At 55.0% G+C, this 121,303-nt stretch overlaps 6 protein-coding genes across 11 annotated transcripts in view; 2 read left to right on the plus strand and 4 right to left on the minus strand.

Moving 5' to 3' along the window:
- Positions 1-8,651: 8,651 nt before the first annotated feature.
- On the plus strand, positions 8,652-10,803 carry GDF15 (growth differentiation factor 15). The gene is made up of 2 exons (XM_054578730.1): positions 8,652-8,907; positions 10,166-10,803. The coding sequence occupies exons 1-2, from the start codon at positions 8,664-8,666 to the stop codon at positions 10,801-10,803; spliced, it is 882 nt and encodes a 293-aa protein (XP_054434705.1). The 5' UTR covers positions 8,652-8,663.
- A 3,514-nt stretch (positions 10,804-14,317) lies between these two features.
- On the minus strand, positions 14,318-17,640 carry LRRC25 (leucine rich repeat containing 25). 2 transcript variants are annotated; one of them, XM_054578733.1, is made up of 3 exons: positions 17,561-17,640; positions 16,197-16,989; positions 14,318-14,465 (listed from the first exon to the last, which is right to left on the minus strand). In XM_054578733.1, exons 2-3 carry the CDS (start codon positions 16,979-16,981, stop codon positions 14,318-14,320), a joined length of 933 nt encoding a protein of 310 aa, XP_054434708.1. In that variant the 5' UTR covers positions 16,982-16,989; positions 17,561-17,640. The 2 variants fall into 2 exon arrangements, with proteins under 2 accessions (XP_054434708.1, XP_054434706.1); XM_054578731.1 differs by having other exon boundaries at positions 17,486-17,640.
- Positions 17,641-30,258: 12,618 nt separating this feature from the next.
- On the plus strand, positions 30,259-45,580 carry SSBP4 (single stranded DNA binding protein 4). 4 transcript variants are annotated; one of them, XM_054578735.1, is made up of 18 exons: positions 30,259-30,384; positions 38,157-38,229; positions 38,547-38,608; positions 38,696-38,780; positions 41,941-42,030; positions 42,508-42,573; positions 42,782-42,841; positions 42,925-42,994; positions 43,161-43,228; positions 43,302-43,369; positions 43,634-43,679; positions 43,773-43,808; positions 43,902-43,956; positions 44,041-44,111; positions 44,203-44,281; positions 44,632-44,660; positions 44,743-44,850; positions 45,219-45,580. In XM_054578735.1, the coding sequence occupies exons 1-18, from the start codon at positions 30,326-30,328 to the stop codon at positions 45,246-45,248; spliced, it is 1,155 nt and encodes a 384-aa protein (XP_054434710.1). In that variant the 5' UTR covers positions 30,259-30,325; the 3' UTR covers positions 45,249-45,580. The 4 variants fall into 4 exon arrangements, with proteins under 4 accessions (XP_054434710.1, XP_054434709.1, XP_054434712.1 ...); XM_054578734.1 differs by lacking the exon at positions 45,219-45,580 and having other exon boundaries at positions 44,743-44,952; XM_054578737.1 differs by lacking the exons at positions 41,941-42,030; positions 42,508-42,573.
- Positions 45,581-45,853: 273 nt separating this feature from the next.
- Positions 45,854-48,877, minus strand: ISYNA1 (inositol-3-phosphate synthase 1). The gene is made up of 11 exons (XM_054578738.1): positions 48,859-48,877; positions 48,622-48,750; positions 48,360-48,521; positions 47,929-48,061; positions 47,643-47,836; positions 47,301-47,450; positions 47,008-47,223; positions 46,737-46,901; positions 46,526-46,639; positions 46,231-46,448; positions 45,854-46,128 (listed from the first exon to the last, which is right to left on the minus strand). The coding sequence occupies exons 2-11, from the start codon at positions 48,739-48,741 to the stop codon at positions 45,930-45,932; spliced, it is 1,671 nt and encodes a 556-aa protein (XP_054434713.1). The 5' UTR covers positions 48,742-48,750; positions 48,859-48,877; the 3' UTR covers positions 45,854-45,929.
- A 4,782-nt stretch (positions 48,878-53,659) lies between these two features.
- On the minus strand, positions 53,660-111,533 carry ELL (elongation factor for RNA polymerase II). Its single transcript, XM_054578889.1, has 12 exons — positions 111,390-111,533; positions 77,397-77,444; positions 71,962-72,083; positions 71,436-71,599; positions 69,133-69,398; positions 65,597-65,721; positions 60,958-61,054; positions 59,193-59,667; positions 56,114-56,180; positions 55,709-55,880; positions 54,481-54,525; positions 53,660-53,865 (listed from the first exon to the last, which is right to left on the minus strand). The coding sequence occupies exons 1-12, from the start codon at positions 111,522-111,524 to the stop codon at positions 53,749-53,751; spliced, it is 1,833 nt and encodes a 610-aa protein (XP_054434864.1). The 5' UTR covers positions 111,525-111,533; the 3' UTR covers positions 53,660-53,748.
- Positions 111,534-114,037: 2,504 nt separating this feature from the next.
- Positions 114,038-121,303, minus strand: part of FKBP8 (FKBP prolyl isomerase 8) — an 8,952-nt gene continuing 1,686 nt past the window's right edge. The window contains exons 2-9 of one of the 2 annotated variants that reach the window (XM_054578891.1): positions 121,145-121,303; positions 118,980-119,149; positions 118,721-118,809; positions 118,264-118,481; positions 117,572-117,744; positions 115,559-115,636; positions 114,971-115,102; positions 114,038-114,556 (exon numbers count right to left, since the gene is read on the minus strand). The exon at positions 121,145-121,303 is cut by the window's right edge and continues 155 nt beyond it. In XM_054578891.1, the coding sequence (XP_054434866.1) occupies positions 114,470-114,556; positions 114,971-115,102; positions 115,559-115,636; positions 117,572-117,744; positions 118,264-118,481; positions 118,721-118,809; positions 118,980-119,149; positions 121,145-121,303 (1,106 nt within the window). In that variant the 3' untranslated portion in view covers positions 114,038-114,469. Of the gene's footprint in view, positions 114,557-114,970; positions 115,103-115,558; positions 115,637-117,571; positions 117,745-118,263; positions 118,485-118,720; positions 118,810-118,979; positions 119,150-121,144 lie in introns of both variants that reach the window. The other variant, XM_054578890.1, reaches the window with a different exon arrangement.

Here is a 121,303-nt window from a genome sequence, read left to right on the forward strand (position 1 = left end):
TTCTCCACGCTCTGCTGCGGGAGCAGGTGCGCCCCATCACGGTCACCACCGCCGTATATTGCTAATGATGTCCCCCTGGGAGTTTCACGGCCCTGGACCACACCTTCCTGGGACTATCTAATGTCCTAACCCTCAGTCCATGTGAATGTGACATTACTTTGTTTTTTTTTTTAAATTTAATCTTTATTGTAATTTTTTTCCATTACCATTTAGTCTCCTTCTATCCCCCTCCCTCCACAGTCACCATGCTGTTGTCCATGCCCATGAGAGTCCTTGCTCCTTTTTGCTCAATCCTTCCACCCTCGACCTCCTCCACCACTACCGGTCGTCTGCTCTCCGTCTATGAGTCTGTCTCTGTTTTGCTTGTTAGCTCCGTTTGTTCATTAGATTCTACATATGAGTGAATTGACATTATTTTGGAAAAGAGTCCTTGCAGATAGAATTAAGTTAAGGATCTTGAATGAGATCATTCTGGATTTACAGAGGACCCTAAATCTAATGACAGGTGTCCTTCAAGAGAGGAGAGGAGAGAGAGAGACAAAGAAGAGGAGAAGCCATGTGAAGACAAAGGTAGAGAATGGCGTGACTCAGCCACAGTCCAAGGACACCTGGAGCCACCGGAGCCGGCAGGGGCAGGATGTGCTCCCCTAGGGCTTCCGCGGGAGCAGGGCCCTGCGGACCCCTGATCACAAACTCCTGGCCCTCAGAACTGGGAGATAATACATTTCTGCTATTTTTAAGCCATCCAGTTTTTAGGAATTTGTTATAGCAGCCAAAGGAAACATACAAGCATACCTCATTTTATTGCATTTCACAGATACTCCTTTTTTTTTTTTTTTACAGAAAAAAGGCAAAACCCTCCTCCAACAAAAACATTTACAACTTGCTTAAGACTCAGATGGTAGGTAGCCTTTTTTAGCAATCAAGTATGTACATTTTTTAGACAGAACGCTGTTACAGTCTTAATAGACTACAGTATAATGTAACCATTAATTTTACTTGCGCTGGGAAATGAAAAGACTTATATGACTTGCTTTGTTGAGATATTTGCTCTATTGCCGTGGTCTGGAACTGAACCTGCACGATCTTGGTTCTTTGTCCATAGTGACACTGGGCTTGGTCCTTGAGAAGGCGCTTGTCTGAAAGACCACAGAGCTGGACACAGACACTCCAGCCCTGTGTGGTGAGGATGGGGCCGCGGGGAGGCCCCTCAGCCTCGGGAACCTGGGGAGAGAGCAGGGAAGGTTTGTTGGAACGTGGGACATAAAGCTGGAACGGGAGAGACAGGCAGAAGTTTGCCAGCAGCGGCTGTTCTTTCCAGACCTGCCCAGGCACATCGAGCCTGGCTCTGGCTGCAGCTAAGACATCACCGCCCGACCACCTAGATAATAATGGTTATTCTAAAATACTGAGATTGTAGTTCTAATCAAGCCTCATCTATTCAGTGTTGCTCTGTAAGGGGTAATACTGAGAAACTGAGGTTTGGAAATGTTAAAAAGAAACAATAATCTCAAAATGGAGTCATTCTGCTGTAAGCCCCACCAAAATTTAATGCCGAACCCGCTTGTACTTTGAGCCTCTCCCAGGAGTGGAATTTCAAACCAGTCGCTCTGGAATTTCCTGGTCAGCACTAGGGAGGTGGTCTGTGTGACAAGACCCCCTGCCTTCCCCCCCACCCCCAAAGGCGACCTTGCCTGAAGCCATTCACTCTTTTAACTTCCTTGCCCCTCCCCCTTTCCGCCCGTGAAAGCTGTCCATTTTGTGCAGCTCCTCAGGCTTTTTTATTTACTAGATGGGATGCTACGGACTCAATACCCGAATTGTTCAATAAAGCCAGTTAGATCTTTCAATGTGCTTGGTTAAGTGTTTGCTTTTTAACGGCAATAGGACAGCAGCTCTACTTGCCCTTCGAATTTGTAGAGTTTAAAATAATTCGTATTTTGGCCATCTCCTGCCATGCGTGTGTTTGTCTCAAGTCACGAGAAACAAGCATTAAAAGTAAGTTTGTGTGTTTTCTTGTGTGTTGGTCGCGTTTGATGAGGGCGACCGTGGCCAAGTGGTGAGGGAAAATTCCGGGAGGCTGGGGGCAAGCCAGGCGGAGGGAATGGCCTGACCCCCGCCTCCGCGCTCTGTTTACCTCCGCCCTGCCTTGGCCTCCGGTAAGATTGCAGGGTCCTGGCCTGCTGAGCTCACTGCTGGCTGGCTGCCGCAGCCTGCCCCGCGCTCCTCCCGGCTTGGCCGCAGGACTGGCTGTGAAGTCATCAGCGAGAGATGCTTCCAAGGGGAGCCAGATGGGCCTGGCTGCCAGCGCGGCTGAAGCTGGTGAAGCAGAGCTAACGTCCCCCTTTCCTCTCCCCTGGGGATCTCCCAGGCCCTCCCTGGCGCTGTGTCCCCTTGAGAATTTCCAGGAATAAAATCAACTAATGTGGACGAAAGAGGGGCCACATCCTAAACCTGACAAGCTCATGGGAGGCCCTGCAAACTCAGAGACCAAAAATAACCACATAGGATGGTCTGAAATTAAAACTTCTTAACTAAAAGTGAGTCATGGCAGGTAGTCATGTCCTAAGCCAGAATCTTCTTTAGCAAAGGCCAATCTTTCCCTTAAGCGAGCCTGTCTGTTGTCTTTTTGCATCTATGATAACACAGCTTTGGACGGTCAGAGTAATCTCCTTTTTCTAGACCCTGCAGGGCACAACCTCCCCCCAGAGTAGGACACCTCGCAGCCTCTCATTGTTACCTTTGTTTAAAAATCCTCACCCAAAGACCTTTTTTCATTGTCTTTAGAGAGAGAAAAACATCAATGTGAAAGAGCAGCATCGCCTGCACTGGGGATGGAACCCACATCTTAGGTCTGTGCCCTGACCAGGAATCGAACCCACCACCTTTTGGTTATGGGAGACACTCCAACCAACTGAGCCCCACTGCTCAGGGCCCTCGTTATCTTGCTACCACGTAACATCTCTATGTGTATAAATGTTAATTATTAACTATCTTGTACCCTCCAATGTAAAAGAATTATTTGTTTCTCCATTTTATGCTTTATCCAACCCCAGAGATTTCCCTGATTTGTTTTCTCCCAGCTCCCTCATCTACCACCAGTGGATTTCATGTGACCCGCCCCTGACCCCTCCTCTGATTCTAATGTACGAGGGGGGACCCTAAAAAAAATGGAATTATTTTCTGGAGGGCAGGCCTCTTGTGGTACAGGCTTCCCCCACGAGGGAGTGTTCTAAAAACCCATCTGTATCAGTGTACCTGCTGGCATTGTTGTGAGAGGCTGCATTTGGCTTCAGTGAATTTTTTTTTAAGATTCTTTCAAGGGGTTTGTCCATTTCATGATGGGTGATTTATGAGCGCACCTGGCCACACTGTGCTTGCTGAGTGTTCGGCAGTTTTTGGCCAAAAATGGCGTGACCCCCATACCCCAGCCCCCGCTTTCACCCAATTTCCCCCGAGTGACTTTTCTTTTGTTTCCCTGGATGAAAAAAAGTCCTCAAAGGGAAACATTTGGCCAATGTGGAAGAGGTGAAACAAAAATGGCAGAAGCACTAAAAAGCATCAACATCAATGAATCAAAAACTGTTTTGAACAGTGGAAAATATGTCTCAATAGATGTGTCGCATCAAATGGAGAGTACTTTGAAGGTGACTGAAATTTAAACATGTAAGAATAAATACACAATTTTTTAAGTAAATTCCAGGTTTTTGGTTTTTGGGGTTTTTTTTTAGTCCCCCCTCATACAAAATAAACTGCAAAAGTGCCATTCTCCAGAGCATTTTTTCCATTATTTGAGATTTTGCTTCCCAGCAATTGTCATCACTTTAGCCCAGATAAACTCATAAAATTCTCTACAGGTTTAGACGTTTCTTACGTTGACACTGATTACTGGTCCTGCTCATAAAGGAACAGGTACTCGCTCACGGGTCAGCAGCGTCACTCCTGATTATGCACAGTGGGCTACTACACAGCCAGGGGAAGGGCGGCCCTCCCAGCAGATAACAAGGAACACTGCTGGGCGTGGAGCTGAGTGCAAGATGCCAGACAGGAAAGAGTGCATTGCTGCTTTTGTTATATCACTATATATGCCGGATGCTGGGAAACTCATCCGTGGTAACAGGTGGGCATGGCGGATATCCAGCATCAGGGAAAGTGATGGGAGAGAGCCCAGGGTGCTCCTGGACTGGGAATATTCTAGAACCTCATCCAGGAAGCAGTCCCATAGGACATACCATTGTAAAATGTCATCGAGCTGAACAATATTAGTCCTTTTTCTTATGAAATTTGTACCTCAGTCAAAGCTTAAAAATGAAAAAGCAGAGGCTGTGGGATACATTCTGGAGACTCCTCAGAAAGTTAAACATAGAATGATGGTATGACCCAGCAATCCCACTTCTGGGTGTATCCCCACAAAAATTGAAAACAGGTCTGTGAATCTTGTATATGAATGTTCATAGCAGCTCTATCCACAAATGCCAAAACATGGAAACAACCCAAAAGACCACCGATGGATGAATGGATAGACAACATGAGGTGTATTCATAGAGTGGAATATTACTCAACCATGAAAAAGAATGAAGCACTGACATAGGCTGCAACGTGGATGAACTTGCAAACAGTCTGAGAGAAGCCAGACACAAACAGCCACACAGTACGTGATTCTATTTATGCGTGTGATGTTGTGACTTATAATATGAAACACATATTTGGTCTTCTGCCCCCATTGCTGACACTGAGCTCCTAAAATCCTTGGAATTTCCTGTGAAGAGGCTGAGAAAGGTGTGTTGTCTTATGTTAGGGAGGTGATTTTGTAAAACGAAGGATGCGGCCTGGTGGCCAGTGGAGCCACCCATGTGAACAGAAGGGTAGAAGTTTCAGTCCCACCCCTGGGGAGGGGAGAGGAGAGGCACTGGAAACTGAATCAGCCACCGGCAGCCAACGATTTAATTAATCACGCCTATGTCATGAAGGCTCCGTAAAACCCCGAAGGATGGGGTTCCCAGGGCTCCCAGGTGGGTGGGTACGCGCAGGCACCGCGAAGGCGGCGCATGTGCAGAGGCCAAGAAAGCCCCGTGGCCCTTCCCCACACCTTTCCCTGCGCATTTTTTCCATCTGGCTGTCGATGCTTATCTTGTAATATTCTTTGTGACAAGTCAGTAATCTAGTGAGTAAATGAAGTCAGAAGTTCTCTGACCTGATCTCGCAAATTAATCTAACCCAAGGTAAGGGCGTCGGAACCTCCAATTTATAGCCAGTAGGTCAGAAGCACAGGTGGCAACCTGGACTTGTAATTGGCATCTGAAGAGGGCTATGGGGCGGGGACAGTCTTGTGGGACTGAGAGCCCTGAACCTGTGGGATCTGACATGTTCTCCAGGTAGATGGTGTCAGAACTGGGTTGAATTATAGGGCACCCCGCCGGTACGGGAGAATTCTTGGTGTGGGGAACCGCGCTCCCGACATTGGAAATTGGGTGCAGAATGTTTTAATATAAAATGTCCACAACAGGCAAATCTATAGGCAGAAAGCAGATTAGTGATTGCCAGGGGGTGGGGGAGGGGAATGGGAAGTGACCGCTAATGGGGACGGGTCTCCTTTCGCATGATGGAAATGTTCTGGAAAAGATGGTTGTATAGTATTATGGATGTGCTAAATGCCCCAGATTTGTTCACTTTTCAAATGTTGACTTCCCTGTTAGTTTCCTGGGGAGACTCCTACCTGGACCATCCCAGGAGAGCCGGGGAGGTGAGGGGAGGCGGCTTCCGAGAGCGCCCAGCTGTGTGTTCAGGACTCAGGCGTCCTGACAGAACACAGCCTTGACCTGCGCAGCCTGCATGAACATGCACAGGGTCTCATGGGCGGATCATCCCTACAGCCCTTCCTGCCTGTCCTGCCCCTCCATTTTCTCATCACTAGAGAAGCAACAGGTCTAAGTGGAAGGAAGAGGCTGGGTTAAACCTCCCAACCAGCCGCAGTCAGGATGGCGGGTGAGCATCTGCTGCGAACCCAGGGCTTCATGGGGGGGGTGGGGTTAGGGTTGCCTCAGGCCGCCCCCCCAACCTTATCTGGCGATAATCCCACTGCACAGAGCTGAGGCTGAGACCCAGGGGCCCTCGGCTTGGCTGGCCGAGCACAGCCAGTGGGTTTGCGCTCGGGGAGGGGACTGGACCCCGTTCTCCCAGTGGGAACCTTGCTGTGAGGCCCCCATTGGTCCTTGCACCTCTTGCCTGCAACCTCCTGTCACACTTCACGCCCTCCCACCATCTGCTCATCTTCTCCGCGGCACAGGGACCGGTGACCGAGGCCAGGAGCCCCGAGCAGTGGAAGAAGGTCTGGGTGTCCTGGGGGGAATGTGTATGGAGCACCCCACGCCCCTTCACCGTCGGGTGGCTGGATTGGGCACCAGCCCTCCCTCCCCTAAACCACAGCGCTCCAGTTCCTTGCCCCTCCTCTCTGGGCCCAGTCAAGGGACGGGGGCCCACAGTGGCTTCATCCTTGCCCCAGCCTTCCCGGAACCCCCAGTCTGAGGCACAGAACCAACACAGACCCTCCCAGTCCCTTAGCAAGGAAGTAACACTGGAATTTGATTCATGTGTCAACCCTCCGCATGTGCAAAGTCCCCACTCCCTGTGTGTCCTCCCCACGGCCCTGACCCAAGTTCCATCACCACCTTTTCCAGATGGGGAAACCGAGGCTCTGCCCATAGAAGCCCTGTCTCCTACATGTGAGAGCCAGGGAGAACAAGGGCAGGAGCGCCGTCCCAGGCTGGCTGCTCTGGAGCTGACAGCTCTCCAGGCTGTGGGACTCGGATCGGGATGAGCTCCTGGAGGCTTTCACATTTGGGAAAAACTACAGACAGGGAACTTCAGGGTCCCGTCCCAGGCCTAGAGATGCCAAGGAAGCAGATGGCCAAGTGGAAGACCACACACGCACGAGGTCCCCTTTGCAGTCACCCCTACAGCCTATGCACCTACTTGTGCCTCTGGGGTTTGGCTCCTTATCCGTTTATGGAAATGCGTGTGGACAATGCCTGCAGCCCGGAGTCCCGTGAATGTTGCTGTCTCAGTATTATTGATCTGCAGGCCGCCACCGCGTTGCCCTGCTCACGCACGGGTCGGCATGGCCTCCATGGCCCTTGCTGACCTTGCCCTGCCATGTGAGGATTACTCAGCACGCTGGCCTAGCTCTGGCGCCCGGCCTCTGCTAGTGCGTGTGGAGGTGGCTGCGGAGGGAGCCCCAGCTCCTTGCTTAGTCATCCTGGCGCCCTTTATTGAGCATTCGCTTTGTGCCAAGCTGGTAGGGCAAGAGGCCCAGCCTCCTGACCAGCTGCAATCAGGACGGTAGGATGAGCAGATGTGTTTCCTGAGCACCTCCTGATTACCCAGGGCATTATGGGGCCTCAGGATCTTCCCATCGCATGGCACAACCCCACTGCACAGAGCTGAGGCTGAGACCCAGGGGCCCTCGGCTTGGCTGGCCGAGCACAGCCAGTGGGTTTGCGCTCGGGGAAGGGGTTGGCCCCTGTTCGCCCTGTGGGAGCCTTGCTGTGAGGCCCCCATTGGTCCTTGTACCTCTTGCTTGCATGCTCCTGTCACACTTCACACCCCCCCACCACCTGCGTCACACAGCCGGCCCACCCTCCCCATGGCACAGGGACCCGTGCGCGGGGCCAGGAGTCCTGAGCGGTGGAAGAAGGTCTATTGGACCCAGGGGAGGGCATTCCTGGGGCACCTTCTGCCCCTTCACCACCTGGTGGCTGGATCGGACACCAGCTCTCCCTCCCCTAAACCACAGCGCTCCAGGTCCTTGCCCCCTCCTCTCGGAGTGCCCAGAGTAGAGTTACCCTGTCCCAGCCTTCTGGGAACCCCCAGTCAGGGGCAGAAGGGCTGACACAGACCCCGCCGGTGCTGAGGGCCAGGCCTGGGCCTGAGGAAGGAACGGGGGATGGGAGCACCAGCTGAAGAATGAACAGGAGTTTCTCAGATAAGGATGAGTAACTGCTAAAAACACCCAATACACGAAGCACCTACTACATGCCTTGTTTTGTCCCTTACACAGCATGTAACTTTCTCTCCAGTGAAAGTCTCAGACCTTATTTTCTAGATGAAGAAACAGAGGTGTGATGGAGTGGAAAGTGCCCCAGGCAACACTTTTTGGCTCTTTCTGGCCTTTTCTCCTTTGCTTGTTTTTCAACATCTTCAGCCTTTGGCCCTATGGGGAGAGGGTGGGGGGGTGGGGTGGACGGAAGGGAACACCACGGGGGAAGAAGGCCACATCTTAAGCTCTTGCTATGGAGTTTGGCACATAATAATAAGTCCTTTTTGAGAAAATCATTCTTCCCATCAGCCCACCAAGCGGGGATGATGTCCCCATTTCACAGAAGAAACTACTGAGGCTCAGAAGTACTCCTGGGAGGGGCTTCCCCAGCCTCTCCAGGGGCATCACCCTCCAAGCATCTCCCCCTGGAAAGCACCCTAGACCCTGCCCAGCTGTGATCCCTGGAGTGTTTACTGTGCACCCCGGGAGGGCTGGGCCGGGCGGGCGGGGGCGGACAAAGTCCGAGGAATACAAAGGCCTGGCCAGCAGCAGCCGGTCAGTCGCAGCTCAGAGCATTGAGAGCAGAGCCACGCAAGGGCGGGGACGCCCGACACCGTGCTGTCCGGCGATGCTGCTGCTGCTGCTGATGCTCTCGTGGCTGCCGACTGGAGGGGCCCTATCTCTAGCCCAGGAGCACCTTCCAGCCTTCCCAGGACCCTCAGACATGCACTCCAGCCCGGATGTCTCCAGATTCCAGGAGATGCGGAAACGTTACGAAGATTTGTTGGCCAGGCTTCGGGCTAACCAGACCTGGGAAGACTCGAACCCCGATCTCATCCCTGCCACTCAAGTCCAGATACTCACCCCAAAGCGTGAGTGAAATCTCAAATACACACCCCTAACCCTAACCCACCCAAGCAGCTTCTATCATCTAACCAGGGGTTCTGAGTCCCAGAGCACAAAGTCGAGTCTCAGTTTCCCCATCTGTGAGCCAGACAAGAGCGTTCCCTATCAGGGCTGATGGGGGAGCTAGCGACCCTGTTGCGTCTTAGCCAATGTTAAAGAGGAGAGTTACATTTCCTCGGATAGCAGATGGGGAAACTGAGGCCGAGAGAAGCCAGCGATTCTCCTGAAGGCTCCCAGAGCCTGGAGAGCTCTGATATGAGGTCGGGCCTGGGCAAATGGTCCCTGTCTAAGATGTAACGGATTTGAGGGTGGGTGGGATCCAGAAGGAAGGATGCAGGGGCGGGGGCGGGGCGGGGGATGGAAGGGAGAGTAGGCAGGACTTAGTGCACAGCGACCGGCAGAGCCGACCCAGGCTAGTTGGGAATCTGATGCAATCGCGCTACAAGGCACGGCTCAAGTTGCACGTGATAGGTGCCTTGAAACAAGGAGGGAGTATTTTCGCGGCCTCCACGGAGGCTCCTGGAGGCAGAGGGAGAAAGATCCGGGCCGCGCTAGGACCTGGGAGGGGTGGCGGAGAGGGTGTCAGACCCGAGGAAGTGCTCTTATCCGGCCCTAATTCCATAGGTGCGGTAAGACTCCAGGTAAACCTCTCACCCTCTCCGAGCCTAGCGAGCCGGTGGTGCTCACGCAGCAACTCAGACCTCAGTCCCCATAGTATCCCAAACACCTGTACCAGACTGGAGGTCTGCGACCGGGGAATCTGGGGCCGTTCATTTCTCAGCTAGGAAACAGAGACTCAAGGAATTGAAAACACAGCGGCTGGTTGCTGAATCCCCAGTCCTAGGCACTTAGTAGGCCTTCAATGAAAATGTTTTTGACTGCCAGAAGGCAGAATCAGCATTTGAATCTCAGGTATTTATTCATTCTGCCAAATATTTACTAAGTACCTACTTCGTGCTAGGCACGGTGGTGACCAGGCAGACAGAAACCCTTACTGAGATTCAAATAGGGGCAACGAAATGATATAGTACAATAAAATAAAATACAGTGGTGCCTATTTTAGGCAGGCTGGAAGAATTCAGGGAAAGAGTGTGGCTGGTGAAGAAGCAGTTTATGCAATGGCCACGAGGTGGCATCCAATCTGGCTCGTGGGAGGAAGTGGGCACCCTCATGCCCGGCACAGAGTAGGCCCGTGGGTGACTGGCCTTCCTCTCTCTCCCACAGTAAGACTTGGACCAGGCGGCCACCTGCACCTGGGCATCCCTAGGGCCAACCTGACAAAAGGGTTTCCCGCAGCCTCCCGCCTGCATCGGGCCCTGCTCAGACTGTCCCAGACGGAATCGAGCTCGTGGGATGTGACACGGATGCTGCAGCGTCAGATTGGCCTCGGAGTCTCCCGGGCGCCCTCACTGGGCCTGCACCTGCTGCCGCCTTCCCATCGGTTGCTGGCTGCATCACCTTCCTCCCGGCTCCGGCTGGAGCTGCACTGGCGGCCAAGCGCCCGCAGGGGACGCCGCAGCGCGCGCGCCCGGGACGGCTGCCCGCTCGGGGAGGGGCGCTGCTGCCGCCTACAGAGCCTGCGCGCGTCGCTCGAAGACTTAGGCTGGGCCGACTGGGTGCTGGCGCCGCGCGAGCTGGACGTGCGCGTGTGCAGTGGCGCGTGCCCGAGCCAGTTCCGGGCTGCTAACCGGCATGCCCAAATGCTGGCGCGTCTGCACCGCCTGAAGCCCGAGCTCGCTCCTGCGCCGTGCTGCGTGCCCTCCAGCTACGAGCCGGTGGTACTCTTGCACCGGGATAGCGAGGGCCGCGTGACCCTCACGCCCTTCGACGACCTCGTGGCCAGTGACTGCCACTGCTTATAAACTGACCTAGGCCTTCGCTGACGGCACATGCGCAATGGAGGTGACCTGGCCAGTGGAACGGGCCAGTGGGACCTGAAATAGTCTATCATAACCACTGCCGTCTGCGGCCTCTCGCCTACACCGCTGTATTTATAAGTTGGTATTTATTATTATTAATTTATTGGGGGGTTACTGGCGTGGGAACCAGAGGTCTTGGGGAGGACTGGTCCAGCAGGCTGTGCATTTATTTAAACTCTGGTTAATAAAAATGAAGCTGTCTAACCTGACTCCTGTGATGCCCAAACTAGCTGTGGACCTTGGGAGGAGTCTGCCCCTCCCTGGCCCCAGTTCCCACAGGAGACCTGGTATGGGGGTGAATGGCAGGGGTCAGGGAATGAGCAGTGGGGCGTCCTCAGTGATGAGAGGCAATCGGATGTGTGTTTTAATGGCCTCAATGGCAGCCTGGGACAGATCTCTCTCTCTGTCTCCATGCTTGTCTAGCACCCTGTCTCTCTGGGTGTCCACCTCTCCTCACCTCTCATTACTCCTGTTTCCAGATGAGCTAAGATGTCATGGTATATTAGAGCAAAACAAACTTAGAGACCAATTCCAAGACCGCGTTTTACAAATGGGGGAACGGAGTTAATGGCAGCGTTAGGACTTGGACCCATGCCTCCCAACGCCCCAGCCATAGTTCTGCCTCTGTATCAGGATGTTCACGACTAAGAAAAAGAGGAAGGGGCTCAGAGGATTGAGGGCCAGCCTGCAAACTGAAAAGTCGCAGGTTTGATTCCCAGTCAGGGCACATGCTCGGGTCATGCACCAGTCCCCAGTTGGCAGCAAGTGAGAGGCAACAAATCGATGTTTCTCTCCCTCTCTCCCTGGCTTCCCCTGTCTCTAAAAATAAATAAAATCTTGACACATTCATCCAGAGGGGTAGGAGAGGCAGAGAGGTGGTGCAGTGTGGAAAGGCGGCAGCAGCAGTGGCGGGGACACTGACGGGAGGGACACCTTAGGAGCGAGTGATCCCAGCCCCAGGCCAGACCGCACAGCCCAGGGTTCCAGCCCCGGGAAGATAGCTCCCTGCTACCCTGGCTGTAAAAACCAGTGGGGGTTGAGATGTTGGAAGAAACTGCCGGTTTTGCTGATTAAAGAGCCCATACGGTCCTACAATGCACCTACGCAAACCCACCCACTCCGGGCCTTGCAACCCGGACACTAGCTGGGAGGGCACTGGTCACACATGGGAAGGGAGTGAAGTGATTGGAAACCGGGCAGGGCGAGCGCTGGGCTACCCAGCAGGAACCAGGCTGTGGCACTGTCCCCTCTGTGAGCCCTCCCCACACAGCCACAAAGCAGTGAAGCAGGGGCCCTGCCCTGGCAACTACCTAAGGCTCTGCTCCACACAATTTACAGGTGCTTTTTCTACAATAGGCCACAGCCCTAAAACAGGGAGTGAAAACAGCTGTACCTAATACACAGAAACAAACACAGGGAGACTGCTAACCTGAGGAGATAAAGAAATACGGTCCAAGTGAAAGAACAGAAGAAAACCCCAGAAAAAGAACTAAGCAAAATGGAGATAGCCAACCTATCAGACGCAGAGTTCACAACACTGGTTATCAGGATGCTCAGAGAACTCCTTGAGTATGGCAAAAAAAATAAAATAAAGGAAGAAATGAAGCTTACACTAAATGAAATAAAGGATAATCCACAGGAAACCAACAGAGAAGGGAAGGAAGCTGGGATTCAAACCAACAGTTCGGGACATAAGGAAGAAAACATTTGAGCAGAACAAAAAGAAGAAACAAGAATTTTAAAAAAAACAAAACAAAACAAAAAAGATAGGCTTAGGAGCCTTTGGGACATCTCCATATGTGCCAGCATCCAAATCATACACCAGAAGGAGAAGAGGAAGAGCAATAAATTGAAAACTTATTTGAAGAAATAATGGAGAATTTCCCCAGTCTGGCAAAGAAAATAGACTTCCAGGAGATCCAGGGAACTCAGAGAGTCCCAGAGAAATTGGACCCAAAGAGGAACACACCAAGACACATCATAATTAAAATGCTAAAGTTTAAAGATAAAGAGGATCCTAAAAGCAGCAAGAGAAAAGCAGAGAGTTACCTACAGAGGAGCTCCCCTAAGACTATTGGTGGATTCCTCAAAAGAAACTTTGCAGGCAAGAAGGGACTGGCAAGAAGCATTCAAAGTGCTGAAAAACAAGGACCTAGAACCTAGATTACTCTATCCAGCAAAGCTCTCCTTTAGAATGGAAGGGCAGATAAAGTGCTTCCCAGACAAGGTCAGGTTAAAGGAGTTCATCATCACCAAGCTATTATTGCAGGAAATGTTAAAGGGACTTATTTAAGAAAAAGAAGAAAATCAAAACCATGAACATTAACAAGGCAACAAACTCACAACTATCAACAATTGAATCTAGAAAAACAAACAAATTAAGCAAACAACCAGAACAGGAATAGAATCCTAGATATGGAGATCATTGGGAGGTTTATCAGCTGGCGGGGGGCGGGGGGGGGGCGCGGTGGAGGGAGAGAATGGGGAACCAGTGCAGGGATTAAGAAGCATATCTGGAGGGAAGAAAATAGGAGGAAGTTAAGAATAGCATAAAAAATGGAGAAGCTGAAGAACTTACGTGCACGACCCACGGACAGGAACTAAGGAGGGGGATCACTGGAGGGAGGGGGGGTACTGGGCGGAGGGGGTCAAAGTGGGACAAAACAGGACAACTGTAATAGCATAACCAATAAAATAGTTTTAAAGAAAACTCTAAGTGATCGCAAAGAATAGCTGAATTGAAATAACAAAAAAAAACCCAAAACACAAAAAAACTTTTTTTAAAAAAAGGAAGGAGGTGACATTCTGGGTAAAAGAATGGCTGCAGGAGGGAGGTGGGCTTGGTGGGGGTGAGGCCCAGATCAGAGGAGCCGAGGGACAGGAGAAGCCAGTGAACGGGACAAGGTTGGACCGTGCAGTCCCCAAGTACCAGGCTGAAGATCCAGAGACAGCGCGGAGCCACGGAGGGCGCGTGAGCAGTGGAAGGGCACAGTCCTGGTTCGTAAGTCACAAAAACCCCTCTGAGGCTGGCGTGGGCTGCCCTGCGGGCTGAGTCCAGATGCCAGCGCTTGGGAAAGAGGCCTGAGAAGTCGAGGGAGGGGCCCGGGGAAGAATCCAGGAGTCTCAGAGCTCTAGTCTGGAGAGCTCAGGAAGTCCCCACTGAAAGGAACCTTTCCCCCCTGAGCCAGCAGCCTCCTCAGCCCCACAGTGTTTATTGATCATCATCTGCACACTGAGGAAGGTGACAACAGAGTTTAAACCTTGCACCTCCTGTGCGTGTGTTGAGGTCTCTCCTCTTCTGTTCCTAGCAGCCAAGGGCGCTGAAGAGCAGAGCGGGGTCTGAGGAGGGAGCTCCGGGACCGTTCCTCCTGTCCCTGTTCCTCAGACTGGCGGGGGAGATCCAGAATGACCCGAATCACCTGGAAGGGGGCAGGCTGGGGTTCAGGCCGTGGCAGCCTCAGTGCCCCGGGGCCACGTACTCCTCCTCAGCCGGGGCGGTCTGGCCCCGGAACTGCAGGTTGCCGTAGACGGGGTAGACGGACGGGGAGGCCTGGGGGAGGCTCTCGTAGTTCATGTAGAGGTCGCCATCCTCTGAAGGGTGAGGCCTGTGGGGACAGACAGAAGGGAGGGAAGGAGGACTCAGGGTAGGCACATCAGCTTTGAGAGGTAAAGAAAGTTCAGGGTGGCTGAGCTCACTCCTAATAGTTACATACAAGGAACCTGAAGCACAGGGCACTGTTCTCCCAGTTGCAACTTTCTCTGAGGAAAGGAAGCAGGTTCAGCAAGTCTGGGAAGATTCTGTGAGTTCAGCACTGTACTACTGCAGTCCACGGACCTTGAGCCATTGTAGCATATTTTTTTTCTCCCTTAAAATTAAGATGGTTGCCCTTTTTTTTTTTTTAACGTTAAAATCTAGACTTCAGTTTCCTCTTGAAAAACTGGAAGCTCTAGTCACACCGGACACATGAACACAAGTGGCTGGAGCCAGTGTCTACCCCTATAGATGGAAATTGTTTCCACGGTCCCTGAAGCAGCAGACTTTGAGACTACAGTACACAAATAAGTCTTTGAAGCTCAGTTTCTGCATCTGTAAAATTAGGGAAGAGGTTGCTTCTTAGCAATGTCTAGCTATGGTAGGCAAGACCCCCAGAGAAGAATTTTCCTGCATCTAGAACACCCTACTCCCACCCTGGGTCCTCTTGCAATGAAGGCCACTTTGGGTAAGTGTATTCTATCTGCCATTCACACTTTAGTATGAATTACTCCAATCCATATATGGTTGTATAGGAGTGGACAGGACTCGGAGTCAGGGTGTGTTTCCTACCTCTACTTCTGACTCACTGTGTGACCTTGGGCAAATCATTCCCCTTCCTCCCAGAGCCTGCCATTCTGCAATCATAAAATGTGGAAAGGGAGTGACACATCCAATCCTAAATGTTTTTGGAAGAGACTGGCCCTGAGCCCCTGGTGACAGTGAGGCAGAGGCGCGCAGCAGAGTACAAACTGCCTTAGCAAGTCTAGTTTCTTCAAATCCCTACCGCAGACCACTTCTGCTTTTAAGCCATATTTTCATCTGCTTTGCATATTCCCTCACTTCTCATCAATAGGCTCTCCCCACTCTCCCTGCGTGTGGATCTCACCACTCAAACCCAGCCTGAACCCTTTTCCCTTCTCACTTGGATCTTCCTAACCCCTTCAGCCTCTGATGTCTTACTGTTTCCAAAACCATCGACAGCAGATTCTCTGTTTTCTCCCACCTCCTGGCATCTCTTTCTGCTGGGGTCCCCCGACCCCTTGAAATTCCCTCCACTCTGCATCCATCCTGTTAAAGTTGGACCTATCCATCTAACCCCAGCCTGATCTAGAGGCATTGGGACTTCGTAGGAGAGATGGATACAGGTGGCTTTCTTAGCATCTCCCATGGGTCAAAGGGAGATGGGGGGAGGGCTGCCCCCACCGCACAGAGACGGAAACAGCGGTTCAGAGGCAGCTCCTGATCACACAAGGCCTGCACCCAGGCTGCTGACTGCTACCACAGAGTCCGACTCTACCTAGAGCACTTGCGTCCTCTCTCCCTGTCCTTGGCCACTAGAAACTGGGTTTGTGGGTCATGAAGTGGGAGCTTGTCCCATTTACAGGAACTCACTCCATTCTTACCCCAACTCCATGAGATGGGGGCTGCAATTATCCCCATTTTATAGCTGAGGAAACTGAGGCCCAGAGAGGGAAAAACTACTTGCTTAAGATCACAAAGAAGCCCCCAAGAGGCAGAGCTGGGATCTGAACCCTAGCCATCTGGCTTGAGTCTTGCAGGGAGATGTGTGTGGGCCACTCACCCATGTTTCGTCCACTGGTGCCCGGCAGGTGGCTGTCCTATGAACACATTCTCGTAGTCAGGCGTGGGGGGTCTGGGCGGGGTGACCGCTGATTGCTTAGGGCTGAGGCTCCGGCTACTGTACCTCGGCTGCCGGCCTGAGCTGGGCCTCGGACCATCTGAAGCAGCCCATGTTTTGCCCAGGCCCTGGCTACTGGGCCCCCAGCGTGTCCGGAGCCTCCAAGCCAGCAACGAGCCAGCTATGGAGAGCACAAGGAGCAGAGCTCCACTGGCCACCAGCACCCCAATGGTCACTGAGGTCAGGCGAGGTGGGCATCCAGCCTCCAGGAAGGTGGAGAGGTTGCGCCACGCACCAGTGCCTGCATCCAGGCACTGTGGAATTAGCAAGCCAGAGCAGTTTTCCTGCCGGACCTTGTGCCAGGGGGCTAGAATGCAGCTGCAGTCAGCCTTGAGGTCGAGGGTGCAGGTTTCCACCAGCATCTCATCCACATGCTCCAGGGGGTTGTGGGTCACGTTCAGGATCTGCAGACTCCTCAGGTTGGCGAAGAAGGACCACGGGAGCTTTCGAAGGCCATTCCCAGACAAGTCGAGGAGCTCAACGCTGCTGGCCTGCAGAGACTTGTTCAGGGGCAGGTTCAGGCCTTGACCACTGAAGTTCAGACATGTGGCTGTGAACGTCCTGCTCCAGTCCACGGTCCCCGAAGACACGTTGCATGACAATCCCAGGCTGCATGGATCCTGCAGTAGCAGCAGCAACCACAGTGCCCACGCCAGGGCGCTCTCCATTCAAGCACCTAGGCAGAGACAGCAGAATCTAAGCCCCGACTTCTGCCTGTGGTCAACCTCACCATCGCCACCTGGGTTTATTATTAGTTTTTCTCTTTTTTTAAATATCTCAGAACATCTCAGTCTGCTTCTGGTAATATGCAACCCTTCACTTGTCACTCTCTCACTGCTTGGCTCTGGCTTCCAGCCTCAGTCTCTCCTCTGAGAAATGGATCCATAACCTCAGTGCCTCAGTGCTTGGAGGGCGAGGAGGAGACCTAGACTGGCATCCCCTTCTCTTTCTCCCAGAGGAGTTCCCTGTGCTTGGCCCAGTCCCCCAGCATTTCTCTCAGCTTCATTAACCAAGACGGGACCACATGCAAATAAGTGGTTGCCCCGCAAATGACCCCGCCTCTGAGCTACGGTAGCTGGGAGTCCTGGACTGGGTTGCCTGGAGAGGGGACTGCCGACCTCCGACTTGCAGCCCCTGCGCAGACCCTGATCCCGGCCTGGCCTCCGTCGTACCTTTGCAGTCCCGCCGTTACGCCTCTACCCGGGCAGTGCTGGAAAGCTCCTGCACAGAACTTCGTGGTGGCTCACCTGGACTGGGGTCACAGTAGCCAGCACCTCTCAGATCCCCTGTGGTCCCTGGAGCTCCTTGGACTCTTCAGCAATGCAGGGGAAGAGGAACTGGTCTCCGGGTGCAGGGCAGAGGGCAAGAATGAAGAAGAAGAGAAGACCCGCCCTTCTGCACAGCCTCCAGGCCCAGGATTCTCACGCGAGGGGGAGGGGTGGCTCGCTTCTCTCTTGCTATAACCCGGTCAACACCCACCCCCCACCCCCCCGCCCCGCTAACACCCCAACTGACTGCTACTTCATCAACTCACTTCCTGGTCTTAGCTCAGTTGGCTCCCAACTCTTGCCTTCAATTCAACAAACATCAAGAGGCCTCAGCCCTGCCCAGGTTTCCAAAGAACAGGCAGTCCTGAGAGAGGACAGAGCCGGACACAGACCACCCTAGTCCTATGGAGTCTGGACAGGATTAGGGGGAGGGACAGGGTCCTGGAAGTTTTCTTGGAGGAGGAGACATTAAAATTGGGGCTTTCACACATGCGCAGGTGTTTGCTGAGGGTTCCTAAAACCTGCCTTTGACTCTCCAGTCTCCTAGCCTCCACCACAGACTCGGGACTCTTACTCTTGCACAAAGACTCCTCCATGCTGAGTGGGAGGGTGCGAGAGGGCCTCCGGGGGGAGAGGACATTGAGTCTGGGGCTTGGAGGGTGAGTCCCAGTGGCAGGCAGTGGGAAGCAGAAATAGATGCACTTACAGATTCCAGGCAGAGGGCACAGCAGGAGCAGAGGCCCTGGGCCCTGGGCTCAAAGCATTGGGCCCTGGGCCTGGTGGTTAGAAGTGGAGGGGCTGGAGTGCGGACACTAAGAGGAGGAGCTGCTGGTACACCTGTGGGGAGTGGGGGACGGCGCTGGCCTTGAAACTGAGGAGAGGGACTGCTGTCGCAGGCTCATGGGAAGCCAAAGCAGATGTGTAGGCCGGGGCAATGTACACGCACTGTGTGAAGACACACATCTGGACCGAGCCTGGGGCCTTGAGGTGGAACCTGGGGAGGAGGCTGGGATCTCAGGGGGAGAGGGCAACGTGAGTCAGACCTGAGGGGCAGTGACAAAAGCGAGGCTGAGGAGGGAGTGGGCAGGGGCGGGCTGGGAGAGCGCCTCTGCCTTACTGGAGTCCCGACATCAGGCAGACCCAGTTCAATGCCATTCTAGCCCCTGACTCACTGTGCAGCCTTAGCTGCTCTGTGCCTCAGTTTCCACGCCTGTAAGATGGGATGCATGCTTAGAGTCTTCTAGGCTCTGGGAGGCTGCAGTTCACCCCCTCTACTTTACCTTGTCCTCTGACTCAGGTTTTGAGCTGAGACTTTGTAGAAAAGGTTGCAAATTGTTCTTTAACACACTCAAAGATACTCCTAGGAAGGAAATGCAAATCACAGCATCTCTGAGATACTGCTTGTTTTCACCCATCAGATTGGCGAGAATTCAAAAGTGTGATAACAGCCGTGCTGGCTAGGCTGTGGGTAAACAGGCAGCCCCACACACGTTTCAGGGACATCCATAGTGCTGCCCCACAGAAGGCACCCAGGCACCGGCCACCAGAATCATGAACACATGTGCCCACTCACCCCACAGTTCCACTCTGGGATCCCCCCAAATATCTATGTCTGCAAAATGATAGGGGTGTGAACTGATAAAGGTGAATACAACATGGACCATCAACAGAATGGAATATCACTCAGCCAATCAAGGTCTGTCCAGAAAAAAATCCGGCCAATGTTAATATAAGAAGAATGGTTTCCCCGGCATTGATGTAACCTGGTAGCCGGGGAGAGTGGACTGAAATACGCATGCGTGAACCATGACACCTTCACTGTACTAGTCAGTGGGGACGGTAGGTGCTGTAGAGTGAGCGTGTGTACTGTGCGACCATTCATTCAAAATAGAGAGTAGAGCGATGAACCTGCATCAAATTTTGCATTAAGCTTGAATGTTCCTCTGTGGAAACTATTCAGATGATTCAGAAGCCCGCGGCTACGAGCAACTGGTGATTGGCACCCTCACCATAACAGTGCACCTGCTCATACACCATGTCTCATGCAGAGTTGTTTTTTTTAATTTTACTTATTTATTATTAGAGAGAGAAGAGAAGGAGAGGGAGAGAGAAACATTGGTTGGTTGCCTCTCACTCGCTCCCAACTGGGCACCTGGCCCACAACCCAGACACGTGCCCCGACCAGGAATCGGACCAGCGACCTTTTGATTCCCAGGCCAGCGCTCAATCTACTGAGCCACACCAGCCAGGGCCAGTGTTTTGATGAAACATCAAATCACCGAGGTGACTCAGCCCTGCTACAGCCTAAATTTGGTGCCCTGAAACGTCTGGCTTTTCCCAAAACTAAAATCACCTTTGAATAGGAAGAGATTTCAGATCGTTGATGAGATTCAGGAAAACACACGACGGGGCAGCTAATGGCAATTGGGAGGATTGTGTGAGGTCCCAAGGTGTGTACCTTGAAGGGGACTGAGGTGTCATTTTCCGATGTACAGTGTTTCTTGTATCTTCTTTAATAAATGTCTCTACATTTCATAGTACATGGCTGGATACCTTCTGGACAGACCTCATAAAAAGCAGCAAAGCACTGACACAGGCTGCAGTGTGGATGAACCTGAAAAACATGCTGAGTAAAAGAAACCAGACATAAAAAGCCACACGTTGTGTGGTCCCATTTATATGAAATGTCTAGAATAGGCAAATTCATAGACACAGAAAGCAGATTGGTGGTTGCCAGGGGTCGGGGCCGGGGGGGGGACAAGGAGTGACTACTAATGGGGACAAGGTCTCCTTTTGGAGTGATAGAAATGTTCTGGAAGTAGATAAAGGTGATGGTTGTACAACATTAAGAATGCACTGAATGCCACTGAATTATTCACTTTAAAATGGCTAAAATGGTAAATTTTATGTTAAGTGTATTTTGCACAATATAAAAGATAAGTCAGAAAGATGAGCCGTGGCTGGCGTGGCTGAGTGGATCAAGCGCCGGCCTGCGAACCAAAGGGTCTCCTGTTTGATCCTGTTTGACCAAAGGGTCTCCTGGTTGGGTTGCGGGCCAGGTCCCCAGTAGGGGGCACACAAGAGTCAACCACACATACTGATGTTTCTCCCCCTCTCTTCCTCCTTCCCTTCCCCACTCTAAAAATAAATAAATAAAATATTTTTTTAAAAAAGAAAGATGACATGACAATTAGATGATTCATGGCAGCAATGTTTGCTACATAAAAAAACTGTAAACAACCTAAGGGATTGGTCAGATCAGAAACAGTTCATTTATTCTGGGGGGGGGGGTGCCACAGAACCATGAAAACAAAATTACAGACCTTTATGAACAAATAAGGAAGGACTCATTTATTTCCTCCACAAACCCTTATTAAGTTCCTATTCTGTGCCAGGCACTGGGCAAGGAGCTGTGGATAAAACAGATAAAATGCCTGTCCCTGTGCGGTCCTTGCAGCAGTCACAGAGATAGGAGGCAGGCAGCATCCATCGGGAAAATGTTATGGCAGGGGGAGTAATGCAGAGAAAAGTAAGGATGAGACTCCATTAGCAAAGGCGGGGACTTTTTAATGAGATGATCAAAAGAGTCAAGGATAAAGGATAAAGGAGCTTATTGAGTAGGAGGTGGGAGAGGGGCAGCCAATGTATGGAACAGCCTGTGCAAAGGCCCTGGGGCGGAAGCTGGCCTGAATTAAGTGCAGATATCTCCAAGAGAAAACAATAACTAAAAAAAAAAAAAAAAAAAAAAAAAGCCAATAATAATAATAATTTTCTAGATTTCATTTGCCTAAAGAAACTTTGGGTGAAACACAAAAAACAAATACCCACAATTACCTCTCAGTGGCAGGCGGATAGGAGGGAGAATCTCACCATGTATGTTTTAATATTTTAATTTTAGGATCCTATCATTTCATGTGACTGCAAATTGTAGTCAGAATAAACACATTAAAATTAGCCAGCAAGCACACACAAGATACTCAGGCTTTCAGGGCAAGAGGGACAGAGGGGTGCCAGCTGGGCTGGGTGCAGGTGGGCCATCTCCCACACCCTGCACCAGAGGAGGAATTGGTAGTGTTCAGCACTGAGGCCTCTTAGAATAAGAGGAAATGTGGAAATGAGGAAGCCCAGGCACTCAGGCTACGGGCAAGGGGGAGGGGAGAGGCAGGCTTGGAGCCTAAGATACTGGGTTTGGGGGACCTTGGGGCTTGGGGTCTGGTACATCTGGGGTCCTGAAGTTTGGGGGGCTTAGGTCCTGGGGCTTGGGGGTCTAGAATAGGCTGGGGTCTGCATCTCCTGCTACAGCCCCAGTCTGCCGTGTCCAGGCCTGTGGAAGGGGAAAGCTCTGGATTCCACTGGCCCTCACCCTGGCTGAGTGGAGGGGAGCTGGAAGCTTCTGGAGGACACATCTTCATACTTCCTCTCCTGCTCTCCTGACATGCACTGAGCAGGTTTTGGGCCTGAGTCCTAAGCAGGGCCAGCCCATCAACGCAAAGAGTTTCAGAGACCCTGAGACCCTCCAAGACCCTCAGAGACACTCAAGGAGAAATACACAGGGAGTTTCCTCAATTGAGCTACATTTGCCCAACACCCTCCGACTGTCTTATACCTACCCTGCACTGGGCGAGGCCTCAGCCTGGGCCCTGTCCCCGGGGCCCCTAGACTTTCTGGCCCAGCCCTCTTCTTGGCTTCCTGCCTTCTCCATTCTCTCTTAACTGCCTTTGAAACCACACCCCTGCCTTAGAGTCCACTCTCCCCTAAGGAAGGGGTGGGGCAGCCTGACAAAACAGCAGCAGAGGAGCCTCTTTGGGGAGCCAGGGGATCTTCAGGCATCTGAGGGGCTCTGGAGCCAGCAGGTCAGGACAGAAGACAGGTGTGATGACCAAGGGTCAGGCGGGGGCAGCAAAGCCAACTAGGGGCAAATCTGGAACAAGAGCAACCACATACTTCTTTGTGTTCATTCAGCAAACTGGCAGAGGTCTGCTTGGCCGCTGCATGCCGTGCGACCTTCGGCTGGTACCCTAACCTCCCTGTGCTTCAGCTGGCTTCCTCCTCTTAAAACAAGGTCAGCAACATCCACAGTGCAGAGTTGCTATAAGGCGCTGGGAGGCAGACATGAATGTGAGTACGAGCCTGGCACTGGGGACATGAGTGACCAATACACCAGCTGCGTGTCCCTTGGAGGAGTAAATGATGGTCCATGGACGCACAAAAAATTGAATTCAGAAGATAAACCCGGATTTTTAATGACATGGAAAGACCTTATTTGAAGTCACATGGCCTCATTGGTTATAGTAAAATTTGAGAAGCCACCAAATACCTTTGGGAGGGGGGTGGGCAAACAAAATGTGGCACTGAGGCAACTATTGTCAGCAAGAGTGTTCCGCCTGCCAGGTGGCATTTTGTTGCTCTGGCCACGGAAGGCCATGCTGCTCGCCCACCGGCTCTCCCTGGACCGGCCCTGGACCGGCTCTGCCCACCGGCTCTGCCAGGACCACAGGCAGAAGGAGAGTTGAATCTGAACATCCCGGCTCCTTGTTCCTCCAATAGCGCATCCATGAGGCACATGCACCGCACTGTCTTCCTGGAGGCTCCCTGGGAACCCAACCTCAGGGAGCCTGCCTACTGGTGTCCCCTGCAGGGCGCCGTCTCTCCTCACCATGACCACGGCTTCCTGCAGTGACCTCCCAAATAACTATGCTCCTGGATTCTGGACATAAGGGCCGCTTCTTGGGGACCCCAAGTTAAGATAGATGAGGTGCCAAAAAGGAATACCCTATGATCTTATAAGTGGGATCTAAAAAAAAAACAAACCCAAAATAAATGAGTAAACAAAACAGAAACGGAACCACAGATATAGAGAGCAAGCTGAAGGTTTTCAGAGCGGAGGGGGTAGGGAAGATGGGAACAAAAAAGTAAACAATAATCATTTATGTCATAATTTAAAAAAAAGAAGAATGCTATACAGCAGTGAGATTTTACAAACATTTTAAATTCCTTATATATAAACTATATAAATATATATATTAAAATATAAGTATATAATCAAATATTTATAAATAAATGTTTATTATAATTATTATATAGATAAATTATATATATAATTATAAATAGCAGTATCCAGGCACTGGCTACTTAATTAGTATTAATCAGTGTAATATTCATAATAGCCCCTTGAAATTGGAACTATCATTGCCCTCCACTTTACATCAGGTGAAACTGAGGCACAGTGCATTTGCGGGGATATTGAGAAAACAACGCAACAAGCTCTCCCCTCTCCGAGTGTGGAGTGTTCCAACAACTAGATGGGGTAGTCGAAGAAGGCTTCTCGAGAGGAATAAAAGGACAAAAACGGAAAAAAACAAAACAAAACAAAACAGATTTGCAGGTAAGAGTTCACAATGGGAATGAGGTTTTTGGGGGGAGTGGTGGGAGAACTGGGTGAATTTTTGGAATTTTTCTTCTGTTTTTGCTATGGAATTATTAAATCCCTAAATATGTCAACTATATTTGGAAGCCTGCTTGGAGGCATAGACAAGGTCAGAGGAACCAACCGGATTCCAAGCCTGAAACTTGGGATCTCAAGAGTGGCTCCCAAAGGGAGTCAGGACGGGGCCTGCTGGGACCCTCAGAGACAACTTGCGAATCTCTGCTTCCCTCGTGTGGTCATGCCCAGGATTGCAGGCACGGGTGGCCTTAGCAAAGGAAGAGTATCGGTTCCTCCCCTTTCTGACCTCCACGCCCCACCCCGACCGCAGGAGCGTTGTAGAGTCTGTGCGGCCCTTAGGCTGAGATCTGTAAGGACACTGGAGGCCTAAGGACTTCAGCACAGAGGGGACATTTGTAATTTTTAGTTCAACAATAGGTATTTATTTAGTGCCTACCTACTGTGTGCTAAGCCTTGTTCTCAGGGCTAGGGACACAGCATTGAACAAAACATTCAAATTCCTTGCTCATGGAACTCATGGATTATTGGGGACATGAGCAATCAATGTGCAAAAAACAAGATTTTCAGAAAATCCAACAGGGCAATGTGACCCAGCACATTAGAGGGCCTCTCTTAGGGGACAACCCTGAAGCTGAGGCCTGAAGGAGGAGGAAAAGGAGGCCCCGAGAAGGACCGGGGGAGGGGTGTCCTGGGCAGGGAGAACAGCCTGTGCAAAGGCCCTGGGGTGGGAATGGGCTGGGTGTATGCAACAGGATTATGGACAAAAAGTGCCTATTTTCTGGTGCTTAGCAAGCATCTACTCCTTACTGTTGTTAAGCTGAGGGACCTTTAAAGGGGCAGAAAGGGCCCTGGTTAGTGTGGCTCAGTGGCTTGAGTGCTGGCCTGCGGGCCAAAAGGTCACTGGTTCAATTCCCAGTCAGGGCACATGCCTGGGTTGCAGGCCAGGTCCCCAGGTGGGGTGTGCGAGAGGCAACCAATGGATACTTCTCTCCCTCTTTCTCCCCCCTTTCCCCTCTCTAAAAGGAAATAAATGAAATACAAAGGGCAGAAAAGACTCCTTCCCCTGTACCTCCTGGAAGGAGAGTACTTTCCTCCACCATAAGAGAGGCCGGGGCTCTGGAGAGAAAAGGTGAGGGAGGGACCGTGCCAGCGCACCCCGAAGTGGGACCTGGTCCCTCCACTCTCGGCTGTGCACCCTGGGGCAAGCTGCGTCCCTGCTCTGAGCCTCTGCTTTATCTGCAGAACTTTGTCAGCCGCTGCGATAGACTCCCTTGCCTCTATTTCTTCCTTCCCTGGCCCTCCCTCCCCAGGACTGAGGTTCCCACAAAAATGCCTCCAATCTCCCAGCGACCCAGGCAGGGAGCTGGGGGCACTTCAGTGGGTAGAGAGCTGCCTCTGTGTTGTCCGCATGTCTTGGTGCCTCTCTGAGCCTCAGTTTCCCCATCTGTAACATGGGGAAGAGAAATGCTGCCTCTTAAATGAGGTGCTGGGTGCACAGGTTCCTAATGATTGGTGTGACTCTGGAGTTCAAGTGCAGGGCAGAGGGATAGGACTTGATTGATGGGCAGTGGGAGGCACAGAAGATACTGGAGGCAGGGCAGTGTACCGGCTTGGGTTGAGCTTTGTGGGGATGGACAGGGGACTGGGACGAGGTTCAGTCAGCTCCTGCTCGTGGCCGCGCAGCAGGACAGGGCACAGTCAGGGTTCAGGCCAGACCAGATCGTCTGTCCGGAACTTCTGCCTTCAGGTAGCCAGCCTTGGGGTATAATCCTCATTTCAGAAACCTGGACTCCAAGTGGCTGCTGGCTCTCCAAGGAGTCCCGGCTGTCTGAGTAACCCTCCTCCTGCACCCCTTTTCCCTTTCCCCAGCACCCCTGGGCTGGGGGCCCTCTGTCCAGGCTGCAGTCCCTACCTAAGGCCCCAGCACCCCAGACCAGTGCTCACCAGCTGCCGTGGCTTCTCCCCTCCCAGTGTTGTTTGGGTTTTAATGTCTGTGTTGCAGCTAGAAAATTACCCATAATTACAACTCTGAGAGGAAACGTCTCCTGGCACAGACCCTGCTCCCAGCTGTGGCCCCCTCCAACGCAAGGCTGGGGAGGGCTGCGGGGGCCGCCAGCCAGGATCCTAGCCCCTTCCAAAGCCCCCCACTTTAATGAGAAGGGGCTGCTTTCATCTCCTGTGGAGAGGAAAAACCATTATCAGGAAAACCCAAATCAGCCTTCTCAGTGACTCTTGCAACATGTTCACCGCCCCACATCTGGGTCTGCAGGGAGGGCAGGTCCAGGGGGAGGCAGAGCTGCCAACAGGGTACTGGATGCCTTATTTTATCGTACGGTGACAAGTCCAATCCAGGCTAGTGTAGAACCGGTAACATGGGGGATGTGGCCAGGGAAGGTGAGGAGGAGGGGGAAGGGACAGAGAAAGAGGAACTGCTGGGGCCAAAGACCGAAGGAATACCCAGAACAGGCCAGGACTGAAGCCAGAGAGAGGTGGCACCCTCCGCCAGTGCAAAGGCCTGGGGGCAGGCCTTTGAAGGGTCTAGGAGTGGAAGGCCTGGAAGGCAGTGAGTGAGGGGAGGGATGGCCCCTGCTCTAGGCAGCCCCCCAGCCCCACAAGCAGGGCCTGCTTTGCTACCCACCCACCCCTCAGGGACCACGCTGGACCCCGTTGGGGTGGACTTTGGGAGTCTTGGTTGTCCCAAAAGACAGAAACCCAGCTCAGGGTGGCAGTCCCCACCAGCCACACTGGGAGAAGTCACAGGAGCCAGTGAAGGGGTCACACTCTAGGGTTCAGCCTTGACCCTTCACCTCCTGGCTTATGACCGCCCCTCCTAGGCCCCTGACCTGGTCCACGGCCCCTGTCTACCTGGGCCTCTTCCAGGGTCAACACCCCTGCTTCCTCCAAGTCTTCCCAATCTACCCAGCAGCCCCCAGGAGCTTCTTCAAATCCGGACACGGATTCCGTCTCTAGGGCTTCCACAGCTTCCTATGGCTCCCCAGAGCTTTTAAAACAAATCCCGACAACTGGTGGCTGCAGGGAGTGGTCAGGCCCCTCTGCCGACCCATGCGTCATTTCCCTCCTCTTGCCCCCGCTCCAGCTACACTGCCCTCCTCGCTCTACCTCCAGCACCTGAACGCTGGGCCCACCTCAGGGCCTTTGCACTTGCTGTGACTGCAGTCTGAACATTCTTTCAGATCTTTCGGATCCACCCCTTTCTTTATTTAAAAAAAAAAAGGCCTCTTGCCCTGGCCAGGCGGCCCCGTTGGTTGCAGCGTGGTCCCATAAATCAAAAGGTTGCAGGTTCCATCCCAGCCAGGGCATGTACCTAGCTTGTGGGTTCCATCACCTGCTGGGCGGGAACTGAGGGCAGCGATCGATCGAAGGCTCTCTCTCTCCCCACCCCACCTTCCTCTATCTAACATAAATGAACATATCCTCGGGAGAGGATAAAATAAATTATGTAAATATTTCTTTCCTCCCATGCCCCGCCCTCGCATGGTGGGTCCGGGACTCTTTCTGTGGGTTCTGCTCTTGCAGTGCGTGCGCCATGGTTGGATGTGCGTGGGGCCCAAAGCCCGCTGTTCTACGACTTTTTTGCCGGTGCCGGAGGCTGTGTTTGGAGATCCGTCCCCGTTGCCATGAGAACCGCGCTCTTCACTCCCACCCCCCTTCCCCTTCGCAGCGCCAGGGGCCGCGGGAGCCTCCGCCTCACTCTCTCCTCCGCCCTCCTCCCGGAGCCCAGCCAACTCTGCCGTCGCCCTGTCCCTTCCACCGGAGTCCCCTCCCTCTGCCCAGCATGTGGCACTCCGTGAAATTATCCTACCGACTCGCCACCTTTTCACCATCCTTCTTCCCCGTCAGACCCTCTGCTTCCCAAACAGTAACGACGTGTTCTGGTTTAGTCCTCAAAGCCGGGCACACAGCAGGCGCTCAATAAATGTTTGTGAAGAGGAAGACTCACATCTACTCAAGGCATAGAGGCTCAGAAAGGACGAGGGACCTGCCCAGGGTACACAGAATCCTGGGGAGCCACGGAGCCTTGGGAGATAAAAGGGGGGAGGGGCGTCCAGGGGGTCCCGGGAGTCCCAGCTGTCACATTACGCTGTGTGACCCGGATGAGCGACACCCTCTCTGTTCCTCATTTAGAGTAGGCCCTGGAGGTGGATGGTGGGAGCAGCGTGCATTAGAATGAGGGTGTCCTTGACGCCCACGATCTCCGGTGGCCTCCGGGCGCTGGAGAGTCCCGGTCTCCAAGCACGACAGAAGAATGTTGGCCGCGCCCCCATTAGCCTGTAGCGCGGGCCCCTCCTCCGCGCCCGCGGGGCCCGGGAGGCCCGCGGAAGAGGAAGCTGGGGGAGGGGATGGCCAGCTGGACAGGAAGTGGGTAGGGCTGGCGTCCCCCCACCCCCAGCCCCGGGCCGGGCCCCTCGGGATGGAGGCGCGGCCGAGGCCGGCTTGGCCCTTCCCTTCCTCTTCGCCTGTCTGGAACCCCAGCGGCTCCCCACTTCCCGCCCGTCTGCAGGCCTGAGCGGTGGTGGGGAGATCCCATACTTGGCGGCCTCAAAGAGGGAGGCATAATGAAGGGAGGGGTCTGCATGGGGGGGCGCATCCCCTTCGTGGCAAACACAAAACACAGGCAGCCTGAATGCACAACCACACAACACAGGTCCCAATCTATCCGCACGCAGAGGCACACGTGCACACCCAAGTGCACACAACCTGACGCTGCGTCACTCGGCCCCGCACAACTGCCGCGGACACACAAGGCTGCCGCAGAGCCAGGGACTGTTCACTGGGTGCCTGCCAACCCCCCAGGCGCAACGGCTCACACGTGCACTCACGCAGGAACAAGGAACACAGACACTGGCGGTTGTTACATGGGAAAAAAGAAATACCCATGGCAAGCAGTCACAGAAACATCCAGATCTGAAGTCACACAACTGCACCACCTTCCCCGTCCCCTCCCGCCTCCACCCTTCACACGTTTGCTAACATGACCCACACGTACCCTAGCACAGAAGCCTCCACGAGGCCCAGGCAGGGCCAGGCACCCCTGCGCTGCCCTTGTCTGTCGGCCTCCATCTCCTCTGCACTCCCCCTGGGGACAGAAGGGCCCCAGGAGGGGGAATGGGGCACCACGGTATGCACCTTTGATTCCCGCAGAAAGGCAGTTAAACGTGGGTCGAGCCCCATTTACAGCTAGCGACACCGAGGCTGAGAGGCATAGCCAGCCCGAGCGACCCAGTCAAACAGTCACCGAAGCACCCACTGTTGGCACAGGATGTGAGTGTGAAGCAGTGCATGGTGGCTCCTAGGGTTTGGCCTGGGTACCCCAGGAGCTTCTTTTCTATGTGGTGTGTCTTTGTGCTGTGTCATGTGTGTGGCTGTGGGTGTCCACAGGCTCAGTGAGACCCCAGGCCCCTGTGCGGAGCTCTGGGGAAGCTGCGATGGAGTGCCCCAGGGTGACTGTGAGCAGCGGCCATGGGCTCTTTTCCCCAGCTGTTAGAAGCTGTGGCATGGCTGTGTCAATGCGAATCTCTTTGCGACTGTGTGCCTCTGTGAGCAATGGTGGGCTGTGTCTTCCTCTCCTGTGACAGCCTCTACTGTGGCTGTGTACATACCTCTCTATGTGTCTCAGCGTGTTCCTAGGTGAGCTGGGTGTGGGGAGCTCTGGGGCATGATACATTGAGTGTGGCTGTTAGTAGCTGTATGGACTATCAGTAGTTATTCCAGGATCTGTGCGGACTTGTGTGTGTCCTGGGTTGAGATTGTATCTGTAACCGAGTGTGTGGCCGTGCTCCCGGCCGTGCAACTTGGGTGGCTGGTCCTGTCTGAGAGATGTGTGTTCAGCCTTGATCAGCCGTATCCTGCTGTGTGTCCCCGGGTGGCCGACCCCACTCATGCCCTGCGTGTATGTGGCCACTCCCCCTACCGTCCCGACACACAGGCGGGCCCTGCGCGTGCGTGCCCAGCCCACGGTTCCAGCGGCGGGACCCACCCGCGCGCCCGCCATCGCCCCTTTAAGAGCGGCGCGCGCGGCGGGAGGAGGGGGCGCGCGCTTCCCGGAACAGCCCGCGCAGTGGGAAGAGAGGAAGAAAATAAACCCGCGGCTGAAGCTGGAGCTGCTGCCGCCGGCGCCGCCGTGCGGAGCTCCCCCGCGCGGATGATGCCTGCGGTGCCCGCGCGGGGCTCGGGGCGGTGAGGCCCGGGGCGCGGGGTAGCTATGGCGACGACGAGCGCGGCCAGCCGCGCCGCCTGACAGGTGTGGGGACCCAGCGGCGGCGGCGGCTCGGAGCATTATGTACGCCAAAGCGGGCAAGGGCTCGGCCGTGCCCTCCGACAGTCAGGCCCGTGAGAAGTGAGTCGGGGGCCAGGGGCGGAGCTCGGCGGCCGCGCGGCTTCCGTGGGCCCCAACGCCGGCGCGCACCGCGAGGGGCACGTGGGCGCGGTGTGTCAGGCGTGCGGGGCCCGAGCGCACTTGAGGGGCCGCGAGAGTTGCCTGGGAACGCGAGACCCGAGGGGCGCGAGATTTGAGGGGGCGCGGGTGACCCGAGGGGCGTCAGGGGTTTCAGGCATCTCAAGATTTAAGGGGACGCGTGATACTCATGGGAGTGTGAGGGGCACAAGAAGTCATGAGGGGGCGCGTGAGGGTTGAAGGGGCGTGAAATTTCCGAGGGTGTGCGACACTCGAGGGACTTAAGAGACCCTAGGGGCTTGAGGAGCGTGGAGATTTGCGGGGAAGCGCGGGGCAGGACGCCGCGAGATTTGAGGGGGTGTGCGAGACTGGAGTGGGACTTGAGGGTCGCAAGACCTGCCCGACGGTCGAGCCTTCGGTGACTGAGGTTGCGGACGCGCGTGCGCGCGGGATCGCGATCCCGGCTGTTTCCCTAATTTTCCTGGGGAGTTTCCAGGGCAGGTGAGACTCGCCAGAGAGGACACCTGTTCGCTAGGCAGCTGGGTGGGACCCCTGGGGAGGCCGCAGGGCTCAGTGCTTCGGTGGGGCCCCTGGGTGGTGGAGCCCAGATGCGCCTCCTCTTGTTTTGGGCGTGGCGCTGGGCCGTGGGTACCAGGTGCTCTTGGGTTGCTGGTAAGAGGACAGTACCTAATTCCCAGATCCTGCGGTTGGGGGTCGCGGGCCCTGCAGAGCTGGGAGCTCCGTCTGGGGCAGGGAAGCAGCCTGAAGGTGGCTCTGCCACTTACCTGCTCTGTGACTTTGAGTGCTGCCCCTCTCCTAGGCTCGTTTTCCTTTCCTGAGAAATGTAAACGTAGTATCAGTGCCATCTCTCTTTTTCTCTTTTTAAAAGATTTTATTTATTTATTTTTAGAGAGAGAGGAAGGGAGGGGGAGAGAGAGGAAGAGAAACATTGATGTGAGAGAGAGAAATGGATCTGTTGCCTGTCATATGTGGTCCGTGCCAGGACTGAACCCACAGCCCAGGCATGTGCCCCGACAAGGAACCAAATCGGTGACCTTTAGCTTTGCGGGAGGACACCCAACCAACTGAGCCACACCGGTCAGGGCTCAGTGCCATCTGGGGAGGACTTGCAAGGTTCTGGGAGCTGTGACCTTCCCACAGCAAGGGTACCCAGCAGCTTGTGGTTTTGTTAAAGAGCCAGGGTAAGGTGCCTGTAGGAGGGAAGGCTTTCCATGGCTGATAGCCAGTGGCTGATTCGCAGGATCCTAAGAAGTCCAGCCACCTAGAGTGGCCTTGCTGGGAAACAGGCTGCCAGAACAGAGAAGCGGCCCGGTCATTCTTGAGAGGTCCTTGAGGGCCAGGCCAGGAGGGAGGACTTGTATGACTGGGCAGTAAAGAGGAACCTTGGATATGGGCTTGCTGCAGCCTTCTCTTGTCCTGCCTCATCTGCTTGGGCTAACAAATGGGACCCCCTCCCTTCCACAAGGACAAATGTCCATTCTCTACCCAGCGCTGGGACCATTTTGGAGAAGAGATTCTTCTGGCAGAAGATTTTAGGCAGATAACTGCCCTTTCAGGCCTTCCTTGCCCATCTACACAGTTATGAGGTTGGGCTCCATTTTCAAGCACCCTTAAGCACAAAGACTTTTTGAAACCGCCATCTGGCTCCTGCCCAGGTTGGAAGCAGGGCATGCCTGGCTTTGCCACCCCAGACCTGGGGGTCTTGGCATGTCCTCGGTCATTCTCTTACACTGCTTTGTGGGTCTGGGGTGGAGTGTAGTGGTTGGGAAGGATGTCCCAGGACTGAAGAATCCCACATCCTAGCAGGGAGGCAGGTGTCACATTACTTGGGCAAATAAATGGGAGGCCAAGCAGAGGATGATCTGAAGATATTCCATGAAGAAAGCAAAGTGGGAAAGCGGGTGGTAGTGAAGTCTGTGGGGGCTCTCAGGTGGGCAGAGACCTGGAGGAAGAGTAGGCCGCCGAGGGCACAGCAAGTACAAAGGCCCTGGGGCGAGGCCTGGCAAAGGAGCTGGGGCTGGTGCCCTGGGTGGGGGCAGGGCCGTCCATGCGGGCTCCATGAGGACAAGAGATGCTTGTGTGTATGAAAGTGGGAGAGGTGGGCACAATGACTTGGGTAAGAGTTGATGATGGCAGCTCAGGTGTGGGCATGGGGAAAAAAATAAGAGCGAGAATCAGAGATCTGAGCTGAGAGTAGTGGGGTTGGGAGTTTTGATCCCATCAAACATCCCAAGAGACGTATGATTCTTTGAACCTGGCCTTGGCTTTGGGCTAGGGCTGGAAAGGGGGTAATCCGAATCCTGACGCCTTCTCCCATCACCCCCTCACTCCCTAGCCTGCCCAGCAGTGGTCTCAGAGGACGGAGGAACATGCAGAAACACCTCCTCTGGAGGCTAGCAACGTACCTCACGTGGTGGCCTGTTCTCCAGTACCCTCTTTGGCCAGAACCATCCTGTGCTCATCCATTTCTTATAGAGGATCCTGGATGAGTGTCCGTTTGGAAATGGGGTTCTGCTACTAGAGAAAGTTTGGAAAACACCAGAGGGGATGTCAGGGCCTGGAGAGGAAGTGACCTGCCAAGCTCACAGGTTCTGGGCATGGACCTCTGAGAGCATGAGAGAGGCAGGCCGGCTGCTCTGTCTCCCCATCTGAAATGTGGCCTGCGGGCCCTGCAGGATGCTCGGAGGGATGGGCGGGAGGCGGCAGGCAGAACACCCTACGCAGGCAGCCACCAGCAGAGCCACTTCCTGCCCCTGGGCTTCGGTTTCCTCCCCTGTGAAATGGGGTGAAGGGGTTGCACTGCTCAGGCCCTTGGCCCTCCTGGACTCTGTTTTCCTTTCCTTCCTTCTCCTGAGCCCCTCTGGATCCCCATCTCCGTATGGGATCCGGGCCAGATTGCTTCAGAAACAGGGCGCCTGCTGGGTCCGCTGACTGCCGGTCCCTGCCCTCGGGGTGCACAGCCAAGCCTACGGAGGGGTGTCCAGCCTGCAGGCCAGGGTGGCTGTAAATGCAGCCCAACACAAAATTGTAAATTTATTTCAAGCATTATGAGATTTTTTTTGTCATTATGTGTCACACTGTATCTAACATGTGTCCTAAGACAACTCTTCCTCCAGCGTGGCCCAGAGGTGCCCAGGTGGAAGGACACCCCTGCAGGGGGTACAGTGATGAGGGGGCCCGGAGGGCGCCGGGGAGGCTGCAGTGCTGGTGGGCTGCCTGCACCAAGGCACAGCCTCTTCTGTAAACTGCAGACGCTCCGGGCCTGCAGGGAAGCCCATGAGTGACTGCTGCGCAGAACTAGCTAGCACTTGCATTTGCTAGTTGGTTTTGGGTCTTTTAAATTTTGAGATGAAGGAGACAGGGACGGCTGGAGGCCCCTTTATATCACTCCACTTCTGCCTCAGAGGCTCTGCCTTTTGCACGGCGGGGGTGTGGGGCAGAGGTCTAAACGTCCCGTGGGCGCACGTCTCCTCCAGCTCTTCGTGCGCTGTGAGGTGGGTTTAGAACAGGTCCGTAAGTGACAACCACGGTTGGTGTTACTGAGCAGCTCCTGTTTTTCTCCTGGGATTGGTTGTGAGATGGCACATAGCCATGGAGAGTTTGCTGCTTAGCCCAGCAGTTGAGAGAGTCACCTGTGTACGTGTCCCTGCTTCCAGGTGTGGCTGTGGGCATCCTGGTTGGTGAGGGCAGTGGTAACAGATTCTTGAGGAAGGAAACCCCGAGCTGGGTTCTGGAGGCCGGGCAGAGCCAGCGGACCCAACGCCACCTCCGGGAAAGGGCTTGAGAAGAGGTCTGGGGAGAAAATGGGAGGAGGGGGAAGGCAGGGATGGAAATTGTGAGTCGGGGTCGTCACTGGCCACTGGGTGGGAGAAAATCTGTAATCAACAGAGGCTGCCAGTGGGCTGGTGAGGAGGGGGCCACGCCTTGACAAGAGATGGCTGAGGCCTGGCCTTGGGGGTGGCAGAGAGGACGGAGGAAATGTGTGGGCTGGAGAGTCCCTTTGTGGGGCGCAGTGGGAACTGGCTGGTGGGTCGGGTGTGCTGGGGGCGTGACACAAGGCTGTGAGAAGGGGGCTTCTCCCTGCCCCCAGCAGCTTGATGATCCAGGGGTTTTTAGGGGGAGGAGGGCGCTGGGCAGGGAGCACCCATTACCATAACTCCTGGTAATTACAGTAATTCTTGATAATTATGGTGATAGTGCTGCATTCTAGTTCACGAGGCTCTAACAAACCTTCATCACCATTTCCCTGCACAGCCCATGTGCCCTTCTCCCCGTGAGCACTCCAGGGCGGGGCACACCATGTTCTCCATGTCACCGTTCCTTCTGGAGGGAGGGTCTCCCGGGAGCCACTCCACGCTCCCTGCCACCCACCTGCCTTGGTGCAGCAGGCGCCCCTCCAGTGGAGGGGGGAGGCTCCGTCCTGCAGGTCATTTATTTTGCCAGGCTTTGGCTCCAGAGCCCTGCTCTTCCCTGTAACCCACCTCAGGGCCTGGGTGGTCAGAGGCCTCAAGTCCTCCCTGGAGATGGCAAAACAACCTGCCAAATGTCCTGGCTTCAAAACTTTTCACCAAAAACAAGAAAAACAGCCCAGAATTCCCCTCTGAGACTTGATCCTGGTAAAAATTAAAGTACCAACACAACAGAAGTCAGCAAAACTGAGAATCTTCTCTAGCTTCTTTTTCCTCTTGGGATAAAACCCCAAACCCTTAACATCAAGACAGTAAGCGCTGACCATTACCAGAGCTCACCGACGACCCCCTCGGCTAGTTCTCCTGCCATCTCGGGAGATGGTCCGATGCTCTTGTGAACTCAGCGGGGAGGGGGACGAGACCAAGTCCCTGCCCTCCCAGCTGCGTCGCAGTGGGGGCTGCAGGCAGCGAGCAGAGGCTTGTGTCAAGTGGGAATGGGTAGGATGATGGGGAGAAGCTGGGCTGGGCAGGGCAGGGCAGGGCAGGGCTTAGGTGAATCATTGACAGACGACACTGGAGCCGTGCAGGTCTCTGCCTGAAAGTGCCCCAGGTGGGGAAGCAGCCTGTGCAACGGCCCTGGCATGGAGGGTGGCCAGTGTGGCGGGGGGGGGGGGGGGCACTGGAAGGTTCAGCTGGGAGTGCTGTGAGGGTGTGTGTAGACCCAGGGGCTCAGAGAGCAGCCATCGGAGCGGCCTTGTCAAAATTCAGGTGAGACACATAGTGGCCTGGACCAGGTGTGTGGTGGAGACAGCAGAAGAGAGCTTTTCCTTGAGGTTTTACCTAAATTCAGCAAGTGCGGCGATCTCAGGCTCGGTGGGCAGCACGCACCACATGGCGGCAGACTGCGGTGGGGCCTGTAGATGCCAGGTGGGTGGCAGAGCAAGCTCGGGAGCGCCCTGTGGGCAGCTGCGTGAAGATTTCCTCAGGGCAGAAGGCAGGCTGCCTAGGGAGAGGAGAGGAGAGGAGAGGCCTGCGCTGGGCGGGGAGCAGGCAGGGGTGGGCTGCTTGACCTGTGGCCTGGGTCAGACGCCACCACTGGACAGCCCAGGGCCAGGGAGACAGAGAGGGGCCTGGGGGGCCAGCAGCATGGAGCCCTTGGTGGATGTGGGGGACCAAGGGCCCCTACTTCAGGTTTATGGACCCCTGAGGAGAACCTCCTGCCGCTGGCGGGGGGAGGTGTGCGGCCAGAATGCAGCCCGTGCCCTCCCCCCAGCCTGAGCCCCCAACTCCACCCTGCTGCCTGTCTCCAGGGGTCTCACTCCCCCAGCCCTTCCTGCTCCCTCACAGACCCCCAGGGCTTCTCTCTTTGCCCGGGGGCTGGGGAGGTGAGCAGGTCTGAGCTTTTCACATCCGTCGTGTCGCCAGTGGACATGGGTCTGGGGATGCAGGCCGCTTGTGAAGGCTCAGGAATCCTCTAGAAGGGGAGGTGTCTCAGGAGTGAGTTGGACAGGTGCACCTGGAGGCCAGGGGGCCAGGAAGGAGACTGGGCTGGAGAGGAGCAGATGCTGGAGCCTGCTGGGGTACAGCATCAGGCTCGGGGGGTCCTGAGCTGGAGGTGCTGCCGGGGCGGGTGTGGTGACGTGATGCAGACTGAGGCCAGGCTTGGGGGGCTCACGTGCTCGGAGCTGTGTGACCACCGTGAGTCCTCCACCTCTGGGCCTCATCCCTGTCCCCTGGGTGGCCATCTCAGGTCACATGGTACAGTGTGAGCTATAGAAACACCTCACCGTGGGACGGCTGCCACCTGGAACCCCCAACATCCCCCCCACCTGTCCTCCCACAGCACACACTGCCTACCAACTCCCCATATAACTTACCTTCTTGTACCGTTGCCCCTTTGTTCCTCCTCACAAGCAGGTAACCCCCGGGGGGACAGGGGTCTGTCATGTTCACCGCACAAGGAGGCTCTGGGTAAATGTTGGTTGAATGAATGAATGAAAGAATGGACAGATAGATGAAGGAAGGAAGAGGGTCCAGGGTAAGGGCAGACTCATGGGGCAGGGAGCAAGGGCCAGGACAGAGGGCGGGAGCTGGGATGTGAGCCCTGAGGACCCTGGCTGGCAGGACAGAGAGCAGGAGGATGAGTCACAGCAAGTTTATTTTCGGATGGGGCTGTCAGCCAGGGGAGAATGGTGAGCTAAGTCCTGCCCTTGAGGAGCCCCCAGTCTCGGATCCAGACCCCTCCCCCAGCCCACCTGGGTGCTGGCTGGGCAGAAGGAGGATCCTGGGGCACCCAGAGGGGCCGGCATTAGTGGAGGGGATGGCTGGGGGACAGCGAGAGGCCAGGTCCTGTCTCTGCCAGCCGGTGCAGGAGACAGATGGGAGAGGGGAGGCGGAGGCAGAGGCAGAGGATGGAGGGGCCTGGGAGGCTGTGGGGATGGGCAGGCCTCCTGTGTGTCCTGCAGAGGGGCGCTGCTGGTTGACAAGTGGCCCCTGTTCTTTGGGTGGGCACCTGCTGAACTTTTGCGTGGGGGGCGTACCAAGCACTGTGGGCATTTGGAAGCCGAATGGGACTGCTGGCCCCATCTCCCCTCACGGGCCCATGCTTCCCCAGGCTGTCCCTGGGCCTGGCGCAGAGATTTGGCAGGCCCTGACCCCCAGGAAGAGGATGGGGCCCAGGGACACCTGGAGGAGGGAGGCCTTGGGGAGGAGAGGAGGGCCCTTTCCTCCTCAGCAGGCAGGGCTGGGAGTGAGCGAGGGGCTGGCGCTGAGCACGTGGCCCAGGATGCCCGCTGGGAGGCCTCCTGTTGAGCGCAGTCAGGAGTGACACCTGGGGGCCCTTGCTCCAGGCAGAAGACCTCCCCAGGGCCAAGGCCGCTCTGGGGTCTGGCATCGGCAGGATAGGGCTACAACTTAGTAGGCCGGTTGGGCGGGTGTTGAATTGACCAGAATTTGGCCTAGAAATGGGGAGTTGGGGACTGCTGGCGGTGCTGCCTGAAGGGGGGGCCTGCAGGCAGGGTGTTGATTGGCATGTAGGGGTTGGCCTGGCTGAGCAGCGAGGGAGGAGGCCAACTCCTGCGAGGAGTGGGGGAGAAGGGGGCTGTGAGTGAGGCTGGGGGTGGGTGCGATCAGGGCTCACTGTGGGCCCCCTGCCCCTCGTCTCCATCCACCCAACTGAAGGGAGGCATCTGCCTGAGACCCCCTTCCAGGGACCCTTGACGAGGGGTCCAGGCCGACTCCGCCCCAGCCTTCTGAGAGCCTGAGCCATTCCTGCCCCATACACAGGTTGGCGCTGTATGTGTACGAGTACCTGCTGCACATCGGGGCCCAGAAGTCAGCGCAGACCTTTCTGTCCGAGGTAAGCTGGCCCAGCCTCTCCACCCGCACCCCAGGTCCTCTCCTCCCAGGCTCTGCTGGGACCGCAGTGGTGGTGCCAGAGGGCCTCCCCGAAGGCCCTTGGAGCCGAGGGCTGGGTGGGTCAGGGCCTGCGGCTGGCGTACAGGCGTCTGTCCAGGTATCTGACGTTTGCCACTCTGCCCTTGTGCTTACCCTCCCGGCTACCTTGCTTTGGCCTGCTGGTTCCCTCCCCCATGTTCCCTGCCTGAGGAGGGCGGGGCGGGGGGACATCCGCAGACGGGGCAGTGGCCCCTCACCTGCTTTCCTTCTCCTGTGCAGATCCGGTGGGAGAAGAACATCACGCTGGGGGAGCCCCCGGGCTTCCTGCATTCCTGGTGGTGGTGCGTGCGGGGCTGGCGTGGGCAGGCTGTGGAGGGGGCTGGTGAGGGGTACGTGGGGAAACCATCATTCCCCCCTGCCACCCACAGCGTGTTCTGGGACTTGTACTGCGCAGCGCCTGACCGCAGAGAGGCATGCGAGCACTCCAGCGAGGCCAAGGCCTTCCAGGACTACGTGAGTCCCCGCCGCAGGGACCCAGTGCGGGCAGGGTGACAAGGCCTGGGGAGGGGGAGCTATGTGGCCCATGCTTGGCTTAGGTGGGCTGGGCGTCGCTCACCTACTGGGCCCAGGGTCGCTCACAGGGAGGCTCATCTCGCTCCACTGCAGCCCCCACCCCCTTCCGGAGGCCAGGCGCCCCTGCCCCCTCCACTTGGGCCCCGGTCCAGGGTAGACACACTGCAGCTCCTGCCTCCGCCACCGCCTGTCCCCTGCCATCCCAGCCCCTCTGAGCCTCCCGAAGGAGGAGCCCTGCTAGGGTTCTGGGGTCTAGCTGACAGCACCTAGGATAGTGCCTGACCTTGCTGTAAGACTAGGGGTGCTGACTTCCTGCTTTGGCCTCAGTTTCCCTCTCAGTTGATGGGGGTGTGTGGCGTCAGAGGCCTGTTTGGAGAGGAGCCTGGGGGGTGACTTGAGGGGATGGGTGGCATTTTGTCATGGGGGTGCAGATGGTAGTCCCCTGCCTTTATCTTCTTCACCCTGGCCCCTCAAAAGGCTGAGGGCAGGCCAGAGAGGGCTTTGGGGCCCTAGGCTGTGGGCCCAAGGGACAGGCAGCACCTCAGCCAGCTCCTGGGGGAGGTGCAGCTCCAGGCGAAGTCTCCATTTCCACCCCTTCCTCCCTCCACACCCACTTCCTCCAGCTGGTGCACTCACTCACCTCCCGCCTCAGGCCTCCCAGGGCGCCGCTGCCTCTGCCACCTCCGCCTCTCTCTGCAGCAGCACCTGAGTGCAGGCCTCTGCAGGGCCGGGGTACAGCCGCGAGGACGGGGGGTCCCCCACGTCTCTGAAGCCGCCCCTCGCACACTGTACGGGCATGCACAGAAGCTGGGGTCCCTGCTATTTGCCCCCATCAGATCCTTCTGTGCTTTTGTTGTCCCTGTGTCTGGGTCCCGCCAGACTTTGGGCCCAGGGGTGTCTGAAGCTGCGCCCCTCTTTGTGCCTCTCAAGTGTCCCTGGCGCTGTTACCCTCACAGCCCTGCAGTGCCTAGGCCCCCACCTGGGTCTGACAGCTTCTGGAGGGGGACGAAGCTGGGTTCCACATCTGTGAATAGTGCTTCCTGGTGCTTCCTGGTTACCATGGCAGCAGGGCAGGGGTGGGATGGGAGGGGGACAGGCGCAGGCACAGCAGTGGGGGGCGCACAGGGTGTCGGCACTCTGCAGTCCCTGCTTTAGCTGGGGCCACCTCGCCCACCCTCCAAGGGGGGGCCCCGCCTTCCCCCTCCAGGCTACTTCGGCATCTCCCATCTCCGAGAAACACCAGCACGCCTAGCCTGTCGTCATGGCAATGTGGGCTGGGTGCCTTTGGGTGGGTGATTGACGTGGGGGCGTCCAGCCCAAGCCTCCTGAAAAGGAGGGTGGGCTGGCTGTGTATTAACCCTTAATGGCCTAGAGTTGGGGAGCCGCGGGAGTGAGGAGTGGCCTATCTACCCTACACCTCGTGATCCAAGCCTGGCTCACGGCCTTCCCCACCACCTCTCACCACCGCTCCCCCCCCGCCCCCCCCCCCCGCCCCTGCAAACCCTCCTGCCAGGAACCCCTCTGGCGCCTACTACGGCTGTGAAGGGGGGCCACTCCCCTCCCAGTGGGGCAGACAGTGAGGGGGTGGACAGACCCAGGGCTAGGAGGAGTCCCCTTCCAGCCACTGAGGTAGGCCTGCCAGAGTAGCTGTTACAAGCCATGAGGCTGTGTGTTTGTATGGGAGGTGACATGGAGGCAGGGGGACCCAGGGGCTGAAAGCTTTGTCTTTGCCACCCCCAGAGTCACTTGGGTTTTTCAGGTGACTTGTGCTGGGCCCTGGGAGTGTTCTCAGCCACTGTAGACCTGGGGAGGCTCCCATCCTCCATACCCCCAGCTTGGGGCCTGCCTGGGCAGGAGTCCTGTAGAGGCAGACCTTTGAGAAGGAGCAGGAAGGGCGCCTGGCTGCAGTTTCTCTTGGGGAGGGGCTGGTCTTCAGGGGCCCCTTGCCCCACTCCGGTTGGGCAGGAAGTGTTGTGTGATTGGGCTCCTGCTTAACCCCTCTGAGCCCAAGTGGCTGCAGTCCCACAAATTCCTGAGCAGCCCTGGTGCTGGTTTGCACCAGCCTCAGGAACAGCAGTAATGAGGATACCCTATCCCCCTCCCCCTGCGTCCTGGTAGGGGTGGGGGAGGGTGGGTGATGCAGACAGACAGGAGTGGGGGCTCCCAGAAAAGCACTCTCTACTCAGTGCCCTTCCCTGTGCTTTGATGTGTCCCCTCTGCCCTGTGGACTAGCTCTCCACCCCACCTCCCCGCCTGCTCTGTGGGCCCCCATGGCTGACAAGCCTGGGACTTGGGACTGACCAGAGCAAGTGACTTTTCAGCCTGTCCCCTGTGTCTCTACCCTTGGTTCTCACACTAATGCCCCTCTGGCACCTGGCCTTCTCCCCTCCTCCATCTGAAGAGAGGTTGGGGGCCTGGACACCACACCCAGGGAACCAGCTCTTCTCCCCTCCCTCCGGGAGCGCGGTGGGAGTGGTCTGCACAGCAGCCCTGGAGAGGGAGGTTCACCTTGAAGCTGTTGATCTTTTGTCTGTTTATTTGGCATGTACGGGGCAGAGCTGGGGGTCCAGCTAAGCTGCTTTGCTAGCTAGAAGGACACGGTGTGTGGGGAAGGGCCTGTGGTCAGGGACAGGACCCCTGCCCAAAGGAGGCTGGATTCGGATGGAAAGAAATCAGCCTGTGATGGATTCCTGGACCGAGTGTATGCCAGTCCTGTGTGGCTGACATTTTTAGGCACCCCCCCACCCCCAATCTGTGGTCTTGGGATTCTGGGGATTGAGATCTCTGGATCCCTGTCCTTCTTCATGGGCTGGGGGCTCAGCCTGGCTGGGCCCTGACCACCTCCAGGTTCTCAGGTGCAGCAAGGAGGCAGAGCCCCTGCAAGGCCACCCAGGCAAATAAAAGTCTGTGGACCTGTCAAGGTTGTTAAACTGGTGCGGGAACAGCTGCTCTGTCACCCAGAGGACCCACCCTCCCATGCGTGGCCAGAGAGTCGGATGGCTAGGGTTCCCTTTTCTGTGGGACTGGCTGCTTGCTGAGAAGAGGGGACACGGGGCCAAAAGTGTCCCGGCTGACCCTTGGCATATCCTCCACCCTACAGAGCGCTGCGGCTGCCCCCAGTCCTGTGATGGGGAGCATAGCCCCCAACGATGCAATGGCAGCAGGCCCCATGGCACCTGGCTTCTTCCAGGTACAGGGCTGGGGCCCTTCCCGGACCCTGGGTGCACATGTGTCAGAGTGACAGGCATGGGTGCTGACGGGTGGGGGTCCTATGTTGGGAGAAGCCCTGAGTCAGGCAGGCTGGGGTTGGGTGGGAGGGTTGGGGGGGATGGGGGGGATGCACATGAGGGCCTTGGTGGTGCTGGCAAAGGAGGGGCTATAGGGTCTGCGCTCCAGTGCAGGAGAGGGCGGGGGCTGCTGCACACTTGACCTGCCTGCGAGCGTGCCAGGGTGCCAGGGCCCACAGAGCGTGGCTCTCTCGGCTGTGGGTCCTGTCCTGACCCCTCCCATAGGGGATACCCTCAGTCCTGCTGACTGGCCCACCCCCTTGCCTCCGTGGCGTTCCCTCCTTCCCCTCCCTTGGCCAGATGCAGCAGGGCCTCAGAAAACAGTGGAGTTTCCGGTGCCCTGGCTCTGGCTCTTCCCAACCTATCTGGTTCTGTCCTAGGGCCCCCCTGGCTCCCAGCCAGCCCCCCACAACCTCAGCACCCCAATGATGGGGCCTCACATTCAGGTAAGGATCTGTGACACCCCGCCCCTTTGCCCAAACACACACCCCTCTGTGCTCGCACACACCAGGAGCCAGCTGCTACGGTTTGCTGGCTGGGCCTGGAGGAGGGGCGAGCCAGGTTCTGGGCCTGGGTGCAGCAGGAACCAGGTAGCTTTGGGAGGGGGGTGAGTGGGTGGGGGGGAGGTGCTGACCTCTGGCCCACCTCTTCCAGCCCTTCATGTCACCACGGTTCCCAGGGGGCCCCCGGCCCACCCTGCGGATGCCGAGTCAGGTGAGAGAGGGAAGACAGACGGAGGGGGGCAGGAGCTGGGCCGGGGTGGGGCACCATGCTCAATGCTCCATGCCCCTCTGCAGCCTCCCGTGGGCCTCCCTGGCTCCCAGCCCCTCCTCCCTAGCACCATGGACCCCTCCCCGCGTGCTCAGGGTGAGTAGGGGAGCTCCAGCAGCTGTCCTCCGTTACCCTTCAGGACCCCAGCTTTACGTGCCCCATCTCTGCTGTTTCACTGTACGACCACCCCCCGCCCCAAGGCATGTGTCCACACTGGGCAGTGGTCCCAACCTGAGCCACCTTCCTTCTGCCCCCATCCCAGGGCATCCGAACATGGGCCCCATGCAGAGGGTGACTCCTCCACGGGGCATGGCCAGCGTTGGGCCCCAGGTAAGGGGTGGACCAGGGGGCTTCAGGGGCTCTTCCCCTCTTGGCCTGCACTCAGGGCCCTTTCCCCTCACAGAGCTATGGAAGTGGCATGCGGCCCCCACCCAACTCCCTCGCTGGCCCAGGCCTGCCCGCAATGAACATGTAAGGCCCAAGGGACCCCCAGAGTGTGCCCCCAGGGGCCACCATCCAGCTTCTTGGGACTGGATCAGCACAACAGCCCGGGATATTATTTGTCCACTGTTGGTTGGGGAAATTGAGGCCCAAAGGCCAGTGAGTGATGGGTTGAGGTTTCCAAGTGGTTACCACTTAGCCAACATCTGCAGTTTTGGGCCCCAGGGGGCAGGGTGGGCGGGGGTGGCGTGCTGCCCAGCCCAGCCCCAGGTTCCACCCACCATCTCTTAAAAGGGGCCCCGGAGTGCGCGGCCCGTGGGCCAGCCCCAGTGGCAACTCGGTGAGTTGGGGAGCGGGGGGGGGGGGGCGGGGGGTGGGTAAGGGGTGTGGATGGTACCACCTGCCAACTGCTTACTGCTGCCCCTCTCCCCAGATCCCCTATTCTGCCTCCTCCCCTGGCAGCTACACAGTGAGTGGGGCCGGCACTTGGCAAACTCAGTGGTGGGGGGAGCAGGGTGGCAGGCGGGGGCCTTTCTAATGTTTTGTCTACCTCTGTGTTCAGGGACCCCCAGGAGGCGGTGGGCCCCCTGGAACACCCATCATGCCCAGCCCTGGAGGTACTAGGGTCTGGGGGGGCATAAGGAGGGGTATGTTTGAGGGAGGCCCCTCAAACCCAGGCCTTCATGCCTCATCTCCCCCAGACTCCACCAACTCCAGCGAGAACATGTACACCATCATGAACCCCATGGGGCCAGGTGCCGGCAGGGCTAATGTGAGTGGGGAGCCGCGCGTAGGGGCAGCTGGAAGTGGTGGCCCAGCTGGCGAGTGGTGGCCTGAGCCTCACCCTGCCCTTCTGCCTGCAGTTCCCACTGGGCCCCAGCCCAGAGGGCCCTATGGCAGCCATGAGTGCGCTGGAACCTCACCACGTGAACGGATCCCTGGGTGAGTGGGCAGCCTGGGACTCACCCCCCACAGGCTTCTTTGCCAGCCTCATGCTCCCCCTGAGGGCCACCTCAACCCCCTCTACCGCCCCTGTACCTGTGTTCCCTCTAGGGGCATCCAGGTTGTGCCTTGAGCCTCCAAGGGCTACTTAGTGATGTGGGCTGCGCTAGGGGGAGGTAACTAAACTGCGGGACGTCTGGCTGCCAACAGATATCCCTTCAGGCCCTCCTCCCTGGACCCCCAAGCGGGCTGAACTGAAGGGTGGGCGCAGCCACGGGGCAGGGGGACGTTTGCGGAGGACCCCAGAGCAGGCGCTCTGAGCCGCGTGTCCCCGTGTCTGTCATCCATAGGCTCGGGCGACATGGACGGGTTGCCGAAGGTGAGGAGCCACGCTCAAGCGGGGCTGGGGGGTGGGGCGGGCGGGCAGACAGAAGTCTCGCGTTGACTGCGGCTGCCCCCAGAGCTCCCCCGGCGCAGTGGCCGGCCTGAGCACCGCCCCGGGCACCCCGCGGGATGACGGCGAGATGGCGGCCACCGGGACTTTCCTGCACCCGTTCCCGAGCGAAAGCGTAAGCGACTGCGTCGACTCTCCCCCCGCGGCGGCGTCGGGCCGGAGGGGCCTGGCGGGCAGGCCCCGGCGGGGCGGCCGGGGGGCCAGAGCAAGACCGTGACTGCGGCGGGCCAGGTGGGGGGGCGGCCGCGGCATCCTTCCCCTTCTCTCCCTCCCCACTCCTGCCCAGGTGTCACGCCCCTACCCTGCCCCCATCCAGTGACCTTCGCCCCAGGGCGGTCTCAACTCCCTAATTTCTTCGATGCCTGCCCCCCTCATCCGTGTGTGCCCCACCAGTCCATTTGTCCATTCTCCCGGGGGGGCGGGTCCCAGCCTAGACCGGAGCTGAGCCCGCGCCCCGCGCGCCACCCCCTCGTCTCTCCGCAGTACTCGCCTGGGATGACCATGAGCGTGTGACGGGGCAGCAGCCCCTTGCCCACTGCTGGCCTCGTCCTCTGCCCAGCGCCCCTGCCCTGGGGCCAAGGGCCAGTGGCTCAGGTGGTCTGCAGGGGGAGGGTCTGAGGTCACACCTCGGGCAACTGGACTCCCGGTCCAGGCTTGGAGCCTGGGAGGCCCCCCCATGAAGGACTCTCATTTTATTAAAAAAACAAAACAAAACAAAAACAAAAAAAACGCAAGGACCTCAGTGATGCTCTTTTCCATGTGGGCCCGACCCCCACCCTCACCTGTTTGTCTTGGGGGACTCCTGGGGGGGCCTCCTTCCCTCGAGACAGTAAGGGGTGGGCCCCATCAATAAATGTAACTTGTTTTGGTTTTTGGTATCTGGTCTCGGGATTACTTCACTTTGGCTTGCAGCCACACCACTCTGGGGTCTCAGCCCCACATTCAGGGCTGGAGTTAGGCAGAGGCCCTGGGGGTCCTGGAAGGTCCCTGAGGGTTGAGACAACAGTTTTGAAGGGTAGGTAGGAGTCCTACCAGGTGAGAAATAAGGGAGTATTAAGGTTAGGTTGAAAGCCCCAAAAACCTGCTAGTGTGGCTGATACATAACAGTGCTTTTATTGTATTTGGAGGGGCCTGGGAGGGTGGATCCAGAGGGGAAATAGGGGTAGGAGTTGCAGGAGCTGTACGGTCACCACCCTAGGCGGTGGGCATCAGGGATGCCTCAGTCTGTGAGTGCCCACTGGCGTCACCAGTACAGCCATTGGGGGCCACTGGTGCCGATTCTTTCTTGTAAGACACATGGCAGGCAGCCAGGGGACCCACTTGCTTGAGGCTGGGGCGCTCCATCTTGTGCTCCAGGAGCATGTGGTTCTGCGGTGGAAGCCCTAGGAAGGCCCTGGAGGACAGGCAGGGGTTCAGCAGGGCCTCCCATCCCTAAGGCCCTGTGTGCATCCCCAAGAGTACAGGACCAAGGGTGGGGCCCACAGGTGGGGCACACCTGAGGATGTTCTCGATGCAGCTGCGCTGTCGGAAGAGTGAGTTGACCACAGGGCTGCCTGGCGGAGCCAGCGGCGCCTTAAAGAGGAAGCCGAGCAACGACAGTACTGAGTGGAAGCCCTGTGGCTCCGGGTCCGAGTCGGTGCAGAAGCTCACACGTTGGCACAGCTCAGTCAGGAGCACCAGGTCCAGCATGATAGGTGCGGCCAGGAGCGAGTCCTGCAGGGCCAGTGGGTCAGGCGACAGGTAGGCAGGCAGGTGGGGGGGTCCCTACCCTCCCCCCATGCGCTCCACACCTCACAGGTGTTGTGTAGCACCAGCGTGTTGGTGCCACCCAGCATCAGCTCCGATGTATATTCATCCATGGCGCGCTTGCTGTCACCCACATATGGCACATACTTGATAACCACCTGGGGGGCGGCAAGGGGTCATACAGGTCGACCTTCCTCTGCCAGGTGCCCTCCAACTCCTCCCCCACCCCCACCCCGTCATCTGCGCCCCACACACGCAGTGGTCAGGCTCCTCGCCAGGCGCATAGAGCACAGGGTTGCTCTGCACCATGTCATCCACCACGCTGCTCTTCGACACCTCCTTGGAGCGGAACTGCAGTGGCGCTGACAGGTTCTGCCCGTCATTGTTGCCCAGGTGGTTGTAGCTCACGATGGACATAGTCTGTGGGAACAAGGTACCCCGCTGACACTTGAGGCCCTGGAGTGCAAGAGCCTGGAGCTCAGGGTCTAGACTCCACCTGAGCCACGCACCCCCCAGGCCCATGCACCTTGAGGCCGGAGCTGATAAGGAAGTCAACAAGCACAGACTTGACCTTGGTCTGGCCTGACTTGAAGTCATCTCCTCCCACAAAGACGCGGCGCTGCCAAGCGAGCTCAAGTGCGCCGGGCACCAGAGTGTTCTGCGGTGACCCATTGAGGAAGGCGCAGTCCTCCAAAATGCTGGCCACTGCGAAGAGCGTGGAGGGTGACACCTCCAGCCCCAGCTGCAGGTGCAGGTGGACAATCAGTGGAGGCATTCTCCTGGCCCGCCCTGACCATGATCCACCTTGGGTGTACCCACCTGGATGGTACGCAGCAGGTTTTCAGCGGTGTCATTGAGGCCCGGGACCAATTCGCAGAAGCGCTCTGTATTTGCTGTCCACAGCACAATGACTTTGTCGAGCCCGGCGCGGGACCGGAAGTCGCGGATGTCCCTGCGGATCTGCTCCAGCTAGGGAGGGAGGAAGGTAGTACAGACCTCCTGACCAGGGGAGGCCTGAGCTACTCAGTTCCCCAACTGCAAAGGGGCCTAGACCCTTGAGATGGGGGCATGGGGAAAATGGGGGGAAGGCCGCAAAAGGGAGGTAAATGGGGAACAGGTGGCAGGGGAAGGGGCAAATGGTAGTGAGAACGAGTGCTGCACCTGCTGCGCCCGCGTGCCAGGGATGAGGTTGTCGGCACGTGCACTCTGGTTAGCTGCGATGAACTCGGGGATGTAGACCGAGGGCCTTGGGCGCAGGGCCTCCATGTGTGGCCACAGCTGCTCCTGTAGCCCCCAGTCCAGGACCTGCGCGCGCCGCATCGCCTCGGCCAGGTTCAGCGACGATATGTCCCAGCCTGGGGGCAACCCTAAGGCTCGGCCAGGCCCTGTAGCTGGGCCCCTCCAGGCCCCGCCTCCCACCCCATCCCCGGCCCAGGGCCCCGCCCACCGTCGAACACGAGGTCATCTGGCGACACCATGGGCAGCAGCGCGCGGAAGGGGACAAACACCTCCTGGCCCTCAGAGTCCAGGCCCAGGCTAACGGTACCAGCCTGCGTCAGCGAGCCGTAATAGTTGGCCTCCTGGGAGCGGCGTGGGAGGGAGGGGGACGGAGTGATGGTGAGAGTGGGCATAATGTGGGAGGACCCATGAGCCCCGCCCTACTTTGGGGGCCTGGTCTCCGCTCCAAGCCAGGGCAGAAGCTGTTGCGCCCCGCTGGAGGCCTCTCTCCAGAGTCCGCCAGCACCTTAGCACCTTAGCCTCTGCCCCCGTGGAAACCCCTCCCCTGGTCCCGTCTTCTCGGAGTCCGTGCCCTCCCCCGCACCCTGCATGGACTCCTGCGGAATCCTAGCTTCCCTAACACCCCATCTGACCCTCCACCTTGCGACCCGTGCGAGTAGGCCAGGACAGGCGCAGCCGGTTGGCTAGCACAGCAGCGGTGAGCGTGGAGCCGTTGTTGCCGCCCCAGCCGACGAGCATGACCCCGAGTCGGGGCACTTGCCGGGCGGTCCGGAAGGTGAAGCGCGTGGAGGAGGGGTGCACCTGGGACAGACGGTGCAGTGAGCCCGGGGCCGCAGACGTTGGGCAAACCCATCCCCTCCCGGCTCTCCCGGTTCCTCAATCCCCGGCTTCCCTTGCCCACCTTGAGGATGCCATCCTCGCGCCTGACGCTAGTAGTCCGGTACTCGTACTGCGCCTCGATGGCTTCGGGGCCGTAGACCACGTCGGGGCTCTCAACCACAAACTGGGCTGCGGCCTCCATCGCAGCGAGCTGGGGACACGGGGTTGGCGGGAAGTCAGCGGGAACACGAGAACGGGCCGAGCCGACCTCGATTCCCCGGACCTGCACCCCACCCGGAGCCCCCTACGCCCCACTCACCAGCAGAGTCGGTTCAGACAGCGGCGCAAGGCTGGCGTTCCGGCGCGCGAACTCTAGAGAAAAGAGCCGCGGCCCCGCCCTCACTCCGCCCCTGGCTCCGCCCGCGCCGTGGAGCTAGGTGCCGGGAGGAGGGGCACGCTGGCCTTGGACTCAGGTTCGAGGCCCAACAGCGCAGGGCCCACGAGGCTATCACGCGTCCGCCCCACCGGGCGCTGCTGGACACCCACGTGGGCTGTAGACCCTGGCCCCAGCAGCAGCCCGCGGATTCACGTCCCACCAGTCTGCCTGGGCGCGCAGCCTCTTATCCCCATTTCACAAGAGAACATTAAGGCACCAGGCCCCAGTCACAAGGCAGGATGGCTGGGCCTATGAGGGCGGGTGTCCCTGGGTCCGAGATACTGCAGGGGAAACTGGGGCAGCGCTACGAGCTAGGACTTGCATCTCAAAGCCAGACTCCCAGCCCAGGCTGCCTCCCTGTCCTTCCTGAGTGGTAGCACCCACCAAGCACTCGGACCTGACAGGGCTCTCACATAGGGGGGTCCTGGGAAAGCAGGGTTTCCCAGCTGCAGCAGGAGGGCTTGGTAGGGCCAGGTTGGGGGCGGGGCGGGGGGGCTGTTAGGTGGGCAGGGGAGAAAAGGGAACCGGCAAGGCCCAGGCAGCCAGCTGGGGAGGAGCTAGGCTTGCACAGCACTGCATCCCACTAGCACCCAGTGATAAGGGAGCGTGGGAACCTGGCGGGTAGGCGGGGGTGGCTCCCCAGGAACTTTCCAAAACAAGAGGCCTCCTCTGGCTGAAAAGTTTCCACGACTGGAGTTGGCCCAAAAGGTGGACAGTTGGGAACATTTGCAGGAAATATGGTCAGGGCCCCAGCCTTGGGGGGTGGGGCTCTAGGACTGGCCCCAGGCTTTGCTCTCAAGGGTCCCCCAGGGCGGGGGAGTTGGTAACAGACTGGGGCCCCTCCAGCTGGAGAGAACTCAGAGGGATTGCTGGTCAAGGCAGGCTGGAAGGGGTCTTGTGATCTGAAGACATCTCTTATCAAGAGAGAGAGGCTGCCCAAAACCCTTGGGGCACAAGTTCAGGAGCAGATGAAAAGGCGGCTGAGGAGGGGAGGTGGTATGGGGAACCAGGCAGACCCTCAGGGGACAGAAAACGGTGTATTTGGGTTCTGTCCTGGTTCTCGGGTGGAGACTGACTGGCCACCAGTGGCCAGTGATTTACTCATACACCTACATAATGTCACCTCCATAAAACCCCAGCAATGGGGTATGGGTGAAAGTGCGAGGTGCAGGGAAGGTGACACACGGAGAGCAGGAACGGAAGCCCTGTGCCAGTCCCCCCGCCCTGCCTGTGCCATCTCCCCCGCTTTGGCACCCTGTGAGCCATTCTAGCAAAGTGCCAAACCCACAAGGGGGTCATCCGAAATCTCAATTTATAGTCAGTTGTTCAGAAGTCTGGGTGGCTGGGGTCTGAAGTGGGGGGCAGTCTTGTGGGACTGAGCAGTTTAAGCTGTGGGGTGGGATGCCAGCCCCGGAACTTGAACTGTTGGACATCCGGTTGGTGTCGAACTGGAGGGTCATAGAGGGAGCTCATACCTCCAGGCCAGATGTGATGTCATGGGAATGTGTGCAGAGAGGAGAAAGGCCCCTAGACACAGCCCTAGGGAACCTCAGCATTCCCAGGGCAGCATGTGGGAGGTGCCAGCAGGAGGCTTGGCGCGGCAGAGCGAGCCCAGACGGGCTGGGGGGGGGGGGGCAGCTGGAAGCAGCTGGGGGCTATGCCTCACTGTAAGATGACTGCTGGGATGGCTGGGCATGCAACATGGGGTGAGGGCTGCCTGGGGGCTGGTGGTAACTGGGGACCACCATCCAGACCAGGCCACAGCCTCCCAAGGCAAGGGCAGAGCTGTCTTGGTTACTGCTGGGTGCCAGTGCCTACTAGGGGGAGCCTGGTGCACAGGAGCTCTGGGATCCAGGTGCTGGTGGAAGGACAAATGGCAGGATAAGGTGGACAGCCCCAAAGCCATGGTGTAGGTCTCGAGGGGCGGGGGAAGACCCTTTTGGGCCCCTGAGGGGACCGGACTCACTGCATTCTTGGCTTAGGAAGGACAGTCAGGGAACCAACTGCAGCTACAGCACACTAAAGAGGGTGGCACTGGGCAGTGTCGGGGGCTGCGGGCAAGGCTCTCAGAGGGGGGAGGTGGATGGGCGGGCAAGGCTGAGGCGTGACAGGGGGAGGCAGAGTACACTCTGCCCTGCCAGGCCCGCCCGACCTCGCCTCCCATGCTCCTCAGATCCCTGGGTCTTCTCAGAACTCAGGCCAAGGTCGCTGGCCGGGGGGCCACCAGGGAGGCTGAGGCCCACAACCCTGACCCCTGGACATTAATCCTGGTCTCACTCTTTATCTGCTTTTCCCTCCCAAAATAAACGCCCACCCTCCACTGTGTCCTTGGAGGCCAGGATTTCCGCCTTTGGCTCCTCACCTGAACATAGGAGAGGATGGCCATGGGCCTGTAGGGCTCCAATGGGCCTCAGCATCCCCATCCCAACTGGGGGCTCAGGGGACCCCTATCGTGCCAGCCTAGGAGGAACAAACAAAGTTACCATAGTTGTTATCAGTCACAGCTCATTTCCCCAAATAAGGGCGCTTCCCTCACCCCGCATGGTGCTGCTGCAGGCCCGAGGAACCCTCTGTGGGACTCAGCCCACCCCATCCATACTGCAGTTAGGGGGCCCACTACCCTGCTCATACACCTGCCTCCCCAGTTCCTCTGTTGTTTCTTACCTGCGACCAGGTGGTCTTGGCCTCCTGCCCTGGCACCTGCAGGGCCCATTGACTCAGGTCAGCCTTCACCTGCTGGCCTCATTCCTAGGCAGTGGCTCAGGCAGGCTGCCCAGAATGCTTTCTCTGCCCAGCCACCATGGCCTGACCCCAGCCCAGCCCCACATAGGACCAGGCCACCTGGCTGTGACAGACAGACAGACACACCCACACAGCCTGGGCTGCTAGATTCAGTTCAGTGAAATTTATTGTAGGTTGAAAAAAATCAGCATTCACCTGTTTAGTGTACAAAAAGGACACTAGATCTTTAAGAAAATATTAGGAAACTGCAGACGTGGATGCTTTCAATTGTAACATTTTGGCAAAAGTGAAAAGTTCTTGTAAACACCAACTCCATGGCTCAATATAGTTTTTCTCCACAGTACAATATTAAAAGGAAAAAAAAACAGTATCAATAAGTTAAGACCATATTTAATCAGCTAGAACTTTTGTCCATCAACCCCCAAAGCATAAAACTTTTCTTAGCTTCATAATTCCTTAAAAGGAAGGGAAAAAACAAACAACAAAAAGGAAATTCAACTGAAAGTCCCCTGACCAGGGCAGAGGGCTGGGCCTCCTTAAATGATCCCTTGTCTCCAGTCTGCCTATCCTCATACATGGCTGTGTGCACAACTCGGGGTCCAGGGTTTTCTCAGCCCTTTTCCATTCTGTCCCAAGTGAAAAACAACACAACAGCTAGGGAGACATGAAGGATGAGCTTCCCTGGTGCTGGGACACCCAGGGGCCTGTGGAAAAGACTGTGGGGTGAGCACAGTGCAGGCGTTCACAGGGGGCCTGCTCTCTGGGAAACCATCAGGAGGTGCCCCGTAGCTTACACACAGCTGTGCCTGTGAGCACTGCTGCTCTCCCCGCAGGGTGTGGGTCACAGCTACCCCCCGCCCCGCCACTGAAGGTGGTCCTGAATCTGAGTGCAAACCTCAGACCCCACCATGCCCTGGCACCTGGGGTCACACACACGCACACACACGAACACATACACACAGCTCCCCGATGCTCTGGAGGACACTACACTAGGCACAGTGACTAAGCAGCAATTGGGGTGTCCATACAGCCTGTGTCCCCAGAGTGGGTGGACTAGGAGCCTTTTCTGAGCTCACTCTCAGGGGCCCCCTGACCCTACCAACCCCCAGCCCCTCCCTGAGTGCATACCCCGTGGTGGCTCTGCTAAGACAACACCAGGACCCACAAGGGGACTGAGAAACGGAGTGAGGTCCCAAAAGTACAACATGAAAAGCAGCAGTAAAGGGGAAATTGAGAACATGGAATAAAGTCCAGCACTGTTGCTGCATAATGAGCTTGTAGCACAGAGAACCCCAGTGCCCGACAGCTGAGGGCCTGAAATAGTGGACAGGCCAGGGGCTCCAGCAGCTGCTCTGGGGGCCAGCTGGAGTTCCCAAAATAGACCTGGGGGGTTGACCCACCCTGCACACCCCCTTAGAGAGAGCCCACCCTTGCTTGGGCTTGGAGAGCCTGGTCAGGCACTCAGCCAGAGCCCGGCCTGGGAAAGGTGACCAAGGCTGGTCCCCCGCCCAAACTTCCCAATGGCATCTGTAATACTGCAGAAAGAACATAGGGCAGCGTCTAGACCCTGGGCGTCCAAAGAGGGGGAGGCACAGGTTTAGAAAAAAGATGCTTTCTCTTTCATACAAAAATAGACTCAAGTCTCATGAGCAGTAGCTAAAAGTGGCTGTCTTTGTATAAAACTAGAAAAGGCAGGCAGGCCGGCCAAGTCTTCCAGCAAGAGGAAGCTGAAGCCCCTTGGGCTGTAGTCAGCGAAGAGTTGGGCTTCCTAGAGAGCTTGTTCCAGGCAAGGGCTGCTCAGGAGGTACAGGGGCCAGGGATCACCCCACCTGGGTCCCCACCTGGATCTGTGACCTGTGGGTGCCAGGTCTGCAGGGGCTCCCCTGAAAGCCGGCATTGCTGGCTCAGATGAACTTGTCTTCCTTGTGTTTATTTTGTTAAATAAATTCCCCCCCCTTTTCAGCTCCCCCCGCCCCGCTGCCCCGGCTCCCCTGATCCAGGGAGGGGGAGCTCCTGTCCTGTGGCCTGGGGCTAGGGCCAAGCCTGCAGCTGCCGCTGGTCATACTCGGCAATGAGCCTCTTGATGTGGGCCAGCTTGCTGTGCAGGTACTCACAACGGTGCTTCTCCTGGCTGTAGTTGGTGTTGGTCTGCAACAGAGCGGCAGGGTGAGCCATGTCCTGCAGCCCCGGCATCCTGGAGCATGGCTGTAGTGGGCGCTCCCCCGTGTGGAGATGGCTAGCCTACTGGCCACCTCAGGCTCCCACTGTTCCTGCTTACAGGCCAGTGCCCACTGGGCAATGACAGGGACCCCTGCTCCACCTTGGGCCAGAGCCCTGGTCTGGCTTCCCTCCCAAGCCCCATGCCCTACCCTGAGAAATGGGGTTGTGGCACAGGGGCGGGTCAGAGGCGTGACAGGCATGAAGCCTCCAGGCTGGGCTAGGCAACGGCTGGCAAGGACCCAGGTGGCATGCAGGGCACACAAATGGTGGACCCACAGCTAGTGGCCTTCAGGAATAAAAGCTGATATCGCCCTGACCACCATCGGCAAGGAGCCACCTCACAGATCTTCAGGAACCCCGAGGAGAGAGCCCTGAGCCCATGAGGCTGGGCATCCCTGCCAGACGAGTAGCTGAAGCTGGGAACTTTGTCTCCTTTCCTTGACCTTCCAGGTTGCATACTGAGCAGCGGGGGAGCTTGAGGGCACTGGGGTGCATGGTGAGAAGCTGCTCCCTACCACCTCCCACAGCGGGGTGGAGACTCACCTTTTTGATTTTGCGATATTCCTGCAAAATCTGCCCACGAGTAGTCTAGAGGAAAACAAAACAGGAAGAAAACAGTGCCCTCACCTGTCGGAAGCTCCAAGTGAGTGGAGGGGGCCTCACTGATAACCCATGACCTGCATGTCACCACTGGCCTGGGGACAATAAGCCTCCAGGTGGCCCTGAGGAGAGCTGATCTATGTACAGAGGAAGGGCAGGCTGGGAGAAGGAAGCGGGACCTGGGCAAAGTTCGGGGACCCAGCCTCAGGGACAAGCCAGCGCAGTGGGAGGGGGCAAAGAGCAGGCAGGGGGCCTCCTTCCCTTGCAGCCCAGTGGCCCGCCCACTGTTCATGGCTAAGCCCAGAGGCCCTCGCTACCTGGGTACGCAAGGGGACACTGGGGCGCATACACTTGATGGGAATGCTCTGGGGGCTCATCTGTCCCAGTCCCTCAGACCCCCATCACTCCTTCAATCAAGAGATGTCTCCTCTGAAAACCAAAGTGGCCTCTGCCAGTAGAGACAAACCCTGACTGCTGACTGACTATGGCTGACCCTGTAGTCAGGCGACCAGCTCTGAAAGGTGGCCCAAGAGGGTGGCTAGCATCCCAGGGCTGGTGACCAAGACTCTCTCATTGCAGGGAGCTCCCACATAAGGGCTTAGGGAGACTACGTGTCCTTGGCCAGAGGACGAGGACTCCTAATACAGGTGGGAGGACGACCACCAGGGCTCTCCATCCTCTCCCACCTCCCACTGTGGCTCTGACGGGGCACAGGTGGGCCACGGGGGCCATGGGGTGCCGTGTGGCCCGGCCCTTCCCCTCCTGGCCGAGGCGCACCCTGTGGTGTGGGCAGCAGGCTGCACAGAGGACCCCAGGCACTCTCACAGGTGGGACACAGCCCCGACCCACTGTCCCCTGGCCTCGCCTTCCTGGCTGCTCTGAGCATCACCCTCGTCCCCAGGGCCCGAGCTCCACCTGCTGAGTTGGCTCCACTGTCCCCACTGCAGAGACCAAGCAGGCAGAGAGCCTTCGGGCTCCAGTGGCAGAGCCCAGGGATAGGCCTCAATCAAGTAACCAGCAAGGGGTGACCACCTGCCAGTCCATGAGGGGCAAAACGCTGGCACAGATCCTCACCAGGGAGGACAGGGATTAGGTTTAGAGGCCTTGGACTTAGCTCAACTATGAGAAACAGGACCCCCTCCCTGGGTGAGGTGTGGGCAGTGGGCCCTACCTCGTACTCTTCGGAGCCCTGGGAGAGCTGCCGGAGCTGGGCATCCAACTGCGTGAAGCGCCGCGTGATCTGCTCGATGCGGGCGTGCAGGTCTCGGTACTCACTGTACTCAGCATTGAAGTCGTTCTTATAGCTCTGACGCTGCTCCGAGGAGGAGATGGTGGCATATTTTCTGGAAATGGGAGAGAGAACGGTGGGGCTCAGGGCCGCTGTAGAGAGGCTGCAGTGCCCGTGGCCACGCGAACAGCCCCCACCCAGGGAGGGCCTGGCCTAGAACAAGCTGAGTGGCTGGAACCGCACTCAGGCACTCGGACTCCGTCTTGCTGCTGCTGACCTGCAGCGCGCGGAGGGAAGGGGCGCCAGGGGTGAAGCCCCCGGGAGAAGCGGCTGAAAGGAAGTACTCACAGCAAGTAGTCAGGCGTCTCCGAGGTTGATGTGGGGACGCTTGAGCTGTTGCAGGTCCCATTTAAACCTACAAAGATCAAACAAAATCTGCAAAAGGTACATGCTTCATTGTCTGAAGGACATGGAGGGACAGCAGTGGGACTGTGAGAGACTGTGGGACCCTGCTGGACCCAGGGGAACCTCGGCCTTTCCATCATGGTTGTAGGCATATGTTTCTAAACCACAGCTGTGTAAGTACAGAGCAAACAAGTCCCTGGAGTGTCTGGTTCCGGCCATGAAGCACAAAAACAGACGGTCCCAGGGGAAACCTTGAACCTGCCTGCACCTCTCTCTGCTGACGGAGTCAGTGGTCAGAGTTCCGCCTAATGCTCCCACTCTCCCCACCATACAAAGGACTTTGGGACCCAAAGGGCAGCTCCAGAACAGGGCTGGGCCAGAGCTGGGAAGGGGCACACCCCAGGCTGTCATGGTGGGGCCCAAGGACACAAGACCAAGACCTACCCAGACCGTAGTCAACGGAAACTACAATCTAGTGCACCAACCCTCAGCTCCCCCCCCAGCTTCTTCGATGGCTTTTCCCCACATACATAGAAGAGGTTCTGTCACACTGTGGCATATCCTCAGTGAGAGGAGAGCAGTTCGCCAAGCGCTCTCTTGGTTTCATGCTTGGGCGGTAGGCATCTGGGCACCAGGCCACTGCGCAGCACAGCCCGCCCTCACCTGTGTGTCGTCTTTGATGAGGCTGTGCCCTCCCTGAGCTAAAGCCTGACAGATGCATATTAGAGGGTTTAGTCCCTGCTCCCATAACGCATGTCTGGCTCAAGGCAGGCCTCCTGGGATATTCTGCTTCGAGGCTCAACACAGCTTTGGGACCCTGCCTGTGGCAAGTCTCTCAGGCCCCACTCCTGCTCGAGTGCTTGGCCTCCCCTGTGCCAGTGGAGGTGCCTCCTGCCATGGGGCCGCCGCCTCGCTGGCAAGAGCCCCCACAGCTGCTCCTCTCCCCGCACTCCCATGTGTCCCCTTTCACAACCTCCATCATTCCTCTAGCTCCTCCTGTGCCTCCAAGGGAAGAGAGCAAGGGGATGTGTCTGTGAGGAGTTAACACTGCAGGACATGGAAAAAGGGCTTCCCACCCTGCCCACAGGGGTCAGTGGGCCTGAGCTGAGCCCAAGCCCTCCCCCACCCAGCAGGCCAGCCTGCCCCAGAAGGCACCCAGTGGCCACAGGAGTGGTCCACAGCCTGAGTAAAAGTTGGGGGGTGGGCAGAGGACCCAGGAGAGGTCTGTAGCACAGGGTGATGAAGAGGGCGGCCAGAGAGTGGCTCTGGGAAGCATGAGTGGGGGCAGCCACACCGGTTGGGGTCAGAGGTTATCATTAGGCAGGGCTGGGACAAAAGGGACAGACCAGGAGACAGTGTCATGCAGAAGAGTGGGCTAAATCAATGCAGGAAGCTTCCTCAGGTGCTGACCTGGAACCTTCTCCAGAGTTTGGGAAGGGGCCTGGTGCCAGCAAACAATGCTACCATTAAGGAAGGCCGGGGGTTCCTGCTCATTCGCGTTCGCCTGCACACGCAGAGCCCAGCCCGTACCCCAGAAAGAGCCATAGAGTGGCACAGGGTGAAGAGGGCTCTGGGTGGGCAGTGGGGGGTTCTGTGCCCACCCATCACTGTTATCATTTGAGCCTCCTTCAAGGCGTAGGTTAAGATGATGACTAACACCAGGCTCGGTCTCTGGCGCTCAGCCTTCTTCCTGGGGGTGTCTGCTCCCTGGTTTGTCTGATTCTAAACCCTACTTTCTTTCCTTGGCCTAGGGACTGGGGACAAGCTGCCTGGCCAACTGATAAAAGTCAGGATCTGAGCCCCATGTATTCATGAGGCCAGCCTGGGCTTCATCTTTCTGGTCCCAGTCTTCCCCCTTCCCAGGACACTACCAGAGGCACAAGGATCTTGCTTCTATCATTTGGGAGAGAACGCGCTACTGGGCCAGGCTGCTCAGAACCTGTCTTTGCAGAAAAGAAGGGATCAGAGGGGCACTCAGGGAACGAGGCCACCTTCACCCAGTCTGCCTATCCAGATGCTGGGAAGCGCAGTGGCGCAGCAGGGCCACGAGGAACCCAGATGACTGACCTTGTGTCTGCCAGGACATGCCCTCCAGCTAGAGGGTGGGGCTGCAGCAGCCTTTCTGGAGAGCAGGTGAACAACTCCTTAAACAGCCAAAAATGGCTTCACCACCTCAGCAATGGCCCCTGCTTCGCTGCCTAGGGAAATGATCCCCCGGCCGCAGAAGATGACAGGCCTGGGACCGCCTGCACGTGGTGGGGCAGGCGGGGGTGGGGTGGGGGAGCCGGCAGGGAGGGCCGTGATTGTGTTACTACATACTGACCGAGTTCACAGACACATGGGGTGCTCACCTCAGGTGCCTGGGGCTGTGAACTCAGGGCGGCCCAGGCTCTGCCGAGAGCCTGGCCAGTCCACATGGCTCCACAGTGTCCCCGAGCCCCACGGAGGTTCTCCTGCTCAGTCCATGGCCCAGGCCAGCCTTGTACCCCTCACCCTGCTGCTGAGGCCCCGGATCTTTCAACTTCCATCTTCCCCACTGACTGTGTTACCTCGTTCCAGGACCTCATTCTGGCTCTTCCTGCCCACTGTTCTATGAACAGCCTCCCAGACCCTTTCTCCACAGGCTACGCAGGCCGCATGAGGCCCGCGGCAGTCCAGGTGCTGCCCTCCTCCCACCAGGCCATCCCTGCAGCTTTCCCAAGCCAGCGGGCCCTGGCTCCTAGCTCCTGGCTCAGTGTCTGCACCTGGAACTCGTGTCTCTCCCTGCGCACTGCCCCTCCTGCTGTGAGACTCAGCTCGGTCGAACCTGTGCCTCTAGCCCCCAGTGCTGGCCTGGCGCACAAAGACTTCAAGAGGCTCCAGGGCTGAGACCTCTGGGTCATTCACAGATGCCTGGGGCGAAAACATAGGGTGCAGAGGGGTTGAATGTGCAGAGTGAGCCAACGCAGGGGCACGCAGCGCAATGCGCTCCCCTCGGCACTATATGGAGCCCCTGGCCACAGGCCTGCCTCTCCGCACCTACCTGGGGCAACTGGCGGGGCTCCAAGGGAGTCAGGCACGAGGTCTGGTGGCCCGGCCCGGGGCCTGTCCCCAGAGGCTCTCTCCTTGTCCTTGTGCTTCTTGTACTTCTTCTTGGACTTGCCACGAGACGAGCTGCCGTGGGGTCTGCTGGGCTGGGCACAGTCCTTCAGCAGGGGCAGGCTGAGGCACGCAGTGGGGGCTGAGGTGGCCACTTCCCCACGATCACAGTCCCGGCCACTGTGGCCCAAGTCATTGCTGACATCAGCCAGAGGGTCGTGTGCCCTCGGAGGATCCAGCCGTGGAGGTAGGTGGGCATCTGTGCCAGTCAGTGGGCCCGGGGTGGGCAGCAGGGCCTCCCGGGCGTGGGGTGCACTTAACTTCCCATTGAGGGCCGGCTGAGCTCTCTGGGCGAAGTGCGATATCCTTGGTTTCTTGTTGGCCAGCGGGTCGATAAAATCAGAAGGCTGGGGCCGTTTCTGGGAAGGAAGAGAGGCCATTTTAGAGGGGAGCCTGTGTCTGAAGCGACTGGTGTCCCTGGGGGAGTGGGGAACAACTCAGCAGCAACAGGCCTACCTGAGCTAAGTGCGCAGGTGGGGCAGGCCCCAGGAAACCCAGTGCCCGCTGCAAGGCCTGCTCCAGCCACAGGGGCACGCAGATACCAGCCAGGCCCTTGGAGCCTGCCCCAAGGACACATGCAGGGGATGGAAGGGTGGCCAGGTCATCTGTGAACTGGCCCTACCACCTCCAGAGATTGGTTTGAAATGTCGCTGTGCTCAACATCTTCCCCAGACGACAGAAACGGTTGGTGAGCCAAGCCTGAGGGAAGCAGAGCAGCCCCACAGGCTGAGACCCCTCACCCTAAACCCCTGACTACTCTGATCTCAGGGCGACCTGGTGACATAGTCTGGGTCTCATCTCCATTTCACAGAGGCTTAGACTGGGGCATGTGAGGCAAGGCCAGATCACAGGAAGGGAGCCTGCACTGGCCCAGGTGGCCCCAACCCAGGGGGTGGCCGTAGGATGTATGTGAAACAAGGCCCCACAGTCGAGGTGTGTGCATGGCCCTAGTCTTTCCACAAGGAGGCCTCAGGGCTGTGGAGATGGGTAGAGTGTTCCAGGCCAGAGGAGGAGGGGTAGATGAGGGGGCGAGGGAAGGGGGAAGGGGGAAGGGGGAGGAGAGAGGAGAGGGGCCAGGATGTGGGACTCACAAGTCAGAGCACAAAGGTGGCTGGGGATAGCTTTTACCAAAAAAGCTCAAGCAATGATGAGAGGGGCTTAGCTAAAGGCCACCCCAGCCGGAGCGAGGTGAGCCGCACCTCCCCCCGCCCCCCGCCCCCCGCCGCCCTTCCTGACTACTGGCTACAATGGCGGCAGCCACCGCAGCTCACAGGGCCCCACTGGGTGCCGTTCGTCCTGCTAGCACACTGGATTTTACGGGATCCTCCACAGCCCTGAGAGGCAACAGAAGCACCTACAGACACAACATGAGGCTCAGAGCAGTCCAGTGCTTGTCCCTCCCTTAGCCACACCTCTGGAAGGTGTCCAAGGGAAGCGCACCCAGGTCCTGGGCCCTGGCCTCCAGACTAAGGGAAGCCAGGCAGCTGCTCACTTATTTAAGAAAATGTCCCAGCCCTGAGCCGAGGGCCCAACAGATTCCCCAAACATCAAGGCTGGGTCAGGCCCAGTGGCTCTGGGTGAGACCTGCTGTCTTGTTCCTCCACAAACATCAGCACCTCCTCTGTCATACCCACGTCCGCTGCTCCTACCTGCGGGGGTGAGACCGAGCTCCCGTGCTCTCTTGGAGGGCTGGTGGCTGCAGAGTCTCCGGGAAGGCCGCCTGCACTCTGCGGCTGGCACAGCTTCCTGCAAAGGGGAAGCAGGTTGGGTGGGGGCTTGCAGCAGTAACCCACAGGGCATACCCAGGCCCACCTGTCTCTGCAAAGACACCACACTGTCCCGCCTTCCCTGAGTGATTTGGGGATGGGCTGCTGCCCTGAACCAGAGGAGGGCGAGTGTGATGGGTATGTTAGGACCTGGGGGGCAGAGCTGCTAGGGCGCATCCCACCCTAGGTTTATCCACAGCTGCCCCGTGGCTGTTGGCCTCGCTGCCCAGAGGACTGCCCCACTGGGTGTCCTGTGCCCAGAGAAGGGTCAGCTGATGACCCACTCCTCTAGTCTCCTGTTACCATGGAGACCAGGAAATCACGCAGAATTGACCAAACTCTCAATGTCTGTACTGTTTCCCCATGGAAGCTGGGACACTGGGGTGGTGGCCCTCGGCTGTTGATCCTAATAATGATGTTCATTGTAGAAACTTTACAGAATGTAGAAGAGAACTAAGATGCCCTGGCCCGTGACAGGAAGGCCTCCTGGATTCAGCACCCGCCTTCCTGGGGGGCCCAGACTACTGTACCTCCTTGTGGATGAGAAGGGTGGCCACTGGCTCACCCGGACCTGAGCAAAACAATGCAGCCAGGGATAAAAGAAGAGACAGGCACCCCAACACTTAATGGGCAGAAAGAGGCCCTGATAGGGACCTGGTGCTATGTGTGGTGCCAGGGGCCTCCTCAGCCTGCAGGGAAGCTGAGGTCCAGGGGCTCAGAGGCCACATTTGTGCTGCTTCAACCAACGACAAGCAAGCCTGACTCTCTGACCAAGGCCCACACTCCAGACCACTGTTGCCCGTCCCCTGCATGTGGCCCACATGCAAGCAGAGTCACAGGAAAGGAACCCAAAACATGCAGAAGCTGCCTTGGCCGGTGTGCCTCAGTTAGTTGGAGCATTGTCCTGTGTCCCATAAACCGAAAGGTTGCAGGTATGATCCCAGGTTGGGGCGCATGCCTAGGTTGCAGGTTCAATCCCAGGCTGGGGTGTATGAGAGAGGCAACCAACTGATGTTTCTCTCTCATTGATGGTTCTCTTCCTTTCTCTCTCTCCCTCCCTTCCCCTTTCTCTAAAATCAATAAGCATGTCCTCAGGTGGGGATAAAAAAAACCCCAAAAAACCACACATGCAGGAGCTCACTAGGCAACATGGTCCCAATGGCCAAGGTGGGGCAGGTTTGCTGTCCAGCCACAGGGAAGCCACCAGAGCTCTGGTTAAAGACTGAAAACCAAGGACTGGCATTTTTTGTTCGCTCTCTTTCAAGTCCCTCACTAAAAGGACATGAAGAAGAAAGAAAACAAGAGAACAACATTTAACACTAAAGCAATACAGGTGGTGACTGTCCCATAGGATCCTGAAGCCTGTGGGTCGGAGCCTCTGGGACCTCCAAGGAGGAGCTCCAGCCAGGCTGTTCCTGTGCAGCCCTGCCATGGGACCTGGTCTGCTGCAGAGTCCACGGCATATCCAGGAGAGAAGGAACCCAGGACTTCTCCCGGTGCTGGCAGGCTGCTCAGGCCACACCTGGACAATAGGAGGAACAGACGTGTGGCTTTGGGAGAAGAGAAAACAGAGAGACCCTTGGGAGGAGTCAGAGCCGCCAGGAAGGAGTCCTGAGGAGGGCGGGGCTTCTGGGCAATGAACGCCAGTCTCCAAAAGAGAAAAATACATTAAAAAAAAGGAGAGACTGAGGGCATGAAAACTTCAACTCAACAACAAAAACGCCTGTTTTTTCTTCAGAAAGTCAAAAGACTTGAACAGACATTTCTCCAAAGAAGATCTACAAATGGTCAGTTAGCACAGGACTAGGCACTCAACACTGTTCTTCATCAGGGAAACGCAAATCAAAACCACAAAGAAATGCTACCTCACACCTATTACACTAAAAAAAAAAACAAAACAAAACAACAAACCAAAACCAAAAATAGAGAAGTGTTGGCGAGAATAAAAAGAAATTGGAAGTCCTGTGCACTGTGGGTGGGAATGTAAAATGGTGCGGTCACTAAGGAAGAGTTTAGTGGTATTTCAAAAAGTTAATCACAGAATTACCATAAGGCAGCGAGGCCCGGCCAGGCAGCTCAGTTGGTTAGAGCATCGTCCTTATATATCAAGGCTGCAGGTTAGATCCCAGGTCAGGGCACACACAAGAACCAACCAATGAATGCATAAATAAGTGGAATAAGAAATTGATGTTTCTCTCTCTCTCTCAAATAAATAAATACTTTTTAAAAGCTTAAAAAAATGGTAAGTGTTTGAGAGAACTGAAAATCCACATTCACACAAATCCCTGGACACAAATGCTCATAGCAGCACAATCACACCAAGAGGTGGAAACAACCTGGGTATCCACTGACAGATGAATTAATAAACAAAATGTGGCCCATCCACATAATAGATTATTTGGCCATAAAAGGGAATGAAGCACTGACACACACTAAAACCTGGATGAACCTTAAAAAATTACAATACATAAAAGCCAGGCACAAAAGGCCATGTGGTATATGATCCCATTTATATGAAATGTCCAGAACAGGCAAATCCATAGTGACAGAAAACAAATTAGTGGTTGCCAGGGGTTGAGGGAGCGCGATAGGGGAATGACTGCTAATGAGGACGTAGTCTCCTTTGGGGTGATGGAAATGTCCTGGAATTAGACAGACGCGATGGCTGCCCAACACTGTGAATCGACTAAATACCAATAAGTCATACACTTTAAATGAGTGATTTGTGTTAAGTGAATCATATCTCAATAAACTTATTTAAAAAAAATCCTTAAAAGTAAAAATGGCATCACTGCCACTGATAAAAACACTATGCTACAAAAAGACAACAGGAAGAACTCTTGGGAACAAGAAATGATGGCCAAAAAGACAGGACGGGAGAAGCCAAATAAATCTCCTAAAAGGAAAAAAAAGAGAATAGACAACAGGGAAGACAATGGGAAGAGCTGAAGAGCATACTGCCCCAGTGGCAGATTTAGAGGAAGCATGAGGAAGGACAGGGCGAGTTTTCAGACTTTGAGGGCCACAATGCCCCCCTCCCCGCCAGATCACCTATGAGGCTGTCCACGTGGGTGTGCACAGGGCCGGGTGGGGAACCTCTGAGCACTGTTTCCCCCCATCCAAACACACGTACCTGTGCACACACACTTGTATGCAAACATGCACATGGGCTACTTGCTCTCAGCCATGCCCCTTCCTGGGAGCTCAGTGAGGACAAGGCCCTGGGGTCTAGAAACACAGGCACCTGGTGAGAGACTCTGAAGGAAAGACAGACAGGAGCGGCCCTGCTGGCCCCTAAGTGCCCCTTGCCACCTCAAAGCAGCTGGGTGGGGGTAATCAGCCATTTCAACACTGGACCTTTTACCAAAAATTCTATGATGAATGAAAACACCTGCAGGAGGGGACAGTGACAACGTGACATGTTTAGCTGAGGCAACAGGAGACCACCAGAAAGGGCAAATGGGAGAGGGCGTCTCTTCTACAGAGATGGTCCTTCTCAGCTCCCCAGGGCCTAGAGACCTTGGACAGCCAGAGCAGGGGACAGCGCTGAGAAGCGTGGGGTTCACCTAGAGTGGCCCTGACTCAGTTCTGCTTTCCAGATGCAATTACTGCTTAAAAGAGCTGAACTTAAACACACACACACACACACACACACACACACACACACAAAACACCCTTCATAAAGAGCTCCAAGTCATAATGCACATTTTGCCCAAATTTTTAGGGGAAAATAAGGATGCAGATTATACATGGGTAGTACCTAAAATACCTTGTATCTTGTGTTTTGTAATTATTTGTTACATAAAATTCCCTGCATCATGTTAAAAAATGAAAGCTAAAGTTCCTTTATAATACAAATAATAAGTATCTAAATATAAATAAGTATTTTAAAAAATTAAAACAAAAGATTTTTTTCCTTAAAGTTTGGGCCAAAAACATGGATGCGCATTATACACAGCACAATACGGGTAATCGCCAATCCGCCAGCTCCCAGGCTGGGCATCAATCAAGAAGTAATCAGTCCCGGGCCATTACTCACTCCTCCCAGAGCCCCCTAGGCCACCACTGACCTCTGGTTCCAATTAACCCTAGAGGGGATGTGTTCAGTTAACCTACTTAGTCACGTCTGTGGGGAGTTTTCTTTAACTTTCTCTACTTCACATTCTCGGATGGTTCTGAGGAGGAGGTGTCTTCTAAGCAGAAGCCCTTGGGGACTCACAGATTCTGAGAAGCAGCTTCATGGGAAGGGAGGGGGGCAGTGGAAACAGTCTGGGTGGACTGAGGCCTTTGTCAGGCACTATGGTATTAGAGAGCAACACATGCCTTCTATCTGACACATCGGGAGCTGGCCTTTCCCCCAACGGGCGGCCAAGATGGGCTGCCCAGGCGGTGGGAAGGAGGGCCAGAGAGTTCCCGCGGACCCTTCCACCTGGTGCTTGGCCCTGAGGCCTTTGGCACTAGGGGAGGCCACGCCGGCACTCTGGGGATGAGATCTGTGCCAGGCCTGGGGAAGTGGCCTTACCTGACAAGCATGCGCTTCAGTAGCTGCTGGTCCCCCTCTGAGTAGCCGGGCCAATCCTTCTGCACATCCTTGTACACACAGTCCTTCAGTGTGCACGTGCCGTCCTTGGCATTCACGTTGGCCACCTGCAACACAGAGCCAGCGTCACCTGGTGGGAAGCCTGAAGGGTAGGGGACATGGAGAAAACACGCAGACCTGGAAGGGAAGAGGATAGCACCCCACACCGAGCTCTTCTGCACTAGGTCCAGACACACACACCTTACAGCTGCTAGGGGCCAGAATGGCTCCAAAACAGGGGGCTGCCACCAGCTTACCCCCTGCTATGGACTGAATGTGTATATCCACCCAAAATTCATGTTACGGTATGTGATAGTATTTGGAGGTGGAGCCTCTGGGAGATGATTAGGTCCTACGAATGAGCCCTCATGAATGGGATTAATCTCTTTATAAAAGCTCCAGAAAGCTCCCTCACCCCTTCTGCCATGTGAGGGCACAGTGTGGAGATGCTGTCTATGAACCAGGAAGGAGGCCTTTGCCAGCCACCCAATCTGCCGGCACCTTGGTCTTGAACATCCAGCCTCTAGAACTGTGAGAAGTAAATGCCTGTTGTTTGAGCTACCCAGTCCATGTGACTGTCACAGCAGCTTGAATGCTTGAATGGATGAAGACACCCCACTAGGACTTGCAGCTCCTAGAACAGAGTAGGCTGAGGCTGGGGATGCCAGGAGAGGGGGGCATCCAGGGACTGGACTGAGCCAACCTTCTGTGTAACAGCCAGCTCTGCTCCCACTGGTTAACAATGGCTGAGTTGGTCTCCAAGGTGGTTTTCAAACATCTGCCTTAGGGTGCTTGAAGTTGTGAAGGCCACTCCCCTAAAGCTGGCACTTCTGTGACTGTCTCACTGGGTAAAGCTGGGCACCCTGGTCTCCTGCACACGCATGTTGCTATTTCTCCCTATTGCTGGGTTCTAAGAGGACTCCACGTCAGTGATTCCTACAAAGAACGTTTTTAACAGTTGAGTAATATTCCATCAAATGGCCACACTGTGATTCATTCAAATGTTTTTCCTTTGTTGGACACTGACGTGCTTCTAGTTTCTCGGTAGCAGAAACAGACGTCACTGTGTGCAGGCTCTTTCATGCAGGCAATGTTTTGTCTTCGGCCAGCTTCCCAGAAGTGGGGTTAGTCAGTCAAAAGCTCTGAACATTTTTATAGCTTTTGATACACTTTGCTTAATGCTCTCCAGAAGGGCATCCCATCCCTCAACACTCCCACCCAAGAGGACAGCCTATGGGTTTCTGAGGCCCAGCTAGCACCAGAGACAGATGCCTTCAATCTCTGCTTTCCACGTTCCCACAGGAGAGAGAAGGCTCCATTGAGGAGCGCAATTTCGTCAGTGCTGCTCACGCAGGGTGCTGGGGCGGAGGGGCGGCTGACCAGCCTGGGCGAGGTACCGCCCACAGGACTCCCAGAGACCTTCCCCTTCCCCAAGCTGACAGGGTCCTGCTGCCTCCCCGCTGTCACTGGGAAGAACTAGCTGGGGAATGAACACAGACACATGTGGCAGACGGGCCCATTCAGGAGGAACCGGAGCAGGACGCTGCCTGCAGATGATGGCTGGGCTGCCTCCAGGAGGCTGCCAACCCAGGCTGAGCAGGGAAGCCAGAGCCCAGCATGGTGCCTCTCTGGTTCCAGAAGGGCCTGGAGCAACGAGAGCATCTGGGGATTAGAAAACAGAGCAGGTGCTCCAGGCAGGTCCTCATCAGCACCTCCAGACCCATCTCTCCAGAAGATGGAGCTTGGCATCCTGCCGTGTCTGAGAGCTGCGCTGAGGGTAAACCTCAGGTGCAACCGTGTGCTCAATCAGCTAAAGCTTCACATTCTGCCTTTGAAGGGCTCGCGTGTTTCTTCTTCATTCCAGGCAAGAGGGGCGGGCAGGAGCGCGGGCATTCCTAGGAACACCACCCGAGAGGTGGAGGGCACAGGCGGACGGCAGTGAGGGCTGTAGGCATGTCCACAGGCAGGCGTGGGTCCCACCCGTGTCTTCAGTCCTGACTCACATCTGACAACCGTCAAACTCCGCTGCCTTCCGCCACGCTACAGAAAAAGGGGGCAGGCCTGCTGTACGCATCCCTTTAACTCCCAGGACAAGGCCAACACATTTGACCATCTAAGGAACTGAGTCCCCTGGGAAGGCTGTTCCTGGTTCTGGGGCTTTCTGGATTCTTTGGCAAGCTTCCATGCCAATCCTGAACCCTCAGGAAGAAAAACCACTGCTTGGTTTCTGCCAGCATCACCCATGATCTGGGGATGGCACCTCAGGAGGCCAAATCCCCAGAGAGTTGCCCAGTGAGTGCACATGGGAGCCCCTGACGCCCTGGTGATGTGAGGTGTCAGCAAGTACCAAGGCCCTGGGACACAGGAGATGTCTTCCTAGGCAAAGGGTGGGGAGGCACCTGCCCATGGGACCTCAGCGACCATGGCTGGGCCTGGGCACCAGCCCAGATCTGCAACCATGCATGGACTGAAGCTTCATCTTTTACAACAGGGAAAGATCACAGAGGCCTCTTCTCCCTACCCTTGTCCTTCGCCATGAACTGCCTGGGGCGTAAGGGTAATGAGGGACCCGAGCCAGAGCACAGGTGCTGACGTCCTCCTACTAAACACTTCGGGCTGCACTGAGAAAGGGGAAACGAACACGTGGAGGCCCGCTGAAGAATTCAGCAAACGTGGAAATTCATCCTCAGGCATAGCTACCATCTCGGTGTGGGCCTTCTGCCACAGGAGGTGCTGGCCGAGTGCCCAGAGTTTCGGAGGCGGAAAGCAGGAAGGACAGGTGAGCTGGCAGAGGGAAGCCCGGAGAGGCCTGACTGAGCCTTCTCCTCGGGTCGCTGGCAGGCCTGTCCTCACAGCAGCACAGTGAAGCAGCATGTGCATGGCCTGGCTGATGTGGTGAAGCCAGAGCAAGCCACTCGCTCACCTCCCAGGTCCTCTAGCTGCCTCTTAGAGCCCTGAGGGCATCCAGAGCAGGGACTCGGGGAGGTGGCTGTGCTCCCTGCACCTGCTCCAAAGCACAGCTGTTTTCAGTAGCAGGCTCCGCCTGCCAGCACCCAGGTTCCTGCCAGGTAAGCCCTAGTCCCCACAAGAGGTGCTGCAGTCATGTCCCAGCCACACATGGAAACTGGAGGGTTTAGAAGTGAAGAGTCCTGCCAAGAGCCACAGCTGGTGAATGGCAGGGAGGCCCACCTAACTGCTGAGCCCTGGTTCTTGCTAACTAACAAGGGTGCATACCTGGTTTCACTCAATTCTAAAACACTCATGCAACTGGAGTCTTGGATCTCTTGTGCAATGCCTGCCACCTATGTGCTAGCAGATGTCACAGAGCACAGCGCTAGTGTCTCTCTGAGCTGACCCATAAGCCCGCAGACAGTAAATGCCACGCTCCCGGCCCACTGTGTGTCCAGACCATCTGCAGAAGGTGCTCATAGGCTGGCTGGACCCCACCCCACCCCAGCCAGCCCTGGGTAAGCATGCACCTGCTGGAGGAGGCTGTCCAGCGTGTCCTTGTCTGCCTGGGCCAGGCCATCCTTCTGTAGCCGCAGCAGCAGTTCTGCCTTCCGGTAGGGCCTCAGTGCCAGAAGATGCAGCACCCGGTCACGGAAAGGCCTCTGAGACACCCCACCACCCCCGCTAACACCACTCTTCTTGATGGCACTTGCCAGGTTGATGGGGGTTGCCCGCTTCCGGGAGGGCACGGCATCTGTCGCCCCTGGGGCTGGTTTCCTAAACTGAACCTTCTTGCCTACAACGAGAACCAGGGTGTTAAATTAAGGATCGGAGGAGGGGAGTGGGTGACCATGGGGTCCCAGTGTCTGGTGCTGATGCCAAGTTCCTGAGTGTGGAAAGCGATGGCCAGCACCACCAACTTCTGCCAAGCCAGCATGTCCCAGCGAGCCTGCCTGGTGGGGAGCCAGAGTGGCCGAGAGCGCCACCTGCTGACCACATACAGTTCACTGGGCACCTCCAGGCTCAGAAGTGAGAGCGGCAGAAGAGCATGTTTAGGGCCATAACTGACTTCATCATGGGCAACCTAAATCCTGGGGACCAAAAACACTGACCACCACAGGGAGAGGGGGCTGGTCCAGGAGCCCTCTTGATGTTAAATGGGGGGCGGGGGATGGCGTGACTTGCCAAGGGCCCCACGGGATCCACCATTCTCTTTTGTAAGAAAGAAGGGAATAAAGATGTCAGCCATTTGGGCAGCTCCTCTGGAGAACCTGGGATGTTAGCAGATCCCCAGCTGCACCTCCAAGTGCCTGTTCCTCAGGCAGATGTGGTGGTGCCTGGCAGCAGCGGGCCGCTCCCCATCCTTCTGGTACAGACTATGGGGTCCAGCATGGCTGCCGCCTCCACTGAGCCAGTAAGCACCGCTCTCAAGGAAGGAAGTCATTACCTCCATTCAGGACAGAGCGCCGATACCGAGGCAATGTGGATGGCTGAGTGAGGGCAGTGCACGCCCCAAACCCGTGGCCCAAAAAACTCTCCATGATGCCTTCTTTTTGCTCTTATCCCTCAAATCTGATTTGTCAGGTTAACACAGGAAGGTGTTTCTTGAATCCTCAGGACCTGACTCCATCCCTAGAGAACCCAGCTGACAGGCTGACATGGGGAGGGGAAAGACCAGGCCCAGCCAGAGGTGCCTGTCAGCATCTAAGAGGCCAGATGAGTGTTTCCATCAAAGCGTAAAGGGCTGCAAAAACCCTCACTGCATATACAAAGTAGTCCAATAAGACAAAGCTTGACCAAGTTTTTGGCCAAGGACCCAGAAATGTACTAAGATTTGTATGAATTTCTATGTTTGCATCTGGAGGCAAAAGAAAGTAGGTGAAGCATTTTTGGTTCTGGCCCCAGCGGCTGGCGACCCTGTCCACTGGGACTCAGCACTGACTGACAGGGATTTCATTCAGAGCCAACCCCACAGCCAAGCAAAGGAAACCAGGCTTTCTTTGGGGAGGGGTTTTTGACACCTTCCTGCCATTTGTTAAAAAAGAAAAACCTCACAAAGCCACTGAGGTCCTTGTTTACTGTAGGCTGGTTCATGCCTCTCCAGCCTAATGCTTCTCTTCCCCCGGCAATAAATTCTTTTAACTCCTCAACTCTGCCTCTGTCCAGGAGGTGAAAAGGCTGCAGCTAGATGATGAGCTTTCTGAACAAACTGTACTTTTCTCTCAACTTTTAAGGTTGTCAGTGTCTTAATTTCACCAAAAGTATTTCCGAGCAGATGCTGAGCTGCTGGAGCCTACTGGGCTAGCAGGGGTCACGGCCTTTCCCTCCCGGTCTCAGCCTCATGGCCCCTCGCCAGCCCCAGCACAGCAGCAGGCCGCTGTGGGGTGCATCTGGCAGTTGGCAGCAGGCTGGCCATCTCGGCCTTGGTGAGGAGTCATCTGGGCAGATGAGACAGGGTGGTGGCCTGAGAAAATATGGCCACCCTGTCTTCACGGAGCACGTCTGAGTCCCTGATGGGTAAAGGCCCTTGAGGCTGCAGCCTGGGAGAGAGGCCGAAATTCAAATTCCTCCAGTTCTTGGGCCCTGAGTCCACCGGGGTGTTCGGAGGCAGCAAACAGCATAGCCCCACCTGACTCAGCAGAGCCTTCTTTCTGACCTGACATGGGCTTGGCTAGTCCTGCTCAGGGGCTGGGCCACACACCTCTGTCACCCGTCACTCCTGCTCCTGGCACGGATGGGCCCTGAATGCCTCCTGCTCTCCCAACAGTTGCCTAGCAGGCAATAGCCCCCAGGGTGGAGCCCCTCCGGTTGGAGCCCAGGTCCCCTTCCTCACCTAGGTAGCGGCCTCCGGCCTTGATGACGATGGCACCCCGGCTCCGCGTCTCCTCCTCGGCCTGTGCCATGCTCTGCCGCGCCTTCTGGTAGGAGTCATCGGTGGCACACACTGTGATTTTGTCTTGGATGCTACCCAAGCAGTCCAGGTGTACGTCCCCATGGCTGTAAGACAAGGGGCCAGGAGCCAAGATGAGTACCTGGGAGACAGGAAGATATGGTCTTGGGGCCCAAACCCCCACCCTGACCATCCCCTGCCAGGAAATGGGGCTCAGCACTGATGGAGCCACCTGGTTTCCACAAGGTACATCTTGACCAAGAAGAAACAAGGGGACCTAGGCCCCTGGGTCACAGGCACAACGCCAGCACCTACACCCTAGGACACACTGGAAGGAGTCAGAGGGGCTCATCTGAGAGAAGGGGACATGGGGCCAGAAGCGGTGGGCAAACACCTGCACAGTGGTCTGAGCTGGGGGAAGGGGCTCAGGGCAGAGGCGGGGAGGCAGGGCCGGTGCTCTGGGCCTCACCTGGAGACGTACTGCTGGATGCAGTCGAAGCTGCCCTGGGGGCTGTCACGGCCAATGTTGGAGAGGTAGAAGGAGAAGGTCCGAGCCTCTGAGGGGCAGTCAGGCTGGGGGATGGAGATGTGCTGCAGAGATTGGGGGAGTAGTGTCACCAAGAGTCCACAAGAGTCCAAAGTATGGAGGAGACTGTGGCACAGGTCAGCTGCTGGACCCTGCCCGTCCACACACTGTGACCCTTATGGCAAGAAGATGCCAGCACTTTCCTTCAAAACATACCTCTGCTTTCCTGGCAGTGACAGGACCCAAGGGAGTACAGAACACTCGACATGCACCCGGCAGCAAGGACCCCACCCAGATGTGGGCCATGGCTCAGTTTCCCCACCCACCAAACAGGGCATCCTTAAAGGTGAAATGAAACAAGGTGGGTGTCAGAAGCTAGCAGGGCACGCTGGACAGTCAAGATGCTCTGCCCCTCGCTCCCACTTAATGACTTCCTCCCACCTCCTCCATGGGAATACAGATTCCGCTTGAGTGTCTGTCTACTGCCCTGTGACAATGAGCAAGGTTTCTGAAGGTCACAAGGGAGACTCAAGCACAGCCGGGTGCACATTTGCACACAGCTACCCAGAACATGCAGAAAGCTCATGCACCGGTCAGCATAATGAAAAGGAGTTTCCGGGGAACCTGAGCTCAATATGGGTAGCTTCCCCGTGCTCGTTCTGATCCTCTCCCTAACCCAGTCCTGGTCTGGGAGGACCTGGTCTCCTCAGGCAGCATCTGTCTGTCTCAGCTCAGGAGGCAGTGGCTACAGAGATTGTCAGTCCCCACTGGGCTGTAACCCCTAAAGAGATGGGGATCCAGCCTGAGCCCCAAGGCTCTCGTGGCTCTGGGTACTTCCCACCCTACCTACCCCACCCATCAGCTTGTGCAGCCCCACCCAGGCAGGCAGGTGGGAAGAATGCACACTGGCTCCAGCTGCAAAACAGAACACTGCTACTGTGCAGCCACCATCATGACAAGCACATCCCACACTGGATCAAGACAAAGGGGACGCCTGCCTGAGTGCACAGGTGTAGGAAGCCCCCTTGTGACAGCTCCGGGACACCCCCTGCAGCCTGGCGGAGAGTTGATGGTAGGGCCATGCCATGTGCCTAGAGGCCCACTCACCACGCTGCAGATGCCCTACCCAAGCCTGTGTAGGGAGCAGCCACCATGCGCCCCCCTGGGCAGGGGGTGAGGGACTCTTCACTGTGGCCCTTTCACCCTGTGTAGGCCTTTTCCACTCAGGCACATATGCCCACTTCCAAAATTCATTCCAGGGGAGGGAAGGGCCCAGCACAGAGCCAGAGGCCAGTCTGTGCAGGGCAGTGGGCAACACGGGGCTTGAAACCAATGTTCAGGAGAGCATGGTCCTGCTAGTGACGGGGGAAACCACATGCACAGAGGGAGCTTGTGACCAGTGCCCTCAGAACAGTGGGCGTAGGGGGGCACACAGATATGCTGGGAGCCCGACCCCAGCCCCATAGCACCACTACTATGGAATCCTTTGGCTAATGGGTTGTTGCCAGTTAATAATTCCCAGTCTCTGGGAAGCAGCCAGCTGGCACAGACAGCCCAGCAATGCGAAGCTGTCCCTGCCAAAGGAGATTATGCCATGTGTGCCAGGACATGGCCTGAAATGCAGCAGCCACGAGTGTGCCCTCTGGACGAAGTCTCAGCTGCCCCCCACCCCAGGGCTACTATGTGGCTACATCTGATGGCAGCACCGACACGAGGTTATGGGGGTGGGGGCAAGTGTCTGTGACGAACTGGAGCAATAAACACACTCATCCCATCCCAGATGTCTTGAGTACCTCTGAGGCCTGAGGCCTGAAGGAGGCACTGGCTCTACTGCAGTGGTCAGTGGGGTCCTGGCCAAAAGGCTTTCACCTCCTCCTCCCTTTGAAATCTGCCCCAAGCCAGCCATTGCCACTGTCCCCCCACCGCCCAGGTCCTCATGTGCAGTACAGGTGGGAGCTCGGGACAAATCAAGTCCCAGCTGGGGGTGGGAGCAACATGGCGGGGGACAGCACTAGATGTCCAGGCAAAAAGAAGAAACAGGTGGACATGGGAGCCAAACACCACTGACCAGGTCCTCTCTGACCAGAGGGGTTCCCAGGGACCATCAGTTTGCTTCATTATTTCCATTCCCAGGGGACCGCTGTGGGGAAGGAGAATCACTACTGTGGCTGAACACGCCTTCTAGGAGCAAAGCAGCCTTTTTTGCTGGCATGGCAGGAGGCCTCACTTCCCCAGCCACATACCCAAGGCTCTTTCTAAGCACCTTCCTCTCTTCCCTCTTCATGGGTCTCAGAAGAGCAATGGCCCGCCCTTGCCTCCCCTCCCCAGGCTCCTGGGGTCTTGGCTGCTCAACCTTGGTGTATGGTGTCCCCACACTCCAAAACCCCCATTCTATAGATACTTTTTAGATATTGCCAAATAGTCCCTGTTACCACTGACACAATAACAGGCACCTTGTGGCTCAACCTGGAGCACATCCTATAACAGGCATGGTTCCTAGACTCACAGACATTGGCCAAAGGCCTGTGACCAGCCCTGTCAGACCTTGTTCTCAAAACTGACATCACAGCCCAGGGAAATGTCAAGGCCCTGAACAGCCCCAGACAAAACCCTACCTCTCCTTTTCCCAATCGAAGAGCTCTGGAGTGGGGTTGGCTATGTGGGGGTGGCTTCACCCGCACTCAGGGGTTAACAACTCAGAAGCGACCTCCTGATAGTAGAAGGCTAGTCAGCTGGCTCAGTGCTCCTGAGAGCGCAGAAAACACAGATGCAAACATGTACCCAGCAAATGGACAGGTGAGTGTTTTGCTCCAGCAGACACAGCTCTGGAGGCTGGATACATTCAGGTGCTGCCTAGCTCTCCAGGGAATGTAGTGAAGGCGGTAAAGCGCACAGGGTGACTGTGGCCACCAGAGGGCGCCATGGGGCCAGTCTGGCTGCAAGCCCAGACCTGCCCTGCCAACCCGGGAGGCGGGGCCGCGGGCGGGGGAATGTCCCAAGGAACCAGTCAACAAGCAGCCCAGCTGCACACTTCTACAGTCTGGAACTAGTGGCGCTCCCAGCCTAGGCTGGGAGGTGGCCGCGATGAGACTAACACCCACCAAGGAGGTGTGCTGATGCCGTGACCCTATGCCAGCTGCACCACATTCACATCTGAGGGGGAAGAGCACCAGGAGCTGAGTGAGCTCATCCTGGGCTGTAGGGAGCACACTGGATCTCCTAACGCCATGTAATCTGCACACAACCCTCTAAGTGGACAAGGTCCCCACCTGGTGGTGGGTGAGGAGGCTGAGGGACAGAGGAAGAACTGGCTAAGGTCCCGGAGCTAAGGAGCCTACAGATAGGGTCTCAGTCCTCCGTCTGTCAGCTTCATGGGTCTGTAGGGATCAGGTCCCTGAACATCAAATCAGCCAGGCCCTTAATGAGCATGTTCTCTCCAGCTCCACTGCCCTCCTGCTCCTTCATCCACACCCCACCTCCCGCTAACCTTTCAGGTGCTGTGCACAGAGCAAAACCCTGTCCTTACTTCTGGGGAACACCCAGGCCCAGTTGGGCACATGCAACAGAAAGACCAGGAGAAGTGGGAGGGGAGAGCCGAGACGCCCTGCCTCCTCCCTGCCAGTCTGAGTGACCATGAACGCGCAGCCTGGCACCAGACCAGGCCCATCACTCCTGACAGGGAGGAAGGGGACACGTCCCATCGATGCCTGGAGGCAGAGGACATACAGATGTCAGGGAGGCGGATCCAGCACCTGAATCGAGGCAGCAAGCTGTGGAAGAACAGCACCCCCCGGCAGACAGCCCATCCCAGCCCTCACACAGGCTCACACGGGGAAGAGCCTTCTGGTGAAGAATCGTGGCCTGGCCTGCCTGGAGCTGCAGCTCAGCACCTCCACCCTGAAATCTTCTAGAAACTCCATTAGACAAAAGAAAGCCCGGAAGGAAGAAAAAGAGGGCAAAGCATGATTCTAAAACCTAAGATGGTGGGACCCTCACATCTGGAATGAATGTGGCTCTCAGACTTCCCACAGGAATTGGGGAGACATAGGCGGGCACAGCCCAGGAGAACCTCATGAAGCATCTGTGAGTGGACATGTGGGGTCTTGCTGAAAAGTGAACACTGACCACAGCGGCCCTTTACGTGCACTGGCTTCTTCTTTCCACAGCTGCTGAGGGCACAGGGTGACCATGGCCGCCGGCGGGTACCATGGGGCCAGTCTGGCAGCAAGCCCAAGTCAGCCCAAGACAGCCCTGCCAACACCCCAGAAATGTCCCAAGGAAAATAAAGAAAGGTGGCAAAAGGCTGACCACAAGACTCCGTTGGGGCCAATGGAAGCACAGATGCTCCTGAGAAGACACAGGGGCATGGGGGTTATCTGGGCCTTTCGGGGTGTCTTGCCAACCTTGGATGGTATTGATGCGATGGTCAGTTTGTGTGTTCCCTGGCCAGGCCACAGCTCCTGGGACACCACAGCACTAATCTGGATGTGTGTGGAGGTGTTGTACAGACACTGACATCCATGACCAGCTCACTTTAAGTAAAAGAGAGGACCTTCAACGGTCTGGGTGGGCCTCTCCTAATCAGCTGACGGTTTTAAGAGGGAAACGCTGGTCTCTGAGAAGAAACCCCCCGTGGATTGTGGCACCGGCTCCTGCGTGCCCCATGAGCATGTCTACGTATCCCTGCATCTGCACACCCAGACGCGCATTTCCTAGAGGTTCCCTCTCTGGAACACCGTGGTTGGCCAAAACCCACAGCTGGCCCTCGGGTGGCAACTGACTTAAACACGTGGCAACTCTTCATAAAAACAAAAGATCTGCAATAAAGACTACAAGAAAACTAATGTTCCAATGGGTGTTTGGCAGGTGGGAGGTACTGGGGGGGCGGTCCTAAGGCTAGAGGGAAAGGATTATGAACAATTCGCCCGTTCTTTCATTCCCTGATTTTTCTCTTAACATAGTCATTTGGAATAAAGTACATTTCAGAATAAAATGAGGGCACTGAGTTTCTATTATCCCCTCAGCCAGTACCAAAAAACAGACAAACACCCATGATCTTGGGTCCACAGAGGGAAATGAGTGCCTACCCAAGAGAGGACACTGCCTGGGGTCTGGACCACGGCACTGAATTAGTGCAGAGATCAAGTCAGAACAGGGGTTGGGGGCCTGAGAGCCAGGTACGAGTCCGCTACAGGGGCCCCGGACCAGCCTGGGCGCATCTAGAGGCGGAGCCCAGCCTGGTACGGGGACTGGCCTGGAACGGAGGTGGAGGGGGCCAATCGCTGCACCCAACTACTGCTGTGCCCAGCGAGTCATGACAGGCCCCAGCCTGCACCAGTCCCACAACTCTGAATGTGAGTAACACAAAAACAACTCACCCCTTGGCTTCCTTGAAATCGAATTGATGGTCTCAGTGAAACAGAATCCTGCAAAAAAGCAAAAGAGGAAAACGCTAAATAAAGATAGCTGGAAATGTAGAGCCTAGTTTCCGGTTATCTAAGGAGCAGGGTAACGACCACGCATTCAGGAAAGGTGAGAGAAAACACATGTCTGAAAACCACAGGGAGGGTCACCCAAGCCGGGTTTTGAAGGATCAGTAGGAGTTCCCTGAATGGCACTGGGGCTCAGGGGACATGAGTCTCAAGAGTGGAGACAGAGGCAGTGGGCAGCCCCTCGCTGGTCTCCTAAAACCATCATCAGGTCAGGCCAGCCTTCCTCACAGACACCGCCTTCAAGTGGAAATCGGAGTGGGTGAGCACCGCTGGCCAGGAGGCAGGCTGGCGAGGGGGCTCTGGCCCCCGCACCACTGGCAGGATGAAGCCCGACGCCTGCCTAGCTCCAATGTCACAGTCTCAGAGCAGTTTGTCACTGTGCTTGGGGTGGCAGAATTTCCAAATGTCATAAAAATATATATAGTAAAAAAACTCAAAAGAAGTACTTAAAAAGCTCAGCTATTCAGAGATCAGCCTTCTGGCAGAATTTCGAAAAGAATGTGGATCAGAAAAGAATGTGTAGCAGATACCACCCCACAGTGTGGTCCTGGCTTGTACCATGACCCCCTTCCTCCCCCCCCAAACCCCCAGGGCCCAAATCCACCTCTGTGCCAGCTGTCCCCTGCCCACCCACCCTGCCCTCCTCCACATGGCAGCAGGGGGCTGTGTTCTCCCACCTCCACCAGAGCCCACCGCTCTGGCCTCCACCCTGCCTCACTTAAGAGTGAGGGAGACTCTCCACCCCTGCGCCCCCCCACAGTACCTCCCTGAGTGGATGCCTGTCAGATTCCCCCTCCAGAATGGGAGGCCCATGGCAGGCCCTGGGGAGATGGGGTAGTGCAGCGGCTCCACCCTCGTGGGGAGAACCAACCAGCAGGCAGGCCAAGACTTAACAGGTGGCTGACCTCTTGGGGCCCGTGGGCTAATGGCTGTGGGCATGTGACGGAGACAGCTCAGTCAGCCAGGATATGAGGGCCATACATACATCATTTGTTTACCAGGAACCCCCTCTTTTGCCAAGTATCTCAAAGGGCTCTGCTGTCTGAAGCAGACCTGTGGGGTCACTCTATGCACTAGCACTTACCCCATGGGATCTGACACCCCACAAACCACCCCACACTTCCAAATCCATCCCCCCATACTGGGCTAACAGAAAGGGACATCCTCCAGGCCCTTGTCCTGCTCCAGGACTGGGAAGCAGCCTGTGCAGGCACACAGGCCCTGGGACTGTTAAGACCTGGGCAGGCTCCTTCCAAAGCAGACTCAGGCCCAGCCGACCCAACCCACGACCATGACCTGACCTGATCCCTGCCTGGGCTGCAGGTCAGAAAATGAGGAGCGCAGCACCAGTGGGGGTCTCATCCAGGCAGGGCCCTTGGAGATGCAACGTATAAGTGGCCTTTGCTTGGAATTAGGTTAAAGAGATGAAAAGAAGACATGAAAAACTGCCGCTAAACAGGTGAGAAGCCACTCAGCACTGTAACCCATCAATAAAGCGCAGACTGTGCACCTATCAGAACGGCTAGAACAGTAAAGATAAACAGCAGCCCAGAACCCTCGTCCATGGTTGGTGGGAACATGCACCATGTGGCTGCTGTGGAAAACAGTCTGGCAGTTTCTTAAAGGTTAAACACAGAACTACCACATGACCCAGCAATTCCACTCCTAGGAATCAGCCAAGAGAAATGAAAGTGCACTAGGAACCTATACCTAAATGAGCACAGCAGAATTGCTCTTAGTATCTGAAAACTGGCAACAACCCAAATGTCCCTCAGTTGGTAGACCGAGAAACAAGAGAATACCATCCAGTAATAAAAGGAAACAAACTCCCAATGGACACAACATGGACGAACTTTGAAGCCGCTAAGTGAGAGGCACCAACATATGACCTCATGTGTTGTTTGAGTCCATTTATATGTGTTTCCAGAGAAGGCAAAACTAAAGAGACAGAAAGCAGATCAGCGTGTGCCAGATCAGCAGATCAGGCCCACACAGGACATTCACTGAAGACTCAGGGGCTTTGAGCAGTATCACAGGAACACAGAGAAAATTCCTCAACAGGCAGGGAGAGATTCCTGTCTGTCAGCCATGCTTAATGCAAGAGTGAAATAACGTGGGTGGAAGGGAAACAGAAGACATCAGAAGCCAGCAGCATAGGCAATGCAGCGGCAAAGCGGCCCTGCTTGTTGTCACTACAAGCTCTCTGCTGACACCTGATCATCAGAACCAGGAAGGGTTTCTGGCAGAGGGAACAGCAGGGGCAAGGCAGGAGCCGGATTTGGGACACCGCGGTGGTAGCGGGCACATGGGGGTTGGCTCTTTTGCTCCCAGGTCTCTCAGCCCAGATCTCCACACAGGGGTCAACCAGGGTTAACTCAAGCACTATGTACACCATCCACACACGGCAAGGCCTTAGTGCTCCAGGGGCTTGGGGGACAGGGGCCACGATGACAGTGATGATGCCAGGCTGGTTTAGGGCAAGGCGGGGAGAGGAACTAGGAAGGGTGCCCCTCCCCAGAGGGAACTCCACCAGGGCAGCCGGAGCACCCACATGTGCTGCTGGTCTGCCCTCCCTCAACCACATGCTTGCTCCCTGTGGGCCATCCAGTGAAGCATTGAGCTGGCTTGGGAGCTGTCAAGCAAGTTAGTCTGTAAGACTCTATTGTTTCAACATCACTCATACCCTAAAGGCCCTGAGAATCAGATATTTCACAAAGGAGATGTCAGCTGAGAGGCCTAAAAGCCCACACTTTCTCCGTGATGCTGGGAGGGCTGGCCTCAAGTGCATGTCCCCACACAGCCTGGCTGTTTTTGTAGAGCCACGTGGGCCTGCCTGGTGTCTCACTCCTTCAGAAGGACCAAGCCCTTGTCAACAACAGAGCATTTCACTCCTACTTTCATACACACATGTGGGTGACCTCCCACAGGCTACCTGCCTATAGCCATTAACAATAACAGGCACAACTTTAAAGGGCTGAGAGTAGAACACCACCAACCTAGAACTCTATATCCAGTGAAAAAAATAAAATAGAATAGAGACTTGTCCAGACAAAGGCTGAGAGAATCTGTTTGCAGATCTCCACTGCAAGGAAGGTTCTGTAAGTTCTTCAGGAGGAGGGAGGGTGACACCTAATGGACGCACGGGTCGTACAGACGATGAAGAGTGCTGGGTATGGTGAACCCATCTGTGAATGTGAAAGAATAAGTTACATTTCTATAAAAGATCACTGACAGTCTTGAGGCGCAGATAATAACAAAATGCAGGATTTGGACGCACAACACTAAATGTGAGGAGGTGTGGTGCAAACGGAAGGCAGTGATGGTGTCAGGGTACAGGGGTTACCTCGAGCTCACGGGTCCCCAGAAGGTGAGTGTGGCACCAACAGTGTCTTCTGAACGAGCGGCCAGAGCCCAAATCAGAGGTTCCTTTATGGCAGGACCAGCATCGCCTGAAGACCCCAGCAGTCGGATCATCCTGGCAGTTCAGGGGCTCCCCGTGGGAATGTAACCATCATGACCTGACTGGCTGCTCCCTGCAGGGGCCGACAGCTCATGAGGTTAGGGAGGCCTTGCTGACTCATCTACACAGCAGGACAGAAGTGGCGTCCCAGGACCAGTAGGGTCTGATGGACTGACCTGGGCACTGCCTGTTTCCCATTTCTTTGATGCCTCAGCAGCTTCGGGATTGGCCGCAGACCAAAATTAGCAAGTCACCAGGTAATGTAACTTGCCTGGGTATCCCCGAGCATGTGCTTCTGCACTTGTCACACTTGGTACCTGAGTGGCTGCACTTCAGGCAACATCAGAGCAATGCCCCAGGCCTCCTCAGATCCTTTGGGTGGTTATGTCGTTCCTACCACAGGTGCAGAGGTCACACACTCTCAGCATCTGAGCCATCCAGTGCAGTGTCTCCGGAGTAGCAGGCATGGAGGGACCCTCAGGAAGCCCAACCCCCATGCTGGCCCTGTCAGGCCCCTGCGTGGTAACGCACCATCTCCCGCTAGCCTTGAATGGGGATGAAGCTGGGAGCTGCTCAGGACAAGCATCGCTGCTGGTGCTGCGCTTCAGCCAAGCTAGGAAGTTAAGTAGGGAGGCCTGGTGGAGCAGGCAATGAGGGAGGCTTGAGCGCGATAGGGCAGGGGCATTTGCGCCCTGCAATCATTCGGCCACCAGGCAGCTCCCTCTCTGGGGGAGCGTCACCTGGATGAAGAAGCAGTGTAGAGCCCTGGTTGGTGTGGCTCAGTGGATAGAGTACTGGCCTGTGAACCAAAAGGTTGCTGGCTTGATTCCCTGTCAGCGCATATGCCTGGGTTGCAGGCCCAGTAGTGTGAGAGGCAACAGATTGATGTTTCTTTCACACATGGATGTTTCTCCCTCTCCCTTTCTCTCTCCCTTCCCTTCTCTTTGAAAATAAATAAATAGCCCGAGCTGGGGTGGCTCAGTGGATTGAGCCTGACAACCAAAGGGTCGCCGGTTCGATTCCCGGTATAGTGCACATGCCTGGATTGCAGGCCAGGTGCCCAGCAGGGGGTGTGCTAAATGCAACCACACACTGATGTTTCTCTCCCTCTCTTTCTCCCTCCCTTACCCTCTCTAAAAATAAATAAATAAAATCTTTTTTAAAAAAAGAAAATAAATAAAATCCTTAAAAAAAAAAGCAGTGTAGAAAAAGACGGTGATGCACGTGGAAGAAAATGGGGAGTGTGCTGTGAGGCGACAGTCAGGGTAATGGGCAGCTCATGGGTGGAGGACAAATGCTTGAGGAGGAACTTGAGATGGCCAGAAACCCCTTATCTCTGGCCATGGAGAAGAGGCCTGGAGCATGAGGCAACAGGAAGTGGCTTACGAAATCTCCCTCCAGGCCCTGACTCAGTTGGTGGGGCATCATCCAGCAAAGCAAAAGGTCACCGGTTTGATTTCCAGTCAGGGCACATGCCTGGGTTGTGGGTTCGGTCCCTGGTTGGGGTGCGTATGAGAGGCAAGTGATTGGTGTTTTTCTTCCCCTCTTTCTCCATCCTTTTCCCTCTCTCTAAAAATAAATAAATCATATCTTTTTTTAAAAAAGAAAAGAAATCCACCTCCAAGACCAGCTACAGGTTTACAGGAAGCTGGTGGGTAAGACACAGAGTTACACTCACAGTTGTGGGCGCTTCTGCCGCCGTTCTGGTTGGTGTGACTTGGTTGGGGGGCGTATTCCTGGCATCTGGTGGGTGGAGGCAGGAACACTGCCCAACACCCACAGAGCACAGGATGGCCCCCACAGAACAAAGTGAGCGTGCCCCAGCAGCCAGCAGGCTGAGGCTGAGGAGTCCTGAGCTGATCAATGCCATGAGGAAAATAAGGGGATGATGATCCATTAGAGCAGAATGTGGCAAATTCCACAGGACCAATCTGTTGGTTTCTTCAATAGCGGGGGGTGGCACAAGGGGAGGAAAGACAGAGTGCTACAGAGTACCACACACTCAGCATGCACGTTGCAAGTGGCCTCTGCATGGCCTCACCTAGACCCAGCCACCGTAAAGACCCCATGGAGACAGCCAGCAGGGTGCCAGGGGCTGGGCCCGCACTGACATCAGGTCTACAAAAACCTGTCCGTATTTGTTGACATTCAACACTGTCATTGAAAAAGACATGGGTTAAATGAAAAGATATCTGGGATTGTGGTTAATAATGTTCCCCAGGGAAGAGTTCAGACAAGTAGGTGAGCTGCTCACAGAGGGTGTGTCTAGGTGATGGTTCAGGAACGATCATAATTCTCTATTCCATCTACATGTGAGCAACCCCAGGTGAAAGGTTTAAAATTTTAAAAAGCACACAGAAAAAGCACACAGTGCACAGAATAGACCAAGCAAGGCTTGGCCCAACCTGGATGCAGCCCTGGGACATCCACCACCAGCCTTGTGTGGGAAGCCGCACTCAAGTCCTGACATGCCCACTAGACACAGTGTCAACAGTGCCAGGGCAGTGTGCTCCCTGCCATACACCTGGCCTGCCATACACTGGGCCACCCCTGTGGCCCAGAGATGCCCACAGAAAGTGACAGGAGGGAAGGCATCTGCTCCTCCTTAAAGAGAGCCTGTGTGATTCTACAGAGCTGAGACCCAACCTTCCTGAGTGGAGTGTGGCCAGGAAAAGGGGAGGTGAAGTCCCAAGAAAAGGCCTGGCTGCGGACCTCCTGGCAACTGTCCCCTCTTTTCCAGTAAAGTACAGAGGATTAGGAAATGCCTTTCAGGAACCTTCCCTAAGACTTCCTGGCAGATTCTGAGCAGGACACAGAAGACGTGAAGAGTTCAGACGCTGTCAGTGACTGCGAGGTGTTTCTGTGAACCACAGACACAGAGGAAGGCCAGGGATGTGCACACAGAAGGTCAGTCTACTGGACATGGCCAGCTCAGGGCTGAGCTGGGAAACCTGGGCAGGGCCTGGACAGGCACCCAAGGCAGCCCCTCCCCTTGGCTGGGAGAACAGTGGCACAGTCGTCATTATGGGAAAGACACACAAAAGCAAGAAAACAGACTCGAAGCAGCTACAATCAGGACCCACACACTGGCCAGCACAGCACATGTTTCTATCTAAAGTAATGGAGGTACACAGGAAGCACAGGGAAAAGTTTTTAAGAAACCTTGAGGATTAGAAAAATAGGTGTAAATCACCTGACCCTGTGGCCCTGATGCCCTCCCACACATTTTGTTTTCTTCTTGGGTCAGCAAGGAAACAGTCAGCATGCTGTACTGGGCCACCTTCCATTCTGCTGGAGTCCAGCATGCCCACCCATACTCCCACCTCCACCCAACCTCCACTGTTTTCTCTCCCTATGGCTGCACCTCTTCCAGATCATATATCCCTGGCCAGGTAGCCGAGTTGGTTAGAGCATCGTCCCAACATGTCAGTGTTGCGGGTTCGATTCCCCAGTCAGCACACATACAAGAATCGACCAATGAATGCATAAGTGGAACAACAAATCAATGTTTCTTTCCCCCTTCCCCTCTCTCTCTAAAATCAGTAATAAATTTAAAAGAAAAAAAAAAAAAGAGCCCTAACTGGTGTGCTCAGTGGGTTGGCATCACCCTGCAAACCAAAAGTTTGCCAGTTCGATTCTGGGTGAGGGCACAGTGAGGGCACACCCCTGGGTTTCAAGCCAGGCTGGGGCATGCAAGAGGCAACCAATTGCTGTTTCTCTAATATATTGAGGGTTCTCTCCCTTTCTCTCTCCCTTCCCCTCTAAAAAAAATAATATCTTAAAACAAAAGAAGAGGTCATGTAAATGGAATCATACTATGTTAGTTTCCTGTGGCTGCTGTAACAAATTACCACAAACTTGGTGGTTTAAAACAAATTTAGTCTCTTACAGTCCTGCAGGCCAGAAGTCTGAAATCGGTGTCCCTGGGGCAAAATCTGGCACCGGAGGATTCAGGGGAGGATCATTTTTCCAGCTTCTGGGACTCCAGGTGTCCTTGGCTCAAGTGACATCACCCCAATCTCTGCCTCTGTGGTCACATCATCATTTCTTCTTGTCTGTGTCAACTCTCTCTCATAAGGTCATTTGTGATTACATTTAGCCCTCGATCCTCCCTCAGCTCTTGGATAATCCTGGATAACTGCCTCCATAATCTCATTTTAACTTAATCACATCTGCAAAATCCTTTCTCAGTATGAGGTCACATTCACAGGCTCCAGGGGTTAAGACCTAGACACTACTGGGGGCCCTTATGCAGCTGCCCACACACACTTAGCATAATGTCTTTGAGATGCATCCATGTTGCTGTCACTGAAGTCCATTCCTTTTACTGCTAAGTATTAACCACTGTATTACACCAATTTGTTCATCCATTTGCCAGCTGAGGACTCTGGGTCGTTTCCAGATTGGGGGACTAAGTAAGGCTGCCATAAACATTCACATACAGGTTTTTCTGTGGACACAAGTTTTTGTTTCACTTGGTGAGCACGCAGGAGTGTGACCGCTAGGTCCTATAGTAAATGTATGTGTAACTTCATGAGAGAGTGCTGAACCACTTTCCAGAGTGCCCGCACCATTTGCATCCTCACCGGCAATGAAGGAGAGTTCCAGCTGCTCCCCATCCATGTCAGCATTTAATGTTGTCAGGTTTTTTATTTTAGCCATCTGATAGGTAGGAATTAACATTTCATTGTGGTTTTTATTTGCATTTCCCTAATGACTAGTATAACATGGATAATCTCGTGGACTAATCTGCTACTCTTACATCTTCGGTGGAACTGCACAAATCTCTAACACGTTTTTAAAAACTGGGTCATTTTCACTCTCACTGGTCTGGTTCAGTGGGTTGGGCATCATCTCACAAAATGAGAGGTCACTTGGTCAGGGCACATGCCTGGCTTGCAGGCCAGGTCCCCGGCTGGAGGCATGCGGGGGGCAGCAGATTGATGTTTCTCTCACACATCCATGTTTCTCTCTCTTTCTCCCTCCCTTGCCCTCTCTCTTAAAATAAATAAATAAAATCTTTAGGTCGGGGGGAACCTGGGTTGTTCTTATCATTATGTTTTGAGAGTTCTTTATATGTTCTGGAGAGTTCTTTACATATTCTAGAGCTTTATCAGATGAGTTTTGCAAAGATTCTCTCCCACTCCATGGCTTGTCTTTTTACTCTCTTAACAGCAGTCTTAAAAAAAAAACAGAAGTTCTTAATTCTGATAAAGTGGCATTTTTATCAATTTTTCGTTTATGAGGCTTGCTCTTTGGTGTCATAGCTATCCCTTTTCTTTTTTTATTCTCACCCGAGGATATGTTTATTGATTTTAGGGGGGGGGGCAGAGGAATATCAATGTGAGAGAGAAACACTGGCTGGTTGCCTCCTGTATGTACCTCAACTGGAGACTGAAACTGCAACTTAGGTGCATGCCCTGACTGAGAATCAAACCTGCAATCTTTTGGTGTATGGGAAGACACTCCACCCAACTGAGCCACTCAGCCAGGGCTCCCCTTTCTTTTTTTTAAATAGTTCTATTTTATGAAAATCGACTAAATTCTTAACAACTTTCCCCTCCTCTCCCAAAAAGAAGCTCCAGAGAGTTCTAATTCCAATGCCTACCCCCTGACCTCTGCCCCACTGAAGGGCAGACTCTCAGATTCCCATGTCTGCGCTCCCTGGATTGCCAACTGCCCAGATGACGCGGTGTTTGCAGACATCGTCTGGTTTCAGCATGATGACCCCTGTGGGGTGGGGTACTAAGATCCTTGTCCCACGACACCTGCCCCTCACCCTGAGCTGCAACACATGCTGCCCCAAGACTCACACATGGATTTGGCCAACAAATTGGGCCTGGGCCACAGGGGATGAAGACCATACCCATGCCAGGTCCCCTGTGTCCCTCATGTCAGCCCACATGATGGCCACCCCAGGGGTCCAAAGTGGTGAGTCAGGCACCAATCAGGTCAGAGCACAGAGGACACTGATGCGCAAGAAGCACAAAAGGACCCACAGGGCAGGGTGTGGCACATGCTCCCCACAGCCTGATGCAGGCGGATAGCTTCTGAGCCCTGACCAGAGGGGACTGCGTGCACTTGCTGGGCACAGGCTCTCCACAGGAACTTTTGCCAAACCGAACACAATGACTTGTTGTGTTGGAGATGGCCAGCCTCCTTCACAAAACCCACTCCCATCTTCAGGTACGCAGCTAGCAGCATGCCTGCTGTACTGATGAACATGACAGGAGACAGGGCTGCTTGAGGTCAGGGGGCAGAGCTGAGGTCCCCACCCAGCAGCAGAGCTGATCCCAACCTCACAGGAAGACAAGCCCTGGGGTCCCCACAGGGTTCATGCTCAGTCCCCATTCTACTTAATCTTACCCCAATTTCACAGTTTTTTCAAACTCTGTAAAGTGCACATGACACTGTGGTAATGAAATGAGACAAACGTTCACTAAACACTTCTTCATACTAAAGTGCTTCTGTTCCACTGAGTCCCATTCCATCGACAGAGAACATCCCCCTGAGACACCCGTGCCCCACAACTGCCGGCAGCACAGCTGTCACGAGCCACCAACCACTGCCATCTCTCTGAACAGTGCAACCCACGCCTGGGATGGGCCCTCCTTTCAACACCTTTGCCTCATTATTTCATCGTTCCCATCTGCCTTTCCTCAAATAGAAAAATTAAGAAGCCGCCCTATGTGGGTACCTGCTGCACAATCCCCAGCACGCATAGCCTGCAGGCTGAACCCGGCCTACTGAAGGGCCAGGCCATGTGCTACACTGCACATGTCTCTGCATGTCCTGTCTCTGCAGCAGTGGCCATCGAATGGCCAAACCCAGGACCTCACTTTGTCTGTGTTGCCCTCCCCTGTGGGACAGAGACAGCCCGTGCCATGTTTCAGAGTGTGCAATCCCAGCCCCATACGCTGCTCCTCACCTAAGGGCCCTCCCTCCAGAAAGGAGGGGACCTTGGGAGTATAGTCCTGGCCTCTTCCCACTCTCTCGGAGCCCCTCATGAGACAAACAGGAAATGCAAATAAAGGAGCAAGAAAGCACACTGGTACTTTACTAAAGCTTGTCTGACATGGCCTAGCCAGGAGCTGAATGCTGAGTGGGATGGTTTTTCTTTTTAATTGTTCACTAAAACTCCTCAACAACAGGAGCTGAACTCAGTGTTAAATTCACTCTGCCGGAACCTGTCCTCCGTCCATGGCCTGAGGATGACATGACAACCCTCTAGATAGCATCAGACACAGAGGAAGCCGAGGGCCTGACCTAGACTGCCTGAACACTCCATATTTCAGCACCTAACTCAGCTCGACTATCTCCCATCTCAACCTCTGCCCCTGCAAAGCACCTCAAACCCATCCCAGGAGATTCAGGCACAAATCACACCCAAAAGCTGTGGCTGGGGCCTTCTAGTCCCTTCGGGCTTGATGTCCCCCAACCCCTACTCCTGTGGCCTTCAGCCAGTGACCACTAGCAAGTTGCTCTCCTGCTCCATGTCCTGCACCTGGGATCTGCCAGGTTGGAGACTTGCCTGCCATAGCCTTGGAGCGTCCTGTACCCACGCAAACGAGGATCCGGGGCTACCAGGTGCTCAGGTTTCATCACTGACAGAGCCAGGAATGGACTGGTCCCTTTGGATCCTTGCTTGGTCACCAACATGCTCAGGTGTCAGACTTTGGGAACAAGAGAATTCTCTATCACCCAAACAAACAGAACAGGCCTTCCTGAAGCAACTGAGGCTCTCAGACTCTGGCAGCTACGAGCTGCTGCGGCCCAGAGGGCAGGCCTGGCTGCCCTCCAGTCATAGCCCCAGCTGCAGGGAGGCTCTCTGCCTGCTGTCCCCTCACAGTGGGTACCCCCACTCTGGGCACTAACAGACTGGCAGGAGAGCATCCTCAAGATGGGCATTCTCAATCTGGAAGTTCTGAACACTGTGCCCGAGACCCCGGCAGGCAAGCAGCAACAGAGACTTGTCCCCAGCCACCTCTCCATGCACATTAGCTGCCACCTGACTCCCATCCCATGAAAGGTCTGGCCCTGATCTTAGAGGTTAGGTGGTACCTAAGATCCACCAAGATCCACCAGCCAGCTGAGGAAAGAATGACCATCACTCAGAGAAAACAGCCCATGGAGAAATGTCACCAAACTGGGCTCCCCCACAGGGCTGCTGGCCTCTCTCGGCAAGTATTGCACCAGGTGCTTGGTGCCCACCGGCCCTCTGCAGCCTGATGTAGAACCTCCCGCGAAGGCTGCACACTTCTAGGACCGGCTTCAGGTGGATGATGAAACCAAGACCCAGGAAACTGGGAGCTTGGCTCAGGGTCACTGGTTCAGTGTGCAGCAAAACACGCGACTCTTGTCCAAGAAGGAGGCACAGACCCTCAGCCACTTAGGGATGTGTCTTTCCACTGATTTTTTTTTAAAGATTTTATTTATTTATCTTTTAGAGAGAAGGGAAGGGAAGGAGAAAGAGAGGGAGAGAAACATCAGCGTGTGGTTGTCTCTCACGCGCTCCCCACTGGGGACCTGGCCCTCAACCCAGGCATGTGCCCTGATTGGGAATTGAACCAGTGACCCTTCTGTTCGCAGGCCAGCACTTAATCCACTGAGCCACACCAACCAGGGCTCCACTGAGTGTCTTTCCTTCCACATCAATGGGGTCACATGCTTCAGATGTTCCTCTCTCCCTCCTCTACTGCCAACCAGTGTCTTCCACTGCAGCAGGGCAAGGTACTCAAGTTGTTGCAGACCCACATTCATTAACCAGCCCTGAAAGCACGCCTGAGCCTGGAGTCTAAAACCTTCAGCTGCCTTTTATAAAACATTTTGTCACCTGACAAAAAACAAAGGTGACTGGTCCTGCCTCAGATTGACAAGATAAGCTTCAGGTATTTGCCTAAAAGCTGACGTCTCACCCCACCTAGCACACCTGGCCCAGAAACCAGGAGGCAGCTGGAGCTCTTCTGAGCAAAGGAGTGAAGGTGTTCTCTTTCATAACGGCATGACAGCCACCAGCTTCACTACATTCATTATTGACAAGACACTGCACCACTGTCCCCCTTCCACATTGCCACCCGGCTCAGCAGTGTCCTTGCATCGTTCTCCCTCTTGTGTGAAGAACGGTACACAGCAGAGCCACCTCACCTTGTCAGCACCTTTAATCTGGAAGTTTCTCAGCTATTCTTTGTCATTTTAGGGCATTGACCTTTTAGGATAACACAGGCCTCCCCTTTCTTCACTAGAGCATGCTGCATTTTGGGTCTGCCTAGTACAACCCATGATGAACCTCGCTGTGTGTTCCACTTGCATGCCTTGAGGTGCCTGTGGCCCCAGAAGCACCCCAGGGGTCAGTATGCCCATGTGGGGCCATTAAGTCTGACCACCTGGGCCAGGACGCTCTGTTAAGTTTGCCTTCTCCTCGAGCAGCAGATGCCTATGCCCCATCTGTAGTCCAGGCTCAGCCTCACTGTCCATAGCTTCACAGTGGCGGCAATAAAATGCAGCTCCTGTCTCTGCTCGCATCCCACTGTAGGTAGGAGCCCCTCCCTTCTCCTTCTTCATTTATTTATATGCCTACCATCGGCAGTGTGATGGTAAATTTTAAGTATCAGCTTGACTGGGCCACAGAACCCAGCTGTTTGGCCAAATACCAGTCTAGGTGTTGGGGTGAAGGTGTTTCTTAGATGAGGTTAACATTTAAAGTAGCAGACTCTAAGAGGAGCAGACTACCCTCTGTAATGTGGATGGGCTTCATCCAATCAGTAAAACACCTTAGGAGAAAAAGATCAAGGTTCCCCACAGGAAGAAGGAATTCTGCCTCCGGTCCACCTTTGGACCACAGAGACACTAGCCTTTCCCGGGGTCTACGGCTTGTCAGGTGTCTGACTTGTCAGCACCCATGACTGCATGAGTCAAGTCTTTAAAATACGTGCCCCCCTCCTCAAATTGGTTCTTGTTTCTCTGGAAAAGCCTAATTCGGACACTCAGAAAATGCCTTTTGCAATGGTCTCAAATACATTACAGTTCTCAATTACAGCATCGAGGTCCTTGGAGCTGGCTCCTGACCCACCCCCACCCTCCACTGAACTCTCTCCGAATTCCTGGCACCACAGGAAGCTCTGTGTTCCAGCTGGCCTGCTCCAACCACAGCGGTAGGGTCACCTGCCTCTCAGAGGAACCTTGTTCCGAGACTGTGACTCGAAAGCATCCTCATCCATCAGAGCAGCTTAGGGAGGCCCCCGCCCAGGACAGCTCCTAAGGGCCCTGCATTGGAGAAAGTCCACAGGGCACGCCTCAAACTTGGGCTGTCCTAAAATTTGGGTGGGAAGAAAAAAACACATTCCCACCAAGTAAAACTTAGCATTTTCTTCAGTTACAAATGCAGGGAACAAGCTACAGTAGCGTGAGTGGCTTCAACGCTGATATGCGTTAGCTCAGGAAAGGCTAGTTGTGCTGACGTCTTCAAAGGCCATTCTTTGCTCAACACTTTTTCAAAATTACAGCAATTAGATCTGTTGCTAGATCTCATCATTGAAGACATTAACGTGGTAAATCTGTTATGAGGTCACACATTTCTTTCTAATGTTTCACTCACTGTGCAGTGCATTTCCTTGGTAATTCTACATAGTATTTCAGGCATCCAAGAGGAGATCTGACGCACAAAGGGCCATGGCCCCTGCCCAGGACTCACTGGCTTACTGGGAGCTACCCTAAATGGGATTTGGCCATGGATGGCTAAACAAGAAAGGTGTTTATAAAGTTGCTGGAGTTTAAAAAAAAAATTAGCGCCAATAAATTTGAGCCAATATTTACTCCTGGCCTCAGAAAGTCAGGATGAGGGTTCACCAAATAAGTCACGTGAAGTGCTGGCTCAGGTGTGGAACGTCAGCGCCCCAATCCCCACACCAGTGCTGCTGGGACTGATGCCACCAATGTTTCCTGGTGCCCACCGGAGTGTGATAAGGGATCTCCATGCAGCAGGGAACTCAGGGCTCAGACCTGCAGCATTTGGTTCCACTTATTTAAAATGCCATTATTGTATCTTGAACGCAGGTGCATGGGGGCACACAAGACATCACATGACTGAGAGAACATCTGGACATGAACTCCCTTTCCCCACGGGCCTGTCTGGAGCCCCGGCATGGCCCCTACCCAATTTCTTGAGCTTCCTGTTCCCACTCTAGACACCCTTGCCCAGCATCAGTGGCCTCCCCCAACCGCTGCACATTCCAGGCACACACTGTGCCTGGACGGTTGTCCCTCCTGTCCCATCATCTCCCCATATGCCTTACAGGGAGCACCTCCATCAGCAAGGCTGAGATGACACCAAGAGAGGCTAGGACAAGTACACGCCCCCGCCTCTCATGACCCTCCTAAGAGCCCCTCCCACCCCCAGAATGAAAAGCATGGCTCTGAGCACCTCAGAGTGCAAGGCGACCACACAGTGACCTGGCCATCTGTGCTGCTCCTAACCAGATGTAGTCTCCAAAGACAAGGGAAATGCAAAGAGGCTGCCTTTACCCTCTGCATGAAGACCAGGCCTTGAGAGCAACCAAGAAGGAAGGGGGTGCTTTTGCTAATTAGGACAAATCATTTCTACAAGCCCAGGGATTTGTCTGAGAAACCAGAAAAGAAAGAGGCAGCTCAGGACCAGGGCTATAAGCAAGTGTTGCTATCACCATAGTGGCCACCAGGCTGTGCCATTAAGTTTTGGCCAACATCTTCCTGAAAAGACCCTCTCTGCACCAGGCTCCATGGAGCTCACCCTGGGCTGCAGGTAGCATGATGATACCTGTTCCCTCCAAGGCCAAGGCTGCTGGCCAGAGAGGGCCTGGCTCCCCAAACACAGGGTGTGGTGCTTCAGCTTGAGCAGAAAATGGAGACCATGAAATGGGAGTGCAGCGCCCCACTCGGGAGGAGGGAATGACACGAATATGGCATATTTTTCCATCTCTAACATACCCAGGTTGACCCAAAGGGCAAGGCAAGCAGGATGGCCACAGCTGGATGGATCCACGGCCCCACAGACAGAGGAAAGACCTACGGGCTAGCTACCTGGTCCCTGAGAAATGCCCCCCTTCACCCTGCAGCCTGTGGAAGTCCTGCTAGGTACCCTCCAGCGGGGCTGTCCTGGAGACCCAACACATCCGGAGGGGTGACCCAAGGAAGTGAGGCCACAACCAGGTGACAAGCAGTCTTCCTAGGCTTCAGAGTAAATAAAACCAGGTCAGTTGCAAGAAACAACTTTTTAAAACATTACCTGAAAAGTACAGTCTGTGTAGGAGGAAGAGGAAGGTAGCGCTGGTGACGGGAGGAGGTCCCTGCCAAGCTCTAGCTGTAGCCTTGACACTAAGTCTTCCCAATGAGCACATGTCACTTCAGAAACACAGAATATCCAGGAGGCAAGATCGAGTATCCTACTCATCAACCCGGGTCATTAAAACCATTTTACTTTAGGCCTGAAATTCAGTTTCAGGAGCAGCTGGTCTAAGCCATTATGGAAGTGGAACCGGGTAGGACTCCAGGCTGGCTGCTCAGTCAGAGGAGCAGAGTTACATTCAGGAATGGAAAACAGACTGCTCTGCTGGCGCTGGACAGTCACATGGATCGACAGTGAGAATACCCAGCACAATCCAAACCCTTTCTGTACATCTGGGCCAGGAACCCAGAAATGCCCAGGGCAAGAGGTTGGGTTAACTCTGGGGGTCCTGTATGGTCCTCCTCACAGCCTACAGCTGCCCCATGCAGGCACAAAGACACCCCCCGCCGCCCCCCGCCGGGCCAGGGCTCCTTCCTCCATAACAGCCCAGGCCACTCAACCCAACCCAGGCCTGGGAAGGGCCAGACCTCCTTGAAAGCTGAGACAGCACCTGGTATCTCCTGCTTTCCTTACAAGAGATGGGAGCAGCACACCTGCCTGGCTTCCACATCTAACATCTGGTCCCAGCAGGGACAGGAACCAGGGGTTAAAGACCAAGAATAATGCACAGGGGCCACTAGTAGCTGCTGGGAATTGAGAGCAAAACTGAAGCTGAGATCACAAGTTTCACTTCCACTTCCGGATCTGCCATTTAAAAACCGGGTGATCTGAGTCAGATTGACACTTAACCTCTCTGGCTTTGGTCACTCAAGGCTGATGACCTAACTCAGCTCTGAAACAAGGTACAAAAAGCATAAACTGGCTCTGCTGCTCACATGACCTCCAGCTCCAGCCTCTATGTTTCAGAACACTGGAAAATACGGCATTGCCACATTTTCAGAAAACAACAAAAGTCCCTGACGTGAGCAAGAGGGCAAGGCCACCAGAGGCAGGGAGCCCACCCTTAACTGGAAGTGTGGCCTGCACTACCGATGGGTACCACATCTGGGCTGGTCAGTTTTCATATCTGTAAAGTGGGGATGACCCTGAGGATCCAGCGAGGTTACACAGTCAACCCCAAGGGGCATTACTGAGATAACTATGGCCCTGGGACCTGTGTCTGCTCTCCCACCAGGGTAATAAACAGGCCACAGGGGACAGGGGCTGGGAGAAAGAACGCCCAGGGACTCTGGGCACACCAGGAGAGTATAGTTGATGTGACCTATCAGGGATAGTTGATGTGACCATACCCTAACAAAGGCAGTGTCACTGATCCCAAATCAAGAGAACCGTGAAACCCTAGAACCCTTCCCAAACCTTATCAATGATCTCAAAGAACAGTCAGCAAAGTGATAGCAAGCCAATAATAATAGTTATAATACGTGCTCATTAAGTGAAACCTGACTGCTGGCTGAATTCATGTCCCCACACCTGATGTGTGCGTGGCTGACATTGCTGGAAGAACTCGGTGCATGTTTGATGCTTGCCTGAATCCCTCAGGTGGTGCAGAGAGCTCGCCATGCAGATGTCTGTCGTGGTTGCCTTAAGTAGCTGTCCCATCAACCCTCTCATCTGAAACCCTGCACACCAAACCTTGTTCTCTCTGAGCAGGACCTGTCAGCAGCCTCCTCTCCAGGAATCGAATCCGACAAGGGTAGAAACAGGAACTGTCCCTCCAGAACAGAGAGACAGATGAGGAACCAAGGGCTTCCTTCAAGGAAGCAGCTGTATGTCGGGGCTCATGAATGGTGCATCCTATTCCCTGCCGAGATCAGCACAGTGCAGGTGCTCGGACCTCTTGGTGCTCCCTTACTCAGCCCCAGAGATGGGCAGCACCTCCGGGGGCCTAGAGCTGCAGCCTGACTGCCCTGCTTAAAGAGTTGGAGCCATGGGTTCGAACATAAGATGTGTGCGGACAGACTCTGGAACTGTTAGGGCCCACACAGAATTCAGTACTTTCCACAGCGTAACTTGTCTGTTTTCATTAATGTGTCACAAGGTCACTAAAACAAACCCAAGACCTTGAAAACCAGCCTAACAACAGGCTTGAGAGCTTTAATGCCACTAGGTCAACTGGGTCCACAGTCACGCTCAAAAAAGTGACAAATGGCCAGTCGGGTGCCAACTTTACATATTCAATTCCTTAGAGGAGCGTCTGTAAGTAAGCATGGCTCATGGGGACACCAGGACAATTTCCAGCAGCCAATTTGGGCGAAAACTTCCAGGTGGGAGAGGCGATCTTGTTTGGTTAGGAGTGCAATGGGTCAGGCCTGGAAAAAGAAAAACCATACACACTTGGACAACAGACAGCAACTCAGGAGGCAGTGAGAAAACCCTGGGGTCAACCCATGCTAGAGTGAGCCCCTTTAAAAGACACACAACCTGCCCTGGCCGGTGTGGCTCAGTGGATTGAGTGCCAGCCTGCAAACCAAGAGACTGTTGCTTCAATTCTCTGTCGGGGCACATGCCCTGGGTTGCAGACCAGGTCCCCAGTCAGGGACGGGCAAGAGGCAACCAGTTGTTTCTCTCACGCATCGATGTTTCTCTCACCCTCCTTTCCCCCCTTTCTAAAAATAAATAAAATCTTAAAATAAATAGGTAAAAGATGAACAACCCAAAAGGGAATGGTGACAATACCACAGAGGTGAGAGAGAGAGCAAGTGGCTAAAACACACAAGAAGCCACCAGAAAAATACAAGTGAGGGTGAGACATAGTTTTCGAGGAATACTACCACAAAATTAGGAAGAATCAGATAATCTGGAGTGCGAAAGGAAGTTGAAAGGTGCCAGGATGCTGCAGAGGTGGCATGAACCATCAGCCACTGTTGGGAGGAAGAGAACAAGGCAGGAGCCATGGGCAGCAGCTCAGAGCTGGGCCTCCCTCAACTCTCTCCCAGGCCAGACAAGTATTCTGGGCCAGGGCCCAGTTGCTCAGGGGAGCCTGGGAGGAGGGACAGGAGTCACAGGCGGAACCCATGGGCCTCGGCAGGATGTACACAGGGAGCATGATCGCAGGCACTTCCTGCTGGTCTGTCTGACCCACCTGGCTGGTGCCCAAAGGCTGGCTGCACTATGTAAAAGCAAAACAAAGTCTGAAAGCACTGATCCAGAAAAGGAAGGCCAGCCAAACTGACAGGTCATGGCTAAGGCCTGGCAAGTGCCAGGCCCTTCCCCAAACCTCTGTCCTTGGGGAGCACGTCCCTGCATGAACGGGAGGTGGGGGAGTGACCAACAACACTGACAAAGGACAGAAAACTTCCAAAGAAAGGCCTTGACAACTAAGAAGAGAACATCGAGGCCTGAGCAATGGGGTCGCCAGGCATCCTGTGAGGGTGGTTTGAGCCTAGAAGATACAAGATCAGGAATCAGGAGTCACATCACAGCCCACGAGCATGTCCCAGCAGCACCGCCATCCAGCTGGCCCAGAAAAGAGGTCTGTAACAAGTGGAAGAAGCCCCACGTTAAGCCACCAAATACCTCAGAGTTCTGTGGGACAGAAGGCCCTCAGAGTGGCCCGTCACCAAGCTTCATTTTCCCTCACTAAGGACCCATATGTCGTCCACTAGCCAGAAATGAATAAGGGCTCCAGGGCAGCATGGAACCCAGTGAACAAACATGGCCACACTGGAGTGATGGCCACAAGAACACGGGGCAGGCCCCATGGCTGTGGGTGCAGAGAGGCTTCCGGGAGCTGTGACCACAAACAGTTATCTACGCTGACAAAGTGCTTTCTGTGGGTTGTAGGCGTGACAGGACTAGTCAGGAAGGGACAGAGGGTATCCCAGGTGAGAGCACAGGCATCTGGGGAGGGCGAGGGGCAGGCCTGTGTCAACTGTGGCCCTCGCCCAGGTGGAGGCACCAGCAAGCAGTGGGCGCACAGCACTGCATTTCAGCCCTAGGTGACAGGAGCTGGGCCACTATGCAGACAGGCCGACCAGAGGAGGGCAGAGGAGGGCAGAGGACGGCTGAGGAGGACGGGAGGCTCTCCGGATGGATCAGCCTGCGTGGGCTGACTAATGCGACTCTGTTCTTTTTTTTTAAATGCAATCTTGTGACTCTCTGGGTAACAAAATCTGAAGGCACATCCTGAGTGAAAACGATGACACTAGGCTCACTTCTGAATTTCCCCTAAATTTTCCGCAGACCTCAGGATTCTTCCTGGACTGCGGTATAAAACTGCTGTGTTCGTGTGTTTTTCTGTCACATTCACCTGTGACAGGGCAGAAGGAAAAGCACCTACGGACTCCAAAACCCTCAGGGCTGGGAACCGGTTTTCTGAGCAGTGATGCTCATCCCTCCAAAACCAGCCAGCCTGCACAGCTCGGCCCTGGGCCTCCTGACCCCACCTGTCAGGCCTGAGGTCAGCCCAGCGACACCCATAGGGTTAATCAATGGGTGAATAAGTAACAATGAAAAACAAGGCCCAACTTTATGGGTTTTTTTCTTCTTCTCTTTTTCTGTTTGCTTTTTGTTGTCCTCATTTTTTCAAGTCCGCTTTAAACAAATGGAACTGTCCAGGCTGCACTGATCCAGGCTGCATTGTGACTAAGGCCAGGTCCCCACACTCCACGTGTAGGACATCCTGATGGCTATCATAGAAAAATGCTTCTTGTGTGGGAACCCGCCCACTCTGGGAAGCCCTCCACACCACTACCAAGTCCCTCTACCAGTTGACAGGTCCTGAGGGCCCACACAGACCCTGCAGCCTTGAGCTCTCAAGGAGCCAGCTGGTCTGGAGTCTGTGATGCCTATACCCAGGAGACCAATGGCCACGGCTTCAACAGAGCAGCAAACTCCTGGCTTTCAGAGATGCCTCGGGCCTTGGCTGTTTTCCTGGATAGCTGAGGCTGCACATGGGAGGAAGGCACAGAGCCCACAACACAACAATGATCCCCACACAGCAGATGGGGAAACTGAGGCCCGGAAGGTGGCGCCACTGTTCAGCCAGGTCCCTTGCCCTCACTACCCCCACTCTGCAACCATTCAGCCCACGTGCAGTCAACACCAGTGAGGGTTTGGAATCACTAAGGCCTACTCCCCGACCCTGGCCCTCAGCCATTGGAGGGACAGCACCTCAGACACCTGGAACCCCAGTGTCTAAGCCCACTGTGTGCCATATGAACACAGGACAGTAGGCAACCTTCCCGGGTCTTAAGACTAGCTCAGAACCAGCCCAAGTCTGGCCACCTGGAGACCTGGATGCTGCACCCTCTAGTGACCTGCCCACAGCACCCCCAAGCTCATCAGTCCTTTGAGCCCTGCAACGGCAGAGGGAGGCCCATGCCTACAGCACGCAGTGTGCTCCCTCCTGAATGTTAGGCCTCGGGAACAGCACTGGGAGCCCCAAGAAGAGGGCATGAAGGGAGGTGCGTGCCACATCCACTCAAACTGTCCACTTACCAAGGCTGAGCTGTGCCCACACACTTGGAAATTCCTGTTACCTGAAAACATTTGGGCCTCAGTGAGTTGACAGGTGAGAGACCAAGACCAGGAAGAGGAGAGGCAGCGGGAGGAACCATGTGAAGATGCCTGTATGAAGTTAGACCACAGCTCTGAGGCATGGGCCCTGGTGAGTCACCCCCCAACCCGGGAGGAGAAAGGAGCCCAAAGCCCCATGCCTTCCCAGCCACAGTATCAGCCCAACTTCCGCTGCCAGCCTGTGAGCCTCAACCTGGGCACCCAGGCAGTGGCAGACCCGTTCACTGGCCCCACTCTCACCCAGGCTCATCCAGTGGGGCCATCAACTTCATCTGCTCAGAGACCCCAAAGAGATGCTAGATGCCAGGGCTAAGAGCAGCGCCACATATCAATCCTATACGTTAGGTCAGAAGCTGCTTCAAAATACTTCTTGCCCCAGCCAGTGTGGCTCAGTTGGTTCAGCATCATCCTGCGGACCCAAAAGTCACTGATTCGGTTCCTGGTCAGGGTACATTCCTGGATTGCAGGTTCAGTCGCCAGTTGGAGCGCATATGGAAGGCAACCAATAGATGTACCTCTCTCACATTAAGTTTCTCTCCTTCTCTTTCTCCCTCCCTTCCTCTCTAAAAATCAAAAGTAAAAAAATAAGTAAAAATTTCAAAATGCTTGTTAACACAGTTCCCACTTGCTGTCAGGAGGAGCTAACACATCACTGGGTCAGTGGCTCTCCTCTCAGGTCCCTCAATCAGTGGGACCCTGTGCACGGTAAGGGAGCCAGCACAGCCTAGCTCCAACCCCAGGTTGGAGCCCAGCTGGACACAGGCGCCAGGTGCGGGCTGTCCTCATCCCACTTGCCAGACCCACTGAGAGCAGAGCACATTTCTCTGGAACAAGCAGACATCTATGAGCATCCAACACCAAAAATAGTGTGACCAGGAGAAGGAACACACTATTCTAGCTGAGTCCTGCTTCTGCCTCAGACGTCTCCACAGTCCCCCTGCCTTGAGACCTCCTCACACCCCATCTCCCTGCCCAGCCCATAGCGGTTCAACAGTCCCACAGATTCTGAAAAGGGAGAAACAACGTCAAGAGATTAAAAAGAACAAAATCATGCCATTTATGCAGACAGAACCTAGAAACCACAGCCCCTTCGCAGGGAGGCCTGCCTGAGCAGCTTTCAGGGCACTGGTATCTAACGCAGAATCTGTCTACAGGTGGCACTCATCCCAAGCTGAGAAAGCTCCAGAAGCGTCAACAAGGTCCCCTAGCCCATGGAGAGCTCACTCCTGGGCAGCAGGAGATGACTGCTGCAGTCTCCATATAAGAAGCCCATCTGAGCCCTGGCTGGTGTGGCTCAGTGGATTGAGTGCCGCCGGCCTGTGAACCAAAAGGTTGCAGGTTTGATTCCCAGTCAGGGCACATGCCTGGGTTGCGGGCCTGGTCCCCAGTAGGTGTGTGTAAGAGTCAACCACACATTGATGTTTCCCTTTCTCCCTCTCTTCCCCTCTCTCTAGAAAATAAATAAAATCCTTAAAAAGAAATTAAAAAAAAAAAAAAAAGAGCCTTCTGAAGTCACTGTCACCTGATTATTCCTCATGCCATCAAGTGAGTGTTCAAAGACACTGTGAGAACAACCAACTCCTTCCTTACTAGGCACGATACCCCATCAGAAAATTGGGAAAAACAGGGACAACTGTAATTGAACAATGATAATAAAAAGAAAAGAGAGAAGATGACCCCGACCCCACTGTACACCCAGAGTTGAGGCCAGGAGACGGGAGACTTTGGCCAGAGCTTGACTGGAATCAGAGGCAGATGGTTGCCTGCCCAGCTCCAGCAGAGACTCACATGCTGGCCCTGTGTTTCCACGGTTCACCAGCAGGGCACGAATAAAAAGGCAGATCTACAGGAAGCTGTGCCAGGCTTGACGCTGTTGCCGAGAAAAGCTTTGGGGAAACGCAGAAAAGCTCAAACAAGGTGGGAAACATTCACATCTCCATGAAACTGGGAGGGAGCCAGCCAGTCCCAGAGTAGGCACCCTCAAGCTGAGGCTCAATTAAATCTACACTGACCACATGAGCTGGGTCAGCCACCATCCTTAAGGCATCCCATCAATGAAATGAAGGGAATGGACCAGAAAAAAACCCTCCAACGCTTCATTTCTATAAAGGGCCAGAGAGTCAGTATCTCAGGCTTTGGGAGCTGGTCAGTTGCAAAGACTCACCACCTTCGTAGCACAAAAGCAGCTACAGATGACGCCACTGTGTCCCAATAAAGCTACTTACAAATACTGGCAGTAAGCCAGATTTGTCCCTCTAACCATGATTTACTTACTCATTTTAGATTCTAAGACTGACACTGAAAAAAGAACTCTCCATGCAGTCCACCTTGTCAGCGTCTGACCCAATTCTGTTTGCCTAATACTACAATGAACATGCTGGAAGCCTTGGTTTCAGGGGCTGGCAACTATGGCAGCAACACTGAGCACAGCAGATAGACTCGCCTTCCTTGGCAGCAAAAAGAGGGCTATGAGCTCTACCACTAATCCCACAGGGAAGTAGAGCACCCAGGAGGGGGACGAGGCAGGGCTCCTGTACCTCACTGCCGTCTCCACTCATCCAGAGCAGGGCCAAGCCAGCTGTCCCTGCCCTTCCTGTCATCTGCGTCCAGGTGAGCTCTTCAAAATCTTCCCTCAGGCAGGACCTGAAGCCAGCCCAAGCCCTCCTCAAGTGTGGGAGCCACCACGCCCTCATTCTACTGGAGTCTGATTTTCTGTCACCTGTAACTAGGGGAATCCTGAGCCTACTGATGGTCCAGCAGGTGTTGGAGGCCCTGCAGACCTTAACTCTCCTAAACAGTCACACTCATCTTAGTGTATTTTAAAGGCTCCAAGACCACCTCACACCAATCAGGATGGTTACCATCAAAAAAACAGAAAAGAACCATTGTTGGGAAGGATATGGAGTCGTTGGAACCCTTGTACATTGCTGGTGGGAATGTAAAGTGGTGCAGCCACTACAGAAAACAATCTGGCGGATCCTCAAAAAAGTTAAACATAGCCCTGGTTGGTGTGGTTTAGTTGGTTGGACCTCGTCCTGCAAACAGAAAGGTCACTGGTTTGATTCCCAGTCAGGGCACATGCCTAGGATGCAGGTTAGAGCCCCTGCATGGAGGTATATGGAAGGCAACCAACTGATATTTCTCACATCACTGTTTCCCTCTCTTTCTCCCTCTCTTCCCCTCTCTCTTTAAAAAAAAAAAAAAAAAAAAAAAAAAAAAGGTAAACATAGAATGATCTTATGATCCAGCAATCCCACTTCAGGTTATATACCCAAAAGAACTGAAAGCAGTGTTTTGAAGTAATGTTTGTACATCTAGGTTCACAGCAGGATTAATTTACAGCAGCCAAAAGGTGGAAGCAACCCTAGTGGCCATTGACATATGAATGGGTAAACAAATTGTGGGCTACTCAGCCATGAAAATATGAGGAAATTATGACACTTGCTACAACATGGATAAACCCCGAGAACATTCTGTAGAGTGAAATAAGCTAGTCAAAAAAGGACAAATACCATATGACTCCACTTATATGAGGTCCCTAAAGTAGTCAGATTCACAGAGACAGAAGCAGAAGGTGGATGTCAGCAGATGAGGAAGGCGGATAGGAGTTAGTGTTTAATGGGGACAGAGTTTCAGGTTGGGAAGATGAACAGGTTCTGAAGGTGAACGTACGATGGCTGCACAACAGTGTGAATGTACTTAATGCCTGAATTGTGCACTTAAAAATAAGATGATAACTCCTGTTTTATGTATTGTATTTTACCACAATTTTATGTATTCATTGCTTTTACTTTTTTTTCCTTTTTATTGAATTTATTGGGTGACACTGTTTAACAAAATTATACAGGTTTCAGATGGACAATTCCACAACACATCATCTGTACACTATTCTGTGTGTTCCCCTCCCCAAGCCAAGTCTCCTTCCATCCCCATTTATTCCCCGATACCCTCCTCCACACCCCTGCCCCCGATTTTACCACACTTTGAAAAAATTTTTTAAAGCTCCAAGAGATCCCAGGAAAAGATTCGTGCTGCCTGGTGTTAGCACTCCCAAAGCCTCACTGATCTTTGCCAGTCACAGACTGGAGCCCCAGTGGAGTGAAAGTGGGGTGGGGTTGAGCCCCACAGTGAGCCTAGGAAGGGGATAGAGCCATCTACACTGCACAGGGCAGAGCAGCCACAGCCGCTTAGTCAGGCTTCCTTGCCTGATAGAATTGCCCTCAACTTCCTGCCCCGCCACGGGCCTCCCTCCAGTGCCACTCTCTCAGCTCTAGCACAGACATCCCCAATCTTGGCCTCTTCCTGGCCTTCCTCGTTTCCTAAAAGCACCTCCTGCCCATTGCCTGCTGAGTTTCTCTCTTCCGGTGTCATCACCTGTGGCTGTCGCAACCATGCCCTTGGTCGGCTTCCCCTACAGGGACATGGGGGCTGCAGAGAGAGGTCTGGCCAAGTCGGTCTGATAGCCAGGACATGGGAGCCATGTGTTCAGGTGAGGGGAGGGGTGGGCCGGGATTCCTCAGGCCCTCCATTCCCTCATCCTCACTCTCCTTCCCAGAAAGAGGCAGAAGGGCACAGGGAAAAGTGAGGTCAGTCCCTGCTACTCAGTCCTTAAACACCTTTGCCTGGGCTCTGCCCAACCAGGCTGGATGATGGAGGAGACGGAACCTCTACCTCAAATCCCTGAAGAAAAGCAATGTGGCGTGGAGGAGGTTTGGCCCCTTCGGGCTGCCCTGTGTCTCCCCAACACCCACAGGCTGGAGCATAACCTGAAGGCAGAAACAGAGCCACTTTACCCCGGGCTCCAGATCTGACTCTTTGCACTCCCTCAGCAGCGGCCACCAGCCCAGCGAGCTCAGCAGTCACCCCAGACCTGGCAGGACATGTCTCAAGAAAGTTGGCCAGCACTTCCAGCCCCTGTGCACTGTCCACTCCATCGTTGCTGCCCCAAGATTGCTGGAGGGACAGGAAGGGGAACGCACTGGAGGGCCTGGCTCCCTCCAACACAGGGTGGTAGGCTTCCCGGCAGGAAAGCGGCTAAAGAAGCTGAGGAAAGGTATTTCTTTATTTAAAAAAAAAATCCTTAACAGTACAGGCACAGAAGCAGGTACTTTTAAGTTCTAAAGGACTGCACTTTCTCATTTGCAGAACACACACGAGGCAAAAGTAGTCAGAGTACACACACCTTATTCATCTGACCTGGGACACCGCTGCAATTGCAGGCACTGCTTCGACTAGTGGTTACTGAGCCTTGAGGAGAGAGCCAAAGGCCCAGTCCCCAGGCTGTCAGCAGAAGTGGCTGAAGCCAGGCCACCACACAGATCCCAGTTTGAGGCATCCTTCAGTGAGGTGCCTCCTGGCTTAGGACATCCACCCTGAGTATCTAAGCTGGACATGACAGCAAGGAGAAAAGCGAGGAGCTGATGCCCAACCCCCACAGGCCTGGGATCGGAACAGGGGCAGCTGGGAGGGCACACCCTCAAGCAGGGCGCTCCTGCACCAAGCCTCAGTCTCGCCTCCTGTGGAACTAAGGAAATACCAATGACAGCTTGTAGAAGGTTAACCTCAGACCTCCATTACCTGCGGCTCACTAATTTCTCAAAGGTGGGCTAAAACCCCACCAGAACTGCTCCACTGTGATGCCCACCCGAGAGGCTGACTCAGAGTGACGCTGACCCGCAGCACTTCCGTCCAGGCCGGGCCTTGGCTCCTCCAGCATCCAGAGCACCCACTGCCCAGAAATTGGTCAAGGCTAGAGAACAAGGGAAACCTGGCATCCCACTGCCCCAAACAAAGAATACAAACCAAGAGCCAGAATAAGAAAGGCTGCTGGCTCCCGCAGCCACCACATCCGTTTAAAACCAGCTTCAAACTGCATTGTCAGGATGCTGGTAAGAACCTGATGACATCCATGTCCTGGGACAAGGTGGCAACCCAGAAAGATGTGGCTCTGGAATAGTGATGTCAGTGCCAATGGTACCCACCTGCCACAGACCCATAGAGCTTTCCTGCCAGTCGCCTTCTCTCCAATCAAAAGTGATTCCAGAACACTGTGTGACCTAACTCTCAAACACTCAGCTCAGGCATGACCATAAAGCCCAGTGTGTGAAGGCATTTGCACCACAGCCAGAATCAGGAAAGGTTAACAGTGTCCCCCACTCCAACCAGACCCACATCCTTCCCACATCTGTCCCCTAGCCTGGCCCTCAACACCACCCCAGCACAGGCCTTCCTGCCTTCAGGCCTGCCATCCCTGAGCATCCACCCCCAAAGGCCAGACCACATCTCTCCCAAGCCTCAACTGCAACACCTGCAGCCTCCCACTCCACTCAGAATGGCTCCACGCATCCAGGAAGCCTAGGATCAATGCAGTGCTGGAGGAGCCACTAAAGGGTAAAGCTTACCATTGTGATAAAGGGGGGAAAAAAAGAGCTTATACAGTGTCAGGGAAGAAGTGAGACCTAAGAATATACAAGGACACCACTGTGATTAACAAAGTGCCTGAATGCAAGACAGAGCAAGGTGCCAAGGGGCCAAGAGCGGCCATGGGAATAGGGTATTTTAGGTATTTTGCCAGCTTTCTACACTGAGCTTTACTACTTTTACAGTAAAAAGGAAATTTTCCACATGTGTTAACTTTTAAACAGGAGTTCGGTGAACCCACGAACTTTATAAACATGTGAGACTCCCCTCTTTTCCAGAGGTGCTGTGGAAAGTCACAAACATGCTCCCTGACCAGGTGACGCAGTCATGGCCTAGGAGGGACCCAGCCTGAGAATATAATTAGCATCAGACTCTGTGCAGCCACTTGGTGTAGGGACAGGAGGGCTCCCCTCTAAATGATTAATGTGGACACCAGCTTTTTTATTAAGAAGTAAAGTGACAGGGCCTGGCTGGTGTGGCTCAGTGGATTGAATGCTGACCTGTGAACCAAAGGGTCACTGGTTCGATTCCCAGTCAGGGCACATGCCTGGCTTTTGGGCCACGTCTCCTGTAGGGGGTGCATAAGAGGTAACGACACACTGATGTTTCTCTTCCTCTCTCCCTCCCTTCCCCTCTCTCTAAAAATAAATAAATATTTTTTTTAAAAAGAAATAAAGTGACAGGCCCTGGCTGGGTAGCTCAGTTGGTTAGAGTATCATTCTGATTCGCGAAGGTTGTGGGTTGCATCTCCGGTCAGGGCACATACAGGAAGCAGCCAATGAGTGGAAAAATAAGTGAAACAACAAAACAATGTCTCTCTCTCTCCCCCCCACCTTCTAAAAATCAATCAATAATTTTTTTTTAAAATAAAAGTGACAAAACAACCGCAAGACATGGCTGTCTGTATCACTCACTGCACTACAGATCAGGGCTCATTTGAGGGGACTGTTCTCAAAAGTGTTCCTTTCTGCTCTGAGGTGGCAGCAGGGCAGCCACATATCACTGGAAATGAGATCTCAGACAACTTTGGCTGTGCAGCTCAGACCAAGGAGAAAGTCAAAAAGGCAGAGAGCAGGTAGCAAGGCCCTAAAAATGAAGGATGGGGAGGCCAAACCCCAAAGGCACAGCATGTATTGCCAGCTGGGCCCTGCTGGGCCAAGGGGCGGGACTCCTGCCACGGAGAAGTGGATTCCCAAAACAGGGTCTGCTCCAGCCCAGAGCCACGAAAAACGGAGAAAAGTGGCCTTGTTTTTCAAGGATTCACCAGCAATGTCACAATTCTGGTGTGATGTCAAAAACTGCCTCAAGGGTGATAAACTCTGGCCTTGCAGAGGAGCCCACAGGATGGGTTTCAGAGAGCAGCCTGCTGTTTACATACAGTCACCCTGGAGATGGGCATGCAGCCAAAGGTCTAGTCAAGGGTTGTGATGGCAGGCAGGCTCGGCCCCTCACATAGCCCTTGCAGCCTCCGGCAGAAACCACTGGCATTCGCCCCACGCAGAGGATGCTCACCCTCTCCAGCATCTATGAGACATGGGCATTCTGGGAGCGACTCACTCCACTCCAAACCATCAAGTGTCCACCTTGAAACACACAAGCAAACTGAACCCCTATGCCTCCAGGCACACTTCTGACACTCATGGGCCAGCCTGCTCCTCTCTGCCCACAGGGCCCACCACAGCCCTTCAGGGAGAGTATTCACCTGATTCGTAGCCCAGCCCACTTGAGAGATTCCTTCCATGGACTTTATCTCCAAGTCTCCACCCATTTCCTCACAACTCCGCCACAGGGCTGACAGGGGACCAGAGGAAGTAAAGTGTGCAGCTCGGGCCAGTGCTGGCATATGGGCCTCAATCCACAACTGGTGCTTACTGTCATCTTTAGGCTTTCTTGGGGGAGGGGGCACAGCACAGACATAACAACTTCAGGCATTTGCAGGGCCACTCACATGAGTGTGGAACACTGGCATTTTAACTAAAACTTGAGACCACGATGTGACTCCCTTTCATAGCTGTGTCCCAGTAGTAGCCCAGGCTCCCAACTTGAGAGGCAGCCTGGCCAGTGAGGACAGTCTAACTGACCTCAGGCAGGCAACACTGCTCCTCAGAGACTCAACTGTCCCCAAAGCACAGTAGGAGCAATAGACTGGCCCTCCTGACTATGTTGTCAAAAATGAAGGGTTGCCCCAGCTGACATGGCTTAGTACACTGAGCACTGGCCTGCTAACTAAAAGGTCACCAGTTCAATTCGCTGTCAGGGCACATGCCTGGGTTGCAGGCCAGGTCCCCAGTTAGGGGCATGTGAGAGGCAACCAACTGATGTTTCTCTTGCGTATGGATGTTTCTCTCCCTCTCCTTCTTCCTTCCTTCCCCTCTCTCTGAAAATAAATAAAATCTTTATTAAAAAAGAAGGATTTACAAGAGCCTAGCCCACAACCAGCTGGAGGAGCGCCACCTAGTCCTAAAGGTGGCCCATCTGTAAAGCAGACAAGGCTGACAAGAAGCTGCCCTGCTTAGGGCTAAGTGGGGCGCTCCCCCAGGAAGGGGAGATGAGCCCGCCTTCCAGGGCCTTGCTGTGTGAGGGGAAGAGAAGCTAAATTAAGGCTCCTCCTGCCACTGGTGCCCAGGCTGACAACCACACAGACGCCCCCTGAACAGCAGGCAAGCAGCATCGAGTACAGCTCCAGAACACTGGTGGAGTGTTCACTGCAGGCCTCCTGTACCTGCCCTCCACACACACCCTTCCTGAGGACACAGCCCTGCAGCCATCCTCCACAGCTTACCGGACCACTCCCCTGCCCCAGCAGCCTCCCCAGCCCCTCATGTCTCAAGGCCTGTGCACCCAGCTTTCCTGGGCCCCTTACCAGCAGACCTCAGCTCTGGCGTCTCTTAAAAGCACCTTTCTCACTCCTTTTATGTCACCTACCCCATGCCATCATGTTGCCCCATTTTATTTGCTCCCTAACGATGACCACTGACAAGTTGATTTCTGTGCTGCCCTGTTCACTATCTGTCTCTTGCCTCTACAATGTCAGCTCATGACACTAGGAGCCTGCCTTAGTTATTTGTGAAGGTCCATCTCTTCAGCAGGGCCCTGCACAGACCAGGCACTCAGTCAAATTCAGGTAGATGCAAGAGTCCAGGCCCCTGTCTCCAGGGCTCCACTCTAACCTTCAGGCAGGGACTGGCTCTGGGCAGAAGCACCAAGTGCACACGAGGAGTCAGGGTTGTACTGACGGCACACACGTGCCAAAAGGATCCCCACAGCCCCAAGAGCAGGGGGATATGGAGCTCAGAGAGGGCCAAGCACGGGGATCCTCACAGCCCCAAGAGGAGGAGCCAGGGCTCAGAGATGGCCAGACGCTGGGATTCTCAGAGCTTTGAGAAAAAGGATCTGGACTGGCAAGGATCAGGCACCAGTCCAAGACTTCACGCAGGTAGAGGTGAGATGTCAATCCTAAATAGGCTCCAATATCCAGCCTTCTTAGGCCTCTCCTCGGGCCCTCAATTTTTCCTTAACAACAACATGTTTCTCTCCACCCAGGAGAGGAAAAGGTCACCTAGCAACAGAGCCCACCAAATCCAACGATAAAACGCCCAGATGGTCAAGGCAGGTGCCCCAGAGAGGGTCACTTCCTCAAAGTGGTCGGGGGACGCTTCTCTTAGCAGGCATGTGAGGCTATCTTGGAAGAATGGGTTGTGTCCACACTTCCTCTGTCTTCTCTCTCAGAAGTAACCCATCACAGCAAAAAAGAAGATCCACAGGAAGGGCTCCTTCAGGACTCTCTTGATTTTTATATTCAAGGAGAGACTGCACAAAGCCCAAGTCTGGATGGCTGGCAGCTGTGTGTATTACCACATCTTCACCTTCCACCACATTCCAGGCGGGCCACAAGGTCTGCACAAAGGCAGCTCAGACTTCAGATCCCTCTGGAGAGAGAAATCTTGGGGACTTCTACCAGAGCTGGTCCTACAGCTAGGATTACAGGAAGTTCCTCTTCAGTCCCCTGCCACTTCTGAATTTGTACAAGCCTCTTCACAATTAAAAAGTAAAAATAAAAACCCTCTCCACAAGTTGCCATTGGCAAACCACGTAACCACAGCATGAGAGAAGAGAAAACTCTACACTATTGACGAAGCTGTGCATCTGAGGTTTTGTTGATAACCAATATACTGTTCTGGTCACACAAACAAGTTCTTCAAGTCACCTGCCCCATACCCAGCACCCAAAATACAAAGAGCACCCAAGCTGCCCTCATTTTAGACCAGCCTACCACAATGCCCAAAGGGTATGATTAAATACAAAAAATTGCCAAGGGACTCATATCACCAGACAGTTTTTGAAGAAAACACAGTTTGGGTCCCCCAAATTTTAGCCCAGACAGCCATGTTGACCAAGATGGCTTGAAGTTCTTTGAGGGAGCCCCTCCTAGTGACTGACTCTAACCTACACTGTTGGGCTCCATGTGGGACAAGCCTGAGTCTGCAGTTACCTTCACCCTCACATGAGGAAGACCTAGCTTAGTTAGGGGATGTAACTGACACCCTAAATTAAAAATAGCAGTGTGACAGCATGAGGTGGATGCACAGGCAGGCCTTCCGGACCAATGGATCAAGTGAGGGCAGCATGGCAGGGAAGGCGGGGCTCCTAACCCAAAGTGACCAGGTACCAAGTTCACCTTATTTACATGACTCATGAGCTCTCCCCCAGCTGCCTCTAGGAAAGTCCACCTTCCTGCAGGACAAGTCAGACTCAGGAAGGGAATTCCTAAGGGAAGGGAGGCTCAAGACAACCGCTGTGCCCCTACCTTCCTCTCCTCCTCCCATGCAGGGAGTGTCTCAGCCTCACCTTGGGGAATCCTTCTGACAGATGAGAACTCACAAAAAAAGATTAGGTCTCCCTTCTATAAAGAGGAAACTGAGACACCAGGACAAAAAGGAAATTGCCCAAAAAGGTGGGAATCACGGGAAGGGTGGGCACCCAGGAAGTGGTGGTAATGAAACAGGGGAAGAAATTCCCAGCTTAGCTAATGGTGCTGAACAAGTCCGAGGCAGGAAGAAAGCCACATTCCTTCCTAGTTAGTCTCTCTCCTAACCCGCCCCAAGGCCCCCTCATCCTTGGTAAACACAAACACTCGCGCACAAGAACACACACACTGAGGGAGGCCTCCTCAGCCACCTCTCTATGAAGCCCCCACTTTCCAGACAAGGCAGAAAAGAGCTCCCAAACCACTTCCCGTCAGGACCTGATCACCCGGCACCTGCGACTTCTGTCCCAACAGAGACTGAGGGCGCCATGATACAAACAGAAATGGGAAGAAGCAGGTCTGACCACAGCCCCAGATGTGCCCCAAAGTCAGGCCTAAAAGAAGGTGCACAGCAGCCTCTTCCCCATCGCCTGCGCCAAGCCAGGTGGCAGAAATGAAACGTCTTGAACTTCCCCAGATGGGCCCAAATAGGCCCCTGAGAAGTTGAAAGTCAGCGGCCAGGTGTTGTGGCCAGAGCTTCCCAAGTGCCCACCACTGGTCCCAACCTGAGAAAAGCACCAAGTCAGCGACCCCCTGAACACACAGCTTCTTCCCCACAAAACTCTCCCACTCCCTGAAGGTGTCCAGCGAAACAAGGTCACCTGGGGGGACAGTGAGAGGAGTTACACACAAGCTGTCAATTTTTACCCAAACTCTCCTTCCCAATAACCAGGAGTGAGTCCAACTCCAGAGGCCACACTGGAAAGAGTCAAAGACGGCCCCCGCACACAAACGTAACAGGACCCCACAAGCAACCCGACAGCGGTGCCCCACTGACCCACCCTGCCAGGGACCCTGACGGAAAAGCCCCACCCTAACTCCGCTCCCCAGGCTAGGTGAACAGATCAGTTCCCGGTGGACAAGGAAAGGCCCCGGACGCCTCCAGGTGCCACACAAACGCCCCCCGGACCAGGTGCGCGAGTTCGGGCCCCTCGGCCGGCCCAAACCGCCCACCAGTGTCGCCTCTCAAGGCCGAGAAGAAACATGATTCTTTGCGCTCTGCCGACCAAGGAACCTACAAACAGCACCCCGAACGTCGGACCCCGCGCCCCCAGGCCCAGAAGCCGGGCGGGAGGCGCGCGAGGCCGGCCCGCGCCCCGACGTCCCCGACGGCCGCACTGGGCCCGCGTCACTCACCTGGCTGGCACGGTAGTTTTCGAAGGCCCTCAGGGCACTGTCGGTGAGCTTCACGTGAAACACGGACACCTTGCTACCGTCGCTCACCCGCCCGCACGACAGCCCGTAGCTCCGATTCTCCCTCAGCGCCGCCATCTTGCGACCATAACTACCCGGCCCCCCCTCCTGACTCCAGGGCCGGCGCGCCAGCCCAGCCCCGCCCCACCCCGCCCCGCCCCGCCGCCCGCTGACGTACTGCATTATTCATGACGCGCTGTCCCCGCCCTCTCTGGATCCTGCGAAGCCTACTGTCGACGCCGCACGGCCGCCGACGTGCTGCATTATTCAGAAGACGAGGCTGGCCACGCCCCCTGAGAAGTGACGACTCCCATTTCCACGCCCCTATATCCTGCATATTTATTAAGCTTAAAAGACCCAGTTAGGCGGTCACTTCCGCTCCGGGGCTCCGCCTCTGCAGGCACACCTCTCCGGGCCCCGCTCATATTTGTATTATTCATAATCTTGACTCAGCCAAGCCCGTCGAAGTCCCGCCCACCGGTCACTGACGTGATGTATTATTCATAAGGTCTCTCCAACCCTTCAGGCTTTGGCTTCTGTTGAGAGCCGCAGTGAGGGTGTGGAGTAGGCGGGGCAAGCTCAAACACGTGGGGGGTGGGGTCCTCGGCTGCCCGGGTGAGCGGGCGTGGCTATGTAAAACGAGCGCGCATTGACCGCTGGGTTGTGCCGGTGGGGTGTAGTGTGAGAGGAAAGGAGTCTCTCCAGCGCCCCCACCCACTCCTGGTGCTTTTAGGGAATTAGGGAAGCCGGTGAACTTTGCTCAGGATAAGAGTAGGCTTTTAATAGAATAAAGTCCTGGCGCTTTCCTTTGGGGAGCCCGCCGTTGCCTTTCCCCTTTCCTCCCCCTCTTCTTCCTTCCAGGCGCCTTTTCCTTTCCTCTCTTTTTCCTAAGCTCCAAGCACCCTTCTTTTGCTTCTGTAGCTTGTTCCCTAAAGCCCAGTTCTACCTCTTGTGAATTTCTAAATAATCCTTCTCTTATATTTTGGGGGAACAAGAAACTGCACATGCCTCCCAGGCCCTCAAAGATGACTGTAGTCCAGCTCCCCCATTTTTTAAAAAAATTTTACATATTACAAAATTAATTTAAAGTGTAAAATTCAGTGGCATTTAGTAGTCACAATGCTGTGCAGCCACTACTACTACCAAGTTCCAGAACATTTTAATTACCCCAAAAAGAAACGTCATACCCACTAAGTCACTCCCCATTGTCCCTCCCCAGTCCCTGGCAACCACTAACCTACTTTCTGTGCCTATGAATTTGCTAATTCTGGATACTTCCTATCCATGGAATCAACATTATGACCTCGTGTGTCTGGACTGTCTCACTCGGCATGTTCTCAAGCTTCATCCACAATGCAGCCTGTGTCAGTACTTCATTCCTTTTCATGGCCAAGCAATATTCCATTGTGTGGACTGACCATCTTGTTTACCCATCATCTGTTGATGGACATTTGGGTTGTTTCCACTTTTTCACTATTATGGATAGAGCTGCTGTGAACCTTCACATACAAGTTTTTCTGTGGATGGGTATTTTCTATTCTCTTGGGTCTGTACCTTGGAGTGAAATTGCTAAGTCACTTGGTAATTGTTTAACCTTTTAAGGAATTGCCAGACTATTTTCCACAGAAACTGCATCATTAAGCTCTCCTTGTACAGGTGAGGAAAATGAGGCTAAACGCAAGTGCTAGCTCACCCAGGAAAGCTCCTCCTGGGCTCCTGGGCCTCCAGACTTCAGGGAAACTCTGGGGTTGCTTTCTTCCTTTAATCTAATTACAGATGGTGGTGGTCATAGGATGAAGATTTTCAGGTAAGAGAGGAAGGTGAAGTTCAGGAATCTTCCGTATGTCCCTGCCCAAGTGATCCTGTTAGTTCTGCCTGCCACTGCCAAGACAGCACTACCATCCATATACCCCCCGATCATTAACTGCTGAGGTTTTGTGCTCAGGGCTTAGGACCCATGGGTGCCTTTTGGGGTGGATACAGTGGTTTGGAAACGGAGGAAACTCAGGCTTGGAGAAGTTCTGCCATATGAGGAAACTGATGCCTGGAGAAATTCAGACAATCAGCAACACTGCAACCATAGGCTGTATATTTGGTAACAAGCATTTCTCTACTTTACACTCACTATCCCAGAGCCTCCCAACAGTACCCCAGGGACAACAGAGAAATCACCAAGCATTGGTATGTTCATTACCTTGGGGCAGCCCCTCAACACATCCTCTACCTGGCCAGCTAATTGAAGAATCTCGAGCCTCTGTATTGGCTATGCTGCTGCTGCCCAGACACAGGGCTGTCAGCTCACAGTACTACAGACCCATTTAATTGTTGGTCTCAGAGAAGCCCCCAGTTAGGTCCCATCAGGGTCCCTGTTTTCAGTTAACAGAAACAAGACGGGATGGGGTAACAGGCACAGGGAGTGTGAACGCCTATGGAGTTCACATCTGGGTGCTCTAGGCACATCATCCCACTTCTTCAAGCTCATTTCCCCCTCTAACACACATCTGCTGTGGCCCAAGAGGAGACCCGCCCCCCTTCCCGCTCTGGCCCAGCCCCAAGTGGCGGTGAAAGAAGGCTCCAGAACCAGAAGAATGCAGGGTGGGAGGCTTTATTTCACTTGGGTTGAGGGAGAGCCTGGACAGAGGGCAGTACACGGGGCAGGAGAGGTTGGCACTTGGACAGGGACTGGATGGGGGGAAAGCTGCCCCCAGGCCTTGGGAAGGAGAAACTGAGGCAGACCCCTACTGAGACCTAACCTGGGGGGGGGCAGTGGGGGTGGGAATTGGGTCTGGAGGAATGAGGGCCCCCTACTTACGGGCTGGACGGGGGCTCGTCCCTGCCTCACTTTCCTCCTATAGGGCCTCAGTCCCTCCTGTTCACTGGGCCACATGACCCTCAAACCTCGCTGTCCCTGCCCCAGAGGAGGAGGCTAGGCCAGAGAGGGTAGTGGACAGGGAGCCTGGGAGAGTTAGGGAGCGCGTGGTAGGGTCCATGGTGCTCAGAAGGGGTGGCGGGCACCTGGACAGTCAGTTCCTGGCAGCGATGACCACAGAGAGAGCCACACCCCCCAGGGCAACAGCAGTTGCCCCGAACAGCCACTTCCATGGGATGGACTGTAGATAAAAGGGAGGGAGGAGGAAGCTGGAGGGCAGTCAAGACTGATATCTTCGGCCTCGGGTACCAACAGGACCCCTACAGGCCTTCCAACAAGCCCCTGCCTGACCATGCCTTTCCTGCTTCCTGGTAAACTCCTTTACGTGCATCAAAGCGCAAGCCAAATCTCCCCTCCTCTGGGATACCGCCCCTTTCCCTCTGGATGAGCCACCCCTCCCCACCCCAAGCCCTACAGATTGTATTCCATCTTCTGCTTTGGTCTTGGTCACACAGGGTCAGGGCCTGTGTCCCATCATGGTCCAGCACAGCTGAGGTGATGAGAACATCAACGTTTGCAAAATGAAGACTGTCCCTTTACGTGGTCTGCCCTGCCCCTCCTGCAGGAGCCTCCCTGCCCACTGGCCCCAGCTTACCCAGGCACCCTTGCCAGGACACTTGGCAGGCAGCCGGCTGGGGTTGCCCAGCATTTTCCGGTACAGGGCAGTCTCTGTGCTCCGCTGGGCGGCATGCTTTTTCACTAGCTTCGAGAGCTCTGCGTGGATCGTCTGGGAGAGGGGGATGGCAGTTGGGCTAAGAACATGACCACCATCGCTGGAGCTCTGCCTTTCTGGTGCCCTGGGTCACTCTAGGACTGGCACCACAGGAACACAAGGGCTCCGTCTGCTCCCTCTCTGGGCATCGGCAAAGTGGAGACTGCCATCTCTGTGCCTCCAGGGAGCCCATAGACGGGGCAGAGCACAAGATTCTGGGAGGAAAGCTGGGGACATTGGCATTGGCCAAGCTGGCGGCACCCTTGGCTTCTGGGACCCCTGGTTCAGGATGAGCCCAGACCACTTGTGTATGGGTCATAAGTGCCTCAGCAAGCTGGCTAGGGCCCTTCAGCCACCTACTCCCTGCCACTGCTGAGGTAAAAACACAACAGGGAGAGCCACAGCAAGGAAAGGGGGACATCCCACGTAGGCCGATAGGGCAAGTTCCCAGGGCACCCCTGTTCTGCTCACCTTGTTGGAAGGTTCCAGCTTCAGGGCTGCCCTCAGGATGGGGATGGCCTCACTGTACTCCCCTTGCTGGGCCAGCACCTATGGGAGGACGGAGGTGGCATCACTCTGGACCCACAACTGGGCCATGCTTTCTTTCATGACACCCAGGTATACCAGGCTCCTGGCCACCCTGAGAAGTCCCAAATCTATCCCCAGGAGTCCACTCATCCCACTCTGCTCTCCTGAGCCCTCAGACTCCATGATCACCCCACTGGATTCAATGTTGTCCCCTCAACATTCTCCTTCCCTGAGTGCCTATTTCAGCCTGTACAAGAGATCCAGTCACCCACTTCACCTACTCCTCCCTTACCACCTTGGCTAGGCATTTCCAAAGCTCTGACCATGGTGAAGGATTCAGAACCAGCATGGTAACTCAAGCCAACCAATAAGATCCAGCCTGAAATATGCTGGTGCCACTGGGAAGCCAGATGTTGAGCGGCAAGAATGTAAGCCTGGAGCTTTTGGGGGTCAGGAGGGAGCACCTTAGTCACTCCCAAGAGAGAAGCCTCCCTGACAGCAGACCAACATAGCATTCCCACAACATTGCTAATGCCTGGATCCAGCCCTGCCTGAACCCAGCCACCCCGGACTGGACAGTGTCACAAGCCATTCCTCCTTTTGCTTCAATCTTCTTGAGTGGGTTTCTATCACCTCCAACCAACATATCCAAACGTGTGAGCTACACAAGCAGCGTTATACACCATTGAAAAAAAGGAATGACATTGTATTCTTCTCTACATTTCCATGCAGAAGTCCACACAAAGCAAGTGCGTAAAAAAATGCTGGCTGGCCTTGGCTGGTGGCGGCTCGGTTGGCTGGAACGTCGTCTACAAACTGAAAGGTCATGGATTCGATTCCCGGTCAGGGCACGTATCTAAGCTGCTGGTTCAACCAACCGTTTCTCTCTAGAATCAAAGTCTGTCTGTCTGTCTGTCTCTCTCCCTCCCCCCCTCCCTCTCTCCCTCCCTCCCATCCTTCCTCTCTCTCTCAAATCAATAAGCATGTCCTCGGGTGAGGATTTAAAAAGAAATGCTAGCTGGAGAGAGGCCCTGCTCAGGTCTCTCACAAACATGCCAGTGACCCAGTGCTTGTTTGCACCTCAGTTTTCTCAGTTCACTGCTAAAAGGAGCTGAAAAATCCCCATTCTGCCCCATCCAGGGTTGCTGTGAGGAAGAACAGATGGGAAAGAAAACAATTAAGGTCAAGTCCATGAGGCCAAATTCTCCCCTATGTTCTGCCAAAACTGACTAAGCACCTACTGTGTGTCTGGCCCTCTTTGCAAGGATAGAGATTCAGCAGTGAGTGAGACAGACAAAATCTCCACCTCCTAGCAGGGGAGATGGACAAGAGGCTTGACACCTCCATATGCTGACAGTGACATGGGAAATATGAAGACGGTGGCAGGGGGTTCAGGGTGGGGAGCGGCAAGGGAGGGCTTCCCAAAGAGGTGACATTACAGCACAGACCTGAAGAAGGCAAAGGAAGAGCCCATGGGGGTACCGGGGCTATGAATGTCTCAGGCGGAGGGAATTGCCTATACAAAGGTAGGAGTAAGGAGGCTAAACCGTATGGAAGGAAGCAAGAGGTGAGTTGGAAAATGACGGGAAGAGAAGAAAAATCAGATGACTCAACGCCCCAAGGGCTGCAATGAGAACTTAACTTTTGTTCTGAAGAAGAGGGAAGCCACAGAGGATTATATGTAATGAGCAGTCACCATTGGGCCATAGACCAGTGTGTGGGAGCCTAAGGCTTGGGGTTCACGTCTGGCCTCGGTCAGTGAGTTGCTACAACTCATATCACACTTCTGCACCTGTCTGGGCCTCAGCGCTTCTACCTGTACCCCAGAGAGCTTGGGTGGCTGACGCCTATGCCCTTTCCAAATCCTGGGTTCAGATCCAGTCCCACTGGTCTGGGCTGGGAGAGCCAGCCTGCCACCAGCACCTGCGGCCTGTGGCCCACCCAGCCATGGCCCACCTTGCCCTTGCGGAAGAGAGCCTTGATGTTGTCAGGCTGGTGCTCAAGCACGAGGCTACAGGAGCGCAGCGCAGCCCGATAGTGGTCTAGCTTCAGCTGCGAGGCTGCCAGGTTGTTCAGACATTTCACCTTCAGCTGCAGGAGCTGCTCCTCCTCTTCAAATGTCATGTCCACTGTTGGGGGACAGTACTCAACTGCAGGAGCCATTACCACACCACCAGCCCCTCACAACCACCTGCCCACTACATGACCTGAGCCAAAGCCCACTCCTCTGCACCTGGTGGAAGAGGAGACTAGGGAGGGGTCTCAGTTATGAGAAGTTGTCCCTCAGGGGACCTCAGTGCCCCCAGCTCTAAAACAGGCCAAGACTGCACCATTCTCGGCACTTCCAAGAAGTCTGCAAAACAGAGCCCAAGTGAAGCATAGGCTTAACCACAGGCATATGGCATGATACCATGTGCTGTCACCGACACCTCTACATCTACCTGTGTCCTGTGACATCCCATTGATCTGGGATCTACCACAGGGCTGGAGTGGGCCTTAGCCTAAATGTTAGGGACAGATGAGCATCTATCCATACTCTGGAATATTCTACAACATTCTGAGTGTCAGGTCCTCCATGACTTCTCCAAGGTTTCTGACACTAACAGACACTTTTGCCAGGGAGGTAGGGGGATTGACCGGGTGGTCACCTTTGGCGCTGGAGGTGATGGCCTTGATGGCGAGGTCATACGAGTTGGCGGCCAGCACAAAGTCAGCCCGCTGGTAGTGAGCATTGCCGCACTCCCGCTTCCGGTTGGCCAATGCCACACGTTCCTGCCCTGTGAGCATCTCCAGGTCAGGTCCATCCACAGCTGTCTTCAGCGTCACCTCCAGGCACAGGGCCGCGTGAGGGGGGATATATGGGCTCCTGCTGGGGGGTGGGGCAGGGGGAGCACTCAGACCTGGCAGCCACCATGACAGCACCCCAGACACACTGGGCAAGACACACTGGGAGCAGGCAGGAAAGGACTCAAGTCCTAGAGCTGGCCCTACTCAGTAAAACATGAGAAAAGTGACTCTTGCCACCCTTGAGCTATGTGACCTGGTGAGTCATATACCTACCTCCTCCCTACCCCAAAAGGGACCCCCACAACGGCAGGTTCTCACCTGCCCTGGGGGCCATAGCAGTATTTGGAATCCGCAGTGACCATAGCTGTCTCCCCCACATCCATGAGCGGGACACTGAGATCCAGGGCCTGGTGTGCAGAGGTATGAGGAGGGTCCTGAGGTGGATCCAGGAGCAGCCTGCCCCCGCCCCAATTCAGCCCACCCAGCTATCACCACCTCCACTTCCATCACTCCCTCCATTCCACCTCTGCCCCACCCTACCCTGTGCCAGGCTGCCCACACTCTAACCCACTCCCACCTGGATGACGTCGCAGTCGCCCAGGGTGAACACCAGCTCCGGCTCCTCCTGCACTCGTGTGCCGTTCTCCAGTGACGTCTGCAGCTGCACTGTGACCACCTGGCCCTTGGTAGGGCGGCTTGAACCAGGAGGGCCTGGGACCAATGTCTTCTTTCTCAACAGCCCATTCCCTGCCAGGGACCGGGGACAAGCAGCCTGTCACTCAGTGGCTCACTGGCTCAGTGGATCCAAGCCCTTTCCCCTACAACCCCCACCAGCTTCACCCATCCCAGGAGTAGCCCAGCCCCAGGGCATAAGCTGAGCTTCAAAAGGCTGCTCTGCCACTTACTGGGCAAGTGACCCCACACCTTTGGGCTCAGTGTCCCAGTAGTCTGTAATATATCACTGGTCTAGAGGACAGCCTAAGTCTGAGTGGATTCTAGTCTAAAGGCTAGGCACAGAGAGGTGTCTATTCGTTTTCTGGAATATTCTACGATGTTCCAACTTTGTGTGCTGCTTCACAACTTGTACATGCCCCTGCATCCAGCCTAAGAAGCACTGATCTAGTGGATTCTGGAGGTCCCTGTGTCTTGAGATTTCAGGGCACTAATAGTGGATATACTGACAGAATCGAAATCAAACACCGCCTCTCATCGGGGGAACTTTGGGCAAATCACAGTCCCTCTCGAGGCCTGTTTCCTTGCCTGGAAGCCTGAACTATGACTTTAGAATATAGCTGACTCTCAATATAAAAGGACAGAGCCAGCCTCCTACTCAGAGGCGGAGCAGGGCAGCTCCTTATATCAGTAGAGAAAAGCTTCCCAAACGCCAGCATGGGGCAAGCACCCTCACCTATCTGAGCCTCAGTCTCCTCATCTGTATTCTAGGAATTACGTCACAGGGTCGTTGTGAGAATAAAGTAAGATGGTGGGCAGGCCTGGCATGGAACCAGCTGGCAGTCAGTATTACCTGGTGTTATTTTTAGGAGTAACCTTTTTTTTTCTTTTTTTAAAAGATTTTATTTATTTATTTTCAGAGGGAGGGCAAGGGAGGGAGAAAGAGGAGAGAAACATCAATGTGTGGTTGCCACTTGCACACCCCTTACTGGGAACCTGGCCCACAACCCAGGCATGTGCCCTGACTGGGAATCAAACCAGCGACCCTTTGGTTCACAGGCCGGCACTCAATCCACTGAGCCACACCAGCCAGGGCTAGAAGTAGTAACGTTTTTATCAGCAGTGGAAGCAACATTAGTAACAGTACTGTTTTATCAGTATTAGTATTATTTTATACTATTGTTTTGGTATCAGTATAAATGGTAATAGTAACGATGAGGTTTTACTATTGTCTGTGTGGCACCAGCATTAGTTAGCATGTTACACAGATATCAGTACTAATAACAACACGATTCTCTAGCTTTCAGAATTGCTGTGATGGGGTCCATGGCAAGGACACGTGCGGATTCTCCGAGTTCTTTCTTGCAGGACTTCTCTGAGAAATTAGAATGCTAATGAATACTGTGAACCAGACAGAGGGATGAACAACAAATTGCGATGTTGAGATTTACGTGATCTGAGGACACATTTTTCCAGGGGACAGGCACTTGTCAAACAAATGCCAAGGAAAGAAGTAGTGGAGGCCTGACTGGTGTGGCTCAGTGGGTTGGGCATTGTCATGCAAATCAAAAGGTTGCTGGTTCAACTCCCAGTCAGGTCACATGCCTGGCTTTCCAGCGAAGTCCCCAACTGGGGGCTTGCAAGAGGCAACCAGTAGATGTACCTCTTGCACATCAATGTTTCTCTCCTTTTCTCCCTCCTTCCCCCCTCTCTAAAAATAAATTTAAAAATAAAATCTTAAAAAAAAGAAAAGAAAAGAAAAAGTAGTGGAGGTTGCGAGCTGCTGGCACCTGGAATGCTGGCTGCTGTGTGGCCCTGGACGGATGACTCAGCCTCTCTGAGCTGGGGGGTATGTGTGCAAGAGAGAGAGACAATGAAGGGGGTTCACAGACATGAAACATGTCAAGTAGCTGACTGTGTCTGGCAATCACCATGGTTACCACGTTTTACTTCCAACCTACTTCATGGCAGAGTTGGGGAAATCAGAAGAGAAAGCTTGGGCCAAGGTCACTACTGAACTGTAGCTGTCTAGGCCCTATGGGTCAACCCGAGCCACCCCTGCAACCTTACCCAGGATGTCCAGCCACTCTTCTGGGGCTGGAGCAGGCTCGGGCTCAGGCTCCATGGTGGCCAGAAACTCTCGGGCCAGGGCCCCAGGCTGTTCAGTCTCCTCCAGTGGGGGCTGCCCCATGTCCTCTAGCGGCTGCAGCTCACTCGGGTCCTCCTCCT

This window comes from Pteronotus mesoamericanus, unplaced genomic scaffold (genome assembly GCF_021234165.1).
Source record: "Pteronotus mesoamericanus isolate MK-2021 breed Mesoamerican mustached bat unplaced genomic scaffold, CSHL_Meso_final contig_502, whole genome shotgun sequence".
NCBI lineage: Eukaryota > Metazoa > Chordata > Mammalia > Chiroptera > Mormoopidae > Pteronotus > Pteronotus mesoamericanus.

Bases quoted from the DNA above. Each gene is read 5' to 3' on its own strand.
- GDF15 (XM_054578730.1), top strand. From the start codon at position 8,664: ATGCTGCTGCTGCTGCTGATGCTCTCGTGGCTGCCGACTGGAGGGGCC. The intron at 8,908-10,165 runs GTGAGTGAAATC...TCTCTCCCACAG, and splicing joins CCAGATACTCACCCCAAAGC to TAAGACTTGGACCAGGCGGC.
- ELL (XM_054578889.1), bottom strand. From the start codon at position 111,524: ATGGCGGCGCTGAGGGAGAATCGGAGCTACGGGCTGTCGTGCGGGCGG. The intron at 55,881-56,113 runs GTGAGTACTTCC...TCCCATTTCCAG, and splicing joins GAGACGCCTGACTACTTGCT to AAAATATGCCACCATCTCCT. The intron at 54,526-55,708 runs GTAGGGCCCACT...GTTTTCCTCTAG, and splicing joins AGGGCTCCGAAGAGTACGAG to ACTACTCGTGGGCAGATTTT.
- LRRC25 (XM_054578733.1), bottom strand. From the start codon at position 16,981: ATGGAGAGCGCCCTGGCGTGGGCACTGTGGTTGCTGCTGCTACTGCAG. The intron at 14,466-16,196 runs GTGAGTGGCCCA...CTGTCCCCACAG, and splicing joins CACCAGTGGACGAAACATGG to GCCTCACCCTTCAGAGGATG.
- ISYNA1 (XM_054578738.1), bottom strand. From the start codon at position 48,741: ATGGAGGCCGCAGCCCAGTTTGTGGTTGAGAGCCCCGACGTGGTCTAC. The intron at 48,062-48,359 runs GTGGAGGGTCAG...CGCCGCTCCCAG, and splicing joins CTACTCGCACGGGTCGCAAG to GAGGCCAACTATTACGGCTC. The intron at 46,129-46,230 runs GTGTGCCCCACC...CCTGTCCTCCAG, and splicing joins TGCATCGAGAACATCCTCAG to GGCCTTCCTAGGGCTTCCAC.
- SSBP4 (XM_054578734.1), top strand. From the start codon at position 30,326: ATGTACGCCAAAGCGGGCAAGGGCTCGGCCGTGCCCTCCGACAGTCAG. The intron at 42,842-42,924 runs GTGAGAGAGGGA...GCCCCTCTGCAG, and splicing joins CCCTGCGGATGCCGAGTCAG to CCTCCCGTGGGCCTCCCTGG. The intron at 44,282-44,631 runs GTGAGTGGGCAG...TGTCATCCATAG, and splicing joins CCACGTGAACGGATCCCTGG to GCTCGGGCGACATGGACGGG.